This window comes from Bufo bufo, chromosome 4, assembly GCF_905171765.1.
Source record: "Bufo bufo chromosome 4, aBufBuf1.1, whole genome shotgun sequence".
In the NCBI taxonomy this organism is placed as follows: domain Eukaryota; kingdom Metazoa; phylum Chordata; class Amphibia; order Anura; family Bufonidae; genus Bufo; species Bufo bufo.
In genome coordinates this window covers 162,130,502-162,252,397 of record NC_053392.1, presented here as the reverse complement: position 1 = coordinate 162,252,397, position 121,896 = coordinate 162,130,502, and the positions used below count along the sequence as shown (strand labels likewise).

At 42.8% G+C, this 121,896-nt stretch overlaps 1 protein-coding gene across 1 annotated transcript; it reads right to left on the bottom strand.

Moving 5' to 3' along the window:
- Positions 1-5,634: 5,634 nt before the first annotated feature.
- Positions 5,635-68,198, bottom strand: PCOLCE2 (procollagen C-endopeptidase enhancer 2). Its single transcript, XM_040428057.1, is given in 10 exon segments — positions 5,635-6,744; positions 10,752-10,919; positions 12,071-12,110; positions 12,112-12,155; positions 30,905-31,059; positions 39,779-39,915; positions 42,408-42,532; positions 44,553-44,808; positions 55,826-55,934; positions 67,985-68,198. Coding segments are annotated over 10 exon segments (1,248 nt in total). The 5' UTR covers positions 68,068-68,198; the 3' UTR covers positions 5,635-6,613.
- Positions 68,199-121,896: the final 53,698 nt, after the last annotated feature.

Below are 121,896 nucleotides of genomic sequence, written 5' to 3'. Positions count from 1 at the left end.
TGTCGATGACACTGAGGGGGGGATCTGTGGATGACACTGGGGGGATCTGTGGATGACACTGAGGGGGGGATCTGTGGATGACACTGAGGGGGGATCTGTGGAACAACCTATTTTTTGTCTGCGCTCCGCATTGTCATATCGTTCTATTTCAAAGGGCCACAAACTAAAAAATGTCCCCTCACAGTAGTTATGCCCAGATATGTGCCCCCTCACAGTAGTTATGCCAGATATGTGCCATCTTCACAGTAGTAATGCTCACTCGTGCCCCTCACAGTAGTTATGCCCTGATATGTGCCCTCTTCACAGTAGTTATGCCCTGATATGTGCCCTCCTCACAGTAGTTATACCAAGATATGTGCCCCCTCACAGTAGTTATGCCCAGATATGTGCCCCCTCACAGTAGTTATGCCAGATATGTGCCCCCTTCACAGTAGTAATGCTCACACGTGCCCCCTAACAGCGCCCTGCTGTAGGAGAAGCCGGCGGGAGAGGAAAGGAGGAGGGGCCAGCTCCTGGTGGTGTCCGGTACAACGGCACAAGCATGCAGTGGAGGATCTGACTGAAGCCTAAAGACCAGACATCAAGGTAGACCTGCAAAAGAAGGTGACAGCGCAGTATGTGATGTATACATGTGTGTAATGTATGTAGTGCAGTGTGCCCTCACAGTAATAATGTCAAGATATGTGCCCTCTTCACAGACGCAATGCTCACACATGCCCCCTCACAGAAGTTATGCCCAGATATGTGCCCCCTCACAGTAGTTATGCCCAGATATGTGCCCCCTCACAGTAGTTATGCCCAGATATGTGCCCTCTTCACAGTAGTTATACCCTGATATGTGCCCCCTCACAGTAGTTATGCCCAGATATGTGCCCCCTCACAGTAGTTATGCCCAGATATGTGCCCCCTCACGGTAGTTATGCCCAGATATGTGCCCCCTCACAGTAGTTATGCCCTGATATGTGCCCTCCTCAAAGTAGTTATGCCCTGATATGTGCCCTCCTCACAGTAGTTATACCCTGATATGTGCCCCCTCACAGTAGTTATGCCCAGATATGTGCCCCCTCACAGTAGTTATGCCAGATATGTGCCCTCTTCACAGTAGTAATGCTCACTCGTGCCCCCTCACAGTAGTTATGCCCTGATATGTGCCCTCTTCACAGTAGTTATGCCCTGATATGTGCCCTCCTCACAGTAGTTATACCCTGATATGTGCCCCCTCACAGTAGTTATGCCCAGATATGTGCCCCCTCACAGTAGTTATGCCAGATATGTGCCCTCTTCACAGTAGTAATGCTCACACGTGCCCCCTCACAGCGTTTGCATTTTTTTCTGGCAAAGCTACCTGGTTCCGGCCCGCGAAATTTATACCAAGTCTAGTGCGGCCCTCAGACGAAAAATGGTTGGGCACCACTGCTATAGTATACTAAATTGGATCTGCATATCAACAACATGGATACAAATGAATCCAGAGAGGTCAACATCCTGCTTCTCTCCAGGCATCTAAGAAGTCAATAGTAGTGTCCTGAGGAGCAAAACATATACAGTATTATATACAGTATTACTACCTGTAGTGGTATCTCATCATGTATGTCAGTGTCTGTGTAGAAACAGATCTGTGTTTGTTGTGTTTTTTTTCTACACTAATCTTTATTAACAACCTAGAGACAGGCGGCCATTTTACAAATCACCTACAGACAGACCAACATGTAAATGCACACAGTAATATAGTTAAACTAATAACCGCAATAAAAACCATGATTCCACCACTAGTCCTATTTACTTATCACATGAATGTGTCCTGTGTGCTGACCAAGCACATGTACGTCATGTAACCCTGCTGCTTACTGAATGTCAGGGATTATATGATGTGACGTGAGTCACATGACTGATCTCATGTTTCAGTTAGGTCTTGAATACAATACACAGGACTGATACATGGGCTATACCATTCTACTGCATATAGGGGTTAACCACCTGTTATAAGAAAGGTATATATGCAGAATGTGAAATACATGAATATTAGACAATTGTATGATTTCCTATTATATAATCAAATTTAAAAAATTAAAACTACCCCTTTAAATCCTAATCAAAGGCTTAAAGTCTATTGCACAGGATCCATTCCTAAGCAGAAAGATGACAGACTAAAATAATGTGAGGTTTCTAGCCACGTCTTTTATGGAATACGATATTGTGATTCTTTCAGACTTCTCTTGCCATTCGAGATGGCTATCATAGCTAAATGCAATCCCAGTGGTTTAGCACTATTTCTGGAATGTGTAAACTATAGAGGACTGAGGAACAGAAGAGTTTTCTGGAATCCACAGAATGGCCTGGAGGTTTCTATTCCCGCTCGCAGACCAAGTTAAATGTACCTCACTGAACTGCAGCCGGCCATGATCTATTACCTGCTCTATTTTCTCAGTAATTTTATTTTATCCTTAATGTAAGTGTAATAGGATGAATGAAAGCACTCTGTAGGGTTTAGAAAAATATCATAACACAGGGGAATTACGTAAAAGTGTACTGGCGCCATTCCAGACCTCAATGTGGGATAAAGAACAGCCGGAGCCAGTAATTAAACCCTCATATAATGTATGTGGTGGCATCTTGCAGTTCTACGGTTAAGCCTAATCATAGGCAGTTCACTCCACATGTTGCTCATACAGTTTAAAGCAGGGGTGTACAACCTTTTTTTTGTCTGCGCTCCGCATTGTCATATCGTTCTACTTCAAAGGGCCGCAAACTAAAAAAGGTCGATCGGCGCTCTTTTGCAACCGCCTATTACACAAGCCAATGCAAAGTGAATAGGGAGAAATGATCACTCACTACCACAGTCATTCCTCCTTCATTTAGTTATATTGATTATTGATAGGCCATCACTGATTACACAGGGAGTTGTGCTGACAATAATTGTACATCTTTCATTCTGATAAAATATGCAAATCAGCCGTCAAATGAGCAATTCCTTGTTTATTGGCCAATCAGTGGTACAATTACACCGGCCAGATATCACGAATGAGCGTTCCTATGGACACTTGTTCCCTGTAATTTGCCCAAATATTGTGCAGTATATTAGGGGCTTAATGGGATTTCCCAGTAAAAATGATTTTTTTAGCAAGTTCCTGCAACAAGTTCCTGCAACAATTGGAGTGCTTCAATGAAGAATGAAGAGAACATATGTGAATCTTATAATCCAGGGGTGGCCAACCCGCGGCTCTCTTTGCCGCTTCAAGTGAGGCTCTTGCGGTGGAGATGGGAAGCAGCTGCGCAGCCTAATAGAGAACATGGCATGCGCCTCTCTCAGCGCCTACCATGTTCTCTTCACTAGCACAGTGGAGAAGGAGGAAGTCCCTCCCTCTCCACTGTGACGCGGCTGTCGCTGCCACCAATTGGGAGAAGGGGAGCGGCTGTGGCCACTGTGTATTAATATCATTGATGGCAGTGACCACAGGGTTCCCTCCCCCCTCTTCATTGGTGGCAGTTCCGAGTGTAATCCTGGGGCTTCGATCTGTTACCATGGCAGTCAGGACGCTACTGAAGCCCTGGCTGCCATGGTACACTCCCTGCTGCGTGTGTATTATGCACAGGGCAGCAGGGAGAGTGTGAAGTCCTATTTACCCTAATAGAGCTCTATTAGGGTGAATAGGACAAGGGTTCTAGCCCCTAAGGGGGCTAATAGTAAATAAAAAATAAAATAAAAAAATACAAAAAGTTTCAATCGCCTTCTTTCCCAATTTTACATATAAAATTTACAAACAATAAAAAAGTGTTCCATGCCCGAGAAAGTGTGAACTATTAAAAAATATTTCCTATGCGGTGAACGCCATAACAGAAAAAAAACATTGCAACCGCGAAATGTATAGCTTGTGGCTCCTGGTAGTCATGCGTTTTTCTTTTCTGGCTCTTTGTGTCCGTAAGGTTGGCCACCCCTGTTATAATCTAATCTTTTCAGTGGAGAAAAACATTTTCAGGTTGAATCATTTGATTTTATCGCCAGGTCTGAAATAAATTGAGCGAAATGATGGATGAGGATAGACAGATAGGTTTACCTATCAGACTCCTACGCTGCACCATTGCCACTTGTTAGTCATTAGTTTATGTAAGCATTTTCTCCATGCTACAGCTAATTACTCACACAATTAATTATGCCGGAAGGCTGCTGTCAAGTTCAATTAGTCATTTGCAGAAAACAGATCAAATGATATTTATCATGTCATAGCTCGATTAGAATGTGATCAAAATATTCATAAAGACTATGGAGAAAATGACACAACCTGTCAAAGCCTTTACATAACCATGTATGTTCTGTCAAGGTGAACACATAGAAAACATATTCTGTTTACATATAAAAGAAAATATAACAAATATGCCATTAGAACAAGGTGGCAGGTATGAGAATAAGATTTCCTTCTCATGTCCCACAATTCTATTATGTATCTCCTAAAATTCTTGCTTTTACTAGGGAATTAATTTACAAGATGCCAGAACAGTGATATGTATTCCCCAGCTCAGGGACTGTCTTGGCTATAATTCAACAGGGTAAGGGCTCATGCACATGAACATATTTTTTTCCTCGTCCATTCTGGTTTTTTTGCTGACCGTATGTGGAACCATTAATTTCAATGGGTTCACACAAAAAATGGAAATGACTCCATGTGCATTCCGTTTCCGTATGTCCACATGGCCGTTCCGCAAAAAAAAAAAGACAGAACATAACCTATTCTTGTCCGTTTTGTGGACAAGCATAGGCATTGTTATAATGGATCCGCAAAAAAAAAGGATGCAATACGGATGTCACACAGACATCATCCATATTTTTTGCAGATCCGTGTTTTGCAGACCGCAAAATACATGCGGTCGTGTGCATGAGCCCTAAGATCCAGGCAGTGTGCATCATATTACTTTGCTTGGGAATGATACATGAGCAGAAAATGTGCAGAAATAGATGCAGAAATAAGAAAGTGAACCTATGTATGAACTGCTACAATGAGAAATCCAATTCAAAACTGGACAGGGCCAGGGAGCCGAAACGGGAATGGCGGTGAGCATGATTTTGTCAATAGTTAAAACTTCTACAAACAGTTACAAAAAAGTCCAAAAGGATGGATAACCCAACATATCAAAGTGGCACTTTGATATGTTGCATATAAAAAATATTTGATCGGTGGGATTCTGAGTGCTGAAACCCACATAATCTCTAGAACGAGGTCAGAGAAGCATTCGCTTAGCACGTTCTTTCTCTTCACTGCAGGATAGAAAGTGAGATGAACTCAATAGAAAGTCTATGGCCCCATCTCGGCCCATAAGCGAGTGCTTCTCTCCCCTTGTTCTAGAGATCGATGGGAGTCTCAGTACTATGACACTATGACACCCGCCAACCTAAATTTTTGATATGTCTCTCCCTATGACATATCAAAGGTTTAATGAAAGTATAGTGTCACTTTAAAAGCTGCATTAAACTTTATACACTTGAGCCAATAAATTCAAGCACTATACAATACTAGTAGCTAGTCAAGTTTGCAAAGTTTGTATAGTTTGTATCTACATTTTTTACCATAATTGAAAGTCTAATTTATTTTTATTTACACCAATCTTTAAAGAATGAATGGGCTATAAAATACTAGTGGATAGACTTTATTAAGCATAAATTGAACAAAAAAATGCATTTTAAAATATTTATTACACTGGAAAAAAAAATCCTAAAATTTTAAAAAACAAAAAATATAAATATTGCACTAGTTTTTTCTCATATGTTACATCACCATACTTTTAACTCCTAAAAATATAATTTTCATAATTTTCTGAAATCTATAAATAAAACAGATTTAAAGGGAATCTGTCAGCAGTTCTGGCCATGCTAAACTGTTGATAGCACTAGTTTGGGGCAGTATAAACATACATTTTGTGGAGCTTTCATCATTAAGAGTAATGTAAATTTGAACTTTTATTCTGCCAGTTTCTGCTCCTAGATGTACTCTAGAGGTGAGGTTTCAATGTGAAGAACTCTTTGCATTGAGCTGTTTCCCTCTGCTCTGAGTGACAGCTGTAGCATCCAACCAGGAGGCTACTTCATCTGTCAATAAGAGCAGTGGGGAGTCACTCCAGTTCTGCCTCCAGTGCACTTAGAAGCATTTTCCAGGTTCTAGATATTGATGACCTATCCTGAGAATAGGCCACCAATATCTGAAACTTGGAAAACCCCTTTAAGGAGCAGAATCTGTCAAAATAAACGTTATATTCCCACTACTCGTGATAATAAAAACTCTACAAAAGGTATGTTTGTAATGTTCTCCCTAGCCACGGCCTAGTGCTGATAAAAGTTTTGTATGGTCAAAACTGCTGATAGATTCCCTTTAAAAGTAGTCGGAACTTAGAACAGTTCAATTTATAAGTCAATGGAATCTCGAAGGGAGAAGCTTATATTAGAGCTACCCTGACTGGAGGTGCAAGAAATTAGAATGGTTAATGATGGCCAGCCCAGTCTAGCAGTGAAAGTATAAAGCACTGCCAAGAGATGATGAAGACTCACTGAATTACAGAATTCCTAAAGTCATATTATCTTTCTCTTCCATCAGGAGAAGCACAGTCACATATGCCGAGACGTCATCTAACATCTCTTGTTTTTCAATGTGTTCAGCAATTTCTGGTTCTTTGTTTTGAAGCTCATGACAAAGTTGCTCGGTAAAATCTTTGCTCGCCCCTCTTCATCGACTTGACCCATGATGATATAATTCAAACCTATAGTAAAGAACAATAAGATGAGAAGTTATTTACATGTTATAGTTGAAGCGATGGTGCACCTTCATCGAGCTTTATTGAAATGACCCAAAAATACAGTTGCAAGAAAAAGTATGTGAACCCTTTGGAATGATATAAATTTCTGCACAAATTGGTCATAAAATGTGATCTGATCTTCATTTAAGTCACAACAATAGACATTCACAGTCTGCTTTAACTAATAACACACAAATAATTAAATGTTACCATATTTTTATTGAACACACCATGTAAACATTCACAGTGCAGGTGAAAAAGTATGATAACCCTTGGATTTAATAACTGATTTGAACCTCCTTTGGCAGCAATAACTTCAACCAAACGTTTCCTGTAGTTGCAGATCAGACGTGCACAATGGTCAGGAGTAATTCTTGACCATCCTCTTTATAGAACTGTTTCAGTTCAGCAATATTCTTGGGATGTCTGGTGTGAATCGCTTTCTTGAGGTCATGCCACAGCATCTCAATCGGGTTGAGGTCAGGACTCTGACTGGGCCACTCCAGAAGGCGTATTTTCTTCTGTTTTGTTGTTGATTTACTTCTATGTTTTGGGACGTTGTCCTGTTGCAACACCCATCTTCTGTTGAGCTTCAGCTGGTGGACAGATGGCCTTAAGTTCTCCTGCAAAATGTCTTGATAAACTTTGGAATTCATTTTTCCTTCGATGACAGCAATCCGTCCAGGCCCTGACGCAGCAAAGCAGCCTCAAACCATGATGTCCCCACCACCATACTTCACAGTTGGGATGAGGTTTTGATGTTGGTGTGCTGTGCCTCTTTTTCCTCCACACATAGGGCCAGATTTATCATTCCTCTGACAGCTCACTCCACTTTCACATATGGCTAAAGTCAGTTTTAGCCTAGTCAGATTTGTGATCGGCCCTTTAAGACTGTAATAAATGTGGTTTGACGGTAGCAGTTTATCTGTCAGTAAGCAGCTTTACAAAAGTTGCACGTCCTTACGAAAAAGTCGCATGTTCTATTAAAAAGTCTCATAAGATAAGCATGGTCCTCACTCGAGTGAAAATGCACATTTTTTTGCGACTTTTTAAATAGTCCCAATAGTAAATCTGTCTAGAGCAGGGCTGGCCAACCTGCGGCCCTCCAGCTGTTGCAAAACTACAACTCCCAGCATGCCTAGACTGCTTACAGCTATCAGCCTACAGCAGGGCATGGTGGGAATTGTAGTTTTACAACAGCTGGAGAGCCGCAGGTTGGCCAGCCCTGGTCTAGAGATTCATTTACATAAGAAAACACGCCCACTTTCAGAAAACTGGCGAGCATAGTGCAGAGCAGAAAAAAGTCGCAAATTTGTGCGCAGTTTAAGCGTTTGCGCATTTTTTTTGTGACTTTTTTCACTCCATTATTCTGACTTGAGCTAATGATAAATCTGGCCAATAGTGTTGTGTGTTTCTTTCAAACAACTCGACTTTGGTTTCATCTGTCCACAGAATATTTTGCCAGTTACTGCTGTGGAACATGCAGGTGCTCTTGTGCAAACTGTAAATGTGCAGCAATGTTTTTTTTGGACAGCAGTGGCTTCCTCTATGGTATCCTCCCATGAAATCCATTCTTGTTTAGTGTTTTACGTATCGTAGAGTCGCTAACAGGGATGTTAGCATATGCCAGAGACTTTTGTAAGTCTTTAGCTGACACTCTAGGATTCTTCTTCACCTCATTGAGCAGTCTGCGTTGTGCTCTTGCAGTCATCTTTACAGAACGGCCACTCCTAGGAGAGTAGCAGCAGTGCTGAACTTTCTCCATTTATAGACAGTTTGTCTTACCGTGGACTGATGAACAGCAAGGCTTTTGGAGATACTTTTATAACCCTTTCCAGCTTTATGCAAGTCAACAATTCTTAATTGTAGGTCTTCTGAGAGCTCTTTTGTGCGAGGCATCATTCACGTCAGGCAATGCTTCTTGTGAAAAGCAAACCCAGAACTGTGTGTGTTTTTATAGGGCAGGGCAGCTGTAACCAACACCTCCAATCTCATCTCAATGATTGGACTCCAGTTGGCTGACACCGCGCTCCAATTAGCTCTTGGAGATGTCATTAGTCTAGGGGTTCACATACCTTTTTCACCTGCACTGTAAATGTTTACATGGTGTGTTCAATAAAAACATGGTAAGATTTAATTCTTTCTGTGTTATTAGTTTAAGCAGACTGTGATTGTCTATTGTTGTGACTTAGATGAAGAAACAGATTGCATTTTATGACCAATTTGTGCAGAAATTCATATCATTCCAAAGGGTTCACAAACTTTTTCTGCAACTGTAGATTTCACAATTAAGTGTGTGTCAGTCCTTATTCAGGCTGTCCCTATTCACAGCATGCACCAGTGATAACAATATGTACTAACATGATTTATTTTGTGTCTACTCTCAGGGCACCCATTCATTGTTACAAAATTAGCCAGCAGGACATAATGTCCCCTTAGGTTGGCTTGTGATTGTTTGCAAAATATTAAAATTTGGTGCAGGGCTAGACACTTTTCTCTAACTTCTTACTAGCTGTTGGTACCAATGGTTAATTGTCTTGTTGCATCTTAAGCCATACCCTTTTATGATAAGCCATGCCCTTTTTAAACTGTAAAACAGGCAAACTTGGCGCACTGGATTATTCTATTTTGGCTATTTGACTCATAAATAGGACTTAAACTTGATGTGACATTATGTACCAGAAATGACAAATCTTGGTGCAATGGAAAGAATTTATCATGAGGGAAATATATGAAGACAGATTTCCTTTAGTGTGCGTTGGTGTACTTTGCGTTGCTTGTTAAATTTGAAAATGGGGAACCTTTACTAAGGTTGGCATTTAATACTCCAGTCTTGGTAAAATGGCCGCTTGACTTAAGATGTAGCAAATTTATTAAATGGCACAGGTCTCTTAATAAATTTGGAGCATCTCCTGGTAGTTCGTGCACCCGAAATTTAAATCAAGGCCAACAATTTTCTGACAAACTTTTTCACCCCACTTATTTACATCACAAAAGTGGCATAAATACTTTAATAAATCTGCCTCAATATGTTCCTCAAAGCAACACTCCAGGCAATACTGATACACTATATACTGTCTAGTGCCAGACTTGAGATAGTAGTGCATAACAAAGGATTTAAAAGAGAGAACCCCGATTTCATGTGACACCCCTTTTTTTAGAGCATAACCCAATGTTTACGTTCTTCACAGAATGTTCCTTTAATAATTAGCTGTATGGATTTTACCAGCTTTAATTTAAAAAAGAGAATTTCAGAATGCATTCCCAATCCTAAGCCCCTGAAATTCAACATGACTGCTTTTGGATGGACAACCGTTTTTTTCCTGTACATTAGGTTAGGTTCAATTAACTTTGAGCTTTGCTGCTGACACCTGGTTAATTTTTCATTTCATTTTTGGTAAGTAAGTGCATAGACAATCCTGTTATGAAAAGCTGTGTGAAAACTACTATAATTCCAGTTTTCAATGTATTGTAATAGTTCATCTTTTAAAATAAGCTGAAAGGGGATTTTTAGGTGCATAATGGGATAAAAATAAAAACAATAGTCACCCCCACTAGTCCCCCCTCACTGCCATACTCTGCGCCTGTCCCCACTGTTCTCCACTTCCTGGTCCTGGGTTGTACAAAGAGCCGATGCCTTGAACTTTCTCCTCAGTCAATCACTGACCACAGCATTGCCCCACCTCAGCTAGTGATTGTATGGACAGGCAGGCCAAGTGACTTTCTGTGTGTCATACCTGAGGCCACGCAGCGGAGAGCAGCATGGATCAGAAAAGCATCGTAACGGCAGCTGTAGGTGATTGGTGAGGGTGAGTATTGATAATTTGTTTTAAACCAATCTGCCCCTATTAGAAAAAAATCCCATTGGCAAACCCCAAATCTCAGACTATACATTGTTAAAACCCTATTTGAAGATAAAGCAATTGTCTCAAATTTCTTGCATCAGGTGTCAGCTATGAATGTTTACTTACCTCTTCTGATCATTGGGCACTGTTTACACACTACGATAATCTTGACACTCATGGATTTTCCAGCTTGCTGGATGGCTAGTGTCCCTTCTTTATACACATTGATAATAGACACTGTTGCATACACACTTCCACCTCTGCTCACTGTTGTTATAACGGTGCCAGTAATGACTTGAAAAGTTGAGAGAATGGTCGGAAATTAATTATACAGCATGTAACCACGGTTAGCATATTAATTCAAAGACATGCAAAGTACCTTAAAGGATTTTCTGACAGTTTTTTACTGATGACCTGTCCTCTGGCTTGGTCATCCATATCTGATTGTGGGAGTCCAACACCCAGGACCCCCGCTGATCAGCTGCTTGAGAAGGCACTGGCGCTCGCAGTAGCTTTGCCTAGGCCAGTGACGTCACGTTCATCGGTCACATGACCTAGGCGCAGCTCAGCCCCATTGAAGTGAAAGGGGCTGACGGATCCGGCATGAAACACAATGTAAGTCAATGGTACCGGATTCGTTTTCTCGGACACAAAAGAAAACTAATCCAACACCCATTGACTTACAGTGGTTTTAGTGACGGATCCGTCATGGCTTTTTTTTTTAGATAATACAACTGGATCCATTGATAACGGATGAAGCCAGTTGTATTATCATGACGGAAGCATTTTTGGCGAAACCTACCGAATCCAACAAAACACAGATATGAAAGTAGCCTCAATGGATTCTCTTAAACAATGAGGGTCGGGCACTTGTAGCCACAATGGGTCCCCTCCACTTTGGCTATAATTGGTCTATTTCATGAAATGTGATTGATTTCAATTATGGGAATGACTTTGGTTTCATAGTCAATACAATATGTATATATAAAAATAAAATCAGAAAGTAAAACTATTTAGCCAAATAGTTTTAAATGCATAAATTGCTGTTTTCCTTCATTTTGTTGTCCTATAGAACTCATATAATTCCATATATTCTCCATTGCTTTAGAATTAAGAACATTAAGAAGGTTCGATCCCAAAGGGACAAACCTGTCCTTGTAGGTCAAAAATGCACACCGTGTTCCACAAATACAACATGTAGAAAAAGATGTCTGAATAAAGACCTTTATATAGTAACAGTTCACCTTCTGTCATTTGTGTTTATGCCGTTTGCCTAGGACAGATGTTTACAGTCTCCAGATTCTCAAGGAATCCTTTGACTTTGCAGACAGTAATGTAAGACACAGGCCGAGCAATAAGTCAACTCAGAAGGATTTTTCTGCCAGTTGGTATTAAAATGCACAGAAGTAAATTATTACAAATTAGAGATGCCCCTTTTGTCGTACCAAAGTTACTTGAACAGTAATGGCCCTGCAGGTTCCCAGTCCCTTTTACATTTTTGATGACACAATGCAACTGTGGGTTTCAGATCTAAGAAAAAACAATGAAAGAAATGAGTATCATGATTAAAGTAGACGAGTCAACAACGGCCATTAGTAGTATTACAATACAATACTTTAAGCAAGGTAAAATTGATAAGCAGTTTAACAGTTTTTTTGTGTGAATCCAGAACAATGAGTGCAATAACATACACTGTCATATAAATGACAATAAAAACCAGAAAGGAAGGAATGAGTAAAAAAGAAAAAGGTAAAAGGTTGAAAATTACTGAGGTGTTGAGAGAGAGAATTATATATAGACATATGGCTCCAAATATTATGAGGACTGTGAACAATATCTCGGATACACTAAAAAACAAGACGACACCGCAGGGGGCACTCTTCAAAGCATAGCATTGCAAATGGTCGTTTCTCAATCAATAAAGCTACTAGACCCATAATCTAATGTAAAACTGGCTGTCATAGTTGGGGACCAACATATTGTCAACATAAGTCTTGTGTATATCTGGCCACAGATTGCAGACCAAATAACATTTGCACTGCAATCTGCGCCAGATATACGCCAAAAATCTGCGACTTTTCCCCACTCACGCCAGATCTAAAAAACAGGGGGTGGCAGGAAATTATGGCAGGAAACAAGTTTGTGGTTTAGTTTTCCTAGTCTGTCTGCCTGTGCTACAGTCTTTGTTCCTGCCTGCCTTGTTTCTGCATCTATCACTACCCCACCCACAAGGACTCCTAGTGTCTCCAGTTCTGTGTTGCTATTATCAGCAGTTCCAGTAATAGAAACTGTCCAAACTGCTTCCACAATTGTGGTGCAGTTTTCCTGCATCTCAGCCATCCTTCCAAGTTTTCTACAGTTAAGTTCTCCCAAAAACCAAATAATCAATATGCGACTATTTAGACTATACCTACAGTTTTGGTGTGTTTTTGGTCTATTTTCTGTGCCCAGACCCTCTGCTGCTTGCACCAGTCCCTGACTCCAGTGGGTCAGCTGCAAACTATACTGGGACTATCCCAATAAGTAGTGGTCTTGTTGTTCCCCTGCAGCGAAGTCCAGATCCCTGTACAGTGGTTAAAGGGTGAATACCAGGGAAGCACCGGAATAACACCCTTAGGCCTCTTTCACACGAGTGTGACGGATTGGCTCCGGATGCGTTCACGGTGCATTCAGTGAAACTTGCACCATTTTGCAAGCAAGTTCAGTCAGTTTTGTCTGCGATTGCGTTCAGTTGTTCATTTTTTTTCCGCTCGGGTGCAATGCGTTTTCATGCGTTTTTCACGTGCGTGATAAAAAACTGAAGGTTTACAAGCAACATCTCTTAGCAACCATCAGTGAAAAATGCATTGCATCCGCACTTGCTTGCGGATGCAATGCGTTTTTCACTGAAGCCCTGTTCACTTTTATGGGGCCAAGGCTGCATCAGAAACGCAGAATATAGAACATGCTGCGTTTTTCACGCAATGCAGAACTGATGCGTCAAAAAAAACGCTCATGTACACAGACCCATTGAAAGGAATGGGTCAGGATTCAGTGCGGGTGCTATGCGTTCACGTCACGCATTGCACCCGCGCGGAAAACTCGCTTGTGTGAAAGGGGCCTTAGGAGTAAGCCCAAAGTTAGACTAGTTTTTTGGTTCAGTGTATCCACGCTCACTGATCCTTGACAAGAAGACGGTCTAGATTACAGGTATGTACCCAGGTCTGCTCGGGTTTTACCCAACCTAGACTGTTCTCTTGATTGTCCCTGCTGATTATCACTATTATTATGCTGATTTTGAATCTTAAATACTAGTACTCTGTGCCCACTGCAGAGTAATTGTTTGAAAGTAAAATATTTGGTTCCTAAAACAGACTTGATCTTTAATGCTTATCCTACTCTCACAAAATTCTGTATGTAAATAAAGGAGCATGATATACCTAATATGCATAATATCTTGTTATTTGTATTAATAATCCTCAAAGAAAAAGCAGGAAACAAAAAAGTAAATGAATAAACAAAAATAGAAAAAATGGGAGTTTACTAGAATTCTTTAGGTAATGCTAGCCATTTTATGCCTTATCTCAATCCTATAACCCAAATCTTCCTTGTTCCCTTTCTGCTTCTCATTTTAGACATGAAGTAAGAGAAAAATAGAATAAATAAAAAAAAGCAATACTGTACAGGAGGTTCCCCTGAAAGGTCAAAGAGTTAGCAGTGATCCACAGTATCACCACAGCTCATGCTGTCATTCACCTTTTGTATTGCACGGCTTCACCTCATGATTTCCACTTCTTGACAGGCCTCCATTGTAATGTATATAACAACCTATCTAGCTTACAAAGAAATGTAGTCTACATAAGTTTAACAATTTTAATTTTGACATGAAGCTTATAACAATTTAGAAATAATATTCATTGTTCTTTTTTCCTAAATGTTGGAGTTACTTATTTATTTTTTTTAACTTAAAAGTTCCCTATGGGCGTGATTAAATTCCCTACCCCTGATGATAATTAGATGACTATTCTGTCCCAACCTATACAACAAAGTTGACAAATTATCTTATTGTGACAGCTCAAGCAGCCATTGTATAAGCTGCGATATTTCAAGAACAAAAACCCCACTAAAAATGTTTAAAAATATGTTTAAAATAAAAACCTAAACAAGACGTCATTTTCTGATGATACTTCCCCTTGAAAGGGTTATGCTATAACTGATGTAAAAGCAAAAATCAGACATCATATACTTGTGCATCTCAATAAATTAGAATATCATTGAAAAGTTAATTTATTTCAGTAATATAATTAAAAAAAGTGAAACTTATTAGAATTGACAGTTAGCACTATATAGATTCATTACACACAGAGTGATCTATTTCAAGCGTTTATTTATTTTAATGTTGATGATTATGGCTTACAATCTAACGAAAACCCAAAAGTCAGTATCTCAGAAAATTAGAATATTGTGAAAAAAGTTCAATATTGTAGACTCATGGTGTCACACTCTAATCAGCTATAATCAACACAAAACAACTGCAAAGGTTTAATAGACCTTTAAATCAGGCATCCTCAAACTGCGGCCCTCCAGCTGTTGTAAAACTACAACTCCACAATGCCCTGCTGTAGGCTGATACCTGTAGGCTGTTCGGGCATGCTGGGAGTTGTAGTTTTGCAACAGCTGGAGGGCCGCAGTTTGAGGATGCCTGCTTTAAATGATCCTTAATGGAAAGTTCAATGGAAGGAAAAAGTGTGGTGGAAAAAGGTGCACAAGCAACAGGGATAGCTACAGCCTTGAAAGGATTGTCATGAAAAGGACCATTGAAGAATTTAGGGAGATTCACAAGGAGTGGACTGTGGCTCTAGTCAGTGCTTCAAGAGCCACTACACACAGATGTATACAGGACATGGGCTAAACCTGCCGCATTTCTTGTGTCAAGCCACTCATGACCTAGAGACAACTTCAGAAGTATCTCACCTGGGTTAAGGAGAAAAAGGACTGGACTGTTGCTCAGTGATCCAAAGTCCTGTTTTTAGATGCAAGTAAATGTCCCATTTCATTTGGAAATCAAGATCCCAGAGTCTGGAGAAAGAGTGGAGAGGCACACAATCCAAGTTGATTGAGGTCCAGTGTGAAGTTTTCCAGTCAGTGATGGTTTGGGAAGCCATGTCATCTGCTGATGTTGGTGGCACTGTGTTATATCAAGTCCAAAGTCAGTGCAGCCATCCACCAGGAAATTTTAGAGCACTTCAAGCTTCCCTCTGCTGACGAGATTTATGGAAATGCTGATATCATTTTCCAGCAGGACTTGGCACCGGCACACTGCCAAAAGTATCAATACCTGGTTTAATAACCACAGTATCACTGCTCTTGATTGTTAGGAAACTCTCCTGAGCTAAACCCCATAGAGAATCTATCGGATATTGTCAAGAGGAGGATGAGAGACACCAGACCCAACAACGCGGACAAGCTGAAGGCAGCTATCAAAGCAACCTGGGCTTCCTTAAAGGGAACCTGTCACCTCTACTATGCTACCCTCACTGAGCACTTCTAAATGTTCATTGTGTTACCCTAAACATATAAATTACACATTTAATTTCATTTGCAGACGAAATGGAGAAAGAGTGGAGAGGCACACAATCCAAGTTGATTGAGGTCCAGTGTGAAGTTTCCAGTCAGTGATGGTTTGGGAAGCCATGTCATCTGCTGATGTTGGTGCACTGTGTTATATCAAGTCCAAAGTCAGTGCAGCCATCCACCAGGAAATCTTAGAGCACTTCATGCTTCCTTCTGCTGACAAGGTTTATGGAGATGCTGATATAATTTTCAAGCCAGACTTGGCACTTGCACACTGCAAAAGTATCAATACCTGGTTTAATGACCATGGTATCACTCTGCTTGATTGGCCAGCAAACTTACTGACCTAAACCCCCATATAGTATCTATGAGGTATTGTCAAGAGGAAGAGGAGAGACACCAGACCCAACAATGTAGATGAGCTGAAGGCCGCTATCAAAGCAACCCGGGCTTCCTTAACACCTCAGCAATGCCACACGCTGATTGTCTCCATGCCACGCCATATTGATGCAGTAATTCATGCAAAAGGAGCCCCAACCGAGTATTGAGTGCATATACTTTTTCAGTAGGCCAACATTTCTGTATTAAAAATCTTTTTTTATAATTGGTCTTATGTAATAATTTCGTTTTCTGAGATACTGACTTTTGGGTTTTCATTAGCTGTATGCCATAATCATCAACTTTAAAAGAAATAAACTATTGAAATAGATCATTCTGTGTGCAATGTGGTAGTTGAAGGTTGGAACTGAGCATGTGCAACCACCTCATTAGGTAGGCATGTATACCACTGTACAGATTAAACACGGGTGCCTTTAAATATAGAGAATACCTCACAACTACAGCATTTTTGTAACAAGAAGTATATTACAAAAGTAACTAGTTTTTCATGCTGATGTATGTTGAAATAACATTTAATTGTGGCAGGTCCCATTTGAGTAGTTCGCAAACGTCCAGAAAATCCAGAATTAATATAGTTAAAGGGGTTATCTGATTTCAGAAACAACCCCGGGCCCCTCACAGGTAATATACTTACCCTGCTCCCTGTGGCGCTCCTGGTCTCTGCACCGCCGCTGCTGCTTCTCCCTGTACACGGATGAAAAATCCGGTGTCGGGGGGGGGGGGGGGGAGCAGCCAATGGCAGGCATTACCGGTGACGCGGGGACCAGGAGCGGCGCACGGAGCGGGGTAAGTATATATCCTGGTATATGGGGGAATGTTTCTGAAATTGGACAACTCCTTTAATGTCAGGCAACATATTCACCCATTCTCTAGCAGTGAACAAAATATGTGAATTTTCATAATATTGCTGTAAATACTTACACTACTGTTATTAATTTGTTTTAGAAGCTTGGAAAGAACATTACTATGCGGGAAATGTCATCCACTTGTTCATGTCATAGAGGGTACTCCAATAAACTGTTGGATTGTCTAACAATTCAGGGGTTAATGCCACTTAACATTAGCAGCCAGGAATGTGGGAGGCTGACAAACATATGGGGTATAATTTATCCTCCTTCCAGCTTTCCATACTTTCTTTATTACATCACTCCACAGACGAAAGGAAGATGAGATGACACATTCATGCTGAGATTAATAAGGCAATAATACAGAAGCTCAAACGTTTCAAATATATTTTTATATTTGTATTTAGTGATCATTGTGAGATATAGAAAAAATGAAGCTGTGGGAATTGTAGCCTTGGGACAGAAACAAGCCCAAAATGAAGGAAAATTGTATGGATAAAGCATAAGTAGGATAAGAATGAAAAGCGATGCATGTATGTTCCCTATCATTAGACACAAAAAGACATAAAAACAAGAAAACTACAAAAAAGGGGTTATCCTATGGTTCAGTTCACACTGAATTTAATTAGTTTTTTCGCATACCCCATTAATGATGTCTGAATAAATAGAGAGAGGTCCATTAGCCATAATGTAGAGGAGCTACAAGCAGCTTTTCTTATTCGGTAGAACCTAGAACATACAGTTGCAAGAAAAGTATGTGAACCCTTTGGAATGATATGGATTTCTGCACAAATTGGTCATAAACTGTGATCTGATCTTCATCTAAGTCACTACAATAGACAATTACAGTCTGCTTAAACTAATAACATTAGTCTAGGGGTTCGCATACTTTTTCCACCTGCACTGTGAATGTTTACATGGTGTGTTCAATAAAAACATGGTAACATTTAATTATTTTCGTGTTATTAGTTTAAGCAGACTGTGATTGTCTATTGTTGTGACTTAGATGAAGATCAGATCACATTTTATGACCAATTTGTCCATATCATTCTAAAGGGTTTACATACTTTTTCTTGCAACTGTATGTAGATGTAGACTATACAGACAGTCAGTTCATTTCAATACAAACTGTCAGGGGTGGACTGGCCATAGACCTTGCAGGGAAATTTTCCAGTGGGCTAATGCCCAGGGGGCCACCTAAGCAGTGGCGTGCCCAGGGGGGGCGGCTCTCACGGGGGTGCCAGCAGGCCCAGAAGCAATGAGCTCTTCCATCAATACAGATGGAAGCGCTCATTGCTGAAGCGTTGACACCCGCATACTGCGGCGGAGCGCATAGTTCCCTGCCCCGCCGCCGATCACTGCCATAGGCTTCAGGCCTAGTAGGCCTGAAGCCTATGCAGTAGTGAAATCATGGCGCATGCATGCGTGATGACATCATCGCACGCGCCTGTGCCGATACTCAGCAGCACAGTGCCGGGACTCTGCGAGCAAGCGCAGGTAAGTATTTAGCTTTTATTTTATTTTTTCTTTATCTTTTTTCTTCTTTTATGTGCAACTTTGGGGGACATGAGGGGGCCGGGGTGCACACAGGAGGACGTGTGGGGGGGGAAATATGGTGGGATACTGTGTGGGGGCAAATATTTTATTTTATTTTATGTGCCAACTTTGGGGACATGAGGGGGCCGGGGTTCACACAGGAGGACGTGGGGGGGAATTTGTGGGATACTGTGTGGGCACAAATTATTATGGAAGGGATTACTATGTGGGGGGAAAATTAATATATGGGCAATGTGGGGGGACACTACTGTGTGGGGGACACTACTATGTGGGGGACACTACTGTATGGGGGGGCAGTGTGGGAGGAAGTGTAAGGGGACACTACTGTGTAGGGGTAGTGCGGGGGACACTACTGTGTGGGGGGCAGTGTGGGGGACACTACTGTGTGGGGGGAAGTGTGGGGGGGCACTACTGTGTGGGGGGCAGTGTGAGGGACACTACTGTGTGGGGGACACTACTGTGTGGGACAGTGTGGGGAACACTAATTTGTGGGGGGCAGTGTGGGGACACTACTGTGTGGGGGACACTACTGTGTGGGGACAGTGTGTGGGCACTACTGTGTGGGGGGCAGTGTGAGGGACACTACTACTTTTTTCTTTTTCTTTTTTCTTCTTATGTGCCAACTTTGGGGGACATGAGGGGGCCGGGGTGCACACAGGAGGACGTGTGGGGGGAAATATGGTGGGATACTGTGTGGGGGCAATTTATTTTATTTTATGTGCCAACTTTGGGGGACATGAGGGGGCCGGGGTGCACACAGGAGGACGTGGGGGGGAATATGGTGGGATACTGTGTGGGCGCAAATTATTATGGGAGAGATTACTATGTGGGGGGAAAATTAATATATGGGCAATGTGGGGGACACTACTGTGTGGGGGACACTACTATGTGGGGGGACACTACTGTATGGGGGGCAGTGTGGGGGGAAGTGTAAGGGGACACTACTGTGTAGGGGGTAGTGTGGGGGACACTACTGTGTGGGGGGCAGTGTGGGGGGACACTACTGTGTGGGGGAAGTGTGGGGGGCAGTGTGAGGGACAACTACTGTGTGGGGGACACTACTGTGTGGGGACAGTGTGGGGAACACTAATTTGTGGGGGGCAGTGTGGGGGACACTACTGTGTGGGGGGCAGTGTGGGGGACACTACTGTGTGGGGGACAGTGTGGGGGCACTACTGTGTGGGGGGCAGTGTGAGGGACACTACTGTGTGGGGGACATTACTGTGCAGGGGCAGTGTGGGGGACACTACTGTGTGGGGGGCAGTGTGGGGGACACTACTGTGGGGGGGGGCAGTGTGTGAGGGACACTACTGTGTGGGGGCAGTGTCGGGGACACTACTGTGTGGGGGACACTACTGTGTGGGGGGGGGGCAGTGTGGGGGACACTACTGTGTGGTGGGACACTACTTTGTGGGGGCACTACTGTGTGGGGGGCAGTGTGGGGGAAATTACTGTGTGGGGGACACTACTGTGTGGGGGGACACTACTGTGGGGGGGCAGTGTGGGGGAGACTACTGTGTGGGGGACACTACTGTTGGGGGGCAGCGTGGGGGACGTTGGCTATTGGGGAAGCACTGTAGGGGCCAGTCTATTATTTCTGGGGACACTAAACAGGGACTATTACCTGGAGCACAATACAGGGTGTTATTACTGGGGGCACTCTAAGGGACATTATAGCTGCTGTAGACACTATAGGGACATTTGGGGGTAATTTATCAAAACTGGTGTAAAGTAGAACTGGCTTAGTTGCCATTGCAACCAATCAGATTCCACCTTTCATATTTGACAGCTCTTTTGGAAATCCAGTTCTACTTTACACCAGTTTGATAAATGACCCCAATTATGTCTATTAGGGTCACTATTTTTTCAGCAGTATAGTACCTGGGACATTGGGGAGCACCAGTGGGGCACAGTATTGGGGGTGGCAACAGGATGACACTGTGGGGACACCAGGATGGGGAGGTTGATGGAAAAATTTAGAAATCTAACGTGTCTGTCTTACAAACTCTACGACGAGATGTGGCTGAAAGAATTTGTCATGCGGTCTAACAGAGAAGAAGAGGAAAGAGAAGGTCTACATGACAGGAGATGTCCCTGGATGTAAGGGGTATGTGGTCAAGTATTGGGGGGGGTGCCAGAGAATGACCCGCCCCGGGTGCAAAAACACCCTGGGCACGCCACTGCACCTAAGGTCTTCTCAAGGCTGCCAACCAGGTACATAAAGATCTGATACTCTCAGCATTAATTCATGTAGGAGCATCAGGCACTTATGGACCTGGCCAGTGGCTGCAGGTGCCTCTTGAGTTCAACTGTATTGTCTTCCTCAGGATGAATGATACAGTTTTATAATGCGGCGGGGGGTGGCAGTACTTTGTGCTGCACTGTGGTATTTTGGTTCTTTTTGGGTGGTATTTTGTTCTGCATTACAGTATTGCTGTCTCAATCTGCTTCTGTTGTCATTGCCTACATGTCTTGGCCCACCTACTTGTGTTGCTCCACCTTCTGTCAGTTTAATACCCACCCACAACATGGGGCCACTTTTATTTTATTTTTTCCAGGGCCACTTTGAGTTTCCCAGTCCAGACTGTGCTGGATACAAGAACGTGGGTGTGCTGCATTTTTATATCTTTTTTTTTGTAATGTATACGTCAAACGGATGCATAGAACGTGATGTGAACCCACCTTAAATCCTCCTTTGTTCACAGAGCAACATTTCATCTTTTCCACAAAGCTTGAAATGGCTCAGTGGAGTAGCTGAAACATTGCTTTGTGAATGACTAGGGAATAAACTTCACTGCATACTATACTGCAGTGCTGCATTTTCTTCGCTACTGTATCAGTATAATATTGTGGAGCCATTGAAAAAACTGAATAGTTCAATGCAGAAAGAAAGTGATGCACAATGAAATATTACACTTCTCTGAGAGCAGACACAACAGAACAATTTTTCATATTGCATCACCCGTATTTTTCCCTTTATAAGACACACCTGATAATAAGACGCACCCCAGGTTTTAGATTAGGAAAATAAGAAACCCCATATCAGGACCTACACATCAGACCCCCCATCCGACCTCAGATCAGACCTTCATATCAGACCCCCATCACATCTCCAAGTTAGACCCCCATCAGACCTCCATGTAAGACCCCAGATCAGACATCCGTGCCAGATGCCCATCAGACCTCATGTCAGAACCCTAACAGACAGCAGATCAGACTTCCATGCCTGACACCTATCAGACCTCTCTGTCAGACCCCTATCAGACCTCCATATCAGACCTCAGATCAGATATACAATAAATACTGTAACTTCACTTACCTCTCCTGCTCCACAACTCCTCTCCAGGTCTGATGAACACTCCTCCAGTCACTCTCCCTTGTCTTCTCCGGCCCCCGATGCACTCTCATCTGACTGCGTGCAGCTATGGGTCATAGTACACCAACTACATCCTGCTGCTATATGCTGTCAGACATTACAGTGCAGCATGGCCCCCAGGAAAGAAGACAAGGGAGGGTGAGCCCCAGCAGCCCTCACAGTGCTTCGCTCCCTGCACAATAGTGAGAGCTTCCAAAATTGAAGCACTCACTAGTATTCACTTTACAAGATACACTGCCTTCCCCCCCCCCCCCCACTTTTGATGGTAAAATATGGCACATACTTGTGCTAGTGGACACGCATGCTTAGTAGCTCAGTCTCACCACCCAAATCCTATTGTGAATAGACAGTGTAGCGATTCCTGGTTTGCTTTGCTTGATTTGACTGTGATAAGTATTATTTATTCATGGGACAAAATATTTAAAGGGAATCTGTCAGCAGTTTTGACCATGTTAACTACTGGCAGCACTAGGTAGGGGCTCAGGAGCACACTACAAGCATACCTTTTTGTGGAGTTTTTATTATCAGGAATAGTGCGAGTATTAATCTTTAGTCTACTAGATTCTGTTCCTACAAGTGCACTTGAGGCAGGGCTCTCTGCTCTCTGCATTTAGATATTTCCCAGTCCCCTCTGCATTGAATGACAGCTGATATCCTGGTTGGATGCTACAGGATGCCAGAGGGCACTTCACAGTGACGCTCCACCCTCAGTGCACTTGCAGGAGGAGAATATGGTGGAATAAAAGTTCATATTCACATATATTCACAGCATGGGGGAGGCAAGGGAATTACACAAAACACAAATATCTGGAAACATTAAGCTATGCACATGGAATACTGGTATTCAGCAAAAAAGGGATACACAAGAAACCTAAAGACAGATACTGTCTATGATATAATGTTTCTACATGGTGCTCATTCCATAATATTGTATGTAGTGAGTATTTAATGTCTTATCCTTACCTATTGAATTCATTTAAATGATGAACCATCCCTATCAACACTGCAGTAATGGACATGTAAGGACCTAGTGCTTACACACCACATTGGCTTGCTATGTGGTCAGCCACGTTGGAATGTATAAATAGAGGTAATCGTCAGATATTACAGGCCTTTAATTCATCTCGCCCAGACAGATTTATTTATAGTACTGAACATAGAATTTTCAGTGTCAGTCTAAAACCTCCAAAGAAAACCTTCGGACAATTGAAACAAGCCAGACCTCTGTTGTATGGCAGCTTGAAATAACTTCTGGGCATTACAGCTTAGATTACAGAAATTCACAAGCACATCAGGGAGTACATGTGGTAAAGGTCAACAGAGTGTGATGTTCTTCAAAACCCATTACACTTTACAACCCAATTAACTACTAAATTAAAGTGTGGAGATCAGTAAGGTCTTTTCAATTAAAACAGCCAAAAATTGATAATATTTGTTGTTTATACCTTTTATTATTCAAATAATGAGCTGTTAGATGGGGATGTCCCAAAGCCACCAGATGCTGGATTAGGTTTTTTTTTTTAAATCTTGGAAGATCTAAATGATAATGCTAATTGTTCCAAGACCTTCTCAGAAATTACCGATGTATATTACTATCTAGACTGTAGAAAATGCGTTTAAAGAAATTGGACTCAGTTCTCTCACGAAAAACAATTTTTACAGTTTTCAAACCAGCACCTGGATCTGAATACTTTTGTAATTGCATGTTATTAAAAATGCAGCATAGCCACTGAGTTATTCAATAAAATAAATCTGTATAGCGCCACCTGCTCTTTGTTCTTTTTTTTCTTTTTTTGTCGACTCAGTGATATGGGTTTCATCTTTCAACTGCCTCCTGTGCTGTCATAGGGAGAGAACTGCAGCTGAATGGACACGCCCCCTGAGCTCCAGTAGAAAAGACACTCCCCTTTAGCTGACAGCTTGATATAGCGTCGTTCACTCACTGCATCTGCGCCGAATACTGAACGGACCGGCGCAGGCGTGAGATACATGGCAGACAGGGCCGGCAGGAGGAAGACCAAGGCTGCCTGGCCCTGTCAATCAATGGCGAGTCAAGAGGTGGGAGAACGGAGCTTCTAGGAGCAGGGGCACGCCCCCCCTCCCCCGCCCTAGAGGCTAATTAGCATATTATAAAAGTTATATTTCTGGAATAACGGGGGTATAGATACAAGTAGGAATAGGCTAGTTAGGTTCAGCTGACATTAGCACATCGCTAATGTCAGCTAGTTTAATAGGGTTAATTCTGGTGATAGAAACCCTTTAAAGAGCATCCGTCACCATGATCAACTCTAGTAAACAATACTGCCTGGTGCTGATCATGGTGACGGATGCTCTTTAAAGGGTTTCTGTCATCAGAACTAAATTCTGATAAATGACACACTGTTTAGTATGTCTTATGATTTCTCCACCACATCTGGCAATGTTTGCAATCTTTGCAATGGTCGGGTGAGATAGCTGTTGGACAAATGAGTTTTCAGCTAATGTGTATGACAAACAGTTTATTCTTTATATATACTAGTACTACACCTTGTCTGAGATTGTCACAGACTTTTATCTATTGCAACTGTCAGCTTAATTTTTCATGAATTTACCTACCCAAGAACATTGATAGGTGTAGAATGGTAAGTTCAAAAAATCTAGTTTTAAACCAACTGGTCAGTTCAGTCTTCCTTAGACTCCCCATAAATTAGAAGTCAAGAGCTCGCCCAAAGCAGAGATTTCCATATGGGTGATTGTCCCTAAACCATGTGTGCACCGCTAGTTGTTGTTTGTTACAGTTTATGATATTATTCCTGTTATAATACTGTTGTTAAAGGGGTTGTCCCAGTTCAGAGCTGAACCCGGACATACCCAGAAATTCACCCAGGCAGCTCCCCTGAATCGCGCAGGGCAAAGGCATTTTGTGGAGTTCCAGTGACGTACCGGGCTCTCCTTTGGGCTGCCAGTCAGAGGCTTCTGCCCATCAGTGAGCCCAGTGACGTCACCGGCACTGATAGGCAGGCTTTAGCGCTGCCCTAGCCTGTAAACAGCTAGAGCAGCGCTTAAAGCCCAACCATCAGAGCCGGTGAAGTCACAGAACACACTGCTGGGCGGAAGCCTCCGCCCGGCAGCATGTTACAGTAAATAAAAGAGCCCTTTCCCTGCGCGATCCTGCGTAGGGCAAGGGAGAGCATTGGAGCATGAACTGCTCTGATGCTCATGTCAGGGGGGCTGCCGGGTGAAATTATGGGTATGTCCGGGTTCAGCTCTGAATCCGGAGAACCTCTTTATCCATGAGTATTTGCTTGAAGGGAATCGGTCTCCTCCTCCTTAAGTGCTGTACTACATAAATAGTACTGCTCCTGCTGAACTACCATCACTACTTTATATGTCCATACTCACCCTGTTCCTCTGCTGTGCACCCACAAGACATTGCTGGAATATAGGGAGAGGACTTGTGTTACACTAATTAGGATTTCACACAAAAATGGATCAAGACTATCCAGAACCACTTCAGTATATTTAATTTATATTGCACTGCAATGCGATATTTCGAAAAAAAACAGCTAAATAGTCTCCTGCATACAAACCATATCAAATAAAAAGTATAATGATGGAATGTAATGTTAGTACTACTGAAGTACAATAGTCTGCAGCATTCCATTAAGTAGAGTCTGGCAAACCTTTCTTTGGGACTGATAAATCCATGAATGTCTATGGAGAACAATAGGTGAGCTGAGAAACCATAAGCATGTTTAGCTTTCAAGCTGTCCATTTCGCCATTGAGCACCACAAATCCAGAACACTGAGCTATTTCAACTACTGTTTATGTTACCTGTTATTACTATAATGTAACTCCTTACAAGGCTTGAAGGAAACATACAATGAAGTAAAATATTTCTGGAAGGAGAAGAAGAAGGAGGAGAAGAAAGAGAAACTACTGCTAATAATTTCACACTTTTTTCTCACTTTCAAGAAATGTTGCAATCAGGCCTATCGAGTAGTGCAAAAACAAAGAGATCAAAGAATGTTACAATCAAAGTAGTTACATCGTCAATTGCATATAACCATGGAGGGCTGATATAGCCTTGGAACTATAACTGAGTTATTGTTTTCAAAGTTGGACCTCTATTGATCAGCTGTAATCTTTTGTGAAACCTGGTTTGGTAATCAATCTCCTTGCAGCACCACTGAACAGACCTAGCTTGAGGCTACTACTGAGGTTGTGTGGGAGATAGTCGTCTTGTATCACCCCTTCACCCCTGTTTGGACTTTGCTACAGAGGCCACCAGGCTTGTAACTCTTTGTTCAGAGACTGTTGACCCAGGCAGATCAAAAGACACCAGTGCATGGCACAAAGAAATAGGGAGCATGCGTCAGAGGGCAAACTGAGGTCTGGGCTGGCAGAGTTCATGCAATACAGGACACAGACAATAGGTCAGGGCAGGTGGCCATAGGGTCAATACAGTAATCAGGCAGAGGTCAAGCACAGGAGGCAGGGCCGGCCGTTGGGGGTGTGCGGGCTGTGCGGCCGCACAGGGCGCCATAGCAACAGGGGCGCCGGGCGGCCGACAGTCAGCCGCAATAATCCTGTGCCCTGCTGTCACTCACTGCGGCACCGGCAGCCGGGTGATCAGCTGAGCGCAGCGCTCCAGTCCCGAGCTGAGTCCCTCCTCTCCCCTGCTCACTCCCTCCTCGATCTACACTACAGTGATGTGTGCCGTGCCCCCAGCCAGGCAGCGCAGCGGCTGCGGCTCACTCACTGTTCAATCAGTCAGTCTCCCATCCTCCTCGCTCCTCCCCTGCCTGCGGCTGCCTCCCAGTGACCCTGCCTCCTTCTCTCTGATAAGGAAGTCAGGTGACGGTCCACAGTCAGGAAGTGACATCAGAGAGAGAGGCAGGGAGCTCCTTCACCGTGGGAGAATTAAAATCATTCCTCTTCACTTCTCTCCAGTCCAGCTCCTCCAGCAGCAGCCAGGCAGCCTGCCCAAGTAGTGCCTGTGCCCAGCCCAGTGCCCACTATTGTGCCCTGCCTTCAGGCTGCAGTGCAGCAGCAGTGGTTTTTCAACCTGACCAACTAAGACAGTCCTGAGTCCTGAACTGAACTCTGAGAGTCCTGACACCTGTTGTCCTGGATAGTCACTCACTTACTTCTAAAAGGTATAAATATAAAACTTTGAAGTGTAATGTAACAGTGTTTTAAACAGGATTCTGAAATCTGTCAATCATCAGAAAAACGTATGTTATGTAGCTGAGTGACATTAGCGATGGGCTGATGTAAGCAGTACATAACAGTGTGTTTTATAACTCCCTGCCTGCCGCCGTTCTCTTAAAATAAAGACGTATAATATGCTAATGAGCATCTAGGTGCTATGAGGGCGTTCTGCAGCACTAGAGGCTCCGGTCTATTCACCCTTTGCAGTGGCAACGCCCATGTCCAGTTGATTGACGTCTCGAGTTCTCCTCTTCGTCCCGTAAATCCCACGCCTGCGCCGTCCGTTTAGTATTCGGCGCAGGCGCAGGATTTATGGGACGAAGAGGAGAACTCAGACGTCAATCAATCTGGACATGGGCGTGCCACTGCCAAAGGGTGAATAGACGGAGCCTCTAGGTGCGGCAGGAACGCCCTCATAGCACCTAGATGCTCATTAGCATATTATACGTCTTTATTTTAAGAGAACGGCGGCAGCGGCAGGCAGGGAGTTATAAAACACACTGTTATGTACTGCTGACATCAGCCCATCGCTAATGTCAGTCAGCTACATAACATAACGTTTTTTCTGATGACAGAAACCCTTTAATAAAAAATATTAATTGATTGGACGACAACTATCAATAAAATGGATTTTGCACTAACATGAAATTTAGATGTCTGTATTGGACGATATGTATTATTGCACATATAAGATGCCCCCCACAAAACATGTCACTGGTTACCTGTGGCATTTCTTTATGGGGGCATATTTTAGGTGCAATACTAACAAGTGCCTTGCCCTGCACTCGCTCAGCTGTGCTCGCATACATATCGTGCCCTGTGTCCACTGTCCTGTGACCACTCTGCTAAAGCCTGGCATAGCCCAACTATGCCCTGCTTTACCAAAGCAGACAGGCAGGAGCCATGTGGTGATCATATGTATTGTATGTATGTATGTGTGTGACTGTCCGTCCCTGTGTGTGTGTGTGTGTGTGTGTGTGTGTCTCTCCCTGTGTGTATCACCATGCCCACAGTGTTCCTATGTCTTGACGCAGCTGCATCAGAAGTTCAGAATGTTCTGTGCGGGGCAAGAAGAAGATGGAAGAGGAGGCAGCGCCAGCATGGAGTCCGTGCGATAGACACAGGGAGGCACACTAAGGACGAAGGTAACACTTCCACATGATCTACACTAGTGTTATCTGTGGTTTTACATAGGACTGCAGGTAACACTACCACATTAGCAGCACTAGTGTTATCTGTGGTTTTACATAGGACCAGAGGTAACACTACTACATTTACGGAAATCAGAGAGCCATCACTGTGTTATCTGTATTCAGAGAGCTATGTGGTGTTATTTGTGTGTTACATAGGACTGCAGATAAAACTTTTATGGTATATCCACAGGAGTCCCATAGATCAGATACCGTATCGTGTAGCAGCATTATGGGTCCCAAAAAACCAGGGGTAAGGGGGGGGGGGGGGGGGCGCCACAAGGTTAGCTCGCACAGGGCGCCTGAACACCTAAGGCCGCCCTGACAGGAGGTCATAGCATACTGTATAATAGCAACCTTTTCAGGACCTGACAAGCTGACAACCTTTTGATCAGGCAACTTACCGAATGTGACGGCACCATATAAACCCTAGGGAATGTTGTCATAGACTGGGGACAGATTAGCCTATGCACATTGGTCCTTTAAGAGCCAGGAAGAGCGGGCATGCCTACGGAGCTCTTACCAGTGAGAGCAGTAGGGAGGATGTAGGGGAAGACCACAAGCAGCCCTGCAGTGTTTAGCAGTAAGAGGGTAAGTATTCCAGCAGTCTACCTCACCAGTGGAGTGGAGATGCTGGTCGACACAGACCACCACTATTACATTCAATACATGGTTTGTGAGGAAGGGATGCAAATGACTCTTAACAAGTTCTGCCTCTAATGCCACGAGATGTAAGGCAGCTATCCTATAAGTCAATGTTCAGCTCTTAAAATGAGCCTTGAGACATGACTTGGATATTGAATAATCCAGCACCTCATCTGCAGACAGCTTTATCTGGGTGATTGCCCCTCATCAGTGCAGAGCAGAGAGTACTGGCTTAACTGGGTGAGAGGCCGTTCTCTCTCTAAGGAGAGTTAGTTCCCCCTGACCTAGACACAGGCCTCTCGCCCAGTTAAGCCAGTACTCTCTGCTCTGCACTGATGAGAGGCAATCACCCCGAAACAGCTGTCTGCAGATGAGGTCTGGATTATTCAATATCCAAGTCATGTCTCAAGGCTTATTTTAAGAGCTGAACATTGACTTATAGGATAGCTGCCTTACATCTGGTGGCATTAGAGGCAGAGCTTGTTAAGGGCTCATTGCATCCCTTTCCCTCCCAGATTTCCAGAGGAGCATGTATGGCCTATAAGTCTCCTCACACTGATTAAGGTGCTCTCTCCCTAAGGAGAGTTAGTTTTCCCCCATACATGGTTTGTGTATGCAGGACTAAACAGGTTTCAAAGTGAAAGATAATCTTTGTTTCTTGGTCATGAGATAAGGATTCTGAACAGAGGAACTAAACCGGACAACCCTTTAGCTGTTAACATTTTTCTCTCAAATTCCCTGCATTGTTGTAGGACTGCTACACAGGGGTAATACAGAGGTTCTGATTAAACAAAAAACATGTCCTTTTTTCCAAGGAAAAGCTTCAAATAGCAGGTAAAATTTTGGACATGGAATTTTCCTGGCATGCGTTTACCCATTGAAGTTACTGGTCTGAATATCCCACAGACACGGGGCATAAATAGAATTTTTTTTAATATTTTCTAAGTAATATGTGGGTGCTGTCATTTTTCCTTAGTAAAAAGCAGGAAAGTTGGAAGGAATGTTTTTACTGTGGAGTGAAAGCACTGCAACAGCAATAAATAGATAAATATATCAGTAAATCTTTTAGACCGTTCAATGTGGCGTACTAGGTGGAATTATACGTTAACTATGGTAAAGACCACACAGAGCATTTCTCAGAGGCCTCCGTGACTACTTTACCAATGCTGAAATACGTCCTTCTGATAATTTTCTCATTATGGTTATTAAGCTGTGCTGAGTGGAATCTATTACTGACTGTCTAATCACTCAGTAATTCCTGGGAACCTCATTGATGTTCACAATAAGCTTTCTTGAACTTCAAAGGGCCTGTCTCGATAAACATCAGAAGTATTCCATTAAAATGCCATTTTCTTATCTGTGATAAGCAGAATTTGGTATTTACAGATTAGCATCTCAGCTATTAGGAGAAGAATTTGCTACAGGTAGAACCTTTCCATCAGAAACCTTGGTTGGTCTTAAATGTCCAGTAACATACTGGCCAAACAGTCCTGTACTTCTTGAAAGGCAGACTGACTTACTTGCAGTTGTCGGAGCAGCTGTTGTGAGAGGAGAGGACGTGGTCGTCAGTAACTTTTTCGGCCTGAATTTGTAATGGCCAATGAACCCATCGGCTGTTAGACTTAAGTCAGACAAGAACTGGATGAGAAGTTCATTTTTCTCAGATACTATGGGTCTGTAAAGAGGACAGATAATGTGTCACTTCACAAGAAAAGAATATGAGACATTACACATTGATTCATATGCAAAATATAATGATCATACACATGGTATATAGTCTGGTTTAGGTGGGTGTTAAATGTTTAAGATACCAATAAATATGTTCTCTTCTATCAATTCTATTCAACTTTATTTTAGTTATTCTTGTTTCTGGGACAGCCGACCACCAATATGGTCACCACTAGAGCTCTGACATATGATTATTCCTATCACCAAAGTCACATTCAATGGCCAATTCATCAGTGGAACAATGTTGATAAAGGTCACAGACAAGTTTTAATGACGCCACCAAAGTATATTTAAAAAAAACAACAACAAAAATACTGTTCAGTGTATGTGCCTCTATAGAACTACTACATTTGTTTGATAAAAATCATGTGTAGACCACTTGGTACATTAAAGGGACACTTCCATAATATTTTTATCACATTAACAGTCTATGGGGCAGATTTATCATTAAAATAGTCCTCTTTTGTGGTGTGAAAGTCGTACATGGCAAAAATGTATGCGCAAGCGTCATTTCGCCACCAGCCTTGCCAGAAAATTTTACTCCAGTTTCCTGGCATACAAGGACACTTAAATCTACACCAGTAAGGGACTGGAGTAGATCAGGGGCCTAACTACCATAGCAGCAGACCATGCGACTGCTATGGGGCCCAGGGCAAGAGGGGCCCAGTCTTAGGGCTTGTTTACACGAATGTATGGGTTCCGTTCCATGCATTGGGGCCACAATTTGCGGTCCGCAATGCACGGAGAACGTTCGTGAGGCCTCCGGGATGGATCCAGACCCATTCAACTTGAATGGGTCCGCATCCCTCCGTTCCGCAAAAAGATAGGATATGTTCTATCTTTGTGTGGAACGGAAGTACGGAACAGAACCCCACAGAAGCACTTCGTAGTGCTTCCATGGGTTTCCGTTCCGTGCTTCCCTTCCGCACCGCTCTGCATCTCCGGATTTGCAGACCCATTCAAGTGAATGGGTCCGCATCCTCGATGCAGAATGCACACGGAACGGTGTCTGTTTATTGCGGATCCGCATATGTGGTCCGCAATGCGGCAACGGAACCCATACATTTGTGTGAACTTAGTTGGGATTATCTCCTTCTACTGGAGGTGAAAACTTGGTCAGGACTCAACCCTCTAAAGGAACTTTTAGCAAATGAAGCAGTGGAAAAAATGGCCCAAGGGTCATTGAAAATGGTTTAGGCAGAAACCCTTCTGTCCTGTGTGGGGGGCCTGGTTTGATCCTTGCTATGGGGCCCTTACCTCTCTATGTACGCCACTGGCGTATACAGCAGTATAGGCCCATGGACTTCTGGTTGCTGCTCCTAATTTATGACAAGACATACCGGGCAACACATCTGGTTATCACTGACCAGCGTACGTCCCTGTCCTGTCTGCGCCTATATTTGAATATTTTATGTATTTTTTTAATTTTAACTTTTTTTTATATAAAAATGAAAACTAAAAACATAAAAATATTTTCTATGGATATTAAACTTATCAAAATACAACTTTACCTTTCTGATGGAAATGTCTGTTTAATTTCTATTGAAATGCAAATAGTCAGAGAAGCTAATTAATTCCTTTCTCACTTTTGCCACCATTAAACTACACTTTTTTGGGGGGTTTTTGTGAACAAATTGTCATTTGGTCACTGATAGAGGATCATTTTTCATATTCTACATGTAAAAATTCTACCAAGAATGTCTCTGTAAAGTGAGAGGGGTGGGAAGAGTATTATTCTCTTACTGTGACAACCAGGATGAGCTAAGAGGACAGAGGAGGACCTTTTGGGTTATGGGTGACAGAGAAATGAGAGTCAGCATCATAAAAGCCAAATACACTCAGGTTTCATTTTTGTGGAGTAAGGCTAGGTCTACATCACGACATGTGTCGCGCGACAATAAGTTGCAACATTTGTCGCGCAAGATTTTGTCGCACCAATGTCGCGCAACAATTTTTATAATGATAGTCTATGGTGTCGCAATGCGACATGCGACATGCTGCGACTGCGACGTGACAGTCGCAGAAAAAAAAAACATTTCAAATGGATCTTTTGGACTGTCGTGTCGCAGCATGTCGCACGTCGCAGTGCGACACCATAGACTATGATTATAAAAATTGTCGCGCGACATTGGTGCGACAAAATGTCGTGCAACAAATGTCGTCGTGTAGATATAGCCTAAGGGTGAGTTCACATCACCGCAAGTTATTTCCATTGTTCTGCTCCATTATAGGAGCAGTGCAATGACAATAACAGAAGTGCTGGATGTGACATGTAACTGAGATGAACTGAGCTAAACAGACTCTGGTCAAAAAGACTGGAGTGGACTTTTTCAGACTTTTTTTTTTTAAGGAATCTGAACGGAGCCTTCAAAGCAGATGTGGACAATGTTATAATTTCATTTTTTTTTTCCACCACATGACATTCAGGAATATTCATATTTCGCCTTCACACATTAAAGGAATGCTTTATATTATAAAAGTGAGAACCTAATCCAAAGTTTTCTATCTTTAAGATGACAATCAAAAACTCCATGGCTCATTCATGAAAAAGTCCTTCCTATTTGTTTTAGCATGTAAAGAGGTGAAACTTTCTAATGTTCTCAATTTGATCCCTTACCTGAAGCCAACATAACTGGTGGACTGTAGCATACATAACTACTTTAAGTCCCTGTCTATAGATTAATGTATATGGAAATATAGAGTCCATTAGTTGCCAAAACCTCTGGAGAAAATATATGAAATCACTGCCCTGTCTACTGCTCTGAACATTTGAAGGTTCACAGGGATCACAAAGGTGGAAGTTATGAGTAACTAGGAAAAAGAAAAATGCAGCATCTGACCTAGGTAAAACGTCTTAACTTTATTGATACCAGTTAAGATCCAGCACAGGAAAAATGTACTGCTTACGCGTTTTGGGCTAAGTATGGCCCTTACTCAAAGATGTTTAATAGATATCCATTATTGTTGAGGTGTGTCTGTGCATCGGTATAGCACACAGTCACAGAGCTGGACTGTTGTTGTCTTAAAGAAGTTCTGGGTATGTACTTATAGCTCTAGGATTTTGCCATGTAGCATGAGGGGGGAGAAGAGATCATTTACAGATGTAGTAGAGTACTGTACATCAAACTAACAATTACTGTGATGCCATTTTCTTTGCATGAATCATATTCAATGTCAAATCTTGTCGTTTGTGTTTCTCAAATGTGAATGTAACCATTACAATGCCTTGTAGCTTGCTAACTGAAGGTAATGTAATTCTCAAAAAACACCAGTCTATTTCTTATTGGACACAAAGTTTTGTTTTTCACTCTTTTTGTTCCTAGAACATGTGCCATTTGGAATAGAAGCAGTGAACCGCGCCCATTTGTCCTTGGTTCAGAGCAATAAATATGAATGTGTGCAAGAGAAGTGTTGGAAAAAGCAGAATAAACCGTTCATACCAATATGAAGAGGTAATGGAACTTACGCCCCATGAAACGTGTACGGCACTGTATCAGTATCATTCATTACATAAAGACAATATGCAAAGATTAAATATACAGTACAGTATAGATTTAAAGGGGTTTTCCAGAACTTACATTTGGATGGCGTATCCTCGGCATAGGTCATCAATATCAGTCAATGATACTACAGTAGCTCAGCTGCAATTCAGGTAAACTGGAGCTGAGCTGCAGTACGCTGGCTCCAAAAACAACACAGTGGATGGATCTTGCTGTCCAAAATAACGTATTGGTGGGGGTGGCAAGTGTTTGACCAACAGATTTGATATTGATGACCTATCCTGAGGATAGGATAAGTTCTAAAAAACCCCTTTAATAATATGTTTGAGTCCACAATTTTAGACAGCACATACTTTTGGACCATAATGAAAGATCACTTAAAATGGTTTTCCAGGAATATACACTGACAGTCTATCTTTGTGATTGATGGGGACTGGGACCCAAGGACCACCCATTATCAGCAGAAGTGAGGGTCTAAGCTGCAGTGCAGTTCCTCTGAGAATGCCAGAACCATGGGAGCTGTGAATTTAGCTTTTAGCTTAGCTTGACTGTCTTGGTGTATAATTTTGGAGGAATGTGACCTGCAGGAACCTTCTCCAACTATACATTATATAGCAGCTGTCACTGCCATTCGACAGTGTATTTGATGCCATTAATCTAATCCACTACACACTGTTATGGCAGTGGATGTGGAACCTCTGTGGAACCACAGATTTAGCTTTGGGCTAATCCTAAGGTTGTTATCCTGGCAGTCCCCTGGTGTTAACTCTTTAACCCCTAAACAGGGATCTGGACTTCACTGAAGTTCAGCCACCAGGCCGCTACCTTCTAGAGTAGTCTCTATGTGGTTAACAGCTAACGCATAGGTATCAGAGACCCCAGTGCAAAGCACCAAGGGGTCAGGCAAAATTGCAATGAGGGACAGGCTGAGGTCAGCGCTGGCAGAGTACGTGCAATATGGTAATAAGAGGTCAGGGTAGGCAGCGTAGGGCCAATACAGGTAACAGGCACAGGTCAGGTCAGGCAGCGAAGATCCAATACAAGTAAACAGGTAGAGGTTAGTACATCGGCAGACAGCAGATCAGAACACCTTTGCAAAGGGCTTAGCATACTAAAGAAACTTATATCTCAGGCACAACAGGCTTGCCAGGCATCAGCTGGTGAAGATTAGGGTGCACACACTGGCCCTTTAAGAGCCAGAGAGAGCATGCACAGTCCACAGGCAGAGGAGGAGAGGTCTTTGCAGCATGCAGACTGCAGCTTGCGAAAAGGAACAGAGCAGACTCCACAACTAGGCCACCCGGAGGAAGACCGTTGGAGGCATGTATGGCCTACCAGGTAAGTAAGTGAAAACAGAGGCATCTTGCAGTTACTGCTGTAACACACACAACATAATGTTGTGATTTTAAATATATGAGTCTTTTAAGTAAATGAATAAAAGTGAAGTTTTATTGTATATAGATTTTGCCTTACTTTTTAGGTATAAGGTAGTGTGGAAACTGGTTATCTTTTAGCCCTAATGGCATATGTGCAGTGACCTGAGGGGAGGCGAGAATGGGAGGAATGGTAGTTGTGGCTCTGAGGGTAGTAGTAGTGCAGTACCCCAAAACAAGGTTAATGCAAAAAGGTTGATTGTCCTGATGTTGAATTGTTAAGTGAAATGTTAAGATTTATTGTATTTGTCTAATCAATAGTATTGTATGGATAGGTCAGGGTTAATAAGCGTGACTCAGCCCCTTTAGTTTGCTAGGAGGTGGACCTAGGTCCGCCCCTAGTGAGTGAAAAGTTAAAGGGGATCTGTCAGCAAATTGATACTTATGAAACTGGCTGACTTGTTGCATGCGTGCTTTTCAGATGAAGGCATCTGTATTGAACCTATGTTTATATGTGCCTGCCATGAGGGCGTTGCCATTACACTTAAAGGCTCTGCCCTCTGCAACTGCCAGTGCCTTTCCTTTTTGATTGACAGGGCCAGGCATTATGATGTTTTCACTGCTTTGCCCTGTCACTCAAAGTGCAAAGGCTGTGACAGTTGCAGAGAGAGGAGAGTCTCTAGATGTAACTGCAACACCCCCCCCCCCTTGCTCCTAAAGGCTCATTTGCATATAGTAAAGCTTAATTTTTCTCAGCAATGCGGGCACATATGAACATGGGAATATAACAAAACAATAACAAACACAGGTGCACTCTGCAGTATCACTAAATCCTCAAACTGATTTTAAAATTGAGAGATTAGTCAACATGTCCTACGGTGTAGAACATGTCTAAGCCCGGACACCACGACAAGGTTTCTCAAGTAGCTACTTGAGAAACCTTGTCGTGGTGTCCGGGCTTAGACATGTTCTACACCGTAGGACATGTTGACTAATCTCTCAATTTTAAAATCAGTTTGAGGATTTAGTGATACTGCAGAGTGCACCTGTGTTTGTTATTGTTTTGTTATATTGTTATATTAATTATTACATCCGCACTTGTTACCTTGTGTAGGATGTCTATTGTGGTACTTGTGGTTCGCCGCGGGCATCCTCCATTGTATGCATTTTGCTGGGGATTGCCATTAGCAACGGGCCACAAGTGCAGGATTTGCTCCCCTATATATATGCACAACTGCATGTGGGTTTGAAGCACCTCCTGCTAATGCCAACCTGTCTTCTTAGTTTGTACACATATGAACATGGGACCAACACAGATGCCTTCAGCTGCATTCTACACATACAACAGGTCAGCCAGTGTCATAGGTACAAATCTGCTGACAGATGTCCTTTAAAGACAGCTATTGAAGGGGTTGGATGAAGTCCTAGGAGACCCTAAAGTGTCATACATGACTTTTCAGGGCAGATATGGCACTTTCTATTGGAGTCAGATTTTTTCAGATTGAATTGAATCTGATGGCCAAATTGACCAAATCGGACTCTAAGCAAATCTTGCGAAATGTGTTCATCTCTATTTCATATGGTTTATTGTAAGTTCATTTTAAACTACTGTAAGGGATTAGCTCTTTTTCAGGGGTCATTCTCACAATTATCTTGACAACAGCCGGATTACAGGTCCTAACGTGAGGCTTATTTTCACAGCAACAAAACATAAATTAAACAAAACGAACACCTGCCCGTCTAGGCACTTGCTAATACAAAAACACAAGCCCTGACTCCACAAACCCTAGATCGAGCGCTGTTCACATGGGGATCATAAATGCGGCTTTCTCCAGCCATACAGTCCAGGTGATCCTTCAACACCTTTTTGGGGAATTGTGGCCCAGTAGTCCTACCGACTCTGGCCTTGTGACCCTTTTTCCCAGACGTCACGGCGTCCCCCAACGTCCAGGCTAGCACCTAGCCCCGTGGCTCCTCAGCCAGCCCTGCTGAGACCACTCGTACGGAGCCCTCAGCAGGACTCTGTTTCACAAAAAATCTCTCTCCCCTGACTGACAGTCTTGGCTGGGCTCTTATTCCAGACTGATTGTGGCACCTGGTGCTGCCTCTGACCTGATGACTGACGGGGAAGACATGGAAACTCCTGCCATAAATCTCCCCTAGCAGCTATGATGCCTGTCACTGCCTCACACCACTCTTTAGGGAGATTTATCAATTTTGGCACCATTTGCTCCATAACTAACTTTTAGAGCTGGAGATTAAAGTTCTAAAAGTTGAGGCCCAATTTATCAAATATAGTACAGAGCATAATAAATAAGTAGTGCAGACTTGCAAAATTTTTATGGAAATTGCAACATTTTTATACCAGTTAATGGGAGAAGATCAGGAAGTACTGAATATGGCTAGCTGTGCAAGAACACACTTGTCCAGGGTATGCTTACAATATCTCCAATATTTGCACGTTTTCTCTCATAACACATTCATAAGTGTGATGGCCCTAACTCCACTTTATTAACATTGTGCACTTTTCTTATCAGATTTCTATTTTGGCACGAATCCTTCTTTATGGAGTAAATACTGACATTGGTATGTGATAGATGGCTTGTAATTTTGCCGTATTTTGCACTACCTTTTTGGCACAGAATTATGTTTAAATGGCTCCAGTTCTAAATTGTATGATTGCAGCAACTAATGGTTTATCTGTTATTATATCAGCACCTTTACCTGTAGACTACACAATGGAATAGAGCTTTATAGTTCCAGCGCCGGAGCTACTCCTGAACCGCTGATTGGAAAGGGACTGGGGTGTCAGACCCCTGTTGATTTGATATTGATGGTCTGTTCTGAATATAGGACATCAATATCAAAATACTGAACAAGAAACATACTGTTCATCTACGTGTCAAAGAACATGAATATATAATTAATTCATAATGACATGACTGCCAGAAGACTTAACTCTGTATAAAAAAAAGCTACTGAAAGTATTTATTCATTCAATAAGAATTTTAAATAGGGGGCAGCAAAGTAAATACACTGTACATATGAGCAGAAAATAAGACCCTAATTATAGGTAAACTGCAACAATTAAATAATAACACCGATACATAAAAGAATGACTAAATAAATGCACCAAAGGTAAAGCCTTAAGGCCTTTTACTCTAAGAGACTTCAGTGGCAAAATTCAAATGCAATCAGCTGCTTCTAAGGCCAGCAGGATATTGTTATGTATTAAACGAGGCATGGACTCGTGGGATAGGGATGTAATATTACCACTTTACAAAGCTTTAGTGCGGCCTCTGGGCACCAGTTTTTAGATGCCCTGGAGCTGGGAAAAGTACAAATGACAGCAAATAAGCTGGGGCATGGAGGGTCTTAGTTATGGAAAAAGATAAGAATTACATTATTTAGTCTTGACAGTCTTTTTCAATCGTACTATATAACTATAACCCATATGGATGATTTGTTGCTGAAATTTCTACGACAGTTACATTAATCTGAATCAGACTTGCAGAAATGCATGTTCACGCTGCGGAATCAAGCACATTCAGATCTGTTATGGGCCAATATACACTAGTCAAATACCTGAGCCCTGGCCATGTAAATGGGCTTTTGAAATTGCATGCTGTGTATAGAACAATTAACAGAATCTCAATGAGATGATTAAAAATTATAAGAAACATTGTGGCTACAATCTCAGATATGCTTTGGAGCTCTTTACATATACTGTATAATATATTCTATATCACCTCTTGTATTCACTTCTAGCATTTTGTGAGTTGTGTTTACTTACTCAGGTGGACTGTCCCCACAGAACTTCCCAATCCTCTTGGCATCATTCAGCTCTCCTCCATTAAACACTGCCACATAATCATATCTGCAATAGTTGTCCCTCTCCACATCAAATTTCTCAAACTTTACTTCGATTACCTTAAACAAGAGAAAAGGAAATTAATGGAACGTCCTCTGTTTGAGTTTTAATCTATTCTTCTGCTATATCATGATATCTCAACAGGCAATGAATCTCATCTACTCACATCAATGGGAACCACAAATGAAATACATGAAAAGAAGTTGAGCATATATCTAAGCACGTCAGTACTTTTCTTGTATGATGCTGAGTTATTTCCTTTGTTATTGTCAGAAGCTGCATTTACAATTTAGACTCTGCTCACATTAGCATTGTGACTGCTGTCTAGAACATGAGTACAGAGATATCTGTAACACCCCAGAGTGGTGTTACCACTTCTGCAGCCTGCTACTGTCTTTATTGATCTAACCTCATGTCATCTTGTGTATTTATTCCAGGTCCTCCACAATGTGCATTCCTATTCTGTTATGCAACTGTTATGTTCACATGTAATGTGCCTGGTTCACCATCAGGTGGCAGCAAACACGGCAGAGCTGTATGTAGATAGAATGCAACTTACCATTCCATTCTAACCCCCCTCTGGAGAGAAGTAGGCAAGTCCTACTTCCTGCAGGAAGGGTGGGGCAGAATTTCTAGTCAGTCTAGTTTACCCCCAGTTAGGGGAAAGTTGTGCAGGGGCACGTCTCTGTTGGACGTGCCCACGCCAGCCAGAGCACCCTAAGCTCTGCTGACCATGGAAGCCAAAGCTTGAAGCCTCAGGAGCCAGGAGGAAAGTTTCCTGGAATCACCTAGAGTCAGACTACAAAGTGAAGTGCAGCATACAGAAAAACCTGAGTTATACTGTCAGTACAGCAGAGTCAGACAGAAACAGATATAGCAGAGTGGAGTTTGCCTGCCAGTTTCATGCTAAAGCCTGCTGGAACCAAGACAAAGCCTGTAAATCGTTTTGGAGCTGCCACTGAACTTCATCTCAAGGTATGGACTCAAGTTAATCTTTTATCCCTTAATTATTCCCCCTATTTATTGCTTCGGAGCCAAAGCCTGGGGTCCAGCTGTGTCCAGGTAGGCGCACCGTGACACACATAAAGAGACATTTTAGGCCGCACTATACCACTCAGCAATTTCTACACCTGGGACGCATTATATAGAGGGCCCTAGGGGGAGGCACCCGTTGCATATCACATCGGCATGCAGTGCTTTTTTCCTTCAAATGTAACAGAAGCAGTGACAGACATAGATGCTACAGAGCCTCGTTGCCAATAGCTTTAGGGCTCATGCACATGACCATACGTATTTTGCAGATCCGCAAAAAATATGGATGACGTACGTGTGCATTCCGTATTTTGTGGAACGGAACAGCTGACCTCTAATAGAATAGTACTATCCTTGTCCGTAATGCAGACAATAATAGGACATATTTAATTTTTTTGCAGAACGGAAATACGGAAACAGAATGCACACTAGTCATTTCTGTTTTTGCGGCCTTGTTGAAGTGAATGGTTCCGCATACGGGCAGCAAAAAAAACGGAACGGACATGGAAACAAAATACATTCGTGTGCATGAGCCCTTAGAATGGATAGTGTGAATATGCCTCTAGGTAGACACATTGCTACCAGTTTAAGCCCCTGTTACACTGAGCAATTTTCAGGCCAATCAGATAGAATAGGTGTTCATAGGACCACTCATTCCCGATAACTGGCTCGTATAATCATGACGTTAATCAACCAATAAACAAGCAAATGATTGTTCATCAGCTGATGGGCATCTTCTATCTTGATCATGTTATTGGCACCACATCTTCCTGTGTAATCAGGGATGTGTTGCCGATAATCAATAGAATTAAATAGGGAGGGAACGACTGCGATGACTTATATAACAGACCGATGCAAACAAGAATCTGGCTGTGTAATGTAGTGCGGCCTTTAGTTATGCTTCTGTAGTGTTGTAAGACAGTAAGCAAATCACAATAGCACACTTTGTGATGCAGCAAGAAATGCTGGGAGAGTTCAGCTCTGGAGTCTGATGAATTTTAAATACACCTCTGGATTGTAATGCAGGCTGTAAATAAGAATCCATACATCAGTAATATGATGTTATTCCAATGTAAACTGTAAATTAGACATAGATACGTTTGGGCCTGGAGAATTATTTCTAAATATATACTGTATAAAGGGAAATTTCAGCCTTGTGATAAAATTCACCATGCAGGCGTCATAAACTGCAGATTACAGAGGCCACCACAAAGAATGGTGTAACAGATCATCTGAATAAGAGACCAAGTCACATCTCTGAAAGTGGATCTGGAAGAATAGTATGAGGGATAGGTCCACTCTACTAAGAACCCAAACAGTACAAAAAGTACAGTACTGAGCATAATAAAGAATACAGTGAAGTCCACTGTATGCATGAGGCTACTCACAGACTACATGCCATACATGTAGATCCATACAGCTGGTCAACCAATAGTCAGAAGGGCAAGGGGCGACGTGGAGAGTAATTTGGTTGGTAAATGTTCACAGCGATATCATAGTCATTCTTTTCTTGTCTCACCTGATGTTTTGGAGCCACAATATGCCATGAACATGTCACTCCAGCAGGATAATCCCGATCTGGCCAGTTGGGTGTTTTGAAGGTTCCAGAAGGTTTGTCTAGGCGGCCTCCACAGTACTGATCCCCTGCAATTATACTTCTCATTTAGGATGATGGGTTGAGAATCAGAAGAAATATATGAGTTGTAGACATGTAGATGTTATTTGCTTTGTGTTAAACAGGTTATCCAAATTTGAATACCCCCCTCTAGGATGCCTGATGCCGGCTTCCCCCAGGATCGCTCCATCTCCGTTGATGGGGTGGGGTGCAGCCAATAGCAGGCTGCGGCAGTGACTAGCCCCCTCGTGTCATGTGTGGCAGGGGAGATGCATCCGTGGAGCAAACCTGGATGAAGCCAGCATCGGGGACCAGGTAAGTATGTGCAGGGTTGGGCATCAATTTATACTTATTCAAACTTGGATAACCCCTTTAGGTTTTAAACATAAAAAATGTACTATTGATATTGTGAAATTTTAAACTACATTAACCATACTATTGTAAGTAAGTTATATGCCCCCTCCCCCCGTGTCCTCCTTGTCTCCTCATATCAACTTAAAGAGGACCTGTCACCTCTCCTGACATGTCTGTTTTAGTAACTACTTGCATTCCCCATGTAATACCAATTCTGAAGCATCTATTCTTAGGACTCTGTGTTTTGCCATTCCTTTATTATTTCTACTAGAATTTATGAATGCATTTCCAGCAGCTTGCAGTAAAGGTACAAGTGGGTGTTACCAGTTGGGGGGGGGTGTCCCTGCACAGTCTTACACCAGCAGCACTGATTGGACAGAGTCAGACACACCCACTACTACTAACACCCAGCAGTACCTTTACTGCAGACTGCTGGCAATTTATTTGTAAACTTCTATCAGGAATAATACAGGAATGGCACAACAGAGAGTCATAAGAATAGATGCTCTGGACTCCAGAATTGTTATTACATGGGGAATACAAGTAGTTACTAAAACTGACATTTCAGGAGCGGTGACAGGTCTCCTATAAACGTAACCTTGGTTATTACTTCAGTTTATCCTTAGTCTGGGGACCTTAGTTGTGCAACTGTCCCGGGTCTTAAGTAGCCAACCAGACTTATTTCTATAGATGTCACTGATTGTGGTTCATTATGTTGTGCTCTCTTTCTCTGAATTGTGACAGTGTTTGCCTTTTTAATAAAAATAAATAAATAAAAATAAACACTATTGTTAAAAAACATGCCCAACATCTACAGGGGTGGACGTGTTCTGCTTTGTACTCAGTCTAAACTTATTAAATACTATTTCCACTTGCCTTTGGTGTGCCTGTATCTAGCATTAAAGGGGTTGGCCCATTTCACACATTGGTGGCATCGCTAGGATATGCCACTAATGTCAGAGAGGTGCAGTGCTCACCTCTGCGACCCGCACTTATCTCTAGAACAGAGACACCAAAGTAAACGAGACAGCACACCCTCTATTCACTTCTAAGGAAATCTGGAAATATCAGAGTATGGTCGCTTGTCTCTTTTCAGAACTCCCATAGAAGTGAATGGAGAGCATGCCGCACATCCGCAGTGAACTCTCCTTCGCTTTGGGGGCCCAATTCTAGAGATAGGTGCAGGTCCCAGAAGTGGGACCTGCACCTATCTGACATTAGTCGCATATCCTTCTGATGCCACCAATGTGTGAGATGGGCCAACCCCTTTAAACTGCTAAAACTCACTTCTTGTTTCTTACTTACCTAGGCTGTGGCTTCTGACCCCACTAACTTGATCCTGACCTATGTGTACAGCTCTTTTATGGTCCACCAGACTTGATCTTGACTACCACTTCGTCTGCTGTCTGTATAACTACTGACCTAGTCTCCAACCTTTCCCTTTGGCAGGAATTGCTAACATCTGTGTTGCTAATCTAATCTGTCCAACTATACACTGCACTTGGTAGTCCTGGTTGATTTTTGTGTTCTCCGCACCTCAGTGTTTGGGAAATATCACTTTGTGTAAATGTCCTTTGGGTGGCCAAGTAAGCAAGTATAACAAATTGCATGGGAAAGGGTAAAAACACAATCTTAATCCTAATTCTGTTTTACAATACTTAATTTATGTCTAGTGCAAGGAGTATCATACAATACCTCTTTCATTGGGTTCAGCTGCAGAAAACATTGCTATGAAACCATTTCCTGCAGTGTTGGCATCTGACACCATTTGGACCAACATCTTATTGCTGTTTGATACAAGAGCACCAGGTCTAAAAGTGCCGCAGAATCTTCCAATGCGTTGTCCATTAGCATGTCCATTATAAACGTCCACAAAGTCATATCGGCATAGATTGTCATTCTCCAAATCAATAAACCGGAAGGAAAGGACCACAACTTTACCCTCAGGTACCTGTAAAAAATACATCATTGATGGGTACAGCCAATAACAGAGGCAGACAGACAATGTATTTTCTATATATCTCCTGTTGTGGCTCTGCAGAAGAACTGAACACTTGCTGCCAGGTACTGCTACAGATTCCAGCTGATCACGGGGGGTCACAGCAGCAGAACACCCTGTGGTCATCTTATTATGGGGTGACCCATCTAACAAAAAGTAATTATCTAAAGACAGACCAGAGAAGGATTAGGGGGGCACTAAGTTGGCAGCACTATTGTAAAGGGGCAGTACTGTAAGGGGTGCACTAAGAGGGCAGCTGTGTTGTAACTACTGTGGGGGGCACTGACAGGGCATTCTGTTGTACGGAGGCACTAAGGGTGCATTCTATTATGACGGGAGCTCTAGGGGAAATAACTACTGTGTGGGGGGCACAAAGGGGATTGGGTGGGATTAGGCATGGATAGCTAGGCATTGGACAGAGTTAGAAACATTTGCCATGGTTCTCCTTGTGGTTTTCAAAAGTTGGGAGGTATGGCAGTTACTAATAGACCTGGTGACTCTATTTGTGATCTACATGTGGTTGACACAAGTAGCAGAACAGTCTCTGTACTACACACGCACAGTGATGGTTGCCACTAATTACAGAACAATCTCTACACTAAGGTCACAGTGTGTCTTGGGATAGACTTGTCAGGGCAACTACTCACAGTCTTTCGTACACACTTAGTGGGCAGTTACAAGTCACAGCGAGATGGCTTGGTCCAAATTTCTGGGTACTACTCTGTAGAGTATCATTCTCATGCACACCACGTTACAGGCTGGAAGTGGTCCACAAACACTTGCGTTACTTAGAGATGTCTCCTGACCAGTCACTGGCTGCTGTCCAGAGCATGACCACGGCATAGGCCTTTCAGATTTTGCAGTCTTTACTTCGCTCTGGCTCATCAGCGCTCTGTGATACACACGCTAGTCGATTGACCATGAGGTGCTCCAGCTCCTATTTATGGCTGGGCCCCACTGCTACAGTCTGTAAGGTGCAGTACATACAGTGCTCAAGTAAAGGTATATTATGCTTCACATACTCCACTTTCCAGCACAATTTATATAACCTAGCATAACACAGCATATGTATATAACAAGACATAACAATATGGCGGTCACCGTTTACTTCACTGGACGCCCCTTTACAGACATTTATATCAAGATACAGTACAGTAATACTGTGAAGTTTTATCAAGATAATTTCCTTAGAATTCTCGAATAAAAAAAAAAGACATATTGAGAACATTCATGTCAAATGCACCATCTGCTACGTGATCTCCAACATACCAATAAGAAGGAAGTGAAGATAAAAGAAACACATTTATTTGCAGTGAAATGAACTGCTGACCCTGTTAAGACATAACATGGAACAATACTCGGAAACCCTATACAGCCGGCTTTCCTCAGTCTTCAAATTTCTAATAATAAATGGAGCCTTAATGAATTGAAGAGAGCATTTACTGTAAACGGAGCTCTGAAAACCTGCAGTACGCTTCATCTGGACACACAACATGTTACTTCACTGCTGGATATGTAGATAGAAAGTGATTGATTCCAGATCTGATGCTCAGAGTAACATAAAGCAGTTCTTCATAGATAAATGGGGTTGATTTGTATAGTTCAGGAACTACTGCAATCACAACTCAGAGTGAAATAAACAGACTGCTCTCTGCATCTTTAACCCCTTAAGGACTCAGCCCTATTTTTGCAAATCTGACCAGTGTCACTTTAAGTGCTGATAACTTTAAATTGCTTTGACTTATGCAGGCTATTCTGAGAATGTTTTTTAGTCACATATTGTACTTCATGACACTGGTAAAATTAAGTTAAAAAATATTTTTTATTTATAAAAAAATACCAAATTTACCAAAAATTAGTAAAAATTGCAAATTTCCAAGTTTCAATTTCTCTACTTCTATAATACATAGTAATACCTCCAAAAATAGTTATTACTTTACATTCCCCATATGTCTACTTCATGTTTGGATCAATTTGGGAATGATATAAAATTTTTGGGGGATGTTACAAGGCTTAGAAGTTTAGAAGAAAATCTTGAAATTTTCCGGAAATTTTCAAAAACCCACTTTTTAGGTACCAGTTCAGGTCTGAAGTCACTTTGTGAGCCTTACATAATAGAAACCACCCAAAAATGACCCCATTTTAGAAACTACACCCCTCCAAGGTATTCAAAACTGATTTTACAAACTTTGTTAACCCTTTAGGTGTTGCACAAGAGTTATTGGCAAATGGAGATGAAATTTGAGAATTGTAATTTTTGGGCAAATTTTCCATTTTAATCCATTTTTTCCAGTAACAAAGCAAGGGTTAACAGCCAAACAAAATGCTATATTTATTGCCCCGATTCTGTAGTTTGCAGAAACACCTCATATGTGGCCGTAAACTACTGTACGGGCACACAGTAGGGCGTAGAGGGAAAGATGCGCCGTATGGTTTTTGAAAGGCAGATTTAGCTGGACTGGTTTTTTTGACACCATGTCCTATTTGAAGCCCCCCTGATGCACCCCTAGAGTAGAAACTCCATAAAAGTGACCCCATCTAAGAAACTACTCTTAGTTTTTCAAACTTGACCTGTTAACACATGTTGTGACACGGCAATAATGATTATTTACAGTTGGTCAATAGGACCAGAAGTAGTCTCTAGGTTTACATGTGTTAGTTTTACCTATGTATAAAATATAACGTTTATTTCTTTATCACTAAAAATTCCTACCTATAACTGACATTTTAAAATTATCAGCTGTGTCTGCAAATTTCCGCTTGTTGTTGCCCTGTTTTTTCGCAGTGGGGCTATCTATGGGGCTCTCATATATTTCTGCTTAACAGGCTCCTCTGTTTTCCCACGGTATCTACCGTGCTGGTGTGGACTCACACTGTTTGTCTCACAGTGCGCTGCACCTGAGAGTCTCTGGGTTCCCTCTTATCGCACCCTATTTGCTCATTCAGGCTGCATGTCCATTGCTTTTGCAGTCACTCGCTGTTTAAAACCACATTCACACTCTGCCCCCCATCTAAGAAACTACACCCCTCAAGGTATTCAAAACTGATTTTTCAAACTTTGTTAACCCTTTACGTGTTGCACAAGATTTAATGGAAAACAGAGATACAATTTTAAAATTTCACTCTTTTGGCAGATTTTCCATTTTAATATTTTTTTTCCAGTTACAAAGCAAGGGTTAACAGCGAAACAAAACTCATTATTTATGGCCCTGATTCTGTAGTTTACAGAAACACCCCATATGTGGTCGTAAACTGCTGTATGGGCACACGGCAGGGCGCAGAAGGAAAGGAATGCCATACGGTTTTTGGAAGGCAGATTTTGCTGGACTGCTTTTTTTGACACCATGTCCCATTTGAAGCCCCCCTGATGCACCCCTAGAGTAGAAACTCCAAAAAAGTGACCCCATTTTAGAAACTACGGGATAGGGTGGAAATTTTGTTGGTACTAGTTTAGGCACCGTTTTAAAATAGCTGTTTTGGCACCGTTTTTTTTTTTTGTTATTTACAACATTCATCTGACAGGTTAGATCATGTGGTATTTTTATAGAGCAGGTTGTCACGGACGCGGCGATACCTAATATGTATATAAAAATTTTATTTATGTAAGTTTTACACAATGATTTCATTTTTAAAACAAAAAAAAATCATGTTTTAGTGTCTCCATAGCCTGAGAGACATAGTTTTTTCTGTTTTTGGGCGATTATCTTAGGTAGGGTCTCATTTTTTGTGGGATGAGATGATGGTTTGATTTGCACTATTTTGGGGTGCATATGACTTTTTGATCACTTGCTATTACACTTTTTGTGATGTAAGATGACAACAAACTGCTTTTTTTACACCGTTTTTATTTTTATTTTTTTACGGTGTTCATCTGAGGGGTTAGGTCATGTGATATTTTTATAGAGCCAGTCGAAACGGACGCGGCGATACCTAATATGTATACTTTTTTTTTATTTATGTAAGTTTTACACAATGATTTCATTTTTGAAACAAAAAAAATCATGTTTTAGTGTTTCCATAGTCTAAGAGCCATAGTTTTTTCAGTTTTTGGGCGATTATCTTGGGTAGGGTATGATTTTTGCCGGATGAGATGACGGTTTGATTGGTACTATTTTGGTGTACATGCGACTTTTTTGATCACTTTTATGACCTTTTTTGGGAAGTAAGGTGGGCAAAATTTCAAATTTCTCATAGTTTTTATTTTTTTATTTTTATGGCGTTCACCATACGGGGAAAGTAACATGACCGTTTTATAGATCAGGTCGTTACGGACGCGGCGATACCTAATATGTGTAGTGTATTTAATTTTTTTAATTTTTATTCAGTGATAAATATGTTTTTTTTTATCTTTACTTTTTTCACTTTTTTAAAAAAAAATTTTTTACCCAGACCCACTTGGTTCTTGAAGATCCAGTGGGTCTGATGTCTGCATAATACAGTACAGTACGCTATATAGTGTATTGTACTGTATTTTACTTACATTTTGTCTGAACAGATCTATGCCTTTAGCACAGATCTGTTCAGCACCATGGACAGCAGGATGCCAGAGAAGGCGTCCCGTTGCCATGGGAACCTTCCCCGTCTGCCACAACTGAGCAGATGGGGAAGGGGAAGGAGGGGGGCTCCCTCCCTCTGCGACCCCATCCTGTCTGGAGGCTGCAAAGGCACAGCATCCCCCCAATGGGAGAGGGAGCTCCCTAACTGTTAACCCTTTCCATACAGCGGTCCGTACGGACCGCGGTATGGAAAGGGTTAAACGGCTGACATCTCATCACAGATGTCAGCCGTTTATACCAGAGTGTCAGCAATGTGCTGACACTCTGGTATAACCACTGGACACCAATGAATATTCAAGAGGAGGCGGGCGGGGGATCGCGATCCCGCCTCCCGCACAGCCTGCAACCCCCCCCTGCATAAAATCATTCAAAGGTTTGGGGGTGGGGGGGGGTGAAAAATAAATATTTTCGGCATATTAAAGTTTCTGATCCCCGCGGTCAGGGACCGCGGGGATCAGAAACTGTAGAAAGCGCAGCAAACCGCAGGTCTGAATTGACCTGCGGTTTACTGCGATCGCCGATACGGGGGGGGTATATGACCCCCCCGGCGTTGTGACAGGATGCCCGCTGAATGATTTCAGCGGGCATCCTGTTCCGATTAACCCCCGCAGCGCCGCGATCTCGTTTTAAACTCATGACGTACCGATACATCATGGGTCCTTAAGAACTCGGGAAACATGCCGTACCGGTACGTCATATGTCCCTAAGGGGTTAAAGGGATTATCCAATGTCATAAACAGGCCCCCCATGTCTCGGGCCCCTGACACGGAACATGCTTTTCCCGCTCCCTGCGCTGCTCCTGGTCCCCGCACTGCCGCTGCTGCTTCTTCCTGTACACGGATGAAAACATCCGGTGTCGGGGGGAAGCAGCCAATGGCAGGTGGGGACGAGCCTCCTTAGTGTCACCCGCAAGGCTCGTCCCCGTCCCCGCCTGCCATTGGCTGCTCCCCCCCAACATTGGATGTTTTCATCTGTGTACAGGGAGAAGCAGCAGTGGCGGTGCGGGGACCAGGAGCGGGGAGCCAGGTAAGTATATTCCGTGTGAGGGGCCCGGCACATGGGGGGGGGCTGTTTATGACATTGGATAACCCTTTTAAACTAAAAACATCAAAGGGGTTTTCCAGGATTTAGATATTGATGACCTATTCTCAGTATAGGTCATCAATAGCAGGGGTCCGACACCCGATACCTCCACGATTATCTGCTGTGAGCAGCCGCAGAAACTATACAGTGTGCCTAAATCCCAACACCAAAGAGCCGTGGTGTGGCACACACTGTAGTTGCACAAAATCTTGCGACTTTTTGGGGGGTCTTAGGCACTGCTCGCCACTTTTTAAAGTAGCAAGTGGTGTGGGGGTGGCATAGGCTGCCCGTCACATTTATTATAATCTACATCAGGAAACTGGCTTAGATTATAGCAGAAATCAACAACAGCTCCCTTGCTGGTGTTGATCTCTGCTTTGGTGAACAGACCTGGACAGATGCACCACAAATATTAAGAGGCACGTACCTATTAATACGTGTGGCACATCTGATGGGAGTGGGGCAGACTGGTGTGTAAATCTCCCAAACAGTGTACAGAGCCTTCCACTTCCGCTCCATACACTGTATAGACCCCCACCTATCTGATATTGATGACCTATCCTAAGGATAATAAATGAAGAGAGGTAGCGGCAGCATCTCCAGTGAATCCTTTATTGGACGGACTTTACAGAAAGTGCGCCATAAAATCAAGCAGCAACGTTTTTCGGCTGTATCCCAGCCTTTTTCAAGCCTTGACAAAGGCTGGGATACAGCCGAAACGTTGCTGCTTGATTTTATGGCACACTTTCAAATTTTTTGCCTTTCCAAGTCCTTTGTGCAGGTAGAGTAGTATACAAAGGTTGTAATAGTTAATGCAGGTATTTCTTTTATTTAGTGTAGGTTCACTTACTAATGGAAAGACTAAGGGGATTGTTCAGGAATTATGTGTACAGCAACTTCCTAATATGCTTCTATGGTTAATGTCAGCACTTTTACAGGGCAGTGACTCCACTCTTTCTTCTTCTGATAGAGTCATGGGAAACCACTGGGAACGGTTAGCCATATGATCGCTATGGTGCCAATGTCATCATACAAAGATATCCTCTGTGCTTGGCCCTTGATGATTCAACATTGGATTAAATGATTAAGTGTGGTAAAGCTGGCCACACACATGAGACAGTTTTTAGTTGAATGCTTATATGTCCAAAAGCTATCTCTCCCGATTATCCCATACATATGTATGCTTGGTTCGGCTGAGCATGTATAAATAGTTAACGAGGAGAGGAGAGAAAGCCACTACCTCTGGCAGCAACTTACCTCCTGGGAAAAAAAGGATCAGGCAGTTTAAATCCAACTTGCCCAATCTTTATCTCTCTAATAGCAACCATTGGAGGAGAGTCAAAAGACCATCATACACATTACATGCTCAGCTGAACCTGCTGAAATGGGTGGCTTTGGCCGATACACATCTAATGTATATGGCCAGCTTAATTGTAGTGCATTCTTGTAGCATTTTTAATGTGTGAATAGGTTTAACTGTTCTGTCCCTTTGCTAGCCTTTCCCCTATCAGACTATTTATTCTTTCTTCCTCTATGGTAATGTGGTTGTCTAACTTCAGCAAATGGAATTTATCATGTAGAAAAAGTGAATACAAGGCAGTTACTAATGTATTATGATTGTCCATATTGCCTCCTTTGCTGGCTGGATTCATTTTTCCATCACATTATACACTGCTCATATCCACGGTTACGACCACCCTGCAATCCAGCAGTGGTGGTCATGCTTGCACACTATAGGAAAAATGCCAGGCTCTCTTGTGGCCGGGACCGCGGGAGTATGCATAGTCCAACATTTTTTCCTATAGTGTGCAAGCATGACCACCACTGATGGATTGCAGGGTGGTCGTAACCATGGAAACGAGCAGTGTATAATGTGATGGAAAAATGAATCAAGCCAGCAAAGGAGGCAATATGGACAATCATAATACATTAGTAAGTGCCTTGTATTCACTTTCTCTACATGATAAATGCTGTTTACTGAAGTCAGACAACTATTTTAAGTATTATCAAAAGAGAAAGAGAACTGTACAAGGGCATAAAAATCAATGAATGAATGGATCAGTGATTTTTTTATTTGGTTGATATCTGATTTAAAATGATATATCCATTCATCATAAAATCACTGAATTCATTGTTCGGCCTCCAATACTAGGTAGTGGATCATTGGATAAAAATGCCTCTGCATACTCAATGCCGTAAAGAATCTGATTTTCCTACTGCTTCCGATAACAGAAGTATATCTGGGAATTCTTGTTTATGCAGCCAAATCACAATTTAAAATTTTTGTCAAAAATTTCCGAAAAGCCTGTATTCCAATGCATCACGTCTATTGCTTAATATAGTGTCCACAATGTCATTCAATTTCACAATGCTGCCAGATGGGAAGACAGAGGGAGAGACAGACACTGATGTCTCCTACTGATATGACTCATGGGATTCATGCTAGTAACAGGTTCATAATTGGAAAAACAGACATTTACTTATCTGTGGAATCTGTAGTCATCACACTGTCATGTCATATAGGCAGCTGAGTCATCGGCATCCCAGTAACCTTCTGTGACTAGCTAATAAAATGTACCATACCTTATGCCGCTACCCCAGTAGGGTGGTGAGCGCACACAGGCTGAGTGAATCTCCTAGGGCTCTATAGTGATAACATTTTAAGTTTCATCCCTTTGTAATATATCTTCATTAACTTTTTACATCTTATTGATATTCCAGTTTGTTTTTACTTTGTTCAATGTTGCTACTTGGAAACTGTCATCAAGTTGCTCTTGTCAGATCTGTTATTCCTTTTATGTACATTATTTAGGACTTTCAGTGCATTATTTTGTGCTCTTGCCAATGAACTGTATGTCTTATTAGCATTAGATATTTATATCTAATATTTGCTATTCTTATGGTGATTAGACTATATGCATTTATGTCTTAAATGGAAACATCAGACATTCATGTGTTATTAATGGGGTTGTCCGGGTTTTGTTACCTTGGCACACTGCTAGGAGGAGACTTCCACCCAGCGGTGTTCCCGGTGTCGTCACCGGCTCTGACGGGCGGGCTTTAGCGTCGCCCTAGCTGTTTTACAGGTTAGGGCAGTGCTAAAGCCCGCCCATTAGTGACGGTGACATCACTGCACTCACTGCAGTCCTTATGGAGAGCCCGGTATGTCAACGGATCTCCAAAAAATGCCTTTGCCCTGCGTGATACAGAACAGCGCAAAGGCGAGCATTGGAACATTTCATGCCCCGATGTTCATATCAGGGGGGCTGGAGGGGTGAAGATGGGATATGTCCGGGTTCAGCTCTTATTAAAGGGAATCTGTCATTAGTTTTATGCTGTCCTGTTTGAGGGCAGCATACACTGAGGACAGATCCCTTAAGCCTCCTGCACATGACCATATCCGTTTTTGATGTCCAAAAATCGCAGATCCACAAAACACGTATGCCGGCGGTGTGCATCCTGCATTTTCCATTCCATAGGTCCCGCAGCATGTTACAAATGTCTTTTGTGGCCCCATTAAATGAATGAACTACAGTCGCGTGCATGGGGCCTTAGAGAAATGCGAAAGTATTTTACAAAGATACTAGAGTTTACATATGCTAATCTATAGATCGGCTATAGAGCATTTCCTATGTTTTACTTCAGGGTGCACTTTGCAATATGTATTACAAATGTTTAGTACTCTGCGAGTGAAAAGTAATAAACTCAATTATTTTACATGGGTGGGCCAAAAATGAGTGCTGAGCAACTATATGAAAAGTTAATCAAGGCTTGTTTAAATTGTCTTTTAACGGGTTGAGGAAAACTGCATGAGGACATACAATTGCTAGTACAGTTTGCATATTGGTCCCTAACACTAGTACCTACCTGTTATGGGCCATGATAGCCACACAAAGTCCAGGGAGTGCAGGTACAGCATGCATGCCAGGCACACTCTGCTTTTAACCCCGTCCGGTACCGTGACAGCTTTCATCGGATCCAGGGATGCAAGTACCAACATGCATGCTGAGCCCACTATATACTTCTCCTGGAGCCAAATTAGTCTGCCCTGGAGGCTGGTTTTAAAGTCAGTATAAAACTGAGTCTGCTTTTACAGAGCCTACCAGTTCAACATCCAGCATAGAGGCAGGGCAGAGTGCTGGTTGCAGAGTGCTATTGCATTTGTGTTTTTGCGTTTGTATATGTATTTCGCCATAGCGATGTGCACCTGCATACAGGGTTGTGCTGACTGAATCCCCCACATTTTTTCTTTACAGTTTGCATATTGTCTGCAGTTTACACAGGGAGGGGGAGGAGGAGCTGCTAGAGGGAGACAAAGGCAGAGGAGGACACACAGCTGCTGCTAGTACATTTTCTATCTCACCCCAGTGCAGAAATCCCAGCTATACTGTTCATTACTGCTGTATAATGTCCTCCTCGATGCTGCTATTTCTGTGGGTCTGCTACAGAGAGATATGAGAATAAGACCTCCTCTGTGTGTGCTGTGTATGAGAGACATCAATATACCAACTAGTATCCAGTCATCCTAGAGCGGAGCTCAGGGAAAACTGACAATGTGGTTGTTCAAGGCGTTTTGCTTATTTCAAAATATGGGCAGAGCCACTAAATGTGATTAAATAGAAAAGAAGGTGTACTCACCAGTTAATCACCTGCTGTTTCTGCTATTTCTGCCCAGCTTTGTTTCACTGCTGCTGCACATGTCACTGCTGCTGCCAAACAATGGCCTTAGCCATATAAAGCACAAAATGGCTGAGGCCAGTGATTAGCTGCAGTGGTGATGTGGGGTATAAAGAACATCATTGCTGCAGCCAAGTAAACAAAGCCCAGCGGGAAGGACTGGCTGGGGGACTCTTTGGTAAGTAGACATTCTTTTTAATATTATCACTTTTTTTAGCACTCTGGGTACTTATTTTTTTTAATAATTAGGACAACCCTTTTAAAGTTTCTCAACACATAACGAGATGAAAAGTTCCAGAATAGGAAAGCCTTGGCTGTTGCTAAAGATTTATCTGAGGGTACAGCCACATGGTCATATTTCTTGATGCAGTTTTGGAAGCCAAAACCATGAGTGAATTAAAAAAGAGGAGAAGCCGTATCTGTTCTTTATACTCTTATACCCTAAAGAGTTTGGCCATCTCAACAGTTAAAATAAAATATATCTAAATTTGCCAATTATCTGTAGATAAATATCCTGTGCCTATGGCTAGCTTAACCTTTTAGTATGGGCAAGGTGAATACAGCCTCTGTACCCACATAAGATCTTCTCAAACTCCAAAAATATTGCAATAAGCAAGTACTGTGAATCAATGTGAAAAGAAAGATCAACCTACTGTAATCTTCCATGTACACTTGCTGTTGGGTGGATAGACTCCAGGAAACCCTTCACTTCCCAGAACTCCCGTTTCTCCTGTTAGATTTCCACCACAAGTAAATGTATACCTGTCCAAGACAAAACACAATTCAGTACCTGGATAGGCAAAAAATGATGCTCAGTAAAAACAACAAAAACTGTCAAATTGGGATATTCATGGTCAGTAACCTAATATTGACAGTGTGTCCAATGAAAACAAAGGCACACAAAAACTTATTAAGCATCATGTTATAACAAGCACCAATATATTAAACATTAAGAGAGAGAGATGTATTCATAGCAGCACACAAGACGAATGTTGCTCCATTCTCTCACCCAGGCCACCGAGTTGCAGATTCTTCAACAGGATACATGCCCTGGTGATTTGGTGGTCTATCTGTCATGGGGGAAAACAACTCCAGGTCAGATCTGGAGTTTTTTTTTCTGTAAATGTAGCCCACTCACTTTTTCTGGAATATACGTAAGTGACAGGAAAAGTGGCACAAGGGCACATAAATATGGAGTTCAATTTCATTACATTAGGAGATCTTCCAAAACAAGTCAGAGATATGATGAAGGCTACAACACTCTATTATTCTACCTTGGTGTGGAGGTCTCACTTCAAAAGACTCTACACACTACTCAATGGCATGACAGTGTAACTGTTGTTTCAGTATAATTTTAATATTATGTAAGGACTGGGATGTTAAACATTTGTGTAATCTACTTAATTAGTGAAAGGTGTTTCTTTGTACTAGAAAATGGTGTCTAGAGTCTCCTTAGAAACGCTGTAAACATTGCTAAAGAGAGTCTATCTTCAGCATCCTTCTGAGTGTTGAAGATGCCTATGTGTAAAATACAGAGGCTTCCAGCCTGCCTCTTATCTCTCTACCCCAGCTTCTCCTCCCTATGTGTGCCCTATCTCTGCTGTGTCCCTGCCTAACTGACCTGCTGCCAGAACTAACCGCTGGCAGCTCTGCTAGTTTAGCTCTCTTCCCTGTGGTTCCCTCTTTATAGGCACGGGGAAGAGAGCAGGGATCTGCCAGCGCTTAGCAATGACAGTGCACAGTCACACATCATACTCTTCTCCCTGTCTTCCCAGTATGTCTCTTACACTGGGAAGATACTGAGAGGAGCGAGGCGGTAGCGCTCTGCACTGACAGAGTGCTATGTTACTGTACACTTACTATCAGTTCGAAGCTTTGGCAGTTCCCATTCCCAAGTGCTAAATGACATCAACGGAATCACAAATTGAAACAAAAGTTACATTTTCAGATATCATAGAAAACAAATCAACCAAACATTATTCATATATCGCAGTATGAAATATCTACATAGAAATGTTCAAATTTCCCAAACCCTCAAAAGCAGAAGTTCCAATCCAAAATCCTAGTCACAATAAAAATGCAATCTTTGCAGAGTTACTGCCAAAGTGCCTAATGTTCTGCACAGTTGTTCAGTGCGGTTCCAAATGGATTAACAGAAGGGGACATGTTTTGAGTCATTTTTGGAGACAGTCCTTAGTAGAGGACTGCCCCCCCCCTCCTCCTTCCTCTTCAGTTCAGTCAACAGAGGCTGGATGTTTAATTGTTAGTGACATTGAAAGGCCTCTGCAGATCTGTCCCACCTGTATCACCTATAGTTATCATTTTATTGCTAGCACCTTTTTTTCTAATTTATTTAACTCACTTATAATATAGCGCTGATGTATTCCGCAGAGCTTTACAAACATTGTCATTGCTTTCCGTCCCCAGTGGAGCTCCTATTCTAAGTTCCCTATCACTATGTCTTTGGAATGTGGGGGGAAACCAGAGAACCTAGAAGAAATCCGCACAAACACAGTGAGAACATATAAACTCTATGCAAGTGTTGTCCTTGGTCGAATTTGCTAGCCATTGTGCTAACCACTGAGCCACCGTGCTACCCAATTTGATTTAATTTACTGATGGTTGTTATTCTGTTTCTTGAATATGATTATGGGGGCAGCCATCTTGCCTGAGCTGCTGTTAACAGCATTCAGAGATGTGCTTTACAGCAGCCACATTGCCCATAGGAGCCTGTAGACCAGGGATGCTCAACCTGCGGCCCTCCAGCTGTTCTAAAACTACAACTCCCACCATGCCCTTCTGTAGGCTGATAGCTGTAGGCTGTCCGGGAATGATGGGAGTTGTAGTCTGTATAGTAGTGTTATGGGCATCTGTGAATTGTGCACAGTTCAATGTGCAAGGAGGTAAAAGAGGTGAGCCATGACCATGACCATGGCCTATTGACATTGGTGGACCTTGTGAGGCTTAGTCGCCCATGAAAACGAACACTTTCAGATTGTTTGTGTTTTGTCTGAGGAAGGCTATGTTTTCATCTGTGTCAGAGCCTTTTATGTGGATTCCGTCATATATGATAGGAAAAATAGTGCTTCCTGAATTGCTAGTTTTCCTCTCTAAACAATGGACATCCAGGCAGATGCCGGAGAGCTACTTTGTAATTCAAAGACAGATCTGGCAATGTGTAATGGTATTGAGAATGGAAGCAAAAGTGTGAACAGAAACATAGTGCAACACACCTTTCATTAAAGGGGCTTTCTGGGAGTACAATACTGATCACCTGTCCTCAGGATAGGCCATTGATATCTGATTGGTGGAGGTCCGACACCAGGAACCCCCACCAATCAGCTGTTGGAAGAGGTTGCAGCACTCGGTTGAGTGCTAAGGACTCTTCACAGCATACCATGCAAAACGCCGTGCATTGTATAGTTCCTGTGCTTGGTATAGCAGCCCTGGCCCATTTACGTGGCTGGGACTGTGCTGAACATAGGCCATGTGACCGATGAACATGATGTCACTCACCTAGGAAGACTGGAGCACCCCTCCCAGCAGCTGATTGTCAGGGGTGCCAGTAGTTGGAGCGATCAGACATGAAAGACCTACTGTATCCTGAGAATATTTTACTTTTGGAAAACCCCATTAATCTCTTTCCTACTTGTAACAGTCATAACATTCAGTGTAGGCTGTAAAATGAGACAGTACAATAAAGCCTGTTTGGCTACTAGATGTCAGCGCCTTAATTCTGCTATTCATGGCAAAATAAAATAAAAAAAATGTAAAGCTGCCAAACAAATAAAAAAATGATAAAAAAAGACAGTGTGTCACTTGCACAACCTCTAGAAATGGATCCTAAGCACACAATAATAGCTTAAACATCTGTTTTCACCCTGTACATCATCCTGATGCATGCAATTGGCATAGTTTTCAAAACTATTCAGATACCACAACATAAAACCCGCCTGCTATGTCTGACTCAATACTAAGCAAGAAGAGATGTCAGACAGAGCATTACGTCCTACAGCACAAAAGATCTCCGACTCAGCTGGGACCTCATAAAATTCCTGCATTCTTGTTATATAAGTGATGTAGAACTTTCTACTCCTTTCCGCACTGTAACATCAAGCCTCCTGTAATCCTAGTTCGAAGAAATAAACACATCTACAAAGGACAGTGAGAAGACATTATATACCGCTAATAAAGGAACTGATGGCAGTGTGTGTGTCATACCTGAATATACATAAGTCTTATGTATCAGCATTAGGCTACATTTACACGACCGCAAGTGTTTTGCAGTCCGCACATGGCCGGCGCTATATTCTTGTCCACGATAGGACATGCTCTATTTTTGTGGGGCCATGGAACGGAACTACGGATGCGGACAGCACACGGTGTGCTGTCTGCATCTTTTGCAGTCCCATTGAAATGAATAGGTCCGCACCCATTCTGCAAATTGAGGAACGGATGCGGACCCAGAATTACGGTTGTGTTAATGAACCCTAAAGGATAGGATTACTGTAGTAACCCGCTTATGTGGTGGAATTTGCTGGCAGAAATTTGGCATAGGTTCGCACACACGTATACTGTACAGTGAGACTTAGACATAAGAGGTTCCTTATGTATTTTTCGTCCTCCTCTCCATAACCTCATTTTACGGAAAAGATCACTTCACTCTACCAATATTTAGCATGTGATCTTGGCTCCTCCAGATGTACAGTGCTTTCTGTCTGCTGCTACCAGTATAACGTATCCAGCAGAAAAGGGACTTACATTCTTCACATGTTAACAATTTAAATCTCTCCTACCATATACCGCAAATTGCATGGTTGCTCAGACTGAAAATTAGTCAGAAAAGATAACAGTATGGGATGCATGAACATTTAACACATTTTATTCCTCTGAAAATGGGGAAAACAGGGATTTGTACTCCTAATAAAATCTTCTACTAGACAAAAAGCAAACCTCATAATACGCTACTCACCTAAAGGGAACCCTTCAACATGAAAATGCAGTCCAATCTAGCAGCAGCATTTTATAGAGCCAGAGACGCTGAGCAGATGGGTGTATAATTTTTTTGAAAAAAGGTTCAGTAAAATATAACTTGTCATTTATTTCTTTACATCAATGCATATTCTGGGATTCAGAGTCCAGTGGGCGGTCCTGCCTAGTGATTGACAGATATCTCTGTATGCATGCATGTTCATAGAGGGAAAGCTGTCAATCACTGAGTGGGATATCAATCTGCTCAGGTTCTACTGCTCTATAAGATCAGCTTATCAGATCAAAGCACTAGTTTAACGTGAAAGGTTTCCTTTAACCCCTTCAGGACATCCGCCATACATGTACGGCAGATATCTGGTCTTTAAATATGGCACCCACACGTGAACGCAGTGGGCGCCAAAGCTGCCAGGTTTCTGCTGTTTTACACAATAAAGGCCCGGGGCTAATGTCTGCAATCGATGATAACTCTGATCGCAGTCATTTAACCTTTCAGATGCAGTTTTCAAAAGTGACCACGGCATCTGAGCGGTGAAAATGCGGGAGCCGTGTGCTCCAGTTCTGGTAACAGCTTTCCCCAGCTGAGATTGGAAAGATGTTGGATTGTAGTGATGGACGGAAGCCTACTTGAGATTTTGATGTTTTAAAAAATATAAAAATTTTAAAAATATAAAAGTTCAAAACACTCCTTTTCCACAAAATTTAAATAAACAATTAAAGAAAACATCACAGGCATTGACACAGCCAAAAACGCTCATACTATTGAAATATAAAAATATTTATCCCATACGGCAATAGGTTAAATAGTGCTATTAGAAAGTACAACTTATCCCACAAAAGAAAGCCCTTCTACGGCTATGTGAATGGAAAAATAAAAAAAGCTATGGCTATGGGAGGGCAGGGAGAAAAAATGAAAATGAAAATAAAAAGGCCTGGCTTGAAGGGGTTAAAATCTCCTTACAATAATCCCTTACTACTTGTTGCTATCTAGGCATAATGACATCTATTCCAATGACCACAGCGGTTAGCCTGCTGTAATAACATTACACTATTGCCATGGAGACCAGCCATTGGCTGCAGTGGACATGTGATGTGCCGCCATGCTGGATTACATTTCATTGTGCTGCAAGGACAATAACAAGCAACCAGGGACAATGGTGGCTGACAACGCAAGTAAGTATATTGTGTGGTGCTTTTGCATTTCCAGACTACAATTTCAAGACTTATCTTTTCTCAAAGCCTGATAATGTAGGTGCGTGTACAGTTAAAGGCTATGTATATCTTTGGTGGCAATTTTATTTTATTATTGAATTGTACTCATTTTGAGCTAAAAATCTTTTTTTTAATTGGTCTTTATTACCAATTTTAAACCCCTGTTTCTGTGCAGCCTTGATTTTCTCTAGTAGCAGGATCTGAATTTCCACTCTGTTCCACCAGGCAGCTGAGCTGAAGGCTCCATATCTATGATCTCTGACCTCCTAAATACTCATTATAGCTCAATTCTTATCTTACTGATAACAAAGTTGCCTAAATAAGTATTTATGACCTTTTAGTATTTTAGAGATAAGTTATTAGATAATTGGCACAAAGTGAAAGTACCATTCACACAGCTAGAAAAAGAGTTAACCATTTGTGACAGGCTCAATATTTTTAATAAGGACCAAATGAACAAATTATTTTTAGCCAAAAAATGCAATAATAAAATAAAATTTCCCCCAACGGTGTACAAATCCTTTAAACCTGGGCAGTATTACACTACCAAATGAGGCTGACAATTGTTAAGAAGGAACCGTTCCTTCACGGCAAGTGCCTGCTCATCAGTGGAGGTGACCACTGCATTTATATGTGGCCATTGCCCCCACAGTAGGAGAGGAGTGATAGCTAATGCCATCGTTTATCCCCATACAGAATCATTGTTTGACGACAGCAAATTAGTGATTAGAGGGCATGATCTGCTACAAACGATTATTTTTGTGACTGCATAAAAGATGCTATTACCCAATGAACATTCAACGTGTAATCGGCGCCACCAGCAGATCCTACAGACACTTGTTAGCGATGACCTGGCCGATACAGCCCTAAATCACTCCTCTCAAGGAGGAGTCTGGGGATCTGAGTTCTGAGGGACTCTCCTGTGTCTGCCTCTACAGAGCTAACACGGTACTCATCTGTGAGCACTGTTTCCTGTTTAACAAAATAATGGCTCTGTATGTGTCAAGGACAGGGACAATGGGGCAAATTTAGCATTTTTAACAATTTTTGAGCAAGTGGAGTTTCTACGCCTGCCTCGCCACTTTCCTGAAAAGGAGGGGTGGAAAGGGTGGGGGCTAGCGGTCCTGCCACATTTTTTCATCTTTTATGCCAGTTTTTTTTTTTACGTAAAAGAACAATGAAATGTGTGGACGATGCCTGTGGATTTAGTGTCTAGAGATATAAGAACAGGTAAGACAGTGTGAGGAAGCAGGTGGTAGTTGGAGCACCAAAGCTCAGTAGAATTTGTTTTATCTAGTAGTTTAAAGGGTTTTTTGGGGATTTACATATTGATGGCTTATCCTCAGGATAGTTCATCAATTTCCGATTGGTGAGGGGTCTGACTCCCAGGACCCCTGCCGATCAGCTGTACAAAGAGGTTGCAGCACTCCATGAGCCCAAGAGGTGCGGCTCAGCCCATTCAAGTGAATAACACTAATCTCATATTGATGACCTGTCCTGAGGATAGCTCATCAGTATGTAAATCCTGGAGAATCCTTTTAACTACTTAGATCTACACCATGAATATCCATGATACAACACTAATACCAACCTAAAAAAAGATGTCTAGGGGGAGATTTATCAAGACTGGAGCCTTCTGCGCCTGTCTTGATATCCCCTGCGCTGCTGGAGGATGCGCACACGGCTCGTCATAAATTAGGCCTATTGCACACAACCGTATGGCTTTTTCAGTAAAAAAAGGATCCGCAAAAAATACAGATGACGTCCGTGTGCATTTCGCTTTTTGCGGAACGGAACAGCTGGCCCCTGATAGAACAGTACTATCCTTGTCCGTTATGCGGACAATAATAGAATATGTTCTATCTTTGAACGGAACGAAAAAGCGGAAATACGGAAACGGAAGGCATACGGAGTACCTTCCGTTTTTTTGGTGGATCTATTGAAATGAATGGTTCCGTATACGGAACGCAAAAAACGTTACATAAATGGAAAAAAAACTGAAAACTGTCATGCATGAAGATAAATTTGTCGCATTACCTGGCCGCGCCCTCTTCCCTGCTCTTGCCATGAAAAGTGACGAGGAGGGCAAAAAGTGGCAGATGCGACAATTTTGTAAAAAATCGCAGTTAAGAAGTCGCATCTATTTGTTTTTAACAACACTTTTCAGGCGCACAGGGAATGATAGATCTCCCCATAGTGCATTAGTCCGTTTATGCAGGTCCGATTCAACACATATTTTGGCATGGATTATGTGCCAAAATCCACTTTAAATCTGACGCCAATCTGCATCCCGTGTGAATGTATATTAATGGGATTTCTGCATCTGAAATCACATTCAAAGGAAAATTCCGTGGCAGATTTTTGGCACCACTACAGAAAGAATCTGCACGTTTTTTTTATTCCGTGTGGAAATGATGAGGTTTAGACATTAGAGCTAACACTCATGCGGATCTGCTTCACAACCACAGCACATCCAGGGCAGAAACTTTAGACTTTTGTTGTCCCACAAAAAATATTCTACAGCTTTCAAATCAGCACCTGGATCTGAACACTTTTGTAATTGCAAGTAATTAAAAATGTATTCTAGTTTTCATTATTCAATTAAATCTGTCTGTATAGCGCCACCTGCTGTTTGTTCTTTTTCTAATTTCTCTGTCCTGCTCACTAAGATAGAAGCACATGCTCAGTTCTATCCTTCAACGGCCACCAGCTGCAGCAGAAAGGACACATCCCTGAGAAAGGAAACACCTTCTAAGCTGACAGCTTTAAATAAATCTAGCAGAGCAATTGGAGCAATGAATGGGGAGATCTCTGGACCCATGTGAGGTGCAGGGCTGGTTCTGGCTTTGTTAGGAAGAGGTTGTCATGTACTAGATTATGTATGATTTTCATCTTTTATATTATTCATGGGATAACCCCTTTAAACTCTTTGTAGTATAATATATGTTGGATTTGCAACTGAATTTGAATCCAATATGTACACTACTACAGCAAGAACACACAAAGAAGAAATGTGCATGCATGGTAAGAAGTTATATGGACAGCTAGCAGAGCGGTCTCCCTTCTTATAATCCTTGATGTGTGGCGACCACATGCTGTATAATAAGATCAAATGAAACTCTGCCCCCTTAAAAAGGAGCCTGATATTCAGGAAGACCAGAGAAAACTGCATTAACCTGAAATGTTCGGAAAGGGCTGACACTAAAGTGGTTAAAAGCTTTCACACATCAGCCGCCAAAATAGATCATATGTACCAGACAGGCAGCCTAATACGACATCAGAGTAAACCGTATCTAATCACATCAAGAAACCGGATAATGTATGCAGAGAAGGTTACGGAATTCTAGGTTGTACTCACAGCAAGAGGTAAGGGAGTGGAGCGCACTGACCAATAACAAGGCATTCCCTGTATAACAAATGGGAGCAGTCTCCCAAATACCTTGCAGCCAGACATTTGCGGAGCAGGATGCTCACTCAAGGCAGAATGAATGGAAAGATCAAGGAAAGCGCAGGAGATACGTGAAGCAAACGGGTTTAGTTGGAGCGTTTGAAGATGTTACAGGATGTAAACACGACGTATGACAAGAGCAAAAATGATGGATAATAGATAGATAATAAATAGATAGATAGATAGATATATAGATAGATGATTTATTGAGAGATAATAGATAGATAATATATATATATATATATATATATATATATATATAGGATGGATAGATAGATAGATAATAGATAGATAGATTATAGATAGATTATAGATAGATAGATGATTGATTGAGAGATAATAGATAGATAGATATATATATATAGGATGGATAGATAGATAGATAGATAGATAGATAGATAGATAGGATAGATAGATAGATAGATAATAGATAGATAGATATTGGATAGATAGATAGATAGATATGAGATTGATAGATAGATAGATATTGGATAGATAGATAGATAGATAGATAATAGATAGATAGATATGGATAGATAGATAGATAGATAGATAGATAGATAGATAGATAGATAGATAGATAGATAGAAAGATAGGAGATAGATAGATAGATATTGGATAGATAGATAGATAGATAGATAGATAGATAGATAGATAGATAGATAGATAGATAGATAATAGATAGATATGGATAGATAGATAGATAGATAGATAGATAATAGATAGATAGATATGGATAGATAGATAGATAGATAGATATGGATAGATAGATAGATAATAGATAGATAGATATGGATAGATAGATAGATAGATAGATAGATATAATTCTGCACTATATATATAATTATGAAGTCATCCACAGATGTGTGAAGTTACAATTATGATGACCATACACTGATTTAAGTATTTATGATTGTTTTATTGGGCAAGGATGCCGAAAATATATTTGTTGGATGATATGTCTATATTACACTCACAATATACACTGGTATTTGATGTACTTTGATGATTATGTTATGATATTTCTTTGATTGTTATAATTGCACCTTGATTGATTAATGATGTGAAGCTGCATAAATATGCACAGTGCACTAGTATGTTTGTCACTGCTTGAGAAAGATCCCAGGAGGTGGATCGAAACGTCGCTGTCTGGTGAATAAAGTCTGAATTTATTTTACACCTTGGAAGTGCCGTGGAATTTTTCCTGCTAGACAGATAGATAGATGGTTAGATAGATAGATAGATAGATAGTTAGATAGATAATAGATAGATAGATAGTTAGATAGATAGATAATAGATAGATAGATAATAGATAGATAGATTATAGATAGATAGATAGATAGTTAGATAGATAGATAATAGATAGATAGATAATAGATAGATAGATTATAGATAGATAGATAGTTAGATAGATAGATAATAGATAGATAGATAGATAGATAGATAGATTATAGATGGATAGATAGATAGTTAGATAGATAGATAATAGATAGATAGATAGATAGATAGATAGAGAGATAGATTATAGATGGTTAGATAAATAGATAGATAGAGAGATAGATTATAGATAGATAGATAGATAATAGATAGATAGATAATAGATAGATAGATGATAGATAGATAGATAGATAGAGAGATAGATTATAGATGGATAGATAAATAGATAGATAGAGAGATAGATTATAGATAGATAGATAGATAATAGATAGATAGATAGATAATAGATAGATAGATAATAGATAGATAGATAGATAGATAGAGAGATAGATTATAGATGGATAGATAGATAGTTAGATAGATAGATAATAGATAGATAGATAGATAGATAGAGAGATAGATTATAGATGGTTAGATAAATAGATAGATAGAGAGATAGATTATAGATAGATAGATAGATAATAGATAGATAGATAATAGATAGATAGATGATAGATAGATAGATAGATAGATAGATAGATAGATAGATAGATAGATAGAGAGATAGATTATAGATGGATAGATAAATAGATAGATAGAGAGATAGATTATAGATAGATAGATAGATAATAGATAGATAGATAATAGATAGATAGATAGATAGAGAGATAGATTATAGATGGATAGATAGATAGATAGATTATAGATGGATAGATAGATAGATAGATAGATGGATAGATAGATTATAGATGGATAGATAGATAGATAGATAGATAATAGATAGATAGATAGATAGATAGATAGAGAGATAGATTATAGATGGATAGATAGATAGATAGATAGATTATAGATGGATAGATAGATAGATAGATAGATAGATAGATAGATGGTTAGATAGATAGATAGATAGATAGATAGATAGATAGATTATAGATGGATAGATAGATAGAAGATGGACAGAGATAGATAGATAGATACATATGGTAAGGATAGATACTGTAGATAGACAGATGATTAGATAGGATAGACATACAGATGTAGCAGGGGTAACACACAAACTCTTAACTCCAATTTCTTAACTCATCGCGTTATCTTGAGACAAAAGCCATTGAAAAGCAATTGAAGGTGTTTGCTTAACGCATTTCGTTTAGATTACACGTCTCATAAAGCATGAGTGTTATCTCTACTACATCTGTAGGTAGATAACTGATAGACATTACAAAGATATTAGACAGATAGAAATAGATAGACAGAGATAGACAGATACAGATGAGACTGCATCATTTGTGCATCATCATCATCATCATCATCATCCTCATGCAGTATATTCTGAATCCATGGTTATAATAAAACCCCAGGTAACACATGACACTCGGGACAGTTCTACCTGACAAACACACAAAGTAAGGTCTCCCCACAAAATGACATACCGCTTACTACGATGATGACGTAATACAGTGCTCAGTCATGTATCGATTCCATAATTGTAATAGATAACAACCCCAGCCCAAATGCCTATGTATTCCTAATATCACTCATCACTTCTATAGCACCAACATATTCCACAGCGCTGCAAACAGAATGTATCAGTTCCCACGTTCAGTAGACATTGAATAAGAACATCCTTCTCAGCATAGTATACTATATATATATAGCATGCAGCAGATATGAGCGGGCATGCCTGGCAGACCAGGGTGTAGTGTGAGGGCTCATAATCAGACATCCCAATAGTATTGTATCTCCTTACCTTTCATTGGGCTGATGCTGCTGGGCTGAGCTGTGAGCAGCCAGGAGCATGGAGATGACCAGCACTCGGAGTCCGGGGCTCATGACTACCACACCAGTCACACTAAAGGAAGGTGTATGAGCTGGAAAGCTGTAGGGGCTTTATATGGAAGATCGCCCTATAGTCTGAGCCTCTACTCATTTCCCTCTGGGAGGTTCTCTGGCATAGACATGCTCCTGATGAATATCCCATTTGTTCCTGTAGTCCTGAGGAGGAGGGGATCCAGTTCTCCTTAAAATCTGATCCTCCCCTCTCCTCCCCTTTGGCTTCTTTTGGAAAGGCTACCATTAACCCCTTGACATCTGTTATCGCATATGTATAATAGTATTCTTGCTTCAACCAATGTGCTGCAGAATATATTGATTTGTTCAGCATTGCATGTATAACATACCTGATCAGCAAGTTCAACGACTGCTGATCAGAAGTGATAGGCAAATGTATAGGGTGATCTTATAGCAGTTTGGTTGCAACCAATTAGGTTGTGAGTAGAGATGAGCGAATTTCACATTATGAAATTCGTTCACGCTTCGTTTGTTGGTTAAAGGTGAATTGCGTTATGGATTCCGTTACCACGGACCATAACGCAATTCTATGACGGAATGCATAACGGAACGCCTTTAGAGGAATTCCGTTATTCATTCCGTCATAATAGTCTAAGAACTGCAAAACGGATCCGTCCCATTTCCATTATGCAGGGGAGTCTTTTCCTGCATAACGGAAACTGGACGGATCCATTTTGCAGCCCATAGACTTCTATTATGACGGAATGAATAACGGAATGCCTCTAAGGGCGTTCCGTTATGCATTCCGTCATAGAATTGCGTTATGGTCCTGGGTAACGGAATCCATAACGCAATTCACCTTTAACCAACAAACGAAGCGTGAACAAATTTCATAAGCGGAAATTCGCTCATCTCTAGTTGTGACGTTCATTTTAAAAAGGGACCCCAGAGAAATGAGAGCTAGGATCTGATTGGTTGCTATGGACAACTGCTCTACGTTTCCTTTCTTTTGATAAATCTCTCCCATAATGTCCTAGAAATGTTTCTATCATGGTGAATGATTTTGGACATGCTTATTATATCTCTGGTGCTTCATTGTGGATTAGTGGATTGTGATATGAGATATGTCACAAACACACGTAATAATCCTCATGTCCAATAAACATTTCAGTCAATTGTATCTTAAATATTTGGTTTAAGCTCAATGCAAATCATTGTTCTTTTGGTGTCCCGGGAAGAACAAATTTCCTATATCATGGTCCATTTTATCAAATAAATGAATGTTTTGTCACTGTAGGAATGCAAAGGTGGCCACAAAACGTGGACAAATGTTTAGGTTTAATAATAACGTGTATATTAAAAATTCATGTCTTGGAGCACTCACTCATAGAATGTGTCGGCAGATAAGAACCATTTGGCCCATCTAGTCTGCCCAATATACTGAATACTATGGATAGCCTCTGGCCCTATCTTATATGAAGGATGGCCTTATGCCTATCCCATGCATGCTTAAACCCCTTCACTGTATTTGCAGCTACCACTTCTGCAGGAAGCCTATTCCATGCATCCACTACTCTCTCAGTAAAGTAATACTTCCTGATATTACTTTTAAACCTTTGCCCCTCTGATCTAAAACCATGTCCTCTTGTAGCAGTTTTTCTTCTTTTAAATATTCTCTCCTCTTTTACCTTGTTGATTCCCTTTATGTATTTAAAAGTTTCTATCATATCCCCTCTGTCTCGTCTTTCTTCCAAGCTATAGATGTTAAGGTCCTTTAATCTTTCCTGGTAAGTTAGAGTGAAGGACGAGAGCCCTTTTAGGATTCACAAGTGTTCATCCTCCTTTGGCACTTGGTGATGTCTCGTTTGCAGCATCACTACAAGCACAGCTAAGTCAACATTTTACCACCAACTGTGCCTTGACAGGTTTATTAACGCTGTTTGTCAAACTCCGAGGAGGGCGTCCACTCAATTATTTACCAAAAAATTACTTTAGGAGAAAACCGTGTGAAGAAGTTCACCACTTCTATTATACCGAGTTAAAAGTCATTTACAGTGTGGTTTGTGTTCCTGCTGAAGAGCTGGTTGATGTCATGGAGCAGGCCTGAGGTGCCATGTGCCTTGTGACAAGGTGTGATCCTGCTGGGTGAAGATGAGGTGATAGGTGGATTTACATTTTCAGCAACAGCGTTGGACTGAAGTTCCTTGGGTCCACCAGAGGAAATGATTCTGAGGGACCACACTCTATGTACACAGGACGTGTACATGTCCACCACAACGTTTGTCATCATTGGGCTTATCATTAACAAGGTTTAATAGGATATCTGGTTCAGAGACAAATATGGACCCCTTTATGTTTCAGCTAGCTTGTTGAGAGTGAGGTGCTTGTCTTTAGTTTTGAGCGATCCGAATTTCAGGAAAAATTCTATTCGCTGTGAAGCCGAATTTCCTCGTGCTTCATGGTAACGAATTGATTTTTCCTGAAATGGCGTTAAAAATAAAGAATCATACTCACCTCTAGGGCCGGACTGGGGATAAAAACCAGCCCTGGAAAAAGTTGCACACCAGCCCCACAGCATTGCGTCATTATTTACTTGTTTAAAATAGGGGAAAGCGTTCATTTTAAAACACGTGTGTGAACACGAATATGAACTTTGCCCCACAATGACTCTTTTGTAGAACCCCCATTGTTCATATTATCACAGTAGACCAGCTTTTCCCAACCAGGATGCCTCCAGCTGTTGCAAAACTACAACTCTCAGCATGCCCAGACAGTGTTTGGCTGTCAGGGCATGCTGGGAGGTGTAGCTTTGCAACAGCTGGAGGCATCCTGATAGGGAAACACTACAGTAGACCATTATCCCATCCAATTGGGTCAGAACTAAGAATAATCAACTTATACCGGCTCTACATATATAATTATATACAGGATATACTCAGGTTATACCAACATGGTCCATATCACTATATACAAGTAGATGTATAAGTTATAAATCTTCAATGGACCATGCTGGTATAACCTGGGTATCCCCTCTATATAATTATATATGTACAGCTGGAATAAGTTATACATCTTCTGTATATAGTGATATGGACCATGCTGGTATAACCTGGGTATCCCCTGTATATAATTATATATGTACAGCTGGAATAAGTTATACATCTTTTTGTATATAGTGATATGGACCATGCTGGTATAACCTGGGTATCTCCTGTATATAATTATATATATACAGCTGGTATAAGTTATACATCTTTTTGTATACAGTGTATAACTTATACCGGCTCTACATATATATTATATACAGGAGATACCCAGGTTATACCAGCATGGTCCATATCACTATATACAAGAAGATATATAACTTATACCTGCTGTACATATATCATTATATACAGGAGATACCCAGGTTATACCAACTGTACATATATCATTATATACAGGAGGTACCCAGGTTATACCACCATGGTCCATTAAAGATTTATAATATATACCAGCTGTTAGCTGTACATTTATAATGATATCCAGATGATTCCTAGGTTATTCCAACTTAGTATATTTAAAGGGAGTCTTTCATCTAATCTCAGCGTTTTAGACCGCTCAGATCACGTTATAGACTCTTTGACCCTCATTACAATGGTACCTTTGTTTTCTGTGTCCCTCGTCCAGATCATGAAAAAAAAAGCTTTTTAAACGTATGCAAATGAGCTTCTGAAGATGCCCAGGGGCTGAAGTTACTCGGCGATGTGCCCAGAAAAACACACCTCTTTCAGCCCTCTGGCACACCCTTCTCTCCTATTACCTCCACCGCCTCCAGCGAAAGTCACGAGTGGCACCAGATGCCGGCGGGCCGGCTGTGTTTAGTTGGCCGGGGCATGCGCAATATGAAAAGCTGTTCCTCCGCCCATAAAGGGCAGAGCAGTGCGCAGGTGCGGGCCAGTTCCCAACCTTCTCTTGCCGCTCGTGACGTCCGCTGGCTGGAGGCAGGTAATAATAGGAGTAAAATTCAGCGAAGCAGGCGAATAAAATGTTTGAGAACTTTGCATATCTCTTTGTCATAGAGCTTCTTTCTAGCAAGTTGTTCTATTGCAGATTTCGTTCACCAGTAACAGCTATCACAATAGTTAACAGTCCTTTATAAAAGTAAGTAGACATTAGGATGCATTGGTGTCTTCTTGATAACATAGTAATGGGCCCCTTGTCCTACTGGGCCCATATGCAGCTGCACAGACTGCACATATAGGGTATCCACCCCCGATCTGGTTATTGGTTCCAAAGTCATTTGAAGTTGATCTTTGGGGGGCCCTGTTGTATTAGGTGTCCATTACTGTGTTAGAGCTTGGGCCCATCAGAGGATCCTCTGGTACTCTGGTGGGTCAATCTAACCCTGGTCAGCAAGCATAATTAGGTAGGCTGCTGAATTCCTCTATACATTAAATGACCACCTGCCATAGACATTGGTTTTTCACCAAAGTAAGGTCCAACTATCTGGACTGTGCAGTAAAGGCTACATGCACACAACCGCAAAAAACGGAAGCCACCCGTGTGCCCTCCGCAATTTGCGGAACGGGCGGCCCATTGTAGAAATGCCTATTCTTGTCCACAAAACGGACCAAAATAGGACATGCTAAATTTTTTAAACATCTTTTGCGGCCCCATTGAAGTGAATGGGTCCGCACTCAAGCCGCAAAAACTGCGGCTCGGATGCGGACCCGAAAAACGATCGTGTGCATGAGGCCAAAAACTGAGATTCATCAGTGCCCCTTATTTTAGCTGACAGGGGAACTTACTGTGTTCTTCTGGACTAGTCCATCCATCTGAAGGCTTACCATACTCTGGGCGTGTTGAGGGATGGGGCATGGCCAGCAAGGCAGACACATTTATTTTCATCTGCGACACTTTTCTGGTGCAAATTAAGGCAGAGATCTACTGCAGCTTCGAGCTGCCGTATATTTTATTCTGGCACACAGACTGCTGGAGGATACGCCTAATTTATGGCGAGGCATGGGCCTAGTTATAAATTAGCCACATTCTCTGGTATCGTAGGAGATTTCAAAGACTGGCGTAAATCGTCGGTCTTTGATAAATTTCCCCCTTAGCTTCCATGCAATGACTGGTAGGTACTGGGTGGCTGGCGATCCATATGTGAGTTTGCACCTTTTATGTGTTTGGGCTGTTAACCTTGCCTTCATGTAAGCTTGAACTAGCTTGGTCATTCTCCTCTTACCTTTCACATTATAAAGATGTTTTCAGCCTATGAGCGGACATAAAATTTTATGGCACCAAGATTCATTCCATGGTTAAAGTGACTCAGGTCTCATTTCTTCCTTATTCAGTGATTTGATCTAAACATAAAACAATGAAACCACTAGACCAGGGGTAGGCAACTTCCGGCAGCTGTTGTGAAACTTCAACTCCCAGCATGCATGCTTGCTCTGCTCTTCTCAGAACCCTCACATAAATGAATGAGGCTGCTGGAAATGACACTTCCACAACAGCTGAAGTGCCCAGCAGATAAGTGCACTAAGGGCAGGTCTAAGACACGTTGTGCTCCCTTGCTCCTCCTGCTTCCTCTGCCAGCCCCTCCATCTCCTTCTTGATTGGCAGGGCCAGACAAGATGACTATGCAGGAACCTGGCCCTGTTAATCAAGAAGGAGAAGGAGGGGCTGGCAGAGGAAGCAGGAGGAGCAAGGGTGCACAGAGTGTCTTAGACCGGCCCTTGGTGCACGTATCTGCTAGTGCACGTGCACGTATCTGCTAATTTGCATATGGATTAAAAGTACCTTTTCTCTAGAATGAAGCACCGGATCATAGTATACTGCTACAGAGGGATCTGGATAGATTGGAGGCTTGGGCAGATAAGTGGCAGATGAGGTTTAACACTGATAAATGTAAAGTTATGCACATGGGAAGGAATAATGCAAGTCACCTGTACATACTAAATGGTAAAACACTGGGTAACACTGACATGGAAAAGGATCTAGGAATTTTAATAAACAGCAAACTAAGCAGCAAAAACCAGTGTCAGGCAGCTGCTGCCAAGGCCAACAAGATAATGGGTTGCATCAGAAGGGGCATAGATTCCCGTGATATGAACATAGTCCTACGACTTTACAAATCGCTAGTCAGACCACACATGGAGTACTGTGTACAGTTCTGGGCTCCTGTAAACAAGGCAGACATAGCAGAGCTGGAGAGGGTCCAGAGGAGGGCAACTAAAGTAATAACTGGAATGGGGCAACTACAGTACCCTGAAAGATTATCAAAATTAGGGTTATTCACTTTAGAAAAAAGATGACTGAGGGGAGATCTAATTACTATGTATAAATATATCAGGGGTCAGTACAGAGATCTATCCCATCATCTATTTATCCCCAGGACTGTGACTGTGACGAGGGGACATCCTCTGCGTCTGGAGGAAAGAAGGTTTGTACACAAACATAGAAAAGGGTTCTTTACGGTAAGAGCAGTGAGACTATGGAACTCTCTGCCTGAGGAGGTGGTGATGGTGAGTACAATAAAGGAATTCAAGAGGGGCCTGGATGTATTTCTGGAGTGTAATAATATTACAGGATATAGCTACTAGAGAGGGGTCGTTGATCCAGGGAGTTATTCTGATTGCCTGATTGGAGTCGGGAAGGAATTTTTTATTCCCCTAAAGTGGAGAAAATTGGCTTCTACCTCACAGGGTTTTTTGCCTTCCTCTGGATCAACTTGCAGGATAACAGGCCGAACTGGATGGACAAATGGCTTTTTTCGGCCTTATGTACTATGTTACTATGTTACTATGTTACTATAGTGAAAGGCGTCATTACATTCAGCTCAGCTAGTCCTACAAGGCATTATGCCTAATTTAACTGTGAATTTCCTGGTGACAGATACTATTTAAACCTTGTAATGAACCATTTTTATGTGTTTGCAGAGGATTTCACTTGAGTTTATTTTTGGGCATTTACGGGTAGAACGGAAAGATATTTGATTACAGCACACCCCTTTAACAGACATTAAAAACGGGTACACCAGTGCAATATGCCATGTACCGAGGCATTCGCTCCTCTCTTGATTGTGAACGACCTGCACTCAGGGTGATGACGTGACCACGCGATCATACTGGGAGTGCACATTGACGTCATCACGCTTAGCGCAGGTCCCTCACAATCAAGAGAGGAGCGACTGCCTCTGCGCGTGCAAGTGGATGAGGTGAGTGATTTTTTTCTTTTTTGAGAAGAGGACCACTATGGGGGACATTGGGACCACTATGGGGGAAAATGAATACTAGGGATGACTAGGAATTAGCGAATTGACTTCGGATGAAACATCCGAAGTCGATCCGAAGTCGTTTGCATGAAACTTTGTTCTAATACTGTGCGGAGAAGGAGCTCCGTACACTATTAGAGTGTATTGGCTCTGATGAGCCAAAGTTATTGCTTCGCAAAGTATCACGAGATTTCACGCAATAACTTCATAAATTAATTTGTACTGTAAAAAAACATCTCCCGAACTCGGATTCGGTTCCAAGTCGCTCATCCTTAATTACTACCACTGGGGGCCACTATGAGGGACATTATAGGCCACTATCGGGGAAAATGTTACTACTGGGGCCACCATGGGGCACATTATTACTGCTGGGGTCCCTATGGGAGACATTATTACTGCTGGGGGCAATAATGGGGGACATTATGTGTACTGACTGCAGAGGTTTGGACTTTATTAAAAAAAGCCAATGAAATGGAAAATGGCCATTAAATATTGACAGACAGACAGAAAACGGATACACACATGGTTGAAAAATGACCATGGTCATGTGCATGTAGCCTTAAAGGGGTTGTCCGCTTTTTACTATTGATGACGTATTCTCAGGATAGGTGGGGTTCCTTCTGTAAAAGCGAATTGGGACGCCATACTTGTAATTACACCTGAGAATAGGTCATTAATAGCAAAAAGCGGAGAACCCCTTTAATCAGAGCATCCCATAGCTGGATTCTACATTGCCCTGAAATTAGTAGGCCAAAAGCCAAGGAGAGGCGAGGCAGGAGAGAGTTTCATTTGAGGCTATTTTTGGCATTTCTGGGTAGAACTGGAAGATATTTGATTATTTTTATACAATGATTTTTTCTTATCTCTTTCTTTTGGAGGATTTTTGTGTCTCAGATTGGTCATTCACGGCTTGCAAATCAATATGTGTGAAGTGACTTTTTACCTTTTAGGCCAGCACTATCACACGGCCATTAACAAGGAACAGTGAAAAAAACGATCTGTTGAAGTCCACAGCAGCTTGTATGGCCATGCAGTTCAAGCCACTCCATTACCATGCCATTTGGTGCACGGCTGGTGCACAGTGGTGCCACATCTAAAATACAACCAGAATCTACAGGTCCATGTGGCTTCTTAATGAGATAAGCGTAGTCGGCTTGCTCTTTGTCGAGTTTTTTTTTCTAGGCAAATCACGTGGCCATTAACAGGCAGCATTAATTACTATTACTAAGCAGTAGGGATGAACGGACTCGTGGATGTTCGGGTTCGCCGGGTTCGCGACCCGAACTTGACCCGAACTCGAACCTGAACCCCACTGAAGTCAATGGGGACCTAAACTTTGGTGAACTAAAATGGCTGTAAAATAGTCGTAGTAAAGGCTAGAGGGCTGCAAAAGGAAGCAAAATTGGGGTAAGAGCAGGACAGTTGCCCAGCAAACAAATGTGGATAGGGAAATGACTTAAAATAACATAGAATATAAAAAATGAAAAATATGTGGGATCCATGCCTGGTTCATTTTAAGCCCTTAAGGACCGGGCTCATTTTAACCTTAAGGACCAGGCCATTTTTTGCAAATCTGACCAGTGTGAATAACTTTAAAATGCTTTTACTTGCTTACTTATGAGATTGTTTTTTGTCACATATTGTACTTCATGACACTGGTAAAATGGAGTAAAAAAAAAATCATTTTTATTTATAAAAAAAAATAAAATTTACCAAAAATTTGGAAAAATTAGCAAATTTCCAAGTTTCAATTTCTCTACTTCTATAATACATAGTAATACCTCCAAAAATAGTTATTAATTTACATTCCCCATATGTCTACTTCATGTTTGGATCCTTTTGGGAATGCCATTTTATTTTTTGGGGACGTTACAAGGCTTAGAAGTTTAGAAGCAAAAAACTTTTTAAGGATTAGTTCAGGTCTGAAGTCACTTTGTGAGGGATACATAAAAGAAACAACCCAAAAATGACACCATTTTAGAAATGATACCCCTCAAGGTATTCAAAACAGATTTTACAAACTTTGTTAACCCTTTAGGTGTTCCACAAGAGTTATTGGCAAATGGAGATTAAATTTCAGAATTTAAATTTTTTGTCAAATTTCCCATTTTAATAAATTTTTTGCAGTAACAAAGCAAGGGTTAACAGCCAAACAAAACTCAATATTTATTACCCTGATTCTGTAGTTTATAGAAACACCCCATATGTGGTTGTAAACTACTGTACAGGCACACGGCAGGGTGCAGAAGGAAAGGAACACCATATGGTTTCTGGAAGGCAGATTTTGCTGGACTGGTTTATTTACACCATGTCCCATTTAAAGCCCCCCTGATGCACCCCTAGAGTAGAAACTCCAAAAAGTGAACCCATTTTGGAAACTACACCGCTCAAGGTATTCAAAACTGATTTTACAAACTTTGTTAACCCTTTAGGTCAGGCATCCTCAAACTGCGGCCCTCCAGCTGTTGCAAAACTACAACTCCCAGCATGCCCGAACAGCCTACAGGTATCAGCCTACAGCAGGGCATTGTGGGAGTTGTAGTTTTACAACAGCTGGACATCCGCAGATTGAGGATGCCTGCTTTAGGTGTTCCACAAGAGTTATTGGCAAATGGAGATGAAATTTCTGAATTTCACTTTTTTGGCAGTTGTTCCATTTTAATCATTTTTTTCCACTAACAAAGCAAGGATTACCAGCCAAACTAAACTGAATTTTTTTTGCCCTGATTCTGTATTTTACAGAAACACCCCATATGTGGTCGTAAACTGCTGTATGGGCACACGGCAGGGCGCAGAAGGAAAGGAACACCATATGGTTTTTGGAAGGCAGATTTTGATGGACTGGTTTATTTACACCATGTCCCATTTGAAGCCCCCCTGATGCACCCCTAGAGTAGAAACGCCCAAAAAGTGACCCGATTTTGGAAACTACAGCATAAGGTGGCAGTTTTGTTGGAACTATTTTTAGGGTGCATATGATTTTTGGTTGCTCTATATTACATTCTTGTGAGGCAAGGTTACAAAAAAAATTTATTCTGAAATTTCATCTCCATTTGCCTTGGGGGTGTAGTTTCTTCGATGGGGTCATCTTCTGGAATTTATACTCTAGGGGTGCATCAGGGGGGCTTCAAATGGGACATGGTGTCAAAAACCAGTCCAGCAAAATCTGCCTTTTAAAAACCATATAACATTCCTTTCCTTGTGCGCCCTGCCGTTTGTCCATACAGCATTTTACGTTTCTGTAAATTACATAATCAGGGCAATAAATATAGAGTTTTGTTTGACTGTTAACCCTTGCTTTGTTAATGGAAAAAATTGATTAAAATAGAAGATTTGGCAAAAAATAGCTGTTTTGGCACAGTTTTTTTTTTTTTTTTACTGTGTTCATTTGAGGGGTTAGCTCATGTGTTATTTTTATAGAGCAGATTCTTACGGACGCGGAAATACCTAATATGTCTACTTTTTTTAATTTATTTAGGTTTTACACTAGAATATCCTTTTTTAGGCCTCATGCACATGTCCGTTCCGTTTTTTTTGCGGATAGGATGCAGACCCATTCATTTCAATGGGTCCGCAAAAAACACGGACAGCACACCGTGTGCTGTCCGCATCAGTATGTCCGTTCCGTTGCTCCGCAAAAAAAATAGAGCATGTCCTATAGTGCATGACAAGGATAGGCATTATTACTATGGATCCGCAAAAAAAACGGATCTGCAAAAAACTCATTTGCGGACCGCAAAACACATACGGTCGTGTGCATGTAGCCTTAAACAAAGAAAAAAAACATTTTAGTATCTCCAGAGTCTGAGAGGCATTTATTTATTTTTTTAGCCGATTGTCTTAGGTAGGGGCTGAGAGGACGGTTTTATTGGCAGTATTTTGGGGTGCATATGACTTTTTGAGCCCTTGATATTACACTTTTTGTGATGTAAGGTGACAAAAAATGGCTTTTTTTACACCGATTTTATTTAATTTTTTGACTGTGTTCATCTGAGGGGTTAGGTCATGTGTTATTTTTATAGAGCAGATTCTTACGGACGCGGCAATACCTAATATGTCTACTTTTTAAAATGTATTTAGGTTTTACACTATAATATCCTTTTTTAAAAAAAAAAAACATTTTAGTATCTCCATAGTCTGAGAGTAATTTTTTTTTTTAGTTTTTAGCCGATTGTCTTAGGTAGGGGCTCATTTTGTGCGGGATGAGAGGATGGTTTTATTGGCACTATTTTGGGGTGCATATGACTTTTTGATCGCTTGCTATTACACTTTTTGTGATGGTTGGTGACAAAAATATGGCTTTTTTTACACCGTTTTTATTTTATTTTTTGACTGTGTTCATCTGAGGAGTTAGGTCATGTGGTATTTTTATAGTTCAGGTTCTTACAGACATGGCGATACCTAATATGTATACTTTTTTTATTTATTTTAGTTTTACAAAATAATATAATTTTTGAAAAAAATAAATTTTTTGTTTTAGTGTCTTCAACGTCTGAGAGCCATAGTTTTTATTTTTATTTTTCTGGGCAATTGTCTGTGGCCAAATAGAATTAAAATTGGGGAAGGGGATTATAAATTTAGTACTCCATGGAAGTGTGGTACTCCCTGAGGCAACCGTCAATGCAGAGGCCCGGATGATCGGGGCACGTGTCACACTGAGTGGTGATGTCCTTCCGTATCCCCCTCCTGTGACACACCCTGCACTTTTTTTTGAGACCGTCCCTTCTTTCCAGTATGGGGGACCACACCTGGAAAGTGTTGGCCAGGGACGATCCGAGCTCCTCCAGTTCCCGAGGTACTCCGGCCTGCTCTTTCCCGGCAGAAAAGATCAGGGCCTTGAGGACTGCCTCATAGAACTGCAGGAATTTCCATTTGTTGCCAGCGCTCCGGGACAGCACAAAAGAGTTGTACAAGGCAACCTGTACCAAGTAGACTGCAACTTTTTTGTACAATGCCCAGGTTTTGCGCATGGCGTTACATGGCTTGAGGACTTGATTAGAGAGATCAACTCCTCCCATATACCGTTTGTAGTCCACGATACAATCGGGCTTGAGGACCGTTGCCGCGGTACCTCGCACAGGGACAGGGGTGATGCCATTACCGTGAATTGTGGACAGTACAAGGACATCCCTCTTGTCCTTATATCTGACCAGCAACAGGTTTCCACTGGTAAGGGCACGGGTCTCACCCCTAGAGATATGTACCTGGAGGGCGTGGGTAGGGAGTCCGCATTGATTTTTCTGCACGGTCCCACAAGCGGACGTGGATCTGGCGGTGAGGGACTGGAGCAAGGGGATACTAGTATAAAAGTTATCCACGTACAGGTGGCAACCCTTATCTAGCAGTGGGCTCATAAGGTCCCACACAAGTTTCCCGCTAACACCCAGAGTGGGGGGACATTCTGGGGGTTCAATACGGGAATATCGCCCCTCATACACACGAAACTTGTAAGTGTACCCTGAGGTACTCTCACAAAGTTTGTACAGCTTCACGCCATACCTCGCCCGCTTAGAGGGAACATACTGGTGGAAAATGAGTCTCCCCTTGAAAGAAATGAGAGACTCATCAACAGTGACCTCCCTTCCAGGTACATAGGCCTCCAAAAATTTGGCCCTGAAGTGATCGATGACCGACCTGATTTTGTACAGGCGGTCATAGGCAGGATCACCTCGGGAGGGACATGCTGCATTGTCTGCATAATGCAGGCATTTCCGAATGGCCTCAAAACGGGAAGGTGTCATGGCCATACAGTGGTGTGGGGTCTGGTAGAGGACGTCCTCACTCCAGTACTGCCTGACACTGGGTTTTTTGACTAGGCTCATGAGCAGCATGAGGCCCCAAAACGTCCTCATCTCAGCTGCACTGACCGGAGTCCAGCCACTGGACCTAGCCAAAAAGGAGCACGGGTGTTGAGCAATGAACTGTTGGGCGAACAAGTTCGTTTGCTCCACCATCATATTCACAAAGTGGTCACTGAAAAAAATACTAAAAAAGTCATATTCAGTGAAGCCCACTGTGGGAATCTGGATTCCTGGTTGGCCAACAAAGTCAGGAATCATGGGCTCAAAATCCTCTGTGGTACACCATGCAAGTTCACCGTAGGGGGCTCAGGTGGACTTATCTGGTGGGCCGGAAAACTAGTACGAGTCCCAGGCTGCTCATACTAGTGTGGGCCACAGGATTCCTGGCATGGGGGTCCCCTGGCTCCGCCTGGAGGTGTCTCCGCCGCTAGACGATGAGGAGGACGCGGATGACAAAAGGAAAGTGGGGTCATCCTCGTCCTCAGCGCATTTCATGGTAGGGTGTGGGAAGGCGGGATCCAGGGGGCCCAAGTAAATTCTTGCCCAGGGTCCTATCAATATTAAAGACGGCCCTGACCGCAGGGCAGGCCAGCACCTCCAAGGAGTAAAGGGCAAGCTCAGGCCATGTGCCCAATTTGGAGACCCAGAGGTTGAATGGGGCAGACCCATCAGTCAGTACATGTAGGCATGTGCACACGTACTGTTCCACCATGTTGCTGAAATGCTGCCTCCTGCTAAGACGTTCCATATGAGCTGGTGGTGCTGGTTGTTATAGAGTGCTGACAAAGCTTTTCCACATTTCGGCCATGCTAACCCTGCCTTCTGAGGTGCTGGCGGTGCCCCATCTGCGTTGACAACTTCTTCCTCCTCTGCCTTCACCTTGTGCTTCCACTGAGCCCTCGCTGTCAGGTGTGAATGCTATCAGCGTCACCCACCGAACTAACAGACGGATTAACTATATTATTTCCCTGTCACATATGCAGTGCAGGTGTACTTCACACAAAAAATGGGTATATGTCACCCACTGAACTAACAGACGGATTAACTATATTACTTTCCCTGTCACATATGCAGTGCAGGTGTACCTCACACCAAAAATGGGTATATGTGTAACGCCCCAGAGTGGCATTATCACTTCTGCAAATTGCTACTCTCTACTTTGGTTAGCCACATGTCATTCTGTGTATTTATTTCCAGGTCCTGTACAATGTGCATATCTATTTCCATGTAACTGTTTATGTTCACGTGTAATGTGCCTGGTTCACCAGCAGGTGGCAGCATAACATGGCAGAGGGAGAGAGCGGCCCAGGATTCGCCACCACATGAGAAGGACCATCTACCCTCTCCCATACAGCCTGAGGTCCTGGATCCATTTTGCCTGGCAGGAGGTTCCCGACCCTTTAAACAGAAAGTTGCGGCTGCCATGAAGAGTGTGACCACCCGGTCCATTCAGAGTTCCACCACAGAAGGGCAGTGACGCTCCACTAATTACATTCAGCAATAGTAGCAGCAGCGAGGAAGATTGGAGGTCCTTCCCCTAAGGAGCCTCAACATCTCCATTTAAAGAAACCAGGACTTCTGGGAGTTACGGCGTGGACTGTTCCTGAAGGGTGAGGGCCTGATGGCATTGTTTTTATGTTTTAGGTTGCCCTTGTTTTTAGTCCTCACCTGGGTGGTCACGTTCAGTTAGGACTCCCCCCCCAACTGTTTGTTATCCCCATTTTTATGTAACTCCAAATTGCGCTTAACAGCGCCAAAATTCTTCTCAGGTTGATTGGGGACCCCTTTTGTTTAAAAGGGTTCTCATGACCTGTGCTGCTATTCGTATACCCATGTGGATTACAAATGACATAATTGCCTTATGTGGATTACAAATATTCTGTTACTACTTCATTTGGATTACAAAGGACACTTTTGCACTTTTGTTCTAGTTTGCAATTGTTCCGCCAGCGTTAAAGGAAAGGACTCAAATGTGATTTTATTACATTATTGCACTACCTGATTGCATTGAATATGTGCCTTATATATTTGTGATTTGCACTAATCTTTTCTGTTTCAGTAACGTTTAAGCACTTTAGCCCATTGTTTGGACTCTTAGGCCTATTGCACACGACCGTATGGCTTTTTCAGTGTTTTGCGGTCCGTTTTTCACGGATCCGTTGTTCCGTTTTTTGTTTCTGTTGTGTTTCCGTTTTTGTTCCGTTTTTCCGTTCCGTTTTTCTGTATGGCATATACAGTATACAGTAATTACATAGATAAAATTGGGCTGGGCATAACATTTTCAATAGATGGTTCAGCAAAAAAACGGAACGGAAACGGAAGACATACGCATGCATTTCCGTATGTGTTCCGTTTTTTTTGCGGACCCATTGACTTGAATGGAGCCACGGAACGTGATTTGCGGGCAATAATAGGACATGTTCTATGTTAAAACGGAACGGAAAAACGGAAATACGGAAACGGAATGCATACGGAGTACATTCCGTTTTTTTGGCGGAATTATTGAAATGAAGGGTTCCGTATACGGACCGTATACGGAACACAAAAAACCAGTAAACGGTAAAAAAAAAAACGGCCTTGTGCAGGAGGCCTTATACGGGTACAACAATGTGACATATGCACTTTTTCTATGGACTTTATACCGTTAGCCATATAGCAGAGGCGTAGCTAGGACTGACTGGGCCCCACAGCAAATTTTTGTACGGGGCCCCCCACACACACTTACACCCTTCTTCACAAAGCCCCTCCTCCTGTGCAAACCCCTCTCATATGGCTATTTTGTGACTTTTTATTTACTGTATTTATTAATTTTTTAGCACAACTTTATTGATTTTTAACATTTCCAGTTGCTGACAGAGTTTATATTTAACTCAACCCCTTTAAAACCTGCGCTGCAATTGTAATAGACATGTCTGATTTACCTCTACATATCCACAAGTATAGCCTCTGTACCTTTCATGCTGCAGCCATGGACACACTCATACACTCAAGCCCACTGTGGGAATCTGGATTCCTGGTTGGCCAACAAAGTCAGGAATCATGGGCTCAAAATCCTCTGTGGTACACCATGCAAGTTCACCGTAGGGGGCTCAGGTGGACTTATCTGGTGGGCCGGAAAACTAGTACGAGTCCCAGGCTGCTCATACTAGTGTGGGCCACAGGATTCCTGGCATGGGGGTCCCCTGGCTCCGCCTGGAGGTGTCTCCGCCGCTAGACGATGAGGAGGACGCGGATGACAAAAGGAAAGTGGGGTCATCCTCTTCCTCAGCGCATTTCATGGTAGGGTGTGGGAAGGCGGGATCCAGGGGGCCCAAGTAAATTCTTGCCCAGGGTCCTATCAATATTAAAGACGGCCCTGACCGCAGGGCAGGCCAGCACCTCCAAGGAGTAAAGGGCAAGCTCAGGCCATGTGCCCAATTTGGAGACCCAGAGGTTGAATGGGGCAGACCCATCAGTCAGTACATGTAGGCATGTGCACACGTACTGTTCCACCATGTTGCTGAAATGCTGCCTCCTGCTAAGACGTTCCATATGAGCTGGTGGTGCTGGTTGTTATAGAGTGCTGACAAAGCTTTTCCACATTTCGGCCATGCTAACCCTGCCTTCTGAGGTGCTGGCGGTGCCCCATCTGCGTTGACAACTTCTTCCTCCTCTGCCTTCACCTTGTGCTTCCACTGAGCCCTCGCTGTCAGGTGTGAATGCTATCAGCGTCACCCACCGAACTAACAGACGGATTAACTATATTATTTCCCTGTCACATATGCAGTGCAGGTGTACTTCACACAAAAAATGGGTATATGTCACCCACTGAACTAACAGACGGATTAACTATATTACTTTCCCTGTCACATATGCAGTGCAGGTGTACCTCACACCAAAAATGGGTATATGTGTAACGCCCCAGAGTGGCATTATCACTTCTGCAAATTGCTACTCTCTACTTTGGTTAGCCACATGTCATTCTGTGTATTTATTTCCAGGTCCTGTACAATGTGCATATCTATTTCCATGTAACTGTTTATGTTCACGTGTAATGTGCCTGGTTCACCAGCAGGTGGCAGCATAACATGGCAGAGGGAGAGAGCGGCCCAGGATTCGCCACCACATGAGAAGGACCATCTACCCTCTCCCATACAGCCTGAGGTCCTGGATCCATTTTGCCTGGCAGGAGGTTCCCGACCCTTTAAACAGAAAGTTGCGGCTGCCATGAAGAGTGTGACCACCCGGTCCATTCAGAGTTCCACCACAGAAGGGCAGTGACGCTCCACTAATTACATTCAGCAATAGTAGCAGCAGCGAGGAAGATTGGAGGTCCTTCCCCTAAGGAGCCTCAACATCTCCATTTAAAGAAACCAGGACTTCTGGGAGTTACGGCGTGGACTGTTCCTGAAGGGTGAGGGCCTGATGGCATTGTTTTTATGTTTTAGGTTGCCCTTGTTTTTAGTCCTCACCTGGGTGGTCACGTTCAGTTAGGACTCCCCCCCCAACTGTTAGTTATCCCCATTTTTATGTAACTCCAAATTGCGCTTAACAGCGCCAAAATTCTTCTCAGGTTGATTGGGGACCCCTTTTGTTTAAAAGGGTTCTCATGACCTGTGCTGCTATTCGTATACCCATGTGGATTACAAATGACATAATTGCCTTATGTGGATTACAAATATTCTGTTACTACTTCATTTGGATTACAAAGGACACTTTTGCACTTTTGTTCTAGTTTGCAATTGTTCCGCCAGCGTTAAAGGAAAGGACTCAAATGTGATTTTATTACATTATTGCACTACCTGATTGCATTGAATATGTGCCTTATATATTTGTGATTTGCACTAATCTTTTCTGTTTCAGTAACGTTTAAGCACTTTAGCCCATTGTTTGGACTCTTAGGCCTATTGCACACGACCGTATGGCTTTTTCAGTGTTTTGCGGTCCGTTTTTCACGGATCCGTTGTTCCGTTTTTTGTTTCTGTTGTGTTTCCGTTTTTGTTCCGTTTTTCCGTTCCGTTTTTCTGTATGGCATATACAGTATACAGTAATTACATAGATAAAATTGGGCTGGGCATAACATTTTCAATAGATGGTTCAGCAAAAAAACGGAACGGAAACGGAAGACATACGCATGCATTTCCGTATGTGTTCCGTTTTTTTTGCGGACCCATTGACTTGAATGGAGCCACGGAACGTGATTTGCGGGCAATAATAGGACATGTTCTATGTTAAAACGGAACGGAAAAACGGAAAGACGGAAACGGAATGCATACGGAGTACATTCCGTTTTTTTGGCGGAATTATTGAAATGAAGGGTTCCGTATACGGACCGTATACGGAACACAAAAAACCAGTAAACGGTAAAAAAAAAACGGCCTTGTGCAGGAGGCCTTATACGGGTACAACAATGTGACATATGCACTTTTTCTATGGACTTTATACCGTTAGCCATATAGCAGAGGCGTAGCTAGGACTGACTGGGCCCCACAGCAAATTTTTGTACGGGGCCCCCCACACACACTTACACCCTTCTTCACAAAGCCCCTCCTCCTGTGCAAACCCCTCTCATATGGCTATTTTGTGACTTTTTATTTACTGTATTTATTAATTTTTTAGCACAACTTTATTGATTTTTAACATTTCCAGTTGCTGACAGAGTTTATATTTAACTCAACCCCTTTAAAACCTGCGCTGCAATTGTAATAGACATGTCTGATTTACCTCTACATACATGGACGCAGTCATACATGCACTCTCCACATACATGGACGCAGTCATACACGCACTCTCCACATACATGGACGCAGTCATACACGCACTCTCCACATACATGGACGCACTCTCCATGTACATGGACGCAGTCATACACGCACTCTCCACGTACATAGACGCAGTCATACATGCACTCTCCACATACATGGACACAGTCATACACGCACTCTCCACATACATGGACGCACTCTCCATGTACATGGACGCAGTCATACATGCACTCTCCACATACATGGACGCAGTCATACACGCACTCTCCACATACATGGACGCACTCTCCATGTACATGGACGCAGTCATACACGCACTCTCCACGTACATAGATGCAGTCATACATGCACTCTCCACATATATGGACGCACTCTCCACGTACATGGATGCAGTCATACACGCACTCTCCACATACATGGACGCACTCTCCACATACATGAATGCAGTCATACACTCACTCTCCACATACATGGACGCACTCTCCACATACATGGACGCACTCTCCACGTACATGGACGCAGTCCTACACGCACTCTCCACATACATGGACGCACTCTCCACATACATGGACGCAGTCATACACGCACTCTCCACATACATGGACGCACTCTCCACATACATGGATGCAGTCATACACTCACTCTCCACATACATGGACGCACTCTCCACATACATGGACGCAGTCATACACGCACTCTCCACATACATGGACACAGTCATACACGCACTCTCCACATATATGGATGCACTCTCCACATACATGGACGCAGTCATACACGCACTCTCCACATACATGGACGCACTCTCCACATACATGGAGGCAGTCATACACACACTCTCCACATACATGGACGCAGTCATACACGCACTCTCCACATATATGGATGCACTCTCCACATACATGGACACAGTTATACACGCACTCTCCACATATATGGACGCACTCTCCACATACATGGATGCAGTCATACACTCACTCTCCACATACATGGACGCACTCTCCACATACATGAATGCAGTCATACACTCACTCTCCACATACATGGACGCACTCTCCACATACATGGACGCACTCTCCACGTACATGGACGCAGTCCTACACGCACTTTCCACATACATGGACGCACTCTCCACATACATGGACGCAGTCATACACGCACTCTCCACATACATGGACGCACTCTCCACATACATGGATGCAGTCATACACTCACTCTCCACATACATGGACGCACTCTCCACATACATGGACGCAGTCATACACGCACTCTCCACATACATGGACACAGTCATACACGCACTCTCCACATATATGGATGCACTCTCCACATACATGGACGCAGTCATACACGCACTCTCCACATACATGGACGCACTCTCCACATACATGGACGCAGTCATACACGCACTCTCCACATACATGGACGCAGTCATACACGCACTCTCCACATATATGGATGCACTCTCCACATACATGGACACAGTTATACACGCACTCTCCACATATATGGACGCACTCTCCACATACATGGATGCAGTCATACACTCACTCTCCACATACATGGACGCACTCTCCACGTACATGGACGCAGTCCTACACGCACTCTCCACATACATGGACGGACTCTCCACGTACATGGACGCAGTCCTACACGCACTCTCCACATACATGGACGCACTCTCCACATACATAGATGCAGTCATACACACACTCTCCACATACATGGACGCAGTCATACACGCACTCTCCACATACATGGACGCAGTCATACACTCACTCTCCACATACATGGACGCAGTCATACACGCACTCTCCACATACATGGACACAGTCATACACACACTCTCCACATATATGGACGCACTCTCCACATACATGGACACACTCATACACGAACTCAACTTATACATAGATCCACTCATATACACACTCACCACATACATGGACGCACTCATACACGCACTCAGCATATACATAGATGCACTCATACATGTGCTCACCATATACATAGATGCACTCATACACGCACCCTCCACATACATGGACGCACTCATAAATGCGCTCACCATATACATAGATGCACTCATATACACACTCACCCCCGCCGCCCCCCCAGAAGAACTAGCAAGTAACTGCACTAAAGGTCCCAAGATCGCCTCACCTGGCTGCCTGGACGCTGTGACCCCATCAGCCGAAGATCCTGACTCCTGACGTTCATCCCTCTGCGACGATGCCGGTGAAAGGCGATCCCCAGACGGTCCCCTGGCCCGGCCGGGACCAGAGACGTGACATCCATGGTCTTCACTCGACGCCCCAGGGAAGGCGGAGCCTGGAGGGTCTTGCTGAAGCATCGCCGAGGGCCTGCTGCTATGGGCCGCAGCCACCCCGTGGTCTCCCAGAACATGCTCACGCCGAGGGGCCTCATCCACAATTATCTCCTGGGTAAGGCCTCCGTACCTGGTCCTGAACACTGGAGGGCGCTGGTACTTCGCTGGACAGACCTTCCAAGGCCTGCTCGAGGGCTGGCTGGATTCCTCCCACGCCTGGGCACACAGGCAGAAGCTGTACCCGCGGCCTGCAGGCGTGAAGGGTCCTTTGAAGGGCTCCGTCTGCGGCGCTGAGCCCAAGGGGAGGACAACTGTGGACTAAGGCGCGCCAGCGGCTGGACCCGCCGCGGCCGTGACAACGAAGGCTGAGGCGAAGCGGGTGCCTCAGCCGCCCCTCTCAGCAGCTGTTGGACCTGCTCCTGCAGCCAGCCCGGTCCTTTACTCGCCGCCGCCGTCCTCAACTCCGCAATCATGGCGTCCACCTCCATCGCGGTGCACGCGTCAGGTCAGTTTCGCTTGCACCCCAAAATGGCCTCCACTCTCCCCCAGCCCCGGCTACTTAACCCCTCCAGTTCCGCCCCTCAAACTTAAACGGGTCAATCCCTATCCCTCTGGGGGCTCGCTAAACAAAACCCCCCGTCATGGTAGCCTCCCCCAAGGCTACGCCCCCAGTCCGGCTATTACTCATGGTTGAAAAATGGCCATGAAAAACTGACAGTGCTGCCATGGAATTTGTAGGCCAAAAGCCCGGGAGAGGCAAGACTGTTAGGCCCATTTCACACGAGCGAGTTTTCCGCTCGGGTGCGATGTGTGACGTGAACGCATAGCACCCGCACTGAATCCTGACCCATTCATTTCGATGGGTCTGTGTACATGAGCGTTTTTTTTCCACGCATCAGTTCTGCGTTGCGTGAAAATCGCAGCACGTTCTATATTCTGCGTTTTTCACGCAGCCCTGGCCCCATAGAATGGGGCTTCAGTGAAAAACGCATTGCATCCGGAAGCAAGTGCGGGTCCGATGCGTTTTTCACTGATGGTTGCTAGGTGATGTTGTTTGTAAACCTTCAGCTTTTTTATCACGCGCCTGAAAAACGCATCAAAACGCATTGCAACCGCGCGGAAAAAACTGAACAACTGAACGCAATCGCAGACAAAACTGACTGAACCTGCTTGCAAAATGGGGCGAGTTTCACTGAACACATCCGGAGCCAATCCGTCACGCTGGTGTGAAATGGGCCTTAGTGTAGGTCCTGTCTGATAGAAGCCACCTTGTCGTTGGTACGTAGATGGGCCCAACATATCCTTGATCAAAAGTATGCGCAAAAAAGCTTTTAATTTTCATATAGTAAGTATAGCAGTAATGCAGTTTATATTTAATCATGTTTTCAATGTTTGCACTTGCCTTTGTGCATAAAGCAGTGTGCTGCTACTTGTAGTGCTTGTTTACTTTTGAATTGAAAAAGGACCACCCCAGCCAGTGCAGCCACAGACCTCTAATGCCTAAAGAGGTTGTCTCACTTCAGTAAATGGTCTTTATCATGTAGAGAAAGTTAATACAAGGCACTTACTAATGTACTGTGATTGTCCATGTTGCCTACTTTGCTGGCTGGATTTGTTTTTCCATCACATTATACACTACTGGTTTCCAGAGGTTATGACCACCCAGCAAGCAGCACTATAGGAAAAAACACAGACCAATGCACTCCCGTGGTCCCGGCCACCAGAGAGGCTGGCGCCTTTTCCTACAGTTTACAAGAATGACCACGACTGCTAGATTGCAGGGTGGTCGTAACACCCGGATATACACTCACCTAAAGAATTTTTAGGAACACCATACTAATACGGTGTTGGACCCCCTTTTGCCTTCAGAACTGCCTTAATTCTACGTGGCATTGATTCAACAAGGTGCTGATAGCATTCTTTAGAAATGTTGGCCCATATTGATAGGATAGCATCTTGTAGTTGATGGAGATTTGAGGGATGCACATCCAGGGCACGAAGCTCCTGTTCCACCACATCCCAAAGATGCTCTATTGGGTTGAGATCTGATGACTGTGGGGGCCATTTTAGTACAGTGAACTCATTGTCATGTTCAAGAAACCAATGTGAAATGATTGGAGCTTTGTGACATGGTGCATTATCCTGCTGGAAGTAGCCATCAGAGGATGGATACATGTTCTCATTCTGTTTACGCCAAATTCGGACTCTACCATTTGAATGTCTCAACAGAAATCGAGACTCATCAGACCAGGCAACATTTTTCCAGTCTTCAACAGTCCAATTTTGGTGAGCTCGTGCAAATTGTAGTCTGTTTTTCCTATTTGTAGTGGAGATGAGTGGTACCCGGTGGGGTCTTCTGCTGTTGTAGCCCATCCGCCTCAAGGTTGTGCGTGTTGTGGCTTCACAAATGCTTTGCTGCATACCTCGGTTGTAACGAGTGGTTATTTCAGTCAACGTTGCTCTTCTATCAGCTTGAATCAGTCGGCCCATTCTCCTCTGACCTCTAGCATCCACAAGGCATTTTTGCCCACAGGACTGCCGCATACTGGATGTTTTTCCCTTTTCACACCATTCTTTGTAAACACTAGAAATGGTTGTGCGTGAAAATCCCAGTAACTGAGCAGATTGTGAAATACTCAGACCGGCCCGTCTGGCACCAACAACCATGCCACGCTCAAAATTGCTTAAATCACCTTTCTTTCCCATTCTGACATTCAGTTTGGAGTTCAGGAGATTGTCCTGACCAGGAGCACCCCCCTAAATGCATTGAAGCAACTGCCATGTGATTGGTTGACTAGATAATTGCATTAATGAGAAATAGAACAGGTGTTCCTAATAATTCTTTAGGTGAGTGTACATGCTGCTCATTCCTGCTGTAGTCAGTCACCACTAGTATTAGCTTTGCAGACATCCAGGAGACAATTTATGAGGTCAGGAGCAAGTTGAGGTCTAGAACTAGGCCTCTTTCACACGGGCGTCACGTTTTGGCTCAGGATGCGTACCGGGTGCATTGCGGCAAACCCACGCGAATAGGTACACAATTTCAGTCAGTTTTGACTGCGATTGCCTTCCGTTGTTCAGTTTTTATCGCGCGGGTGCAATGCGTTTTGCACGCACGTGATAAAAAACTGAATGTTGTACCCAGAGCCAAACTTCTTCACTGAAGTTCAGGTTTGGGTTCAAGGTTGTGTAGATTGTATTATTTTCCCTTATAACATGGTTATAAGGGAAAATAATAGCATTCTTAATACAGAATGCTTAGTAAAATAGGGCTGGAGGGGTTAAAAAAATAAATAAAATAATTTAACTCATCTTAATCCACTTGTTCGCGCAGCCGGCATCTCTTCTTTCTTCAGGACCTGGGAAAGGACCTGTGATGACGTCACTGCGCTCATCACGTGGTCCATCACATGATCCATCACCATGGTGATGGATCATGTGACGGACCATGTGATGAGCACAGTGACGTCACCACAGGTCATTTTCCTCCTGCACAGCAAAGAAGAAAAAAGAAGAAAAGCCGGGCTGCGCAAACAAGTGGATTAAGGTGAGTTTAAATTATTATTTTCTTAACCCCTCCAGCCCTATTTTACTAAGCATTCTGTATTAAGAATGCTATTATTTTCCCTTATAACCATGTTATAAGGGAAAATAATAATGATCGGGTCCCCATCCCGATAATCTCCTAGCAACCATGCGTGAAAATCGCCCGCATCCGCACTTGCTTGCGATTTTCATGCAGCCCCATTCACTTCTATGGGGCCTGTGTTGCGTGAAAAACACACAAAATAGAGCATGCTACGATTTTCACGGAACGCACAAGTGATGCGTGAAAATCACCGCTCATGTGCACAGCCCCATAGAAATGAATGGGTCCGGATTCAGTGCGGTTGCAATGCATTCACCTCACGCATTGCACCCGCGCGGAAATCTCGCCCGTGTGAAAGAGGCCTTAGAGATGAGCGAAGTTTTAAAAAATTTGATTCGGCTGCTTCGCTGAACTTTGAGAAGAAATTCGATTTGTTACGAATTGCTTTGTCATCAATCGCATTCCATTGTATGGAGCAGGCACAATGATGGGGAACGGCGATTGCGCCGCACCTGTCATTTAACCCTACAGATGCCGCTTTTAACGCTGATAGTGGCATCTGAGACTCACATTTATGTGCTCAAGGGGTTAATCTAGGGTTAAAAAAATATATATATATATATACGCTCACCTCATCCATTTGATCGTGGCGAGGCCGTCTCAGCCATCTTGATTTATGAAAACACGTCAATTGGGGCGTGATGACGTTGAGAATTGGCTCGTTTTCTTTAATCAAGATGGCCACAACGCCATTTCAAGAAAAATTTATTAGTTCCCAAGAAGTGGCAGGAAATTCGGATTTGTGGCAAATCAAATTTTTCCTGAAATTCGGATCAAGTCAATTAATTTAACTTTGATTCGCTCAACACTATTTAGAATAATAAATACAGTTCAGAATATGATTTTTACTAAACAACTTATATATATTGATTAGAAAATGGATGACAAGTTGATATTTGCATCCCTATGGCCCCTTTCACACTGGCAAGATTTCCGCGCGGGTGCAATGCGTGAGGTGAACACATTGCACCCGCACTGAATCCGGACCCATTCATTTCTATGGGGCTGTGTACATGAGCGGTGATTTTCACGCATCACTTGTGCGTTGCATGAAAATCGCAGCATGCTCCTCTTTGTGCGTTTTCCATGCAGCGCCGGCCCCATAGTGAATGGGGCTGCGTTAAAATCGCAAGCATCCGCAAGCAAATGCGGATGCGGTGTGATTTTCACACACGGTTGCTAGGAGACGATCAGGATGGGGACCTGATCATTATTATTTTCCCTTATAACATGGTTATAAGGGAAAATAATAGCATTCTTAATACAGAATGCATAGTACAATAGGGCTGGAGGGGTTAAAAAAAAAATAAAATATTTTTTGACTCAGCTTAATCCACTTGCTCATGCAACCCAGCTTCTCTTCTGTCTTCATCTTTGCTGTGCACAGGAAAAGGACCTGTGGTGACGTCACTGCGCTCATCACATGGTCCGTCACATGATCCATCACAATGTTGATGGATCATGTGATGGACCATGTGATGAGTGCAGTGACGTCATCAAAGGTCCTATTCCTCAAAGAAGATCGCGATCAAGTGGATTAAGGTGAGTTAAATTATTTTTTATTATTTTTTAACCCCTCCAGCCCTATTGCACTATGCATTCTGTATTAAGAATGCTATTATTTTCCCTTATAACCATGTCATAAGGGAAAATAATAAAATCTACACAACACCGATCCCCAAACCCGAACTTCTGTGAAGAAGTTCGGGTTTGGGTACCAAACATGCCGATTTTTCTCACGCGAGTGCAAAACGCATTACAATGTTTTGCACTCGGAAAAATCGCGCATGTTCCCGCAACGCGCCCGCATCTTTTTCCACAGCGCCCGTGTGAAACCAGCCTATCAGTTTGCTCCACTAAAACATAAAACATAATGACGATCCTGTAAAAAAAAAAACTCACTGGTTACTGAACTGAGAAAAGTGTTGTAAAGTGAAGCAGTCAGAGACTAAAAAGAAATGAAAGGAATATTCCCACATTGAATGTTATATGCCATTACAGTTGATTCATGAGGGTCAGGCATCTGTGACCCTCCACTGATCAGCAGAAGGAAGAGACTCAAGTCGCTTCCTGTATCCTTCTGCACAGCAGGGTTCCTGGCCACATGCTGTACCAGGTATTGCAACTCAGCCCCATCTCAGACTACATACTCCACTGATTATATAATGACTGATTGGAGGCAGTCCATCAGCTGACTACAAGTCACAGACAACTCCTGAGCAGGACAGCACTAAGTACATGTCATCTACAGATTACTTAAAAGCCTTCTTACTGGTAGGAGTATCTGCACAGCATACAATATAGTTGATTGCGCAACAAAAATAACAGTACAATTCTGCCCTCTAGTGGGAAAAATATGTAAGACTACATTATGCAATGATCCTTCCAAATCCACAATACTCAGCATCTACAGAAGAATGATGGGCATCCCAAGAAAAAGATTCTAAGGGTCTGCCAGCTATGCAGTGACATTTTAATTTGTACTGTGTGCATTGCTGTAATAATTGTACACTTTGGTTATGTCTATGATATGGTATTTTAAGCAGGGGCGTTGCTAGGGTCTGAAAACATCTGAGGCAGAAGCCCACTGTATCACGCCCCCGCGAAGCCATGCCCCCACCCCATGAAGCATGAAGTCATGCCCCCATCGCCTGGGGGCCTTCCCAGTAGTTATTAACCCCTTTCCGCAGTCCCCCCTTCACAGTAGTTATTAACCCCTTCCAGCAGTCCCCCCTTCACAGTAGTTATTAACCCCTTTCAGCAGTCTCCCCCTTCACAGTAGTTATTAACCCCTTTCAGCAGTCTCCCCCTTCACAGTAGTTATTAACCACTTTCAGCAGTCCCCCTTCACAGTAGTTATTAACCCCTTTCAGCAGTCCCCATTCAGTGAATGGGGGACTGCTGAAAGAGGTTAATAACTACTGTGAAGGGCCTAGCAGTCTGGCCAACCCCATAGATCATCCCCTCAGTAATCCGTATCCTGCAGTCAGTGGTGTACATACAGGGGTCGCAGGGGTTGCAGTTGCGACCAGGCCCGGCACTCCAGGGGGCCCAGCCGCCTGTGGACCCCTGGCCCCTGCAGTAGTGCCACTCAGACTCAGGTGTGGGCCCACGGCAGCGGTGGCGGCAGGTGACAGGGAGATGAACGCTTCCATTGTGGAAGCGCTCATCTCCATAGTGATCTGTATCGCCGTCCTTAGGACAGCGATACAGATAGCTGTGCAGCTGCCGGGCAGGGGAGGGAGACGTCTCCCTTCCCTGTTCCTCTGATAGGCTGCGGGCCTTGTGCCAGTAGCCTATCAGAGCGGTGCAGGCGGCCCGATGACGGTAAGTATAAGGGTTTATTATTATTTTTTAATACCGGACTTTACTGGGACATGAGGATGCACTTCATACTGGCAAATGAGGGGGAGGGGGTTGGCACTTCTTACTGGCAAATAGGGGGGGTTGGCACTTCTTACTGGCAAATGGGGAAGGGTTGGCAACTTGGCACTTACTGGCAAATGGGGGGGTTGGCACTTCTTACTGGCAAATAGAGGGGGGTTGGCACTTCATACTGGCAAATGAGGGGGGTTGGCGCTTACTGGCAAATGAGGGGGGGTTGGCACTTCTTACCGGCAAATGAGGGGGGTTGGCACTTCATACTGGCAAATGAGGGGGGTTGTCGCTTACTGGCAAATGAGGGGGGGTTGGCACTTCTTACCGGCAAATGAGGGGGGTTGGCACTTCATACTGGCAAATGAGGGGGGGGTTTGGCACTTCATACTGGCAAATGAGGGGGGTTTGGCACTTCATACTGGCAAATGAGGGGGGGTTTGGCACTTCATACTGGTAAATGAAGGGGGGTTGGCACTTGATACTGGCAAATGAAGGGGGGGTTGGCACTTGATACTGGCAAATGAAGGGGGGTTGGCACTTGATACTGGCACATGGGGGTTTGGCACTTGATACTGGCACATAGGGGGTTTGGCACTTGATACTGGCACACGGGGGGTTTGGCATTTGATACTGGCACACGGGGGGTTGGCACTTGATACTGGCACACGGGGGTTTTGGCACTTGATACTGGCACATAGGGGGTTGGCACTTGATACTGGCACATGGGGGGGAGAGAGGCACTTGTTACTGGCACATTATTGGGGGCACTATTTGGGACCACAGGGCACAGTATTGGGGTAGGAGGATGTTTTGTCCAGAAAATGGTAGGATGCTGGAAAAATAGTAAACTAAGATTCTTTTTTTGTCAAACTGCAGAGATTAAAAATGGCGGTCTGGTCTGAAAGGAGAAGATGAGGACAGAGAACATCTACATTGAAGGAGACGTCACTGGATGTAAGAGGTACAGGCGCGATTTATGGGTGGGGCTGTGTGTGGGTGGGGACACAGGGGCCCCATAATCTCTTATTGCCCGGGGAAATGCACCCAGCACTGCTATATCTCTATATGACAGCTGCCCCAGCACACTCAGCTCTGCTATATCTCTATATATGATAGCTGCCCCAGCACACCCAGCTCTCCTACATCTAATACACATGACAGCTGCACCAGCACACTCAGCTCTACTATATCTATATATATGACAGCTGTCCCAGCAAACCCAGCTCTGCTACATCAATACACATGACAGCTGTCCAAAACACACCCAGCTCTGCTACATCTATACATATGACAGCTGCCCCAGCACACTCAGCTCTGCTATATCTCTATATATCTATCTACTGTATAGCAATACTTAGAGATATATAGATGTAGCAGTGCTGGGTGTGCTGGGGCAGCTGTCATATATAGAGATATAGTAGAGCTGAGTGTGCAGCTGTCATGTGTATTAGATGTAGCAGAGCTGGGTGTGCTGGGGCAGCTATCATATATAGAGATATAGCAGAGCTGAGTGTGGTGGGACAGCTGTCATATAGAGATATAGTAGTGCTGGGTGTGTTTGGGCAGCTGTCATGTGTATAGATGTAGCAGAGCTGGGTTTGCTGGTGCAGCTGTCATATATAGAGATATAGTAGAGCTGAGTATGCTGGTGCAGCTGTCATGTGTATTAGATGTAGCAGAGCTGGGTGTGCTGGGGCAGCTATCATATATAGAGATATAGCAGAGCTGAGTGTGCTGGGGCAGCTGTCATATAGAGATATAGCAGTGCTGGGTGTGTTTGGGCAGCTGTCATGTGTATAGATGTAGTAGAGCTGGGTTTGCTGGGGCAGCTGTCATATATAGAGATATAGTAGAGCTGAGTGTGCAGCTGTCATGTGTATTAGATGTAGCAGAGCTGGGTGTGCTGGGGCAGCTATCATATATAGAGATATAGTATTGCTGAGTGTGCAGCTGTCATGTGTATTAGATGTAGCAGAGCTGAGTGTGCTGGGACAGCTGTCATATAGAGATATAGCAGTGCTAGGTGTTTTAGGGCAGCAGTCATGTGTATAGATGTACACTTAGCCAGCTATAACAGTAGAAGTCTCATATTTTTTCAATCAGTGTCAATGCATCTCTTATGGCCGTGTGGTTAGTTGCTTTGCCTCTGATACAGAAGGTCGTGGGTTCGAATACCAGCAGAAACTTTTCTGAAATACAAGCACTGACTCCATATATGGACATACAGGGTGGGACACAGGAAGAGGCTGCATTGCATCGCTGACATGGAGGTAAGTTTAAGTGTTTTTTTTTTTTTAATACCCGACTGTTACTGCCATGGGGGGAGCGGGAGGCACTTGATACTGGCACATTGGGGGAGGGGGGTTGGCACCTGATACTGGCACATGGGGGGGAGGGGGGTTGGCACCTGATACTGGCAGATGGGGGAGGGGGGTTGGCACTATGATACTGGCACATGGGGGGGAGGAGAGAGGCACCTGATACTGGCACATGGGGGGGAGGGGGGTTGGCACCTGATACTGGCAGATGGGGGGGGTTGGCACTATGATACTGGCACATGGGGGGAAGGAGAGAGGCACTTGATACTGGCACTTTTTTTGGGGGGGGGGAGATGGCACTATGATACTGGGACATGGGGGGGGAGGAGAGAGGCACTTGATACTGGCACTTTTTTGGGGGGGCAGATGGCACTATGATACTGGGACATGGGGGGGAGGAGAGAGGCACTTGATACTGGCACATGGGGGGGAGGCACTTGATACTGGCACTTTTTTTGGGGGGTGGGAGATGGCACTATGATACTGGGACATGGGGGGGAGGAGAGAGGCACTTGATACTGGCACGTGGGGGGGGGGGGGGGGGGTTTGGCACTATGATACTGACAAATTGGGGTGGGAAGGAGAGAGGCACTTGATACTGGCACATTGGGGGGGATGGCACTATGATACTGGGACATGTGGGGGGGAGAGAGGCACTTGATACTGGCACATTGGGGGGGTGGCACTATGATACTGGGACATGTGGGGGGAGGAGAGAGGCACTTGATACTGACACATGATGGGGGGGGGCATCTATGGGGACACTTACTGGCACATTATTGGGGGGCATTATGGGGGACACTAGGCCAGCAGCCTATCAGAGGCCGACACTAAGGGCATCTACTGGGGCACTATATATGGGGCATTTTATACTGGTACATTATGGTGAGCACTAGCAGGAAGGGGGGAGAGGAGCACTATGGGGGAATTTACTGGGGGCACTATATAGGGGTATTTTATACTGGGACATTATGGAGGCACTATGGGGACATTAGCTCAACTGGGGGCATTAAGAGGGGGTATTTTTTGCATTGCCACATTATAAGGAGAATTATTTCTACTGGGGGGGCATTATGGTGGGCTTTATTACTCCCCCATGGTATGAACCCCTAGTAGCAGAACCAGCCTCTCCCTGCTCTGCTATCCCTCTCCCCCTTCTCCAAATCCTTATTATGAAATCTTTCTCATTAGGATAAAACACATCAGCTCCGCCGAGCTCCCGGCCAAAGTGTTGAAGTGGTGTCCGAGATCCCCAAGGGCCAAGCCAAGTAATTGTAAGTTTTCATGTGGAATATGTTTGTTATACACATATAGCCTACACTGTGCCACACAATATACAGTATACCGCTACACTGTGCCACACAATATACAGTATACCTCTACACTGTGCCACACAATATACAGTATACCGCTACACTGTGCCACACAATATACAGTATACCGCTACACTGTGCCACACAATATACAGTATACCTCTACACTGTGCCACACAATATACAGTATACCTCTACACTGTGCCACACAATATACAGTATACCTCTACACTGTGCCACACAATATACAGTACATCTCTACACTGTGCCACACAATATACAGTATACCTCTACACTGTGCCACACAATATACAGTATACCGCTACACTGTGTCACACAATATACAGTATACCGCTACACTGTGCCACACAATATACAGTATACCTCTACACTGTGCCACACAATATACAGTATACCTCTACACTGTGCCACACAATATACAGTATACCGCTACACTGTGCCACACAATATACAGTATACCGCTACACTGTGCCACACAATATACAGTATACCTCTACACTGTGCCACACAATATACAGTATACCTCTACACTGTGCCACACAATATACAGTACACCTCTACACTGTGCCACACAATATACAGTATACCTCTACACTGTGCCACACAATATACAGTATACCTCTACACTGTGCCACACAATATACAGTACACCTCTACACTGTGCCACACAATATACAGTATACCTCTACACTGTGCCACACAATATACAGTATACCGCTACACTGTGCCACACAATATACAGTATACCTCTACACTGTGCCACACAATATACAGTATACCTCTACACTGTGCCACACAATATACAGTATACCTCTACACTGTGCCACACAATATACAGTATACCTCTACACTGTGCCACACAATATACAGTACACCTCTACACTGTGCCACACAATATACAGTATACCTCTACACTGTGCCCCACAATGTACAGTATACCACTACACTGTGCCACACAATATACAGTATACCTCTACACTGTGCCCCACAATATACAGTATACCTATACACTGTGCCGCACAATATACAGTATACCGCTACACTGTGCCGCACAATATACAGTATACCGCTACACTGTGCCACACAATATACAGTATACCTCTACACTGTGCCCCACAATGTACAGTATACCGCTACACTGTGCCACACAATATACAGTATACCTCTACACTGTGCCACACAATATACAGTATACCTCTACACTGTGCCACACAATATACAGTATACCTCTACACTGTGCCACACAATATACAGTATACCGCTACACTGTGCCACACAATATACAATATACCTCTACACTGTGCCACACAATATACAGTATACCTCTACACTGTGCCACACAATATACAGTACACCTCTACACTGTGCCACACAATATACAGTATACTGCTACACTGTGCCCCACAATATACAGTACACCTCTACACTGTGCCACACAATAAACAGTATACCTCTACACTGTGCCCCACAATGTACAGTATACCGCTACATGGTATGAACCCCTAGTAGCAGCACCAGTCTCTCCCTGCTCTGCTATCCCTCTCCCCCTTCTCCAAATCCTTATTATGAAATCTTTCTCATTAGGATAAAACACATCAGCTCCGCCGAGCTCCCGGCCAAAGTGTTGAAGTGGTGTCCGAGATCCCCAAGGGCCAAGCCAAGTAATTGTAAGTTTTCATGTGGAATATGTTTGTTATACACATATAGCCTACACTGTGCCACACAATATACAGTATACCGCTACACTGTGCCACACAATATACAGTATACCTCTACACTGTGTCACACAATATACAGTATACCGCTACACTGTGCCACACAATATACAGTATACCGCTACACTGTGCCACACAATATACAGTATACCTCTACACTGTGCCCCACAATGTACAATATACCGCTACACTGTGCCACACAATATACAGTATACCTCTACACTGTGCCACACAATATACAGTATACCTCTACACTGTGCCACACAATATACAGTATACCTCTACACTGTGCCACACAATATACAGTATACCGCTATACTGTGCCACACAATATACAGTATACCTCTACACTGTGCCACACAATATACAGTATACCTCTACACTGTGCCACACAATATACAGTACACCTCTACACTGTGCCACACAATATACAGTATACCGCTACACTGTGCCCCACAATATACAGTACACCTCTACACTGTGCCACACAATAAACAGTATACCTCTACACTGTGCCCCACAATGTACAGTATACCGCTACACTGTGCCACACAATATACAGTATACCGCTACACTGTGCCACACAATATACAGTATACCTCTACACTGTGCCCCACAATGTACAGTATACCGCTGCACTGTGCCACACAATATACAGTATACCTATACACTGTGCCCCACAATATACAGTATACCGCTACACTGTGCCACACAATATACAGTATACCTCTACACTGTGCCACAAAATATACAGTATACTGCTACACTGTGCCACACAATATACAGTATACCTCTACACTGTGCCACACAATATACAGTATACCTCTACACTGTGCCACACAATGTACAGTATACCTCTACACTGTGCCACACAATATACAGTATACCGCTACACTGTGTAGTCTGTTCTATACGCACCATTGTTTTGTGGTGGCGGACAGAAAATAATCTGGAAGTGACCCTCCCGAGACCAGGCTCTGACTGCTAGGGGGGGTCTGCTGAGCTAACGGATGCCCCCTATGGCAGTAGCACCACCATAGCCCCCATATATGGCTAAAAAATTATTGCTTAGGGGGAAGGGGTGACACCATTTTGTACCGCACCGGGTGACACCAGCCCTAGCAACGCCACTGATCTCATTACTATCTTACACACTCAGCTCCAGTAACAGGCAGTGTGGGCGGCGCTCACTCACTGAAGTTTTGCGCCTGCGCCACCTAGTGGGAGGAGCAGGCATGTGACATCAGTGAGCGAGTGCTGCCCGCACTGCATGTTTCCCAGAGCTGAGTGTGTAAGATAGTAATGAGATGAGCGCTGATTTAAAGTTCAGTTACTGCAGGATACGGATTAGGATGGCGGGGCTGGTGTAAAGTAGTGCTGCGCAGCGCAGGAGAGTCAGAGCGGCCGGCCCTGCCAGCATAACATTCGGGGCATTGGTCAAAACATCCGGGGCTCAAGCCCCGAATGTTTTGACCTAACGACGCCCCTGATTTTAAGTATGACAACAGAGCGGTTTTAAACTCCAAAATTCGTTTTGCTTGACTTGTTTCCAATTTGAGATGAGCAAACTGATTCATACTAAGGATCAGTGAATCTATTCTACCGGTTTATCATTTAGAATTTCCCAAAATATTTGGATTGTAATGAACTAAAGTGACAGAGAGAGACTTTCCAGAAAGAATGGTTTGGTCCTGGGGTCTTTTCGGAAAAAAATATACAGTGCCATGCAAAAGTTTGGGCACCCCTGGTCAAAATTACTATTAATGTGAACAGTTAAGCAAGTTGAATATGAAAGTTATAAAGTTAAATATGACACATTTCCTTTTTATTTTAAGCAAAAACAATATTTTTTATTTCATATTTTACATTTTCAAAATAAAAAAAAGGGAAAGGGCTCAAAGCAGAACTTTGGGCACCCTGCATGGTTCGTACCTAGTAGCACCCCTTTTGGCAAGTATCGCAGCTTATTGCCACTGAGGCCTGTTGGAGGATTAAACAATTGGGGAGACACTAGCAAATATAGTGTACTCACAGCCTATTACATATAGGACAAAACAGAGAGACCCAACATCTCGGAGACAAACACATGCTGAAAGCAATAGACTTTAATTACAAATGAGACCTCTCAGCTTGTGTATGACGTTTACATTGTTAATGAATCATACCATTTGGTCATCTGACCATAGAGCATCTCTTTACACGTCCTGTTAATTTTAAAATTCAGCTCTTATTTTTAATTCTCATTAAATCATCTAAATAAACAAAAAGTGACCAACAAAAACACTGTGAGACTATTCCAGTAGTCGGTAGAAATATGCCCTTCATTCTATTTAGTATCTAATATTTGTGAGGGGTCACTGTTTATATAAATTCCTCCTTTGAGGTCTATCCACAGATTATCAATGATGTTCAGATCAGTGGACTGTGAGGGCCATGGTAAAACCTTTAGCTTTTGTTTCGGGCCCTTTTCTATGCCTTTTGGAGAACCTTTCATCTTCAACTTGCTTAACTGTTCACAGTAACAGAAGTTTTTACCGGGTGTACCCAAACTTTTGTATGCCACTGTAAGTCCTGGGAGACCAGAGAATGTTATACACCAACTTTCAGGGCAATTGGAGAATATTTGATTTAGGTAGAATCAATTCATACCCAAATGAAACATTTTTAAAAATTTGACAAATCAGACCTGAAAAGAATTTCAAGCAGTTTGCTCATGTCTCGCTCATGGTAGGACCGCTTTACAGAAGGGGTAAGCATTCTTGGGTGGAATACGCTCTTCCTGCGCTAACAGACCTGCTTTTTATTTAAAGGGGTTCTCCGGGAATTAAGAAAATGAAAATTCTTAAATATTACTTTATTATAAATATATTCCCAAATACCTTTCATTAGTTATATTTATTAGTTATCGTTTTGTCTAGGGAGCAATTAAATAAAATGGCTGCCGTCCTATTAGTACACGCAAAACCTGTCCTAATCACACAGCAGCACAAGTTACTTCAGAACGCTGAGATAAAGAGCTGCATCCTCCTCCTCTCTGCTCTACTTGTCAGGGATTATGATCCTGAATATAGTTTAATATGATCTTCAGCTCGATCTCTGTAGGAATGGAGTTCATGAGGAGACATGAAGTACAGAGAGGATGGATAGGACAGACTGGGGTAATGGAGACTGCATTCAAGAGCTGCTGCTCATTAGTCACATCCCCACCCTCCTCTCTGTACTTCATGTCTCCTCATCAACTCCATTTCTATAGAGAATCAGCTGAAGATCATATTAAACTGTACTCATGATCATAATCCCTGACAAGTAGAGCAGAGAGGAGGAGGTAGCGCTTTACCTCACTGTTCTGAAGTAACTTGTCTTGCTGTGTGATTAGGATAGTTTTTGTATGTACTAATAGGATGGTGGCCATTTTATTTCTCCTAATGATTGCTCCAAAGACAAAATGAGCCATTACAACTAATGAAAGGTATTTAGGAGTGTATTTATAATAACATAATATTGAAGTATTTTCATTTTCTTAATTCCCGGAGAACCCCTTTAAGAATCTAACTATACATGCTGGTGAGTGCCTACCCTGTGTCTGCCACCCTGCCGGAGATCCCTTGTTTCACTATGAGATCACTACGTTGACACTGAGAAGAAAGGAAGGGAGCAGGGAAGCTGATAAGAATGTGTTATAGTGGTGGCTTGTTCTCACAGCCACTGCTCTGCTCACCTGCTCCCAGGTTCGGTAACTCGGACTTGCCAGCGTCTTTGCCCTCCTTTGTGGAATGAGAAAAGTGCATGTATAAAAATGGAGACTCTGTATTTACATTGATATACTGTTTATACTGTTAGTTATTATCTTAAAGGAGTATTCCGGTAGGTACAAATTATCCGCTATCTTCAGGATAGATACCACTGGTACCCCCACCAATCACAAGAATGGGGCCCCGTACCACCTGCAAGCCCTTTGCTGCTACCCTTAAATGACCGCTCCTTTGATTTCTATGGGAGTTTCAGAGATAGTTGAGTACAATTGGGATCCTGTGTAAAATGTAAATAATACAATGATGCAAGAATGCAAGAACGCAATGATTTGCAAATCTCATAGGCCCACACTTTATTGACAGTAGAGCTTAGAACACATATCAGACATTTTACTATTTCATGAAAAAAATAACTCATTTAGAACTTGGCAGCAATGCATCTCAAAATAGTTGGAACAAGGCCACATCTACCATTGTGTAGCATCACCACTTCTTTTAATAACAGTCTGTAAACATTCAGGAAGTGAGGAGACCGATTGCTGGATGTTGTTCCATTCTTAACTGATGTAGGATTCTAGCTGTTCAACAGTCCTAGGTGAAAGGTCTGGACTGCAGGCAGGCCAGTTCAGCACCCAAACTCTTCTTCTGTGAATCCATGCTGTTGTGATAGATACTGTATGTGGTTTAGCATTATCTTGCTGAAATATGCAAAGCATTCCCTGAAAATGACATTTCCTGGGTGGGAGCATACATTGTTCTAAAAACTTTATGTAGTGTTCAGTATTGATAGTGCCTTTCCATATGTGTAAGCTGCCCAAGCCAGAGGCACTAATGCAACTCCATACCATCAGAGATGCAAGCTTTTGAGCTGTGCACTGATAAGAAGCTGGATGGTCCCTCTCCTCTAGAGTTTGCAGAACATGGCATCTGTGGTTTCCAAAAAGAATTTCAAATTTTGATTCATCTGACCACAGAACAGTTTTGCCTTTGTCCATTTTAAATGAGCTTTGGCCCAGAGAAGATGGTGGTGTTTCTGGATTGTGTTGACACATTTCTTCTTCTTTGCATGATACAGTGTATTTGTGGATTGCACAGAGAACTATGTTCAATGATTTCTGGAAGCGTTATAGAGCCCATGCAGTGATTTCAAATAAAGAATCATGGCTGCTTTTAACCCGTTGCTCATCGCCAATAGCCTTTTGATAGAATCGAAAAATGAACCTGTGGTCCACCACAGCCTTCCTATGATGGCCTAGTCTAAGCATTGCACCAGTCTAATGCAAAGCAGAGCAGGAGTGCAGCTCTCACATGAGTGCCAAATTTCTGCTCTAACAGCCAAGACTGGCACAAGCACCGACTGGGCTGTTTAACCTCTTAAGGACACAGGGCGTACAGGTACGCCCTGATGTCCTGGTACTTAAGGACACAGGGAGTACCTATATGCCCTGTGTATTTCCGATCACCGCCGCATGGCGGGCGGTGATCGGAACAAGGTGCCTGCTCAAATCATTGAGCAGGCACCTTGGCTAAATGAGAGGGGGGGTTCCCGTGACCCCCCCCCGGGTCGGCGATCGCTGCAAACCGCAGGTCAATTCAGACCTGCGGTTTGCGGCTTTTCATGTTGCGGGCGGCGGCGGGCAGCTGTGCCATCGGGTCCCCGTGGGGCTGTAGGGGGGACCCGATGGCATGGAAGTGTCACGGATGGTGTACAGGAAACAAGACAATGCAATACAATTAATGACTCACTGGATCCACAACTAAGGAACAAAAGGGAGACCCCTACATGAGACCTGCCACTCTCCCTAATTGCTCAGCCTGGGCGCATATCCACGTACCTCGGCTATCTAATACCTGAAGACCCTACAATAGTGAGGGGACACGACCACCGGCTCCCTACACTAGACACGGAGGGAGTCAGGGTCACCTGAAAATCCAGCAGACAGAAAATCACAAATAAAGGAACAGCACTTAACTTGCAGAGGACTGGGAAATAGAAACAGCATGCACACACACTCCAGGAAGTTGTATAAGCCGCACACTACTGCATTATGGGGAGGAACTTAAAGGGAAGCAATCAGTCCAACTGCATGACAGCTGAGATAGACTAACGAGATGAGGAACTTAACCAAAACAAAGAAACTCAAGGAGGAGGATCTGGAAAGCTCCTGTCAGAGCTTCTCAACTGTCTGGTTGTGACAGTACCTCTCCCTCTACGAGTGGACTCCGGACACTCAGGGCCCACCTTCTCAGGATGGGACCTATGGAAAGCCCTGATGAGACGAGTGGCCTTAATGTCCGTCACTGGGACCCACATCCTCTCCTCAGGACCATAACCCTCCCAATGAACGAGGTACTGGAGGGAACCGCGGACAAGACGAGAATCCACAATCCTAGAGACCTGAAATTCAAGATTTCCATCAACCATAATCGGAGGAGGAGGCAAAGGCGAGGGTACAATAGGTTTAACATAAGGTTTCAATAAGGACTTATGAAAAACATTATGGATCTTCCAAGTCTGAGGAAGATCAAGACGGTAGGCAACAGGATTGATGACAGACAGGATCTTGTAAGGCCCAATAAACCTAGGACCCAACTTCCAGGAGGGAACCTTCAATTTAATATTCTTGGTAGACAACCACACCAGATCACCAACATTCAGGTCCGGACCAGGCACACGTCTCTTATCTGCCACACGCTTATATCTCTCACTCATGCTCTTTAGATTATCCTGAATCTTTTGCCAAATAGATGACAAAGACGAGGAGAATCTGTCCTCATCAGGTAAACCAGAAGACCCCTCTCCCGAGAAAGTCCCAAACTGCGGATGAAACCCATATGCACCAAAAAATGGTGACTTATCAGAGGACTCCTGACGACGGTTATTTAAAGCAAACTCAGCAAGGGACAAAAAAGAACACCAATCCTCCTGATTCTCCGCCACAAAACAGCGCAGATATGTCTCCAGATTCTGATTGACGCGCTCTGTCTGGCCATTCGACTGCGGGTGGAAAGCAGAAGAGAATGACAACCGAACCCCCAAGCGAGAACAGAAAGCCTTCCAGAATCTGGAAACAAACTGCGTGCCCCTATCAGAGACTATGTCTGAAGGAATACCATGCAATTTGACAATGTGGTCAATAAATGCCTGCGCCAGCGTCTTAGCATTGGGCAAACCAGGAAAAGGGATGAAATGCACCATTTTGCTAAAACGGTCCACCACCACCAGAATCACAGTCTTCCCCGAGGAACGAGGCAAGTCCGTTATGAAGTCCATGGACAGATGTGTCCAAGGACGGGAAGGAATGGGTAAGGGAAGGAGAGGACCTGATGGCCGTGAATGAGGGACTTTGGCACGAGCGCAAGTCTCGCAAGCTGCCACAAAACCCTCAACCGACTTACGAAGCGCAGGCCACCAGAATCTCCGAGCGATGAGATCCAGTGTGGCTCTTGCCCCCGGGTGCCCAGCAAGGACCGTATCGTGGTGTTCCTTAAAAATCTTGTGTCTCAAAGCGAGAGACACAAACAACCTCCCAGGAGGACAAAGATCAGGAGCCTCTGACTGGGCTGCCTGCACCTCTGCCTCCAATTCAGGAAAAAGAGCAGAGACCACCACACCTTCAGCCAAAATGGGACCCGGGTCTTCAAAATTCCCACCTCCCGGAAAACAACGTGACAGGGCCTCTGCCTTCACATTCTTAACCCCAGGGCGGAACGTGACAACAAAATTAAACCTTGAAAAGAACAAAGACCATCTGGCCTGTCTCGGGTTCAGACGCTTGGCTGACTCCAAGTAGGCCAGATTTTTATGGTCAGTAAACACGGTAATAGGGTGTCTGGCTCCCTCTAGCCAATGGCGCCATTCCTCAAAAGCCAACTTGATGGCCAACAATTCCCTATCTCCCACATCATAATTTCTCTCTGCGGAGGAGAGTTTCTTCGAGAAAAAGGCACATGGTTGCCATTTGGCAGGAGAGGAACCCTGAGACAAGACCGCACCCACCCCTACCTCAGAAGCATCAACCTCAACTATGAAGGGTAACGAAATATCAGGTTGTACCAGGATGGGAGCGGAAGCAAAACTCTCCTTGATATTAGAAAAGGCCTTACGCGCCTCTACCGACCAGGAAGAAAAATCGACCCCCTTTCTGGTCATATCAGTGAGTGGTTTAACAACAGAGGAATAATTCAAAATAAATTTCCTGTAATAATTGGCAAAGCCCAAAAAACGCATCAGCGCCTTCTGATTCTCAGGAAGCTCCCACTCAAGCACAGCGCGGACCTTCTCGGGGTCCATGCGAAAACCAGAAGCGGAGAGAAGAAACCCCAGAAATTGAATTTCTGGAACCGCAAACACACATTTTTCCAGTTTCGCGTATAATTTATTCTCCCGCAGGATGAGCAAGACCTGACGTAAGTGTTCCTTATGAGTCTTGAAATCAGGAGAAAAAATCAAAATGTCATCCAAATACACTAATACAAATTTTCCCATTAAATGATAAAAAATGCTGTTCACGAAATGCTGAAAAACGGCTGGGGCATTCATCAAACCAAAAGGCATAACCAAATTCTCAAAATGGCCCTCAGGGGTATTGAAAGCAGTCTTCCATTCGTCTCCTTCTCTGACCCTGACCAGGTTGTATGCCCCTCTTAGGTCTAATTTGGAAAAGACTTTAGCCCCAACAACCTGGTTAAACAGGTCTGGGATCAGAGGAAGCGGATAAGGGTCACGAATAGTGATACTGTTCAGCTCCCTGAAATCCAGACAAGGTCTTAAAGAACCATCTTTTTTCTTAACAAAGAAAAAACCAGCTGCAACAGGTGACTTCGAGGGTCGTATGTGTCCTTTTCTCAGACTCTCAGAGATATAAGCACGCATAGCGACCCTCTCAGGTTGGGAAAGATTGTATAAACGAGATTTAGGCAGTTTGGCGCCTGGGATGAGATTAATAGGGCAATCGTACTCCCTGTGCGGGGGCAAATCCTGAACTCCACTCTCAGAGAAGACATCCGAAAATTCAGAGAGGAAAGGTGGTACAGTCTTAGTAGAAACCTCAGAAACAGATGTCATGAGGCAATTCTCTCTGCAAAAGTCACTCCAACCATTTATTTGCCTCGCTTGCCAATCAATGGTGGGGTTATGTTTAGTGAGCCAGGGTAGCCCCAACACTAGAGGAGTAGGCAAACCGCTAAGGACGAAACATGACACATCCTCAACATGAGCATCACTCACAATTAAACGAATATTGTGAACTATGCCCTTTAATGATTTCTGAGAAAGTGGAGCGGAATCAATAGCAAAAACAGGAATATCCTTTCCCAAAGTGCATACCTGGAAACCATGAGTTATTGCAAATTGATTATCAATGAGATTGACAGCTGCTCCACTATCCACAAAAATCTCACAAAAAATGCTCTTGCTCTCTAGCGCCACCCTAGCAGGCAGGACAAAACGGGAACTACAAGCAAACAGAAAACCTTCAATTTCCGCCTCAACCCTGCCAATAGTAACAGATGGAACATTTTTAAAAGATTTTTTCCTTTTTGTTTCTTTATTACTCCCAGAAGACAGCCTGAATCTCCTAGAGGGACAAACATTTGCCAAATGATTTATACCTCCACAACAAAAACAAACCCTCCCATGCGGGCTGAATCTTCTATTGTCAGAGGCAATCAACCCCAGCTGCATGGGCTCCTGCTCAGAAGGGGCTGACAGCGACTGAGACCCCTGCGCACAGAAAGAGACCGCTGCACTGTCCCGGGACTGAGTATGACAGGAAGGAGAGATCTCTCCTCTCTCTCTAAGACGCCTGTCAATACGAACGGCCTGAGACATAGCAGAATCCAAGGAGGTAGGTCTCTCATGAAAGGCAAATGCATCTTTCAATCCCTCTGAAAGACCATGGCAAAATTGACTTCGGAGTGCAGCATCATTCCAACCAGTATCAGCTGCCCATCTCCGAAATTCTGAGCAGTATATCTCTGCGGATTATATAGAGAATTCAGGGGGCACTCACAAAAGGGATCACTAGATAGATGTAGTACAGATATTTATTAATAGTATTAAGAACATACCCTAAAAATCACTAAAACATATATAAAATAAATATGCACTGACAATATTCACTGACAATATTCCTGACACCAAACTCTAAAGATGAATTAGGGATATCTCTGCGGATTGTTTACCCTGGCATAACAGACGTAGTCTAGACTCAGCCAGAGCAATACGATCCGGATCATCATATATCTGACCCAGGGCTAAAAAGAATTCATCCACTGAACGGAGGGGCCGTGCCCCCTCCGGCAGCGAAAAGGCCCAGGATTGAGCGTTACCCCTGAGCAGCGATATAATGATCCCCACCCTCCGTTCTTCATCACCAGACGAATGGGGAAAAAGGCGAAAATGGAATTTGCAAGCCTCTCTAAAACGCACAAAATACTCACTACCCCCGGAGAACGTATCCGGGAGCGAGATCTTAGGCTCAGAACAAACTCCATGAACGCAAGCTGAACCGGTCACTTGAAACTGAGAAAAAGTCTTACGGAGATCAGCTACCTCCAATGAAAGACCCTGGAAGCGCTCAGCCAAAAGTGAAATCGGATCCATGCTTGAGACGGTTTAGGCGGCTTATAATGTCACGGATGGTGTACAGGAAACAAGACAATGCAATACAATTAATGACTCACTGGATCCACAACTAAGGAACAAAAGGGAGACCCCTACATGAGACCTGCCACTCTCCCTAATTGCTCAGCCTATGCGAACACCCCAAAGGTGGATGGGCGCATATCCACGTACCTCGGCTATCTAATACCTGAAGACCCTACAATAGTGAGGGGACACGACCACCGGCTCCCTACACTAGACACAGAGGGAGTCAGGGTCACCTGAAAATCCAGCAGACAGAAAATCACAAATAAAGGAACAGCACTTAACTTGCAGAGGACTGGGAAATAGAAACAGCATGCACACACACTCCAGGAAGTTGTATAAGCCGCACACTACTGCATTATGGGGAGGAACTTAAAGGGAAGCAATCAGTCCAACTGCATGACAGCTGAGATAGACTAACGAGATGAGGAACTTAACCAAAACAAAGAAACTCAAGGAGGAGGATCTGGAAAGCTCCTGTCAGAGCTTCTCAACTGTCTGGTTGTGACAGGAAGGCAGCTTCCGGCCTGTGAGATCCAGCCCCCTGGATCTCACAGGCTTGTCACCGGAAGGCAGCGCGATGCTTTCGTTAGGCATCTGCGCTGCCTTCCGGTGATGAGCCTGTGAGATCCAGCCCCCTGGATCTCACAGGCCGGAAGCTGTATGAGTAATAAAATATGAGTAATAAAAGTTGACATATTAGGTATCGCTGCGTCCGTATCGACCAGCTCTATAAACATATCACATGACCTAACCCCTCAGGTGAACACCGTAAAAAAAAAAAAAAAACGTGTAAAAAAATACATTTTTTGTCATCTTACATCACAAAAAGTGTAATGGCACTGTAATGGCAAAGTCATATGCACTCCAAAATAGTGCCAATCAAACCATCATCACATCCCGCAAAAAATGAGACCCTACCTAAGATAATCACCCAAAAACTGAAAAAACTATGGCTCTCAGACTATGGAGACACTAAAACATGATTTTTTTTGTTTCAAAAATGAAATCATTGTGTAAAACTTACATAAATAAAAAATATTGTATACATATTAGAAATCGCCGCATCCGTGACAACCTGCTCTATAAAAATACCACATGATCTAACCTGTCAGATGAATGTTGTAAATAACAAAAAAAACAAACGGTGCCGGAGAGGTGGAGGGGTCTGCCTTTATGTAAAATCTTGTCTAAAGCCCACACTCCGTGAAGATATAAGTGAGGGACATGAACATGTGGAGTCACTGTGGGTAGAGATACATGGAGCTAAAAACAACAATAAATTACTAATAGGAGTCTACTATAAACCACCTAATATACCAGAGTCCACAGAAAATCTACTACTAAACGAGATAGACAAGGCGGCAAATCATAATGAGGTGGTTATTATGGGGGACTTCAACTACCCAGATATAGACTGGGAAACTGAAACTTGTATATCTCAGAAAGGAAACAGATTCTTGGCAATAACCAAAGACCATTATCTCTCCCAACTGGTTCAGGACCCGACTAGAGGGACGGCCATACTGGACTTAATATTAACCAATAGACCTGACAGAACAACAGACGTGCAGGTTGGGGGACACCTGGGAAATAGTGACCATAAAGTAATAACCTTCCAATTATCATTCAAAAGAGCGTTTCTACAGGGAGAAACAAAAATACCAAACTTCAAAAAAGCTAAATTTAGCCAACTAAGAGAGGCCATAGGCCTAACTAACTGGGACAAAGTCCTCAATAATAAAAATACAGCCAAAAAATGGGATATCTTTAAAAACATCCTAAAATCTCATTGTGAGAGGTACATACCGTATGGGAATAAAAGGTTAAGGAACAAAAAGAAACCAATGTGGATAAACAGAACTGTAAAGAAAGCAATAAATGACAAAAAGAAAGCATATAAAACCCTAAAACAGGAGGGTAGCACGGAAGCACTGAAAAACTATAAGGAAAAAAACAGAACATGTAAAAAACAAATAAAAGCGGCCAAATTAGAGACCGAGAGATTAATTGCCAAACAGAGTAAAACTAACCCTAAAATGTTCTTCAATTATATAAATGTTAAAAAGTATAAATCTGAAGGTGTCGGCCCTTTAAAGAGTAATGAGGGGGGAGTCGCAGAGAGCGACGAGGAGAAAGCAAAGCTGTTAAATATTTTTTTCTCCAATGTATTCACTGAGGAAAATAAACTGTCAGATGAAATGCTGAATGCTGAAATAAATTCGCCATTAAAAGTGTCCTGTCTGACCCAGGAAGAAGTACAACAGCGACTTAAAAAAATCAAAATAGACAAATCGCCAGGACCGGATGGCATACACCCCCGTATCCTAAGGGAATTAAGTAATGTCATAGCCAGACCCTTATTTCTGATATTTGCGGACTCTGTACTGACAGGGAATGTCCCACAGGATTGGCGCATGGCAAATGTGGTGCCAATATTCAAAAAGGGTCCAAAAACAGAGCCTGGAAACTATAGGCCGGTAAGTTTAACATCTGTTGTGGGTAAACTGTTTGAAGGTTTTCTGAGAGATGCTATGTTAGAGCATCTTATGGGAAATAAGCAAATAACGCCATATCAGCATGGCTTCGTGAGGGATCGGTCATGTCAAACTAATTTAATCAGTTTCTATGAGGAGGTAAGTACTAGACTTGACAGCGGCGAATCAATGGATGTCGTGTATCTGGACTTCTCCAAAGCATTTGACACTGTACCTCATAAAAGGTTAGTATATAAAATGAGAATGCTCGGACTCGGAGAAAACGTCTGTAAGTGGGTAAGTAACTGGCTCAATGATAGAAAACAGAGGGTGGTTATTAACGGTACATACTCAGATTGGGTCACTGTCACTAGTGGAGTACCTCAGGGGTCAGTATTGGGCCCTATTCTCTTCAATATATTTATTAATGATCTTGTAGAAGGCTTGCATAGTAAAATATCAATTTTCGCAGATGACACTAAACTGTGTAAAGTAATTAACACTGAAGAGGACAGTATAATACTACAGAGGGATCTGGATAGATTGGAGTCTTGGGCAGATAAGTGGCAGATGAGGTTTAACACTGAGAAATGTAAAGTTATGCACATGGGAAGGAATAATGCAAGTCACCCGTACATACTAAATGGTAAAACACTCGGTAACACTGACATGGAAAAGGATCTAGGAATTTTAATAAACAGCAAACTAAGCTGCAAAAAACAGTGTCAGGCAGCGGCTGCCAAGGCCAATAAGATAATGGGTTGCATCAAAAGGGGCATAGATGCCCGTGATGAGAACATATTCCTACTACTTTACAAATCACTGGTCAGACCACACATGGAGTACTGTGTACAGTTCTGGGCTCCTGTAAACAAGGCAGACATAGCAGAGCTGGAGAGGGTCCAGAGGAGGGCAACTAAAGTAATAACTGGAATGGGGCAACTACAGTATCCTGAAAGATTATCAAAATTAGGGTTATTCACGTTAGAAAAAAGACGACTGAGGGGAGATCTAATTACTATGTATAAATATATCAGGGGGCAGTACAGAGATCTATCCCATCATCTATTTATCCCCAGGACTGTGACTGTGACGAGGGGACATCCTCTGCGTTTGGAGGAAAGAAGGTTTGTACACAAACATAGAAAAGGGTTCTTTACGGTAAGAGCAGTGAGACTATGGAACTCTCTGCCTGAGGAGGTGGTGATGGTGAGTACAATAAAGGAATTCAAGAGGGGCCTGGATGTATTTCTGGAGTGTAATAATATTACAGGCTATAGCTACTAGAGAGGGGTCGTTGATCCAGGGAGTTATTCTGATTGCCTGATTGGAGTCGGGAAGGAATTTTTTATTCCCCTAAAGTGAGGAAAATTGGCTTCTACCTCACAGGGTTTTTTTGCCTTCCTCTGGATCAACTTGTAGGATGACAGGCCGAACTGGATGGACAAATGTCTTTTTTCGGCCTTATGTACTATGTTACTATGTTTAGATGAATGTTGTAAATAACAAAAAAAACAAACGGTGCCAAAACAGCTATTTCTTGTTACCTTGCCTCACAAAAAGTGTAATATAGAGCAACCAAAAATCATATGTACCCTAAACTAGTAGCAACAAAACTTCCACCCTATCCCGTAGTTTCTAAAATGGTGTCACTTTTTTGGAGTTTCTACTCTAGGGGTGCATCAGGGGGGCTTCAAATGGGACATGGTGTCAAAAAACCAGTCCAGCAAAATCTGCCTTCCAAAAACCATATGGCATTCTTTTCCTTCTGCGCCCTGCTGTGTGCCCGTACAGCAGTTTACAAGCACATATGGGGTGTTTCTGTAAACTACAGAATCAGGGCCATAAATATTGAGTTTTGTTTGGCTGTTAACCCTTGCTTTGTAACTGGAAAAAAATGGAAAATCTGCCCAAAAAGTGAAATTTTGAAATTGTATCTCTATTTTCCATTAATTCTTGTGGAACACCTAAAGGGTTAACGACGTTTGTAAAAATCTGTTTTGAATACCTTGAGGGGTTTAGTTTCTTAGATGCGGTCACTTTTATGGAGTTTCTACTCTAGGGGTGCATCAGGGGGGCTTCAAATGGGACATGGTGTCAAAAAAAACAGTCCAGCAAAATCTGCCTTCCAAAAACCGTATGGCATTCCTTTCCTTCTGCGCCCTGCCGTGTGCCCGTACAGCAGTTTACGACCACATATGGGGTGTTTTTGTAAACTACTGAATCAGGGCCATAAATATTTAGTTTTTTTGGGCTGTTGAGGCCTCTTTCACACTTGCGTTGTCCAGATCCGGCGTGTACTCCACTTGCCGGAATTACATGCCGGATCCGGAAAAACGCAAGTGTACTGAAAGCATCTGAAGATGGAGCCGTCTTCAAATTGCGTTCAGTGTTACTATGGCAGCCAGGACGCTATTAAAGTCCTGGTTGCCATAGTAGGAGCGGGGAGCGGGGGAGCGGTATACTTACAGTCATTCCGGGGCGCTCCAGAATGACGTCAGAGCGCCCCATGCGCATGGATGACGTGATCCATGCGATCACGTGATCCATGCGCTTGGGGCGCCCTGATGTCACTCTGGAGCGCCCCGGGAGCCGCACGGACGGTAAGTATGCTGCTCCCCCGCTCCCCGCTACACTTTACCATGGCTGCCAGGACTTTAGCGTCCCGGCAGCCATGGTAACCATTCAGAAAAAGCTAAATGTCGGGTCCGGCAATGCGCCGAAACGACGTTTAGCTCAAGGCCGGATCCGGATCAATGCCTTTCAATGGGCATTAATTCCGGATCCGGCCTTGCGGCAAGTCTTCAGGATTTTTGGCCGGAGCAAAAAGCACAGCATGCTGCAGTATTTTCTCCGGCCAAAAAACGTTCCGTTCCGGAACTGAAGACATCCTGATTCATCCTGAACGGATTTCTCTCCATTCAGAATGCATTAGGATAAAACTGATCAGGATTCTTCCGGCATAGAGCCCCGACGACGGAACTCTATGCCGGAAGAAAAGAACGCAGGTGTGAAAGAGCCCTAACCCTTGCTTTGTAACTGGAAAAAAAATATTAAAATGGAAAATCTGCCAAAAAAGTTGAATTTTTAAATTGTATCTCTATTTTCCATTAATTCTTGTGGAACACCTAAAGAGTCAACGACGTCATTTTTGGGTGGTTTCTATTATGTAAGCCTCACAAAAAGACTTCAGACCTGAACTGGTCCTTAAAAATTAGGTTCTTCTAAGCCTTGTAACTTCTAAGCCTTGTAACGTCCCCCAAAAATAAAATGTCATTCCCAAAATGATCCAAACATGAAGTAGACATATGGGGAATGTAAAGTAATAACTATTTTTGTAGGTATTACTATGTATTATAGAAGTAGAGAAATTGAAACTTGGAAATTTGCTAGATTTTCTAAATTTTTGGCAAATTTGGTATTTTTTTATAAATAAATTTTTTTGTTTTTTTACTTCATTTTACCAGTGTCATGAAGTACAATATGTGACGAAAAAACTATCTCAGAATGGCCTGGATAAGTCAAAGCCTTTTAAAGTTATCACCACTTAAAGTGACACTGGTCAGATTTGCAAAAAATGGCCTGGTCCTTAAGGTGAAAATGAGCCCGATCCCTAAGAGGTTAATAGCTACGAATAGCGACCATGTCTTCTAAGAAGTTTAGAGGGGGGTGCTCCACTGTTAGGTATGAACACCCCCTTGAATAAGTTTGTGGGGTGCCGATGTCTTAGCATGGCAGCCAGTGGTCTAATAAAGGCCCCAGGACTGGCGCAGCCTGATGGTGTCTTTCATGCTTTTCAATAGAAAAAAAATGCAAAAATAAAAACCCCTCCATATATTTGGTATTTCCGCGTCTGTAATGACCTACACTACACAATTATCAAAAAATTTATCCTGCACGGTGAGTGCTGTAAAAAGTAAAAAAAGGCAAGAACTGCTGTTTGTTGCTTATTTGCCCAAAACTGGTAGCAATGAAAACTACAAGTCATCACACAAAAATCAAGCTCTCAAACAGCTCCGTAGAAAGAAAAAGTTATGGGTCTTGGGTTGTTTTTATTGTGCAAAAGTAGTAATTTCTTTTTTTTAAACTGCGGGGTAGATTTATCAAACTGGTAAATGGTTTATAACATAGAAACTCCAGAACTATATAATGAAAGTTAATCAGTAAGTTATGCATACCCCAAAATGTGACCATTAAAAACTAGGGGGTTATTTATTAACACCGGAGTTTAAGAATAGAATAGCCATGTCCACCATATGCCCCGCAATATGATATAATAATGCCAAACATATAGCTATATTAAAAACCCTATATGAATCATGGATGATAAAGAAAATCATTAGGCTTCTATTGAACAGAGAGTGCAATACGTCTCTACTGAACAAAAAAGATAAATCAGACTACCAAATAAGGAGTCAAAATAAATGATTCTTGCAAAAAACAGACAATATAGGTTTGAGACAAGAAACAAAATATACTGATCATACATAGACCAGGGGTATACCATAGAGTGCAAATGTTATGTTGGAAAATAGAAAGACACCAACCTCAAAGGAAAAACCAAGGTAGGTATAGACCAGGGGTGCACAACCTGCGGCCCGGGGGCCACATGCGGCCCTTGATGCCATTCTGTGCGGCCCCCAACCATCTGGTAACAGACATGTATGCCTATGTCTTGTGGCTGCTCACATGTATTTTTCATGTATTTCTCCCATTAGATGGAGTCCTGGAAGTGTAACTAGACATTAATGGTATATAATGTGTGTTCAATATGCCATAAGTACTATATTTCAGTTGTTAATACACCTTTAAATTTTTATTTCGGCCCTCGTCATTGGTTCAGTCTGGCAATGTGGCCCCCAACCAGGAAACGTTGTGCACCCCTGGTATAGACACTATGGCATAAATAGGTATATGCACAATCCAGTCATACAATGAACATACTCTGGGACATGGTTAAAGCCCCACGCACAAAATCTCAACGCGCGTTTCACCCTGAAAGCTTCGTCAGGAGGTAGAGAAAGTAAAAAAATCGAGGGTATATATAGCGAGGAGAATATAGGAAAATAGAGTCACCTGCGTTCACACCATGATGGGCGCAATGCCTCCATGATGGCCGGCGCCATCCGTCAGCGCGTCTCATGCGTAGGTCCTCGACCCAGTGGAACGCATGTGACACGCAAAACACCCAGTCTATAGGTAAGAAAGCAACTCCATCAAACATAGAGTTGCCAGTGCCTAAACCAAGAAGGGATATCAATCATGAACCAAGAGAAAGTGCCATACAACAGATGATAGACCCGCTGCATAATCCAGATAAAGTGCATTTAAAATTATGTATCCATTACACAATTATGATACATACAAAAAATGTATAATTGCATCACAATTAGTGTTGAGCATGAATATTCAAATAGAAAATTTTTATCGCGAATATTGCCACTTCGAGAATTCGCGAATATTTAGAATATAGTGCTATATATTCGATATATCAAATATTCTGCATTTTTATCCATCTGAACACATGATTCCTCTCTGCTTCTTGCTTGTGGGCCAATGAGAACAATGTCAACTTCACAACAATACTTAGTGCACCAATCAGTAATCTGTAGTCAGACCTGCTAAAATGTGTAGTTGTACGTCGTGCGAAAAAATATTCTAATCACTGCCAATTAGCACAATCGCAAATATATTGGAGCACTTGACTCTATCTGCATATAAAGCTATTCTAATGTTCTGCCGTGCCAACCATTTTCTCCAGTCTCAGGAAACTTATACCAGCTTAAAAAATGTAGCCAAAGTGACCTACGCCTGTATATTGCGTTACAAATTCGCATTATGCGATTTTTACATTGGCGATTTATCGCATTCAATAAAATAATCTCGAATTCTCGAAATTCGTGAATATATGACGAATATTCTACAAAATATTTGTGAAATATCGTGAATTCGAATATAACCCCTGCCGCTCATCACTAATCACAATTAATAAAATACATGATTGTGCTATACCAAACAAAATACATAATTATACATACCCAATCGCACTTACACATGATTGTCCATACCTAATAACATATATACGAAATTGATCATTAATAATATTCAGAATATTGGAAAAACCAAGTGTATAACTACAAGTGAAGTCAGTATATATTGAAAACAATTCTCTCCAATATAGTGATAAAAGGTAAGAATATGTATATATGTAGTTAAAATACACGAAAGTAGTGATAAATATATTATCCATCACCACTTCCGTATATTAAAAAAACATTATTTCATGATGAATAAAAAAAAATCTATATATATAAAAAAATTACCCAAGAATTACACATAGTGAGTGCATCCATATATAAAAAGCATGCAAAAAAATACAAGTATTAAAGTGTAAAAATAAATAAAATACAAGCGACAAAGTGCAAAAATAAAAAAAGAACATAATAATAATAATCCCCCACCCCCCAGAAATATGCCTAATATAGTCATATTTCTGTATAGTAAATGACAACTTGTAGGGGGCACAAGAAAAAGTCCTCATATGGCTACATCAACAGAAAAATAAAAAAGTTATAGCTCTTGGAACACGACGATGAATAAATTTAAAGAAAATGCTTGGCCACCCAAAACAGGCTGGTCACTAAGGTGTTAATACAGTGCTGTCTGAGGGCCAATAGATCATGAGCATCCAATACTGACTCTTGTGCTATGAATTTCTCCAGATGCTCTGAATCTTTTTTGATATATGAGGTAGATGGTGATATATTCAAAGTTTTAGGGCTCATGCACAAGACCGTATGTATTTAGTGCAAAACACATATCTGCAAAATACGGATTATGTCAGTGCGACGTCCGTGTTGCATTCATTTTTTTTTGGACCCATTGACGTCAGAGAGTCTGTGATCCACATTTTACGGCCAAGAATAGGACATGTTATATTCTTTTGTGGAATGGACTTACGGATGCGGAAAGCACACAGATAATCCACATTTTTCTGAAATTGTTCCACAAATTTTACATGCAGTTTTTTGCAGATTACTGATGAACCTCTGTCCGTCTGCTTCTGAGAGACTCTGCCTATCTAATATTCTCTTTTTATACCCAGTGATTGCTCCCCCAGCCGTTTTTTTTTAGTACCACTTAGTTTTCAGCCTTTTGTTGCCGCTGTCCTAACTTTTTCATGAAATCGTAGAATGTCTCACTTTCAATATCTGATATGTGTTCTTTAATCCAGTGTTCCCCAATAGTGATGGACGAACATCGGCCGGGACGGTTCGCGAACGCGATCAAATGTTTGCGAACCACAAGTTTGCTTCGGGCCCCATTCACTTTAATGGCAGGCGAACCTGGAAAACCTTCAGGCCATATTTGCAGCCACCAAATTCTTACTAAAAGTGTACAAATAGTCCCACAACATGGACAGTGACATACTAGACGGGGAATCAATGACAAAAATTCCCACAA